This window comes from Microcebus murinus, chromosome 3 (genome assembly GCF_040939455.1).
Source record: "Microcebus murinus isolate Inina chromosome 3, M.murinus_Inina_mat1.0, whole genome shotgun sequence".
Classification (NCBI taxonomy): Eukaryota; Metazoa; Chordata; class Mammalia; order Primates; family Cheirogaleidae; genus Microcebus; species Microcebus murinus.
In genome coordinates, this window is record NC_134106.1 from 39,568,160 (window position 1) to 39,709,780 (window position 141,621).

At 37.3% G+C, this 141,621-nt stretch overlaps 1 protein-coding gene and 1 long non-coding RNA gene across 3 annotated transcripts; one reads left to right on the forward strand and one right to left on the reverse strand.

The window, feature by feature from the left end:
* Nucleotides 1-11,363: 11,363 nt before the first annotated feature.
* LOC105866293 (uncharacterized) lies at nt 11,364-26,500 on the reverse strand. Its single transcript, XR_001151810.2, has 3 exons — nt 26,430-26,500; nt 18,721-18,839; nt 11,364-12,128 (listed from the first exon to the last, which is right to left on the reverse strand). It is a non-coding gene; the product is annotated as an uncharacterized LOC105866293 (long non-coding RNA).
* Nucleotides 26,501-55,015: 28,515 nt separating this feature from the next.
* FOXN2 (forkhead box N2) lies at nt 55,016-121,246 on the forward strand. Of its 2 annotated transcripts, none has more exons than XM_012755478.2 (6): nt 55,016-55,223; nt 92,233-92,783; nt 102,137-102,261; nt 104,752-104,816; nt 115,233-115,301; nt 116,845-121,246. In XM_012755478.2, exons 2-6 carry the CDS (start codon nt 92,247-92,249, stop codon nt 117,366-117,368), a joined length of 1,320 nt encoding a protein of 439 aa, XP_012610932.1. In that variant the 5' UTR covers nt 55,016-55,223; nt 92,233-92,246; the 3' UTR covers nt 117,369-121,246. The 2 variants fall into 2 exon arrangements, with proteins under 2 accessions (XP_012610932.1, XP_012610942.1); XM_012755488.3 differs by lacking the exon at nt 55,016-55,223 and adding an exon at nt 55,259-55,514.
* Nucleotides 121,247-141,621: the final 20,375 nt, after the last annotated feature.

Consider the following 141,621-nt stretch of genomic DNA (forward strand, 5'->3'; position numbering starts at 1 on the left):
GCCCCCTCCCCGACATTTGGACACAGAAGTCTTCTTCTGTGTTGCTGATTGTTGTGGTGAGAGGGCAGAGGAAAAGCATGGTTTGAGTTTTTCTCTGAACAATGCCTAAAAGAATTGAAAGCAGGGATTTGAACAGATATTTGCACACCCATGTTCATAGCAACATTATTTACAATAGTCAAATGGTGGAAACAACCTAAGCGTACACTGACAGATGAATGGATAAGAAAAATGAGATACACACACACATATACACACAGTGGAATATTATTCAGCCTTTAAAAGGAGTGAAATTTTGATACATGCTACCATACGGATGAACCTTGAGGACATTATGCTAAGTGAAATAAGCCAGTCACAAAAAGGCAAACATTATATGATTCTGTCTATATGAGATTCCTATTGTAGTCAAAATTGTAGAAACAGAAAGTAGAGTAAGAGTTTCTAGGGACTGCGGAAAGGGGAAATTGGGAGTTAGTATTTAAAGGGTACAGAGTTTCAGTTTTGCAAGATGAAAAGAGTTCTGGTATTGATGGTGGTGATGGCTATACAACAATGTGAAGGTACCTAATGCCACCAAAGTGTACAGTTAAAAAGATAAATTTTTTGTGTATTTTACCATAATTTTTTTTTTTTTTTTTTTTGAGACAGAGTCTCACTCTCTTGCCTGGGCTAGAGTGCCGTGGCATCAGCCTAGCTCACAGCAACCTCAAACTCCTGGGCTCAAGTGATCCTCCTGCCTCAGTCTCCCAAGTAGCTGGGACTACAGGCACATGCCACTGTGCCTGGCTAATTTTTTTTCTACTTTTAGTTGTTTGGCTAATTTCTTTCTATTTATAGTAGAGATGGGGTCTCGCTCTTGATCAGGCTGGTCTCAACTCCTGGGCTCAAGCAATCCTCCCACCTTAGCCTCTCAGAGTGCTAGGATTACAGGTATGAGCCACCATGCCTGGCCTACTATAATTTTTTTAAAAAAAGAAGTCTTCAATGTTCTTAAAATGTATATTAATTGAATTTCTATTCAAATGTTTTTAATTGAAAGGAAAAACACAGTGCACCTTCTATCTGTTCTTCCCTTTGTTCCTTCCTCTTTCCTTTATTCCTTCATCTCTCCCTCCTTTCTGCCATCAAACACCCATAGCTATTTGATGTTTGCCAAAAATTGTGTGAGACCCTGGGGAGGCTCCGATAAAAGACAGCATGTCCTGCTCATAGTCCAGCAGGGAATGTCCCAGGTAAACAGAATTGTCATCTGACATCTCTGCTCTATGATAGAGATGTGCTCAGTTTCCCATGGGAGCTTGGACAAGCAAATGCTTGCTGGAATTTGGGATTCCTGAGTGAAGTCTGAAAGGGAAAATAGAAGTTAGTTGGCCAAGGGAAAAATCTGAACTACCATAACATCAATGATGACATATTTTATAGCAGTAGTAAAGCTACAATTTGTGTACTATTTATCCAACTAATGTTTATTAAACACTAGGTGCCAGGTACAATTCTAGAGCTGGAAATATGGAGGTGAACAAAATAAAGTCCCTCTCTCATGAAGCTTAGGGGGAGACAGTCAATAAATACATAGACAAGTAAATACCTAGAGTCATCAGATCGTGGTTAGTGCTCTGGAGAACAATAGAGCAGGGAAAAAGGAAAGAGTGGTTTGAAATGAGGGAGAGGATGTTCCTAATTTTTATATAGTGGCTGGGCCTCACTAATAAAGTGTCATTTGAGCAGAGGACTGAAGTCAGCAAGGGAGGGAGCCCTGGACGAAGAAGTGGAGGCCAAGGGAATGACAAAGGCAAAGTCCTTGAGGTGGGAGCATGCCAGGTGTGGCTAGAGCAGGAGGAGGGAGGAGAGAGTATTTGGAGAGGATAGGAGTGGGAGGAGAGCAATGTTCCCATCATGTAGGGCATTTGAGACCACAGGAGGACATTGGCAAGTACTGTTTGTGAGATAGAAGCCACTAGAATACTTTGAGAAGAGGAATGGCATAACCTGACTTGGGTTTTAAGGGATCATTTTGTCTGCTCTGTTGAGAAGACTGGAAGAAGCAAGGGTGGAAACAGCGTCACTAATTAGGAGACTGTCACAATAATCCAGGACAAATTGATGATTGCTTGGACCAGGACGGCAGCAGATGAAGTCATCATATTCCAGATATATGTTGAAGGTGCAATCAACAAGATTTGCTGACAGACTGGATATCATGTGTGGGAGAAAGCAAGATAGTCATGAATGACTTCTCAGTTATTACTCTGAGCAATTGGAAGCATAGAGCTGCCATTTACTGAGGTAAGAAGCGTATGGGACAAGCAATTTAGGGTGGGACTATACAGGGAATCAGACATTTGGCTTGAGATCTACATTAGATATTTATGTGGAAATATGAACTAGCTATTTTATACACACACACACACACACACCGGAGAGAAGAAGTGCAGCTAAAGACATAAATTAGAAGTTCCCTACTTGTACTGGTTCAAAGCCATGACATTAGATGAGATTTCCAAGGGAGGAAGTACAGGTAGAGATGATGTCTAATGATTGAGCCATGGGTTACTTGGGATACTCCAGTACCCAAAAGTCAGGGAGATGAAGTGAAACCAGCAAAGAAGAATGAGAAAGAACAGCCACACAGACAAAAGGAGAACCAAAAGCGTCTTCAAGACCAAGTGGAAAAGACCTATTTTGAAAAGAAGGGAATGAGTGACTGTGTCAAATGCTGAAGACAGGTCAAGTACACTGAGGCTGAGCGTGGACTGTTGGACTTAGCGGCATGGAGCTCAGCAGTGACCTTCTCAAGAGCTGCCTTAGTAGGGTGATGGAGGTCAGTGCTTGGCTGGAGTACACCTGAAAGGAAATAACTCTTAACTATTTCAATTCTCTATGTCTTAGTTTCCTTGTCTATTAAATCATCAGTATGTTAGTACCATTCTCATAGAATTGTAAAAATTAAAGGATATAGGCCGGGCGCGGTGGCTCAAGCCTGTAATCCTAGCACTCTGGGAGGCCGAGGCGGGCGGATTGCTCAAGGTCAGGAGTTCAAAACCAGCCTGAGCAAGAGCGAGACCCCGTCTCTACTATAAATAGAAAGAAATTAATTGGCCAACTAATATATATATATAAAAAATTAGCCGGGCGTGGTGGCGCATGCCTGTAGTCCCAGCTACTCGGGAGGCTGAGGCAGAAGGATTGCTTGAGCCCAGGAGTTTGAGGTTGCTGTGAGCTAGGCTGACGCCACGGCACTCACTCTAGCCTGTGCAACAAAGCGAGACTCTGTCTCAAAAAAAAAAAAAAAAAAAAAAATTAAAGGATATAGCCTATCTGAAGTGCCTGGTAGTGTCTAGTATATACAATGTCCATAATAAGTATTAGCTATTGTTATTATTATTTTTAGATTTCAACCTTCTGGGGGATAAAAACCAACATTTATTTATTTTCACCTTAAGTTAATCAACTTTTTAAGAAAGTTCAGACAATAACTGTCACATTTAATAATCATTTTTCTCTTTTTATATTCTTTTCTTTGCAGAAATAAAATGAGGGTGTATAGACAAATGCAATAAGGGGGAAGAAGGAGAGGAATTGGAGACAGATATAGATAAGACTCCATTAGGGAATTTTGCTGCAAAGGGGAGCAGAAAAATTGAGTGTTGCTGGAGAGTATTTTCTGTTTTTTAAGATGAGAAAAATAACAATGTATGGGAGAGAAAATTATCCAGTCAAGAAGGAAAAATGAATGAGATAAGATGGGGGGGGGAGATGTCACTGAAATGGGGGAAGGAGGAATAGAATCTGGTGTCCAGCTGTAGAAGTTGGCCTTAGGCATGTAGCCAGTTCACCTGTGACTGAAGCACAGACAGCGCCTGCAGGTATAGACACAGGTGGGTGGGTAGACGGAGCAGGGGAGTGTGCGGAATTTCTCTTCCTGTGGCTTTTTCCTACTATCTTAGTAAGATAGGAAGCAAGATCCTCAGCTGCGGGTAAGGAGGGGGAGAGGTGTTGGAGATTTGAGAAAAGATGTGAAACGTGAGCTAGTCAGTCATCCAAGATATGAGGAAAATGAATATATTGAGGACAGGCAGGAGGATTACTGGTAGCACTGAGGACCTAATTGAGGTTTTGGTGGATGTCTTGGTCTGTTTTCTGTTGTTGTGACATAATACTGGAAACTGGATAATTTAGAAAGAAAAGAAATTCATTTCTGAGGGGAGGAGGGCAAGGGCAATATATGTAACCTTAACATTTGTACCCCCATAATATGCTGAAATAAAAAAAATTCATTTCTTACAATTCTAAAGGCTGAATATCCAAGCTTGAGGAGCCATATCTAATGAGGGTCTTCTCACTGGTGGGAACTCTCTGCTGAGTCTTGAGGTGGCGCAGGGCATCATATGGCAAAGGGGGAGAGCATGCCAAACTGGCTTTATAACAGACCCACCCTCTTGACAACTAACACACTCTCATGACAACTAACACACTCTAATATATTTGCCCATTAATTCATTAATCTGAGAATATATTAATCCACTCAGGAGGGCAGCGTCATAACTCAAACACCTCTTTAAGTCCTCACCTTTAAAAAATTTTGTTTAGTTATTTATTTTTGTGACAGACTCTTGCTCTATTGCTCCAGCTAGGGTGCAGTGGCATCATCATGGCTCACATCATGGTAACCTGAAACTCCTGGGCTCAGGCCATCCTCCTGCTCAGCCTCCTAAGTAGCTGGAACTGCAGGCATGCGCCACCATGCCCAGGTAATTTTTTCTATTTTTAGTAGAGACAGGGTCTTGCTCCTGTTCAGGCTAGTCTTGAACTCCAGGACTCAAGCGATCCTTCCGCCTTGGCCTCCTACAGTGCTAGGATTACAGGCATGAGCCACCGCGCCCAGCCACCCACGTTTTAATACTGTTACATTAGGAATTAAATTTCAACATGAGTTTCAGAGGGTGCAAACATTCAAACCACAGCAGTCATGATGAATGTAGAGTGACACCCACCAGCCAGCATGTTTTCCAATCACGTTTTCCAATCACGATGGTGGTTCAGAGGAGGTGGAAATCTGGCATTAGCAGGGTTGGAGTTTTATTTTAACAAGTGAGTAGAATGAAAGGAGAGAGGCGAGAGGCAAGAGGCTAGGTGGATTTGCAAAGGTGATTGTAGAGAGGGACATGTAAATTGAGGCAGGAAAGCAAGGAAGTAAGGGTATAAGGAAGTAAGGGACGGTGAGATGGTGGAGTCCTGATGAGGGAGGACATGGGAAAGTTAGAAGCTGAGATCAGAGAGTGGGTTACTTGGAATTGAGATGAAAGAGAGGTTGCAGCTGTGGGTGATGACAAGCCATGACTGTGAAGTGGACACCTGAGGTAGGGCGGAGCATAAGACCATTGGAGGAGAGGAGAAGCAGATATTAAAGACTTGAGAGGCCAGTATATGGAAAGCATCCCCTGCATGTCAGATAAATTACCCAGAATTAAGATAGGATTATCTTTGGAGAAAGTGACAGTGAGACGGGAATGATGGGGAGGGACCCAGGATCTGCAGACAGCTGCAGAAAGAAGGGCCGGCAGTTGTTTCAGATAATATAAAGAGATTTAAACTTTGGAGGTGGGGGAGTTTAGGAAGAGGCATGGATGATGGTCTTCACGCAGCAATAGGAAGACTCAGGTTACCTATCCTACCTCTAGGCCCAGTAGAAGATGGGATGCAGCAGAAAAGGCAGCCACCAGTTCAGAGAACTGCACAGGAAGCACTGCCCCCAGAAGATAGCTAGTTTTCAGTTAGTCCAAGAGATGAAGAGACTATAGGAAATTTTGCTAATGGTGGACTGTGAGTTCCAGGGTCAGGTGAAAAATGTACAGAGTGTTATGGGCAGACAGTCCGGTCTTGCGGCAATATAGGGCACACATATAAGGATAAAAGGCAAAACAGGATTTGTAGCCATGTTCTCCCAGACAGACTATTGTAGTGAGGCTGTGACTGGTGGGAGAGGAAGGAATGAGGATTTTGCCAGGAGCATGAAGGCTCTGGGGCTCTGTCTTCTCTTCTGTGGATGGTGGGGAGCAGGTGAGGGGAGGTGTGGTGTCACAGAAGCATGGGGCTGTTACAAGAGCCCTAGTAGGGCCGGGCACGGTGGCTCACACCTGTAATCCTAGCTCTCTGGGAGGCCAAGGTGGGAGGATTGCTCAAGGGCAGGAGTTCGAAACCAATCTGAGCAAGAGCAAGACCCCGTCTCTACTAAAAAAAAAAAGAGAGAGAGAGAGAAAGAAATTAATTGGCCAACTAAAAAGATATAGAAAAAATTAGCTGGGCATGGTGGCCCATGCCTGTAGCCCCAGCTACTCAGGAGGCTGAGGCAGAAGGATCGCTTGAGCCCAGGAGTTTGAGGTTGCTGTGAGCTAGGCTGATGCCATGGCACTGTAGCCTGGGCAACACAGTGAGATTGTCTCAAAAGAGAAAGAAAGAAAAGAAAGAAAGAAAGAAAGAAAGAAAGAAAGAAAGAAAGAAAGAAAGAAAGAAAGAAAGAAAGAAAGAAAGAAAGAAAGAAAGAAAGAAAGAAGGAAGGAAGGAAGGAAGGAAGGAAGGAAGGAAGGAAGGAAGGAAGGAAGGAAGGAAGGAAGGAAGGAAGGAAGGAAGGAAGGAAGGAAGGAAGGAAGGAAGGGACTGAGTATGGCATACAATTTGAGATAGAGCTCAGAGGACTAGCTAATGGATTGGATTGATGGGATGGGATGGGAGAGGAGACTGAGAGAAAGAGAAATCAAGGATGGTTTTAGGTTTTGGTCAGAGCAGCTAAAGATTGAGAAGGAGGAATGACAATGGGTGAGTAAAGAAATCATATTTCAGAGTAAGTTTGCATTGTCTATTTAACATTTAGATGGAGATGGTAAGTAAACTGTCAGAGTTATGTCTGAAGCTGTAGGTAGAGAAGCTTGGTGACCTTGAGGAAGTTATTTAATTTCTGTAAGCCTATTTATTTCCCAACTGGAAAACAGACCTATCTATTATTATTGTTTATGTGATGTAAGGGTTAAATCTGCTAACACCATAAAGCACTTAAGCTAGAGCCTAGCACAGAGTGATGCTCAAGGAATGTCTAGGTATCCTCATTGAGAGAAAATAGAGGTTCCTTGAACCTAAGGTGGCCTTTCCAAAACTGTTGAGCGGTGAGCCCCAGTGCTGAGACTTGAATATCAGTCTGTGCTCTTTCTACTACACTACTGGCTCATCTGGAAATAATACCTACTGACTGTCCTCTGCAGCCAGGAGATCTTACCATAATATCAAAGAATATAAAGGGCTAAACACCCTTTCTAGAGTGTTTCCATATAAAGTGTCTCACTTGCTACTCCACAGAGCTATGATACAGGGAGGAGGAAAGCATAGGCTATGGACCTAGTTCAGGTCTCAGATTATAATTTTGCTTTCATTTTTTTTTCTTTTTTCTTTTTTTTTTTACTTTATTACTTCAAAGTTCATTAATAATTTTGCTTTTAGATTATTCAACATGGCAGCAGATGTGTGATCATTATTTTTAAAAGGGCAAAATTATTAAGTGTTTACCCTTTGGCCTTCAATAGCAACCAAATTCCATTGGTATAATCTAGTTTTTTTTTTTTAATGTTCTTAAGTAACTTAAGCTTCTACTTTTCCAGTTAAATAATTACTCCCTGGTAATTACCATTTTCTGATACTAGTCCTAGACTATTAGCTTCTTATGTCAACTTCAGCAATCCTAGAGTCTTGTGGATTTTCTCTACCAAAGAGGAAAAGGAAACTGCCTTCCCAGTCAGACTAACTACCACTGTTCAACTTCGAATGGAGAGAACCTGCCTCATTTTCCTGTGAAACAGAGCTTAGATCACAGAAGATAGCCCTTAGTATAGTAAATGAGCTCCTAGAGACCCTTGGGAACACTAATTACAATAGATTAATAATTTACCTTTAATAGTTTTCAACAAATATTTATTAAGAGAATTCGTATCAAAATACTATAAATCCTTGCTTCTGGTTAATTCTATCTACAGCATGTTTAACAAATAGGTGCAGTTTTAATAACTTCAGGAATAGGAAGCATATTATTCAGCTGCCGTCCACTGAGTCTAGGATGCAAAGATGAAGGGATTCTGCCCTCAGAGCACACCCGGACAAGTGGGCGATACAGGCAAGGAGGAGGAGAGATATACAGTACAGAGGGTATCAGCGTAACAGGTGCTTAAAAGGTTACAGGTAGGAGACACAGAAGTGGGTCAAGCCTTCACGGGGATGAGGCTGTCACCAGGGGTCAGAGAAAGCTTTCAGAGAATGGTAACTTGTATTGAAAAGCTGCAGTCCCCAACCTTTTCGGTACGAGGGTCCGGTTTCATGGAAGATAATTTTTCCACGGATGTGGGGAAGGGGGCAGAGGGGGGCTGGGGTGCGTGGGCCTCAAGCAGTGATGATGTGATGGGGAGCTGGGGAGCGGCTATAAATGCAGAGCAGCTTCGCTCACTCCCTGCCACTCACCTCCTGCTGTGAGCTCCTCCTGCCCCCAAGTTTCATGGAAGGCAATTTTTCCACGGATGGATGTAGAGGGGTGGGGTGGTGGGGGCGGCAGAGGTCTGTGGGCTGGGGGCTTGGGGACCACAGTTGTAAAGGACAGGCTTTGAAAAACCAAACCTGATACAACCTGGTTTTTTTTTTTTTGTTTCTTTTTGAGACGAGAGTCTCACTGTGCTGCCCAGGCTAGAGTGCTGTGGTGTCAGCCTAGCTCACAGCAACCTCAAACTCCTGGGCTCAGGTAATCCTTCTGCTTCAGCCTCCCGAGTAGCTGAGACTACAAGCATGTGCCACCATGCCCAGCAAATTTTTTCTATTTTTTAGTAGAGACAGGGTCTCGTTCTTGCTCAGGCTGGTCTTGAGCTCCTGAGCTCAAACAATCTGCCCACCTCAGCCTCCCAGAGTGCTAAGATTACAGGCATGAGCCACCGTGCCCGGCCAGTAAAACCTGCATTTTTGAAACTGTTTTATTTAATAGAAATGCCCTTTTCTAACTTCTATTCATTTACTTTGCATCCATGGGGGACCGCTCTGGCCTAGGTCCTGGGACTGCAGCAGTGAACTGGGCACATCTTTGCTCACTGTCTGAGGGTAAGACCCACACTAAGGAAGGAAGAGCAAGGGTGAAGAACTGTGTGATAGAGAAAGAACAGTGTCTGTAGCAGACCTGGCCCAGCCCTGGGGAGAGACATTAGCAGGCAGCTGAGCACCTGCTGTTTACCTGGTTGGTGTGTTCTGTCCCTCTTGGAAAATAGGAATTATTCTCACAGTTATTCCGAATCCCCTGGGTGCCTAGGCTGGGGCCAGGGCATGTGGTCATCAGCTCCAAACCCACTGCCTGACTGCTTGGGTTCCAATCTTTCAGGCTTGGGAAGGCACTTCTGAATCTTCACCATTCTAAAGATAAATGATCAGTAGAAATGCCAGGGAGAGTTCTGATTAAACTCTCCCAGATAGGAGTGTTTACTGAGTGTTCATTAAAGTCTCATCTGGTTAAGGAGGACATGAAACTAGACATCCTGAGATCACTCAATTTCAATTTCACACTGAGAAAGTTCTGTTTTTACACCCCTAAGTCTAGCCAGCTGCCTTACAAATGCCCATCATTGGTCATGACAGGACAATTATTCACTGTGAAATTTTTACAGAAGGTGGGTAATTTTCACAGATGTCCAGGATAGTATATTACAGACTCTTCAATTTACCAACTTCCACCTTACAAAATCAGACAGATATAACTAAAGCCCTTACTTTAGCCAGAGTAAAAGCAGGTTAATTCTGCCCACCGACAGATGGCATTAGCAGTAGTTTAAAGACTGTGGGCCTTTCAGTTCCTGATACAGTTGTATACTTAATAAATGCCTGTGAAATTCACTGAAAATAAAATCTGGGAGGCCAAGGTGGGAGGATCGCTTGAGCCCAGGAGTTCTAGCCTGGGTGACAGAGAGAGACCTGTCTCAAAAAAAGGGGTGGGGGGAAGGAAGGAAGGGAGGAAGAGAGGGAGGGAGGGAGGAAAAGAAAACAAAGTCTGCTTTCCAAACCCCCAGAAATAAAGATACAGCATCAGAGCTGGACAGGATCTTAGAGGTCATCTAATGTAGGCTTTGCCAGCCCATAGATGCTAAAGCTTCATCTGGTGTCTTTAACCAAGATAGATCTTTTATACTTTTTTCAATCACTTTGATTTTCCTGGCACCCCTGTCAAGAAAGGTACCTCTGTTGACATTCCCACCCCACATCCCTCTCTTACTGTTCCCCACATTCATGTAGTGGCTTCAATATCAGCACCCTGCCCTGGGTTGGGACTTTATAGTTGCAGAGCAATAAAAAAGTAGCAGAATAATGAGAGAATGTTCTGGTAATTTTAATATTCTATATGTTGATAAAGGTGTGGAACATACAGGCTATGTATTTATCAAAACTCTGGAATGGTATACGAAAGATTTGTGAATACCATTGTGCAAATTTTATCCCCATAGTTCAATATATTGAATCCTAATAATGATATGCATACTGAAGTATTTAGAGATGAAGTATATTGATGTGCATGAACGTATCACATGGATTGATGCATGGACAGAGAGAGAGAGAGAGAGAGATCTTTATGTGAGGAAGGCAAATATGGTAAAATGTTAATTGCAGAATCTAAGTGGTTACATGGATGTTTACTGTAAAATTCTTTTAATTTTTCTGAAAGTTTTTCATAGTAAATCTAAATAATTCATAACTTAATAATATATAAACTAATAATAAAATAAATAATCAGTTAATAAATACATTGCTTAACTAGTAACTAATAGGACATTTAAAAAATTTTCATAGTAAAATGTTCAGATGGGAAAAAGTGCCAGAATGGTTCTTCCTGGGCCAACTCAGTCATTTTACAGATGAGAAAACTAATGCTCAGAGAGCGTGTCTGATCCTATTATTCCACTGTTTAAGATCCCTGAAGGCTCCCCATTCCCTTTACAATAAAATCCAAGCTCTCTGGCTTGGCACACAAAGCGCTTCCTAACCTGTCCTCTGACCTCTCTCTGACCACATCTGCAATCCTCCAAGCACAAGAGCAAAGCTGGGACAAGACACACAGGCAGCTGAGCAGGCTAATAATTGGGTGCCCTTTCAATATGATAGTATTTTCAAAACTAATTTTTACTTATCCGAGCAATATATGTACATAGCTTAAAAGGTCAAGTAGTGCCAAAAGGCTTATGACAAAAAAGCAGCAGTATTTTCATGCTGCTCTGCCCCACCCCCCACCGCCCTATTATCCAGAAACAATCACTTTCAGCCTCTTTAGCTGTTTCTAATTGCCTCAGAGTTTCTGGGTTTGCCATTCTCTCTCTAGTCATCAAGTTAGATATTATCTATTGATTTCCTTTCATTGTAGGTGAGGCTATTAGTGCTCTTCCTCTTCCTCTGCCCCTTCCCCCATTCTCCCAACATAGTTGTATCATGTGTTTTGGTCAAATCTGTATTCAGTATTAATTAACGTGACTGTAAACACTGTTTGCTGATGAATCAAGATGGGTATTATGAGTACATTTACTTTCTTGCATATCTTTTAGTTTCTTTTGAATTTGATTATTGCTTGTTGGCTGGCATGATCACTCACACGCCTGTAATCCTAGCACTCTGGGAGGCAGAGGTAGGAGGGTTGCTTGAGCTCAGGAGTTCCAGACCAGCCTGAGCAAGGGTGATACCCCATCTCTTTTTTAAAAATTAAATCAAATCTAAATAAAATAATTGACTGTGTTTTTTTCATTTGCCTTAGATTGTGTTGAACCAATTGTAAGTGTTCTCATACTCACCAGCAGCTCTGTAAAACGCTTTTCAATAAAAATTTTCAGAAGAGCAACCTCTTAGATCAAATAGTAGTTCCATTGTGTTCCTAGTGGTGCATCCTTCCTGGAGCCCTCCGTCCCATTTAATTCACATGGGTTGCTTTCCGAGTCTGCCACCAGCCCAGTCTTACCTGTTGGTTTTCGAGGACTTTCTTTGGCCATCATCCTGGAGAGCCCTTTTCTGTGAATCCACTGTGTTCTTTCTTGGTTTATTTCTTCATTGGGTGGAACATATCATCCAATCATTTCCTGAGAAAGGGTTGTGAAAAGAACATCTTTTTGTGATGTTGTATGCATACAAACTTGTATATACTATCCTCACCCATAACCAAAGATTGGTTTTGGTGGGTAGGTATAGAATTCTAGGTTGAAAATCACTTTTACTCAGACTTTTAATGGCATTATTCAATTAGCTTCTAGCTCTCAATGTTATCATCCATTATTTTTCTTTTCCCCAGTCCTTTGAAATGATTATTTTTTCCTCTCTGAAAGCTTTTTCTTCCCCTCTCTGAATTGTTGTTGTTGTTGTTGTTGTTCTGGTTTCTAACTACCTTATTGGGGGATTTCATCACACTTCCAGTGATTTTTGTCTATCTATTATTTATAACTTAAAACGAGGTACTTAAAATGAGGTACTTAAAAGCTGTTTGGAAGCCATTGATCTGTGGGTGGCCCTGTCATCTGGTGGCCTTCACTGTAATAAAAGCAGATGGCCAGCCAACTTTTTCTTTTGGTATCCTAAATTTTAGCGTAGGAAGGTCTCTTCTCTGATCGTGGTCCGTGATCCATTTCTCCAGAGAAGGATCACCAGTCTCCTACAGGAGGAGGGGAGGGGAGGAGTGGAGGGAGTGCCTTGAACCTGCCTGGGAAGGACACTGAGTTCTCGCTGCCCCCTTTCAGATTCTAGCAGCTCACTGCCGGCTCTCCTCTGTACAGTATCTGATTTCCCAAGACTTTCCAGCTCAGATTCTCCAGAGACTCTCATCTTCCTGCCTTTGTAGAGTAGCTGGGCACTTGGAGAACTAGCTGCTTCTTACACATTCTTAAATAATGCCCATTTTCGCTCCTTTGGCCTCTGCCTTCCAGGTACCTGGCGCACCAATTCCTGAGCCTTCTTGCTGTTCAGTGGAGTGAATCTGCTCCTTCAGACTGACATGGCCCTGGGCAGGTGCTTTAGTGTGACCTTCCTCCTTTTTGGTTCAGAGTCACGTTGTCCCCTAGTTGTACTAAAGATAAACTCCATGTTTCTGATTCTTGTTTTTCTTGGTATAGGGTACTTTTTGAGGAAGATGGGGGACAGAACTATCTTTACTCTGCCACCTTAACACTGAATGTCTTCCAAAGTGATATTCTTTATTATTTGTTCAAGAAGTTTTTAGAGGAGAGGCTGGGTGCTGTGTGGGGATAGGGAGGACACAAAGGAAGAGAAGCTGAGCTCTGCCCCTGTTAGGAAGTGTTTGAACTAGCTTAGGCCAAAGGGAATGTATGGGTTTACATAACCAAACCCCTGAAAGGACAGGACTCATCAAATGCCCAAACTAGGCACTGGATTTTTTCAGGATGCCCTCTAGAATTGGTTCCATTCTTTAAGTGGTGGGGAATGACTTGGGCTGACACCTTTGCATTAGTACATCAGAGAGGAAAGAGTTGTTTTCACCCAGCTATTGGAAAGAAAACCTAGGGAAGTTTTTTGACTGTCCCCGCAGCTTGCATCATAGATTCACCTCACTGTGGCCTGGGAAACTCCATTTGGACCACTAGAGTGAAGGAGAAAAGTGGCAAGTCCCTAAAAGAAGGGGAAACAGCATGAGTGTTACCTGGGGGCATCATTAGTGTCCTGCTTATTCACTGTATTATTGACTGACAGAGCAGCACTACCCCTAAGTGGACTTCTCCTTGGATGAGATGGCTTGAAAACATAAGGTTCATTTATGACTTCACTTCCAAACATCTACAAATACTTACTGTATTCCACTGGGTACTATTAATAAAAAGATAAATAAGATCCAGTCCCTGACCTCAAGGAGCTCACAGTCTAATTGTCAAGAGAGCCATGTAAACAAACAATTTCAGTACAGTGTTGTGAGTGCAGCATTCTAGATGCTTAGAAGACAGAGAAAGAAAAGAAGCTATAATTTCCTCCACAGAGGCAATGTTTTGGAGTAGTGATACAGCTGGGTTTCGAAAAATATGAGTTTACCAACCAAATAGGAAGGGAGAAGACATTCCAAGCAGAGAGGGAAAAAAATACCTGTGCAAAGGCTCATTTATTCATTTGTTTGAAAATAATTTATTGAGGACTACTAGATACCTTGCACTAGATAGGCATTGGGGATACAATATGAACAAATAAAGTCTCTGTTCTTGAAGTTTGCAGTATGATGAGATCAGACAACCAAATTATCAAACAAACATCTAATTACAAACTGTGATGATTGCTATGGAAGGAAAGTAATAAGAGTGACAGGGGGCATGGGGGGAGGGGGTCACAATGTGGCATATTCAGGGAACCAGAAACAGTTCCATGTGGCTGGATAGGAGCAAAAGGTCCAGCTGTCTCGGACAAGGTAACAAGTCCATGGCTCCATTTTACCCTTGGCCATACTTGTAAGTAGTTCTTCAACCCCTGGACAGAGAATTATAAATTCTAGAGTTCTTTCCTTCTTTCAGCAAGTTTAGCTTATCTGAGAATTTCAAATTCCCTTTTGAAAATTATAGAGATTCTACTCAAACTTAATCTGTCATATTGCTGCTCATTGCCTCTCTCAACATGTTCAAGTCCATCTGGAGTTTCTCACAATCCTTCAGTGTTTTTTTTTTTTTTTTTTAACTTCTCCAAACAATTTAGTGTCATCAGCCACCTTCTCCAACTTAAGAGTTCACCTCTTCTTGCTGAATGCATTAAGCATAGCAACATTTGGAGACATTTTTAAAAGTTGATTTTGGATGTACCTTCTCTTCTACTATATAAAAAAAGGGGCTAGTATTTGTGATTCCCAAATAGCAAACCAAGGCTGCCAAGATTTGTCCTTGTGTGTGATATTATCAAGTTGTGGTGAGTCACTGGTCTGTCCCACAAAGTGCTGGCTTGCTGGTTATGCCAGGTTGGATTCTTCTGATTCACACGCTTTAACATCTGTAGGGTCCAGATTTACATTTTCAGAAAATGTCCACCTAGAGAAGCCTATTAAATGCTTCACCTAGAAATGCTGCCCTGGGGCACCCCAGACCAGCTACCAAGGACCCTCAGCACAATGGCCAAGTAGGTATGGTTTGTCTTTGATGCCTTTTCATAGCCCCCATCTTTGTCTCTCCCCATGTCACTTCTCCTCAATTACAGCTTTTATGCTCTCAGCTCTAGTGGGAAACTCCTCTGGGGGCATGAGGGAGGCATTGAGAGAGATGAAGAGAACTGTCTTTGAATGACTCGGACAGTAAATAATTCTGTCTGGGAACACATGGATGTCTATGCATCTGCACCCAAACTGTTCTTACACATCTTGAAAGAGGCCGTTGGAAGGAGAAATGAGTCTGTGGGAACAAGATAAGGTAGGGAAGAGGTTCAGAAAGGATGCCCTCCAAAGAGAGCCCTGCTCTCGGGAGAAGAGGAGCCATCTACATTTCTGGGTACCACATAAGGCTAAAGCTGGTAAACTACCATGTAAGGTTTTTGGGGTCTTTGTATTTCCCCAGGTTATTTTTGTTGTTCCCTTCTGTTTCCCCATGGTAATTAGCCCCCAAACAAAGCCCTTAAAATTGAAAGGGGCTATGTGCTTATTTTGGTGCACAGCAAGAAGTGGGTATATTCTATGCCACTTCCACTCCTAGAGAAAAATGAAAACCAATAATCTCTCAAGCAGTACAACCTTCTTTACCTCCAAGTGCTCCATGTTTTAACATGACCTTCCTTCCTTACCCTTAACCCAAACTCCCATTTTGGCAAAATAGGAAGAGAGAGTGCCTGGACCTCCATAGCAAAACCAAGGAAGGCTTCACAGAAGAGCAAGATACACATGAGCATTGCAATTTGGCAACATCATTAACAAACTATTTGCATGATGTATACACACTGTGGAGCCCAGGCCAGCCACCATGGGATCTCCAGGGCAAGCATCATTTTCCAAAAGGAATAGCTACTTTCTATTTAGTTTTAGAAGAAGAAGGTAGGGCAGAGCCATTCCCAAGAGAAATATCCAGTGGAAGAATGTTTTAGAGTCACTAAATCCACTTCAGAGCCCATGATTTCCTTGCATTTTCTCCTGAGTGTGATTATATTAACCAGACACAAATGGCAAACACTTCACATTAATGCGTGCAATTTGTGTTCCTTTTTACCTTGCCAAAGCAAGTGTCTGCATATTTTCTCTTCATCCTGTCAATTATTCAGCATCAGTGAAAAGTACCCTTGCAACACTTTTTATCAAAACCAGATTTCCTATGTCACTTTTATACATAATAGGAAAGGAAGGCCCTGAATCATCCCATCAGAAGCAGGAGATCCCTTTCTTCAACCCTATCACTCCATCTCTAGCTTTAAGCATTCTCGTATCCTAACCACACATTTATCTTCTAGTCTTTTAGGATTCTGCCATATACATCCTCAAGGGACGCTTGAATAGCACTTTGGCTGCACTCCATTTCCTGCTGCAGCTTCCCTGCCCTATGTTTCTTGGGTTTGGGGCCAGTGTCTGGAAGGAATTATGAGGCTATGGCCTGCTTGAGGATGAAGCCATACAGAGTTATGGTTATGAGAGTGTCCTCTGCCTATATTAGAATCTTTGTTTCTTTCACTTAACAGTAGTGTTACTTCGAACAAATATCTAGATTCCCAAAGCCTGTAAAATAAGGATCACAGACCCTTAGCATGACCAGGCTGACAGTAATACAAACCTGACTTCTGCTAATATAACAAATATTAAGAATATAATAATCCCAAATTGGGCACCTCACTAAGCAAAGATAAATGGCAGCCCTAATCCTCAGTGGGCATTTCACCTGAGTGTGCAGACACCACTTCCAGCCAGTCCAGCATTTACATAACACCTAATAGGTAAAGCCAGATATTGCCAGCCAATAAGAGAGACTCCAAGACTTTATTCTCTTAATATGGAAAAGAGCTGGCTTTTGGTTTTTGGCTTTAAAAGATGTAGTAGCCAACCTTAAGGTGGCCCCCCAATGATGCCCACCCTCTAAGTATTCATGCCTTAGATAGCTCTCTCCTATCAGAGTTGGTCTATGTGATGGATAGAATATGGCAGAAGCAATGGAGTATCACTTCCAAGGCTAAGTTTTGAGACATTGTGCCTTCTGCCTTGCTCTCTCTTAGACTTCTCTTTCTGGAGGATGCCAACTTCCATGGCTTTAGGCCTTGAGAAGAGACCCATGAGGCAAGAAACCGAGGTCTTCTGCCAACATTCAGCAAGGAACTCAGATCTTCTTTTTTTTTTTTTTTTTTGAGACAGAGTCTCGCTTTGTTGTCCAGGCTAGAGTGAGTGCCGTGGCGTCAGCCTAGCTCACAGCAACCTCAAACTCCTGGGCTCGAGTGATCCTTCTGCCTCAGCCTCCCGAGTAGCTGGGACTACAGGCATGCGCCACTATGCCCGGCTAATTTTTTTATATATATATATCAGTTGGCCAATTAATTTCTTTCTATTTATAGTAGAGACGGGGTCTCGCTCTTGCTCAGGCTGGTTTTGAACTCCTGACCTTGAGCAATCCGCCCGCGTCGGCCTCCCAAGAGCTAGGATTACAGGCGTGAGCCACAGCGCCCGGCAGATCTTCTTAATGAGTGGGGTTGTGTACCACTCTTACCAAGAGCCATGAGTGTCAGCCATCTTGGAAGCCAATCCTTCATCCCAACCAAGCCTTCAGATGGCTGCAGCCATGGCCAACATCTTGACTGCAACTTCATAAGAGACCCAGAGTCAGAAACATCTAGCTAAGCTTCTCCCAGATCATCTAGCTTCTCCCAGAAACATCTAGCTAAGCCTTCTCCCAGTAGGCACTATTATATTCCTAGTGCCTACATTAGAGCCTGGCACATAGTAGGTGCTTGATAATATTTGTTACATGAATGAATGAATGCATATGTGACTCAACATAGCTTAAGAAGTAGGGGTAAATCTAGAAAGATCTATTACTTAAGTATACACACTGATTTATTTTAATTTATACAGTTATGATTCATACTTTTTTTAGGGACCATCTCCCATATAACTCTGTAGTCAATGTGCATTATGCATTCCACTTGGAGACTTGGTCAGGTTTCAAGTTCTTCCTATCCCAAAACTTTGAGCTCCACGCACTAGTTAGACAAATTAGAAAGAGTGTTCTAGCTCTATAGGCTGTAGAAATAGAAAGGAGAAACAAGCTGGCTGTTAAAAATGTTATATGAGGAAATTATAGCTTCAATTCACAGGTCAGCAGAAACATGTTAACATAGAATTCATTGTCCTTCAAGGATCGTAAGCAACTATATTTTTAAGGGGTAGAAATACTCAACTGGCTGTCTAACATATGGTCCCTCAAATGATTTTAGAGAAACTGCTTTGATAAGACCAACTGTTTCTCAGCCTAAGACTCTAAAAGATCAATACATTTCTGTTATTTTACTTGTATGAATAAAAAGGAAACCTAAGAAATTTCAATGATTTCTCTGCTATTCCTGGTGTGGAAAAGAAAAGTGAACTCTACTTGTTGGACTATAATTCCTTAGTCTTTACCTTTAGGACTTTGCATCGTGTCAAAAATCTCTTGCTCAGTAAGCAAATCTCTTTACACAAGGAGATACTACAGCATAAAGTTCAGGTCAGAGTCCAGGTTGGACAGATGCTGTATTTACCCATCGGTTGTCCACGGCTGACTTAGGTTTAGCTTCGTCAGTGCTTGACTTGGGAACGGTACTGTCATCTGGAGCCATTCTGTGCCGAATGACAGCCATCTGCTTTCCATGTGCCCTTTCTATTTGGACAAATAAAAATAATAACCCCATATGAAAACCCTTTAATTCACAATCCTTCAAAGACAGCCCCACCTTGGACTAGTAACACCTCTGACAGCAATTCTTGGATATCAAGAATGGATCACCCAGAGCAAACCTTGGAAGTATTTGGGAATGTTTGTGCATTTCTAACAGGAAAAATGCTCCAGATTCTTTTTTTGGAAACTTCTATCTTCCCATCTGTCTGTAATTGGATTACTCAGATCATGCACAAAGAGTGAGTGAGCAACTATTTACATGAACCCAGGCCGAAAGCATTAGATTTTGACCATATTGATACTAGTTTAAAATGATGTATGATTTGTTATAATCCTGTTATTATTCCTATTCATAACATGTTTCCTTATCTTCACATATAATCCACTATTTAAGTATTAGGGATTTGGGAGTGGTAAATAAAAGAAATGAATTAAATTCATTCATTCAGCAAGTAGTATTGTGCCTATTATATGTTGGCCTGGTACCAGCAGAGGGATACAGGGGTGATTTTATATTTATTGAGGGCAATCCCTGTGAGTTTTCCACTTTCTTCCTCATTCAGAAAGTACCTGCATCTACGAACCTATCAAGTAATTGATTTCTAACATTCTATGCAGCACTGTACCAATTTGCATTATAATTTCTTTAAGGCCAGAGTTTTACAATGCTTATATCATACTATGTGCATTATAAAGTTTGGGCAATTATCCTGGGGCAAATAATTCCCCCCCTTTTATTTTTATCAGGCAACACCTCATTCTATTTTATTCACCTTTTAAGTTCTCCCTTCTGTCAAAGATTATTTTGTCAAAACAAATATAACCAGAAAATACATATTTTGAGAATCAATGTTACTGTTGTCACAGTGCTATAAAATTTGCCACTTCAACACTATTGAGGAAATAAATAACAATGGTTGAGAAGCAGCCAGTTTCCTGGGCCTCTACAGTACCATTACTGCTTAAACAAAAAAAGCAGATGGTGAGAAAGTTCCAACATCAAAAAGGAGAATCACAAAGGCAAAGGTTTACAGCTTTGATCCTGCCCTGCCTTTGAGAAATCTCTCTAGAGAGCAAAGGGCATGAGGGTGGCTACTGCTTTAAAATAAGCTTCTCTAGAACCATTATGAATGCAGGGAAGAGAAATAGATTTTAGTATACACACATACCCATACACCCACATATATATACACATACATATACATATGTGTACATACATATATGTATCTATATTATATAAAATAGCATATCTGAGGGAAAGTAATGGGGAAGTGTGGGGGAAGCAAAGGGAAACTGTGAATCTCCTCCCACCTCAGGACTTTGAAAGTTTCTACTTGGCTTTTTGAAGTAAGCACCTCACTGAAGGGGCAAGTAGTCAGAAAGAATTCACACCTGATGAGCCTTCTTTTTTTTTTATCTTTTAGTTTGTCCACCATTAAGCAGCAGAACAGGACAGAAACTCTTTTCAGACAAAGGGTGGGTTAGGCTGGTCGTGGTGGCTCATACTGGTAATCCCAGCACTTTGGAAGGCCAGAAATTTGAGACCAGCCTGATAACATAGCTAGAGCTACCTGCCTAGGTCCCTGCAGTCCCAGCTGCTAGTGAGACTGAGGTGGGAGGATTGCTTGAGCTCAGGTGTTTGAGGTTGCAGTGAGCTATAATCATGAAACTGCACTCCAGCCTAGGCAACAGAGAGAGACCCTGTCTCTAAAAAATTTAAGGCTCATAATTTGGGAAAGAAAACAAAGGTATCTTGGGTTTTTTACTTATTCCAACTGCTAAAGTGGAAGTGTCATGAATGTACAGACTGGCTTGCAGCCTTAACCCCACAGCTTTGAGTTGGTCCTCAATAACTATTTGTTGGTTGAATAAATGGATGAAGAATTAATCAATGAGATCAATGAGTATGGAGTGTTTTCTACATGTGGTAGAGAATATAGGAAAGTATAAGGCATAATTGTTGCCCATAGGAAACTTTGTAACCAGATAGGAACGCAAAGTGAACAATCATAAAGGAATTGGGAAACAATATACAATCCTGGCAATTATGAAATTTGGGTTATGAGTAGTTCTATCTGTAACGTTTCTGAGGTGCTTGGAGAGCAGAGAGATGATGCGGAGGGTCTTAAAGAACTGATAGGATTTAAATAACCCCACCTACTTACTAACCCTACTTCTACATGTGGCACATCCTCAGAACCTCTGGGGCTAGTTCTAATAATTAAAATGTTTTTAATTTGCTAAATTCATTTATTAGATCTACCTGTAAGAGCAGCGTTGTTTTCTTTAGGGGTAGAAAAAGGAAGACAGAGAAAGATTTTACAATATAGGTATGGTGACCATATATGTAGAGCAGCAACTCCAGTCACACAATAGGACATCATATTTGAAACTGAAACTCCATAGAAAAATCTGTGCTCGATAAATACCTGCAGTCCAGTGTAGTGGCTCACACCTGTAATTGCAGGCCAAGGCAGGAAGACTGCTTGAGCCCTGGAGTTGGAGGTTACAGTGAGCTATGATTGTACCACTGCACCCCAGCCTGGGTGACAGAGCGAGTTCATAAATAAATACATATATTAATATATTAATACATACACACTTGAAAATTATCGGATACAGATCCCATGGCTCTTGACTCACTTGTCACAAGTAATGAGTTATTGTGATATAAAGTGGACCCCAGTTCCTCGCTTTAATGAGTACTTTAGGAAAGTTAGCCTTTCACAGAACGCTTTGCTGAAGACTTAAAGATGGATTGGGGTTGCAAATTAATCTCTGGGTAGCCCTTAGCAGCTTAAAGTCAAAAGATCAATGGATGGAATGCATGAAAGCTGTTTTGTTTGTCTAATCTGAATGGAGTGAGGATGTAGACCTCACCAGACAGTGAGGGGTTCTCTAGCTTCTCAGGAAGAATTTGTGGTACCACCATATAGTGCTGCTATACCTATACTCTCCCAGGAGTTTCACACATTATTTTTTGCAGAAATATGCTTGAATGGCAAAACTTTTTTTTTCTTCTTTGCTGGCCTCTTGCTTGCTTTCTTCCTATACTGTTCTTAAGTCAGGCTTCAGATAAAGTGAGTGTTTGTTATCTTAAGAACAGGCTTTGCTGAATTTAATGGAGAAATAGGGTCACACAAAGACTTTTGGAAGACACTGAAAAGTGTCCTGAAATAAAAGCAATGTACAGCATGAGTCTCTTCTAAAATCCTTTGTGTTTTATACTGCTCTTAAAAAAAAAAAAAAAAAAAAGACAAATATTTTGATTGAAAAACAAAACAGCAAGGCTGAGCAACATAGCAAGTCTTCATCTCTACAAAAAAGTTTAAAAATGCATGCCTATAGTCCTAGCTACTTAGGAGACTGAGCCAGGAAGATTGCTTGAGCCTAGGAGTTTGAGGTTGCAGTGAGCTATAATGATGCCACTGCAGTCTAGCCCAGGCAATAGACTGAAACCCTGTCTCGTAAAAAAAAAAAAAAAAAGAAAGAAAAGAAAAGAAAAAGAAGAAAAGAATAAAGAAAGAAAACAGAAAAAGATATGTAACAAATGCACAATATAACCTAATGAGTCATTATATAAGGCAAACACCTTTGTAACCACTATCAGGGCTAACATGCAGAACTCTGCCAACCCAATCCCCACCCAGAAACTTCTCAACATGCTTATTCCAATGGCAACCTGCTTTCTCCCCAAAAGTAACCACTATTCTGAGTATTAAAGCAAGTCTTGCTTTCTTTATAGTATAATCACCCAAGTGTAATAAAATTCCTAGACTGTTGTTTTGTCTTATCTATTAAAAATTTTCTTTTATGAAGTGACCTTGCATAAATCAAAAAAAAAATTTTCTTTTAAATCTCTCTTTTTTTTTTAGACAGTCCCACTCTATTTTCTGGGCTAGAGTGTTGTGGCGTCAGCCTAGCTCATAGCAATCTCAAACTCCTGGGCTAAAGCAATCCTTCTGCCTTAGCCTCCCAAGTAGCTGGGACTACAGGCATGCACCATCATACCCATCTAATTTTTTAAAATATATTTTTAGTTGTCCAATTAATTTCTTTCTATTTTTAGTAGAGACAGAGTTTTGCTCTTGCTCAGGCTGGTTTCGAACTCCTGACCTTGAGCGATCCTCCTTGCCTTGGCTTCCAAGAGTGCTAGGATTACAGGCGTGAGCCACCGTGCCCAGCCTCTTTTAAATCTCTTAAGTTCATTTTCCACTTAGGATGCTCAAGAACTACAACATTGGTCACTATTTCCAGGCCTCTTCCCCTGACAGTGGACATCAAAGTTAAAAAAGAAAAACTTAAAAAACAAAAAACCAAAACTTTATTGTAAAAGAACACATAGATATGGAAAAGCACACATTTTAAACAAATTCCTTTTAGTTAGTAGTGATATTTCCAATTCAAATTCAGCGCTACAGGTTTTTTTATTTACTCTTTCCTGTATTCAGTGTTTCACACCAGAAAATCCTGGTACTCAAGGGCAGAGATCAAAATGGAATTAGAATACCCAATAATTGCTGTACTTTACTCTGTATTACTTACATCACAGTCTCAGAAAAATCCAAATGCAGCTACTGAAAACAGCTAAATTTTTTTCACATATTTTCTCCCCCAGTTTTAATAGTTGTACTGTATCAACATTGTCAGATGCCATTATATACTACATATTACTCTCCCTTCTAATCCTTATTTAGCCTCAGTCCTACAAGTAATTATTTGTTTAATGCTCACAAGCAGTCCTTATGTTAATGTCTCTGCTCATTTTGGTTGTTAAAAGCTCATTCTGTAGTAGATTCTTTGAGGAAAGAAAATGAGAGCAACATTCCCTGTGTTTTTGCATGTTGATAAATGTTTGTGCTTTCTATACTTGAAGGTCAGCTTTGCTGAATATAAAATTCTTGGCTCACATTTGAGTGTCTTAAATATGTTACTCCATTTTTCTCTGGCATGAAGTATTGTTGACAAATTTGATGGTCTGTGTTTGTTTCATAAAATCACATGTTCCTTTTGCCTAAATGCCTAAGGAATTTTTTTCTTTATCTTTAAAGTCCAACAATTTTATTAAATTATGTCTTGGTATTGGTTGTTCTAGATGGATATTCTCAGATACATGGTGTGCTCTTTCAATGTGTAATTTAAATTTTTTTATTTCAGGAAATTTTTCTTGAATTATGGTATTTAAGCTTTTGTTCTCTTACTTTGATTTCTTTTGGAAATCAAAGGACTTTCTATTATCTATATGTTGGACCTTCTTTGCCTCCAATATTTCACTTTCTGTCAAACTGTCTCTGTCTCTTAACTTTTTTACTTCAAAAATTTTTATTCTTTTCATTCTACAGTTCTTTTATGATATCTTTGTGTTTATTCTCTTGTGTTCTTTTCTAGTTAAGACTTTATTTCTGAAATGATTTTTTCTTTTTAGTTCTCAGGTCTATCACCTAATTTCTAAGTTTTAAATCTGATTTATAGGTTTTTCCATGTCTTATAATTTGAATATCTTTTATCCTATGTTGAAATTAAAGGTTACAATTGACTTGTTTTGTGGACATGTTTCCAATGTTCTCCCATTGGCTAAAGTGATGTCATTCTGCTTTTTATTTTTGCATAGTAGCTGATTTGTTGCTCATTCATATGTGAAAAGAGTTTATCTGAACTTTCAGAAGGATGCATGGTTGAGGGTAGCTCTGCTAACATCAGAGAGCTCTCTCTTCTGTTATATTCATAAAGTATTAAAAATTTTTAGCCGGGCATGGTGGCGCATGCCTGTAGTCCCAGCTACCCGGGAGGCTGAGGCAGAAGGATCACTCGAGCCCAGGAGTTTGAGGTTGCTGTGAGCTAGGCTGACGCCACGGCACTCACTCTAGCCTGTGCAACAAAGCGAGACTCTGTCTCAAAAAAAAAAAAAAAAAAATTTAACTGCTCGCCTTCTGAGATTCTGTGGCCATGGATCTTATTTCCTTTGTCTCTGTTGTCTTTATCCAAATCAATTTTGATTCCATTGCCAGAAGTCTGAGTCAGGCTCTATTCTGGAAGGGAGCCCTGGCTCATCAGTTTTATAAGTTCATTGGGATCAAACTGTTCTAGTCCCTCCATCCTCACTGTGGGCCTCTTGCACTTATCTGCTATTGTAGTGGGAGAAAATGCCTCCCAATGTCAGCTGCTATTCTCAAATTGGTCTGTTGTACTTTCCACTTACTAAATAATTGTTGGCTACTTTTTCTACTCTGTTCTCAGGTTCATAAGGGCCCTGTTGCTTTCCTCGGCTTCCCCCTCCACCACTACCACCACATACATACACATACACACACACACACACACACACACACACACACGGAGGTTCTTGTGGATATTGATGATTTGCCAATTGCATCATTTGCTTGGATAGTAGTCTCCTTATCCAAGGGGGGTATGTTCCAAACCCCCAGTGGATCCCTGAAACTGGATAGTACCAAACCCTATATATACACTATATTTTTTCCTATATATATATACTATTAGTTTAATTTATGAATTAGGTACAATAAGAGAATAATATAGAATAATCATAACAATGTACTATAATAGAAGTTATGTGAATGTGGTCTCTTTCTCTCAAAATATTATTGTACAAACCATAGATAAGGGGGGAACTGCTGGTATTTCAGGTTTCTGGGGATACTTTATCACTGGATTTTATTGTAAATATTTTTGGTTTTGCTATCTAATGGCTCTATTTGTTATGTGGGGATTTGGGGATATTAAAAAACTATGTTACTGCTGCCAAGGCCCCAGAATCTTCTCATCCTAATACATTTTTTAGATGTATATATAAAGCACAACAGAATTGTCCTGCACACAGCCCAAAAGAAGATGCCCTCCTGACACAGCAAGTTGTATCATAGATCTTAGAACTAGACAAAGCCTCAAGAGATCATCTGGTTCAGCTCCCTGTGATTAAGCAGGAAAAGCACCATCCTAAAATCAAAATAGGTAACAGGAGCCCTCAGAAATAAAGTAGGAAATAAATACCTATTATTGTTTAGCAATATAAATAGTTCTAAATTTTGATGTTTTCTTTTAGTGTTCATACAATTAAAAATCTAAGTGTATAAATATACTACACAATATTAATCATTCAAATTAAAATAAACAAACAATTCAAAAGTACAAACATCAAGTTTATGTTACATTTGGGTATGGATGAATGTTAAAATTTCTGTATTAGTTATAGTCATGAATTGGAAATATTAATTTAAAATGCCTGCCTTTTAAAACAAATCTGAAAATCAGCTAAATGCAACATCCAATTTAATTAGTTTGTGAATAGCTTTATGAGTGAGCCAAAATACCTTAATGCAAATTCTTATAAGTTAGCTAGAGAATAAAATCTCTGCTGGTGGTAAAATATTGAACTAACAAATGATAGGATTCTTTTTAAAGAAAGACAGCTCTCCATAATAACAAAAAGAAATAATGATAACACAAGATGAAAATAACCTAAAAGTAAACAGAACATGTCACTAATAGAATTCTTCATTATCTAGCGTAGCCTGTAATGGAGAAAACGCAAGTGTAATTCTGTTATCTTACCATAGGCAGTAGGCACACACTGTAAAATCCATCTCTTCATTTTCTGGTTGAAAAGATCATTGTAGAAAAAGCCTGCCAGGGAGTAGAGGTCATGCTGATTTATTGGCAATTAAACCTGCAGGATTTCTGCACTCCCTTCAAAACAAAGTATCTGAGGCTATTCAGCCAAGATGATTACATAGTGGGCTATCTACTAAAACCCAGGAGTCTTTCTGTTAGTGCACAACAGATACAATTGACTTGGCTGTATTTAGAAAATTACTGCTATTTTCTGTGCAGATTTTCGTTGTATCTTCCTCAAATATCCTCAGCCCAAAGAATTACCTTGTTAGTGAATTTAATAAAGCAGAATCTTACCAAGTGATATATAATTTGGCTTGGAAGTATAAGAACTCTAGTAAAAATACTAACATGGACTCACTTAAAGCAAATGAATGTATTACTTAATCTATATGATCTGTCTATGGGTGCTTCAGCCCTTTATTTCAGAAATGTTGGCTAGTTTGGGGTGATGTTTTTGGAGTTTGATACTCAAAATTAAGTATCCATTTCATGTTTAGAAACAACTCAAGTTACTTAGGTTAGCTATTTAAACCATGGATGCCACTTACATATAAACATTTCCACTTGTCCTAAAGATGGTGACAGGCAAGTGCAGGAGCTGGAAATGTTGGAATCTCAGCAAAAGAGGTAGGTAGGAAAGAGAAAGAAGGTAGGAATAGGGAGAAAGAGGGTGGAGAAAAATCAAGTCAGCATTTCTGCCACAGCTCAACCCTGCCTGCTAGTATGAATCTGACTCTACCTGAGTTAGTTATTTTTAGAAACAGGAATATGGCCATTGTGTGTTGTACACTGTACCTTACGTAGGACCACCTGCCTCAGGCACTAACCTGCCTCCACCATTCCTAGTTTTTTCTTCCTCCCTGCTGGCCTATGTGGCTAAGGTCTCATTTACTCATCCCATCCATCCATTTAATAAATATTTATTGAGACTTTAATATGTGCCAATTACCATTCTAGACCCTTGCAATATACCATGTCTGTGTAATGTACTTTTTTTTTATTTAGGAAAAAATTTAATAAAGTACAAGTCTTTCACACTGAAATGTAAAAAGTCAATAGTGAAATAATCAAAGAAATGAAAAATGAAATAGATCAAATGTTCAAGGGCAATAATTTGTTAAGATCATAATTCTCCACAAATCGATCCACAAATTCAATTCAATCCCTTCAAATTCCCAACTGTCTTTTTTATAGAAATTGACAAGCTCAACTTATATTTTACATGTAAATTGAAGTGAAATTGAATATGCAACACACAATGTTATAAAAAATAATACTGGATGACAAACAGTTCCCTGTGTCAAATTTTACTACAAAGTTACAGTGATTGAGTCTGTGTGGTGCTAGCATAAGATAGATCTATGTTGATCAAGAAAATAGATTTGCATGTCCAGTAATAAGTATCTTAATTTACAATAAATTGATTTTGACAAAGGGTCCATGAAAATTCAATGCAAAACACACTGTTTTCAACAAATGGTGACAGAAAAATTTGATATCTACATGAAAAAGGGTGAAGTGGTATTCCTAACTCAAATTATTATCAGATAGTACTCTAAATGCATTAGATACCTAAATTGAAAACTAAAACTATAAAGTTTAGGGAAACATTGGAATATTTCTTTGTGATCTTGAGTTAGGTAATGATTTCTCAGACTACATTAAAAGTATAATTAAGAAAAAAATATGAATTATACTTCATCAAGTTTAATTCTTTTGCTTCAAACACCAAGAAGAAAATAAAAAGGAAAAAAAATCACTTAATAGGAGAAAACATTTCAAATTATATATTGAATTAGGATCTAATATCACAGTGTATCTTTTTACTTGTAAATTTTTAAATAAAAATTATATATTTATTTTGGAAAATATGGAATATAAGAAAAAAATTTCAATCTATATATAACAAGACATTAAATATTTGTTGGGATTATATCTTTTCACCTCTAATTTTTAGGTTAAAATATTTCAGGCATAAAAATATTAAAGATTAATAAAACACTGTGTGTCCATTATAAAGTTTAAAAATAAAATATTATACAAACTGCTGAAGGCCCCTACCCAGTTGTATTCAATGGCCTCACTGTTGGGAGATACCACTATGGTGAAAGTTATTTTGGTTTTTTACCACATGTTACATAGTATATTTTTACTATGTATATGTGATATATAGAACTGTTTTACATGTTTTTAAAATTTTATATGACTATCATTCTGAATATATTTTTCTGCAATATGCTTTTGTTCCTCATCATTTGTGAGATTTATTCATGTTGATGTACATATCTTCACTTCATTGATTTTAACTGTTGTATCATAGACATTCCAGGCACAATACATTTATTCTTTCTCTTATTGGCATGTAAGTTGTTTGCAATATCTTGCTGTTAAAAACATGGCAATGACCATTCTATTCCTGTCCCCTTGAACAGGAGGGGGAATTTCTCTAGGTTATATACTTAGAAATAAAATTGTCAAGACAAAGGGTACAAATTACCTAGATATTACCAAATGGCTCTTTGAAGTGGTTGTATTAACTTATACTCTTGCCAGTAACGTTAGTGTAATGTATTCTTTACATTTCAAGAAATATGTACACATCCACACTCATACACATGCTATATGTATATGGTGTGGATATCATGTGTATGTGTCAGGGCTCAGAAGACCCAAAGCTGGATGTTCCTACCAGGATCTCTTTTCTTCTTTGTCCTGACGTACTTCCTCTCACCTTCCTATCCTTCAAGGTCCAGCTCACGTACCTCAGGAGACCTTGCTTATCATAGATTCTATATATTTCTCCTTTCCCTGACTTCCCAAGGCTGCCCCTGACAAATGCTCATGAGGAGGCATATTTAGTGTTTCAGGGCCCATGCTGTGGCTTTACATCGTATAGTCATAGAGTCATTAAAGGCAGGAACCATTTTGAGTTATCTATCAGCATCTCCTAGAATCCAGCGTCACATTCACGATGAACTCATCATGTTCTTGATGAGGTTGGCAAATTGTCGATGGACTGAAGACAGATCCCTTTTCCTCCCACAGAGAGGTCAGGTCATTCTTGGAGCAACTTCTTAGGAAAAGCTCTCCTCGCCCACATTGGTAATACCTGTATCCAGTTAGGATGCAGATCTACACACCCTTTGTTCCAACAATTTCATTGCCCCGTTATACATCCCAGAGAAACTCCCTCACATGTGCTCCTGCTTTTCTCTCACATTCTCCTCTTAGTAAATTTGCAAGGACAGTGGTGTGCACTTAGGCTAATCTGGAAACCACAAGTGATATGACTATTCTTTGAAAACCACAGCCACATAGGTCAGCAAATACAGGCTCACAGTTCATCTTTGTTCAACTTAGAAGAAATCTATTTTTGAGAGCCTTCAGTCTCTTCAGTTACCCAAGTACATTACATTTCTGGGCTAGAGGCCCTGAGATGTTTGGATTCTCCTGTTTTCTATTTTTAGCTATTGTATCTTCTAGTCTTCTCTAATATCCTGAGCAACATGCTTTTTTTGGCATGTCTACTCCCAAACCTTATTGTGTTTCCCTCAACAGGATATCAAATATTCAGATTTATTTTCTTATCAGCTTTTACTGAATCTACTTTCATTTTGACAGCAGCATGGTGTAGTGAAAAGAAAGCAGGCTTCAAAGTAGATAGAACTGGGTTTGAATGTCTGCTCTGTCACTCTATTGTGTTATGTTAGACAGGTTACTAATGCTCCATTGTCAGGTAGGGAAATCAGTGCCTCTGTCTTATAGTTGTTGAGAGACTTCAATGGGATAACACAGGTTAGGTGTGTTTATCATAGTGTCCTGCACATAGTAGGTGTGTCATGAAGATCGGTATCATTTCTTTCAGTCTCCTTCCTTCCCTTGAACTATCATCAGGTATTTATTTCTTAAGTAGAAAGAGTAGGAAGTCACCTAATAACTGGAAAGCACTGTGTCACAGCCCACTCAAAATAGTCTCTACTCCTACTTACATTCCAGAAATTCTACTACCAATTATTATAATTATCTTGGGCTCTTAGTTGACAGGAACTTAAGTCCCTCTCCACTGTAGGCAAGTTTATTAGGCACTTTGTCCCAGGACAGGGAAATCCAGTGTGAACCTGTCGCCAAAGTGTATTGTGGGGTACTTGGAAGGGGCATTTATTCATCTAACCAAGATCATCTTAACCAGATGGTTAAGATGGTTGGGCTGAGGAACCTGTTGAATATTTGGTATCTCTTAAAGACAGAAATGTTTCTCTCAGATAACTATAGATATATCTTCATACTGGTACATATACAGAAACCAGTGATGTCATTACATCGGAGATATCTGCTTCTATATACAAAGAATGTGCTTTCTACCACAGGCCTTCTAAAATATTTTTGGAATATTTTAGGATAACATTACATAAACAATTATATTTTTATAATAAAAGTCTCGATTATCAGTAGGATTTCTATAAATAAATGCAGTATTAATTTCCTTCCTATGTATATCCACATCACAGTAAATGCTTTTTGAATGGAAAAGCAGCTAGTTCATTCTGAACTACTTACCTAAAAAAGCTATCCGAAAGGCCTCAGCCACACTGAATTACCAAAGTAGAGCTAACCCAGATCACCGCAGGATTTAGGTAACTTGAGACTAAGAAAAAAGGAACACTTCATTAGGAAGTGTGAGAAAAGTCTTAGGGTTGATTTTGTTTAAATGCCAATGTGAATTGATCATTAGCATTTGCGAGAGCTGTGCAAATAACACCACCTAAGGGGCTAAAGCAACATGGAATTGTTTCAGAGCAATTAATTCACTTCCAAGCTTTTTGTATTAACACCATCTTATTTCCCTAGTGTAGATAGACACTTTGCTTAAAAAAAGAAGAAAAAAAAAACAAAAAACACCAAAAACTGATATTCTGCCAACAAGATTACAGGGGTGAAAGAACAACTCCCTAGCCAAATGCAAATTGTAGTCATATTAGCATGTTAATGAGCTAAGTGATAAACTGTGGGTCAAATTTCCCCTTCTTCAGCTTCAATAGCACTTGAAAAAGGCTTATTTCTTATTTCTAAATGTTTGGGAAACCTAGGAATGGCAGCAATTAAGGTCTAGTACGTGAACATTATCTGTTCAGCAACATGAAAAATAGATGGGACTAAACTAAAATGAGACATAATTCTTCCTAATGACTTACAAGTTAAATAGCTTAAGGAAACATATTTAATTATGCTAAATTCAGAGTGAAGTCTCTTTGAAATTTCTAATATTGCGATTCTTAAAATTTAGATCTGTTTTGTCTAGTTGAAGGAAATTTAAGGAGGAGCCAAGGAGGAAAATAGCAGAAAAAAGATGGAAAGGAGATAGGTTTCCATGAGAAGGAAGTGAATGACATCTTTAGAGAGATGTCATTCTCTTTAGACATCTCATTAGAGATGTTTTTCTTTCTTGACCACTTATCAGAGAAGGCTTTCCTGATTAAACCTACTCCCACCACCTGATTTCACTCCCACATACCAGCTTTGTGTTTTTATAGAATTTTTCATATTCACTGGCTTTTATGTGCTTGTGTTCATTTTATAAGTTCCTTAAAATTCAGAATCAGTTCTCATTGTATTTTGCAGCACTCAACTCAGCTTCTTGCCTGTAGGTCAGGCTCTGGAAAGCCAGATGAAGACAGAGGTATGGTGGAGAGAGCCCAAAAATGGGGCCCCAAAGGCCCACTCCCCTTTTTGTGTGCCCAAGTCCACCTCTGCTCTTGCTGCCACTTCCACAAGCTTTGTTACCAAGGGCAAGTTACTGAATCTCCCTGGGCTTCACCTTCAACTTTGACGTTTGTAAGACAGGGGTGATAAACCTTTAGGTCCCAGGCAGTGGTCTCAACCTTTGCTGCACAGTGGAATCACCTGAGGAACTTTAAGAAATCCTGATGACTGGGTCCCGTCCCAGAGCTTCTAAATTCATTAGTGTGGTTGTTGCCAGGGCAGAGTTTTAAAGCTCCCAGGGTGATTGTATTGTGTAGCTGAGGTCAGGAAACAATGTTCTAAGGCGGGGGTCCCCAACCTATCTTGAGTTGTATAATTCTTTTATTATATGTTACAATGTAATAATAATAGAAACAGAGTACACAATAAATGTAATGAGCTTGAATCATCCAAAATCTATCACCACCCCCATCCGTGGAGAAATTGTCTTCCATGAAAACGGTCCCTGGTGCCAAAAAGGTTGGGGACTGCTGTTCTAAGAGGTGTTATGAGAATAAAACAACAAAAAAGAAGCAGCTGATCAGTAGTAGGAGGTCTGAAAGGGGTGGCCTTGCAAAAATAACAGGAAATATCTAATCTCACAGTTTCTCCAGTAATAGTTAAAGATCAATCCTATGAGTTCTATCACTAACAGGTACCCTGCAGGATTCTGTTTTGGACAACTTCTGAAAAGAGCTGTATGGACAGAAAAGAGATGTAAATCTTTTTCTTTCAAAATTATTATTATTTTTTTTTTTTGAGACAGAGTCTCACTTTGTTGTCCAGGCTAGAGTGAGTGCCGTGGCGTCAGCCTAGCTCACAGCAACCTCAAACTCCTGGGCTCGAGTGATCCTTCTGCCTCAGCCTCCCGAGTAGCTGGGACTACAGGCATGCGCCACTATGCCCGGCTAATTTTATATATATATATATCAGTTGGCCAATTAATTTCTTTCTGTTTATAGTAGAGACGGGGTCTCGCTCTTGCTCAGGCTGGTTTTGAACTCCTGACCTTGAGCAATCCGCCCTCCTCGGCCTCCCAAGAGCTAGGATTACAGGCGTGAGCCACAGCGCCCGGCCCTCAAAATTATTTTTTAAGAATCTGCTTTTACAGAGCTCCTGAGTAAATAGCAGAAAAACGAGCTGCAGCCACAACCATATCTCGAGGACAGAGTCACATCTCCTGTGATAATCCTTTCTCCAAGGAAAGGCAGGAGAGCCAGCTCTTGGACTTTGACATTCTTGCAGTTTTTTTGTTATCTGCCTGGTGCCAAGAAGGAAGAAAGGAGCAGATGCAGCAGTTTCTCTACCATATCCTGCCATTTTTACCACCCCCTTTAAAAAGCCCCAGTAGCTGTTTTTCGGGGCCAGCACATTCTTCCTTTCCACCTCTGTGCTGGTCCTTTTCCCTTCCCCCCAGGGAAAAGTAAGTAAACCTCTTCTTCCTAATCTTTGTCTGGAGAAATCTTTTTCAAAACCCACTGTGCACCAGCGTCTCCACCCTATCAAGGTCAAAAACCATTTGTTTCCTTCTTTCTCCATTTAGTTTTCCTATTTGTGTAGGTACATGTGTTTGAAGCTAAGTAACAGAGGGAAAATTTTTGTTCAATATTTTAAAACTTTCTATTTTAGGATCGCTCAAGCCCAGGAGTTTGAGGTTGCTGTGAGCTAGGCTGACGCCACGGCACTCACTCTAGCCTGGGCAACAAAGTGAGACTCTGTCTCAAAAAAAAAAAAAAAAAAAAAAAAAAAAAAAAAATAAAACTTTCTATTTTGAAATAATTTTAGACATAAAAAAGTTGCAAGAACAGTACAAAGAATTCCCATATGCCATTCACCTAGATTCACCAATTTTAACAATGTACACATTTGCTCTATCACTCCTCTACTGTCTACATATACATATAATTTTTTTTCCTGAACTAGTCGAGAGATAGTTACAGGAAACAAGCCCCTTTATGCCTAAATAGCATATATTTACTAAAAACAAAGACACAACCACAGCACAATTATTCTGAGAATTGTACATTGATGTAATATTCTTATCTATTTTTTTGTAGAGATGAAGTCTAGCTATATTGCCCAGGCTGGTCTCTAACTCTTAGCTTCAAGCAAGCCTCCACCTCGGCCTCCCAAAGTGCTAGGATTACAGGTGTGAGCAACCATGCCTGGCCCTATTATCTAATCTATAGCCCATATGTACTTATTGCCAATTTTCCTAATAATGTTCTTATGGCATCCCTCCCACACCATTCAGAATCCAATCTAGGATCATGAATAGTAGTTGGTTGCCATGCCTCTTTAGTTTAATCTGGAACAAACCCTCTCTCTTTCATAACATTGACATTTTTTGAAAAGTATGAGCCAGTTGTTTTGTATCCCATGTCATCTTTTTGGGTATGTGTATAATTTAATGACTTTCAGTAAAATTTTAGAGTTGTGCAACCACCAATATAATCTAGTTTTAGAACACATCCGTCACTCTCAAATGTTCTCTTTTCCCCCACTTCTACCCTTAGCCCTAAGAAAACCACTGATTCACTTTTTGTCTCTATAGTTCTGCCTTTTGTTAAGAATGTTATAAATAAATGGAATCATACAATATGTGTTCTTTCATGTCTGGCTTTTTTAACTTAGCCTAATGTTTTTGAGGTTCACTCATTTGTAGCATATCTCTGTAGTTTGTTCCTTTTCATTGCTGAATAATATTCTATTGAATGGGTACACCATGCTGGTGGGGAACTTCAAAGGTAGCCCCCAGTGATCCCCACTTCCTGGTATTCATGTCCTTGTAAAATTTCCTACATGGAGTGTGGGCTGGACCTGGTGCCTTGCTTCTAATGAATAGAATGTGGCAGAAAAGATGGGATGTCACTTCTAAGATCAGGTTATAAAAAGACTATGACTTCTGTCTTGGGAGCTTTCGTTCTCTCTCACTTTCTCAAATCCCTTGCTCTGAGCTACCACGTTGTGAGCAGCCCTATGAAGAGGTCTGCATGGCAAGGAATTGATTTTTCTGACCTACAGTCGGTGAGAACCTGAGGCCCACTAACTCCATGTGAGTGAGCATGGAAGCAGATACCCCTTCTCTGCAGTACAGTTTTCAGATGACACTGCAGTCCTGGCCAACACTTTGACTGCAACCTCAGGAGAGACTGAACGAGAGTTACCCAGATAAGCAGAATCCAATTCCTGTTGTTTTTAGCTACTACATTTTGGGGTGATTTGCTCATAGCAATGGATAACTAATATATCACATTTTGTTTATCTGTTCACCATTTGAAGGACATTTGGATAGTTTTGGCTCTTATGAATAATTGCTCATGTTTTGCTATGAGCATGCACACATGTCTCAAAAGATTTTTTTTTTAATAGCACCAAGCTCACCTGCCTTGTACTATTCCTACATTTCCAAATACACCTTTAGCTTTTTACACTTGTTTACTTTTTTAAAGCACTTTCTTATCTTGTCAAATAAAATTGTGCAATAACCTATGCCCTTCAGTAGTATCTTAAATCAGAACACAATATGTTGGAGAGTAAATTGACCAAATTTTAAAAGCCATTCAGGTCCAATCTATACAGAATGCTAACTACTTCTTGAAAGTCATTGTATTAATGTTTCAGTATATTAAAATATAATTTCGGGACAGCAGCAACTATTGGCTTAGTTTTATGCTAGATGTGTGTCTATGTATGGTGTAAAGGGTAGTTTTATGCTCTGGAAGAATTAGGATCATATTTTCATTTGCCACTTCTCTCCAAAGCATACATCTCTTAGAAAAAAAACATTTTTAATCTACTACACTTGCACTGTGGTCTTGCATTCCTTTAACTCTTAACTAAGGACACAGTTACCATGACATGTGTCTTAGTTGGTTTTGTGTTGCTATAACAGAATACCACAGACTGGGCAATTTATAAGGAACAAAAACTTATTTCTCATGGTTCTGTAGATTTGGGAAGTCCAAGATCAGGGCACTGACATCTGGTCTGGTGAGGAACTTCTTGCTGTGTCCTCACCTGGAAGAAGGGCAAGTTAACTGACCCCTGCATGAAGTCTCTTTTATAAGAGCCTTAAACCCATTAATGAGGGAGGAGCCTCATCACCTAATGGCCTCTTAAAGACCTGACCTCTTAAGACTATCACATAGACAAAATCTGAATTTTAGAGGGGACACATTCAAATCATTGAAAGATATTTTTAGGGTTTTCTTTGCATAACTAAGACATGGTCCTTCTTATAATGGCACCTAATGAGCCCTTTCCATATGCCAGACACTATTCTAAGTCTTTCATATGCATTTAATTTAATTTTATTTTAATCCTTACAATAATCTTAATCATCACAACTCTATGAAGTAGGTACTTGTAACAGGATGGCCCTTTTGCACAATTCTAGGGGATGTCATTCAGATTCTTATCTTTGTGAATGGATCCCTGGGATTATGTAGTGCGAGGCTGCCTGCAGGTATTGTCTATTACACTCTCTACTTTATAGATGAAAAGGCACAGATAGGTTAAGTATCTTGCCCAAGCTTACTCAGCTTGTAAGTGGCACAGCCAAGATTTGCATCTGAGAGATCTGGCTTCTTCCAGGGCACTGGTTCTTAACCACTGCACTTTTCTATAGAATCTTATTTGGTTAAAACAAAAAAGATCATGTTATATGGATCTTAGGTGACTATTTCTAGGACATTGTTTCTCAAGAAGTGGTCCCTGGATAAGGAAGATCAGCATTACTGGGAGTTCTAACTAACATGCCCTAGCCCTAGCCCAGATGTACACAATCAGAACTCTGAGGGTGGGGCCCAGCAATCAGCAATCTTTGTTTAACAAGCTCTCCAGCTGGCTCTGTTTGTTTGTTTGTTTTTGAGACAAAGTCTCATTCTGTCCTGTGGCCCAGGCTAGAGTGTTGTGGACTTAGCCTAGCTCACAGCAAACTCAAACCCCTGGGCTCATGCAATCCCCCTGCCTCAACCTCCCAAGTAGCTGGAACTACAGCGGCATGTGCCACCACACCTGGATAATTTTTTCTATTTTTAGTAGAGATGGGGTCTCACTCTTGCTCATGCTGGTCTTGAACTCAGGACCTCAAGTGATCCTTCCACAGTACTAAGATTACTGGCATGAGCCACTGTGCCCAGCCCTCCAACTGATTCTGATGCAGGCTCAACCTTGAGAACTACTGTCTTAGGGAATAACTTCGTTTTTTTTTAAAAAAAAAAAAAAAGAATTTTAAACTTTTTTTTCATTTGTTTTAGAGCAAGTTTCCTACTCAGATTAGTTTAAGTATTGTTTGTATTCTCTTTAAGAATACTGATCTCACAGAATTCAAGGAAAAGGTAAGGGTGGGAATAGAGCAGTCACTCTCTGCAGACCTCTATGAAAATGGGATCAGCTACCCATTCCCTAGTTTCTGTGTCTCCGGTCTCAAATGTTAAAAAAAAAAAAAAAAAAGGATAAATTAATTGGGTTAGCTATGCAGTGAGGTGCATCTCCTTGGACTAGCCAATCGTCCATCCATGACTTACCTGAGTCAGGGGAGGGGTAGGGCCACAGAGTAAAAGGGGCCAGAAGGGATCTGCTGTGATGGAAGCAGGACTCAGAATCTTTTAGAATAGAGATGGGTGGAATTAATGCTTCTCGAATGCACAATTTATATTTAAAATTACATAATAATGAATAGACAAGAATGCATTTCATTCCATCACATATTTGTTATTTAACATGTGGCATTTGAACTTCTAAATTGGTTTGGGAAAGAAAAAAGAAATAGACCTGGCCAGAGAGCAGAAGTCCAATACAGAGCAGCAATTGGTGAGGTAGTCAATATATTTATCTATTAAATGGCAACACAGATACCCTAGAAAGGCCCAGTAAATAAAAGGGATAAATTCATAACTTCATTTCCTAGATTAACTGAATTAAGATTAGCATTTTTTTTCTCTTGGGGATCTGAAGGTATATTTTAAAAGAATGTGAAATGCAGTATTTGCTAATGAAAGGACGGCCTTGCTGAAATGAAACAACAGCTAATAAGAAAGTGAAGTCAATGATAATTCAGACCTGTTCAAGGTGACATTGTCATTGGCTGAATTACATATTGTATCTAGCTCTTTCCTTAACAGTCTATAACCTTTGAATTAAGCTTGCCTTGGCCTTACCATCCCGGCTGCCCTGTTTCTACGACACTGCATTCCTGCCAGCCACCATTGATTGACTCAAAGGTGGACACCCCACTGGGGAGAAACAAGTCAGATTCTCTGGCTGGATACTTTAGTACCTGAACCACATCAGTGGTGAAGATCGGACTCCTGATACTGAGGGTTGGGAACTGTGCTGATTCCTGTCCTTCCTGAGCTTGTTCTGTTTACTTGCAGATCGTGAGATATTTTCGTAATGCAACTCCTTTTAAAATAACATTTTAAGGACATATAAAGAATAATAAGGGGCCGGGCGCTGTGGCTCACGCATGTAATCCTAGCTCTTGGGAGGCCGAGGCGGGCGGATTGCTCAAGGTCAGGAGTTCAAAACCAGCCTGAGCAAGAGCGAGACCCCGTCTCTACTATAAATAGAAAGAAATTAATTGGCCAACTGATATATATATATAAAAAAAAAAAAAAATTAGCCGGGCATGGTGGCGCATGCCTGTAGTCCCAGCTACCCGGGAGGCTGAGGCAGAAGGATCACTTGAGCCCAGAAGTTTGAGGTTGCTGTGAGCTAGGCTGACGCCACGGCACTCACTCTAGCCTGGGCAACAAAGCGAGACTCTGTCTCAAAAAAAAAAAAAAATAAAAAAAAAAAAAAGAATAATAAGGGAATGATTATGTCAAAAAGCAGTGTACTAGTTACCTCTGGAGGGGAAGGAAGTGAGATGTTTTCCGAAGGGGGCAAATAAGTGACTTCTAGGGTATAGCAATATTATATCCTTAGCCTGGGTGGTGGTTAATTTGTAGTTACTTCCTTCCTTCCTTATTTTATTTATTTATTTACTGAGACAGGGTCTTCCTTCATCGTCCTGGCTAGAGTGCAGTGGCATCATCATAGCTCCCAGCAAGTTCAAACTCCTGGGCCCGAGCAATCCTCCTGCCTCAGCCTCCCAAGTAGCTGGGACTACAGGCATGTGCCACCACTCCTGGCTAATTTTTCTATTTCTTGTAGAGACAGGAGTCTGGCTCTTGCTCAGGCTGGTCTCAAACTCTTGAGCTCAAGTGATCCTCCTGCCTCTATCTCCCAGAGTGCTAGGATTACAGGTGTGAGGCACCATGCCAGGCCTGTAGTTACTTTAATATTCACATATATATGTTTTATACGCTTGTTCTATATGACACAATTTCTCAAAAAGAAAAAAAAAGATGTTTAACTTGAGCTAATTTAGTGGGTTTATATTCCTCTCATGCAAACATGTTTCAAGACCCATAGTTATTTTTTTTCATTTTTTTTATTTCAGCAAATTATGGGGGTACAAATGTTAAGGTTATGTATATTGCCAATGCCCCCCTGCCCTCTCGAGTCAGAGCTTCAAGCATGACCATCCCCCAAGTGTTGCACATCTCACTCATTGTGTTTGTATACACCTATCCCCTCCTCCCCCCTCCCACCTGCCCGATACCTGATAAATGTTATTCCTATATGTCCACTTAGGTGTTGATCCGTCAATACCAATTTGCTGATGAGTACATGTGGTGCTTGTTTTTCCACTCTTGGGATACTTCACTTAGCAGAATGGGTTCCAATCTATCCAGGAAAATACAAGAGATGCTATATCACCATTGTTTCTTAAAGCTGAATAGTACTCCATGGTATACATATACCACATTTTATTAATCCACTCATGAATTGGGCACTTGGGTTGTTTCCACAACTTTGCAATTGTGAATTGTGCTGCTATAAACATTCGAGTGCAGGTGTCTTTTTCATAAAGTGAATTTTGATCTTTTGGGTAGATGCCCAGTAGTGGAATTACTGGATCAAATGGTAGATTCACTTGTATCGCTTTAAGGTATCTCCATATTGCTTTCCACAGAGTTGAACTAGTTTGCAGTCCCATCAGCAGTGTAGGAGTGTTCCTGTCTCTTATTAAAGGTAATTTAGTAGTGTTAGTATTCATTCAAATAAAGTGTGTGTGTGTGTGTGTGTGTGTGTGTGTGTGTGTGTGTGTGTGTGTGTGTGTTTAGAGCATGGTATTCAAATTTCACTGAACTCCAGGAGAAGAAACCTTAGAAATTTTCACATTAGTTGAAGGCCTAACAAAAGAAAAGGAAAGAAAATTGAAAGCTAACTCAGAATCCTGGGTTCTTTCTACTAAGCTATATACCACTTCTGTAATACAAGAGACAGCAATCATATCAGCAAGAAATGCATATTTCAAAGATTCAATTATTTTTAATGGTTATTTTATTCTTAGAAGACTTGACTGCCCTAGTACTGAAAATAAATTATCTTATGTAATATAATATCTATACGTAAGCAACATTCTATATCATGATTGTTGGATATCAAGAACATTCAGGAAAAAAATTGCTGCAATTTAAAATGGAATTTTACTGGCAACTACTAAATTTTCTTCCTTGCTTATTAATTTTAAACCATATAATAAAGGGAATTTAATAATATAGCAAGTCTTATGGGTATGAGAAAAATTGCTTCCCCTTTGCTAAACCCATCAAATGTAATTGAAGATTAATAACACTAGGTATTGTAAAAATTGGCTTTTTTCACTAATGGAAGACACATTATCACTTCTGATGTTATACTCTGTTACTTGGAAAGGAAAAAGAAGTAGGATGCCCACAGACAGGATTGGCTATGTAATTTGCTGGGCCTAGTGAAACATGAAGATATGAGTGCCTTGTTTAGAAAGGACAGGGAAAGTGCCATGAAAGGCATTAAAATAAAACGTTTTTCTTTCTTTCCATGTTTCTCTTTCTCTCAACTTGTCATGGTGTTTTTATTTGCTATTTAATGTCAAGCTTCCTTGTACTGGGATACTTGCTGGGCTAGTGCAGATGCTAACAGGTGTCCAGGGGCCTCATTCCACAACTTGCTGTGCACTTACTGTCAACCTGCTTGCCAGCTGCAGTACCTACAGAAGTGCTGTGCCCTGAAAGGAGCAGGAAGTCAACCTCTTCTGCACACAGCCTGCCACCTCAACCCATGGCTGATAGACATCTCCTCCCCACTCCCAAGATTGCAACCTCCACGCTGGGAGACACTCAGTACCCAGATCGCAAGTGGGAGACAGGCTCACCCCAGCAAAGACACTCACCAAATGGACTGTGGCACTACCTGCCCAGAACAGGGGTGGCTGCCAGCACGCCCCACCTGCAAGGTGAATGTGCTGGACCTGGACCCTCTCTACACCATACCCAGGTTCCTGCTGGAGGTGGAGGGTGCAGGCAGAAAGCACCCCACTGTCACTCCCATGACCCGGTTGCCACCCTAGGCAGAAGTGGAAAAAAGGGGGAAGGTTGGGCAGCATTTGAGATGCCAGGGCATGGGAGAGCCAGCAGCTGAGAATCCATCCTTGGAGGCAGAGAGATGGCAAGAGGTGGGACTGCATGTAAGCCAAGGTTCCAAGCCCCTATCATACACTCCATTGTTCCATCAAACTTCTCTTACAAAACACAAATTCAAGGCAAAAATCATTAAGATTTCTAAGAGGAGACTGCAGGCCTTAAAAGGGCCCTTTCCCAGCTCCTGGCCCTATGGGAGTATACTGGTCACACCCATAAAACCAGCCCTGCCTACAAAACTGTAGTTACTTTCAGAGCATGCCATTTGTGGGTATGTGCTTATAACTGTGCTAAAATATCTTTTTAGATGAAAATACTTTAGTTGGCAGGATTTCAGTCAAGCTATGGTGCCAAGCATTGAAAATAATAAAGGTAATTCTTCCATAAACATTATACAGCTTTGATAAAGAAACAGACGGGAAAACATTGTGTACAAAATACTTTAAAAAATTTTAAGGATTTTTAGCTACCATATGAAATACAGTCAATTATACATCTAATTTTTAGAACTTTTCAGGCCTTCAGTTATGAGAAACCATCAATTTCTTCTACTACGTGGGATGTCATTTCTTTTTCTCTTCCACTCTCCATTTAGTAATCCTCACCAATCTTCAAAGCCTACCAAGCTCCACCTGTTCTTTAAGGCCTTCCCCAACTATCCCAACATTATCTGTGGTTTGCTTGTCTCTCTTTATCTTTTTTTAACCATTGTTTATTGTTCATTACCTTCCAACAATATGTGTTAGGTCTCCAAACCTGAACTTTACTTTCTTTAAGCAGAAAACTCAGATCCTCTAGTGTTTTCTGTGTTATTTTTTCTTTCCTTAAAAATAATATTCTTTTTTATATTATATATACCTAATCACATTTAAAAAAAAAATAGGGCTCCAAATTGGGTTTGTTGTTAAGAACTTGCTTAAATAAGAGCAAAATCTTCACTGGCAATAAAAGGCCAGCAGGAGATGAGGATATCTGTGAACATAAAATCCTAGGCCAAAAAGGACATTAGGTAAAAATGTGATGCAGTTGAATAGAACATGATCGAACCTCTCACACAAAGGACCAGCACCTTTGACTATGTCTTCTCCCCATTGCCCAGGACACATCACATCCAGTGGTGCCAATACCTGTTTAACCTGTTAGGCAGTGTGCTTTGCTTCCCAAGCATTTCTGAAACTCCTCTTTCACCTTAAATATGAATCCTTTCCTTTTACCCTTATTCTCAAGGTTTTGCTTACTGTTCATTAGCCTCAAGTGAGTTAATGAAAGATGAGGTGGACCTTAACCAATTTCTCCCTTCTTAGGTGACATTTATACATTTTAAAAAGGTGTTTTTGGGGCCAGGCACGGTGGCTCACGCCTGAGCAAGAGCGAGAGCCTGTCTCTACTAAAAAAATAGAAAGAAATTAATTGGCCAACTAAAAATATATAGAAAAAATTAGCTGGGCATGGTGGTGCATGCCTGTAGTCCCAGCTACTCGGGAGGCTGAGGCAGCAGGATTGCTGGAGCCCAGGAGATTGAGGTTGCTGTGAGTTAGGCTGACACCATGGTACTCTAACCCGGGCAACAGAGTGAGACTCTGTCTCAAAGATAAAATAAAAAGGTGTTTTTGAGAGTCAGAGTCCTAACCCAAAGGAGGATTCTTATGTGAATTCTTGTCACTTTTATGGTCCCTTTCCCAACATTTCTTTTGGTTACCTGAATGGATCCTTATGAGTTTTGCTAATTCTACTCCCTCACATGGGAAGCCTCCATTTTTACCCTACACTAAACTTGAAATAAGAATCAAAACATATTCAAATCATTTCCAAAGAAAATCTACCCTTCAAATACTTATATGCAATGTAGATTTTACTGGAGATTCTTTCTCCTGTCCCACCACTGGGGTGGCTGGGTAGAAAGTTTTGCTATTCCCATAGAGGGGCCAACTTTCAGATCTTCCTCTATGTATCACTATTCCTATTCTCTCATTTCTTTACTGCAATAGTCCCAACCTAGACTACTGGCCTGAGGATGAGTACCTCTCAGCCAATATATCAGACCAGGCATTCCTAAAAATAATGGATATTTGGACACAAAACTTCTGTCTGTGCACAGATTGGGGATGGCTGAGGACTAAAAAGGGAGTGGAAATGGCATACATATTATTATTAATAATTAATTAATATTAAACAACATGAGCATCATGGACTTTTAGTGAATAAATGTGCACATCAGTTTAAAGTAGAGTTGTATTTGGGACTAAGGAAGTTTTTATAGGAGCATGAAGACATTAAAAACCAAGAGAAGTAGAAAGAAAATGGGAAACCCCCAACTCCTGCAATTATTTGCTTTCTTGAATGATTGTCAATCAGGTTTAGTCTTTGTCCAAATAAGACACTGCAACAAATACACACAAACCTAATTAATTCTACAAATATTTGTTTAGTGTGTATCATATACCAAGCAGTGTTCTAGATGCTTAGAATACATCAGAGAGAGGAGACAGACTTAAACACACATAATAAATAAGCTATGTAGTGTGTGGTAAGATGATTGCTAAGGGAAAAATAGAGTACAACAGGAAGTGGGATTGGGATTCCTGGGACATGGTTGGGGGTAATTTGCAGTATTCAAGAAGAAAGGGGAGGCAGCCCTCACTGAGAAAGTAACCTTTGAGCAGAGACATAAAGGAAGTAAGTGGGTTAGCTAAGCAGGTATCTGGGGGAAGAACATTCCTGGCTGAGAGCAAAGGTTATCGGGCAGGGTGTGTCTGGCATTGTCAAGAAATAGCAGGGAGGTCAGTGGTGGGGGAAGGGTGGTGAGACCATGTAAGACTTTGTGGGCCATTATTATAAGGATTTTGGTATTATTCTAGTGAAATGGGGAGCCACTGAGAAGTTTTGAGCTGAGGGGTGACATGAACTGACAGATTTTAAGAGGATCATTCTGGCTACTGTGTTAACAAAATACTGCATGGGGATGAGAGAAGCAGGGAGTTAGGAGGCTATTCGAGTCATTCAGGTGAGAGATGCCTGTAACTTTGACAAGGGCAGTGACAGTGGAGGTGGGGAGAAGGGGCCAGATTCTAGAGATATTTTGAAAGTATGAGAGGAAGAAAGGAGCCAAGGATAACGCCAAGGAGTGGAGCTCACACAACCAAAAAGAGCCAAGCAACTGACCGTTAGCCTTAATGCAAAGCTGCTGTGGAGCAAAAAGTTGCATTTGCTATAATATAATTTGAGATCTCTTTAATACTCACTGTCTTCCCTGAACATTTATCTTATTTATCAAAAACGGTTTTCACAACTGCAGTATTTAATTTTGAATAAACTCTATTTCCTATAGAGCCTATTGCTGCAGATATTATTCGTTTTACTCTTCTAGCAATAAGAAGCAGCAGTCTTCTCTAGCTGCACACATGCAATTCTTTTAAGTGATTTCTAAAATTGAAGTAGGTTGACTTTTTAGTTGTTGTTCATTTAATTGCAGCTAATATCTACTGAGCACTTATTCATCAGGCCATACGCTAAATGTTTTCAGGTACATTTGCATCAGAGTACCCCTCTGAGCCTGGAATTATTATCTCCATTTTAGACATGAAGAGGTTTAGAAAAAATTTAAATATTGTGCCTGGGCTAATAGGAAGCAGAGCCAGGATTCAAAACCAAGTCTGTCTAGGTCAAGGGTTTTTAAAAACTGCATCCACTCTCTCTCAGCTTGACTGCCAAGTAAGGAGGGAATGGGGAATATGGAATGTTAGCATTTTTTTGTCACTAAGATTTACTGAAGTATTAGGTTTGCCTCTTTTGTTAGCAATCGTTACAGTTTTAAATGTAGCTGTGTTTAATAAAGTTTCATTGGTCACCTTCTGAACCCTAGTTGCCCTATTTTTAAGTTGAGAGAAGGGACTGAGATCAGTGATTCCCAAGTTTTTAATAATTTCTACTCTTTTGATGCAGGACATATCCCATCACTAACAAGGATTCATTATAGTAGAAGTTCTCAATGAGATGGCAATGGAAGAGGGATCTAGGAATTTGACAGAACCTGGGCCTCAATATTCTGATATTACCTTTGTTCATTCTGTTAGATTAGTGGTTTTCAAACTGTATTCCTGGGGGAACAGTAACTAGAAAATGCCTGGGCCTTTCCAGCCCTTCCTTGCCTTTCAGCATCCTCCCATCTTCAACTACTTTGATCTGTTTTATAGAGCTGGGCTCTATGAAAGATTTCATTCAAACAAAACGAAACAAAACAATAACTGTTTCATTTTAATATTTTTTAAACTTTTTATTATTCTTTACTTTTTAACTGTTCCCTTTTAAACAGTCTGAAAACTACTGTTCTAATTCAGTGCATCTCTTACTTTAATGTGTATGTGAAATGACAAAAATTTTCTGCTTGACCAAACCTCCCAGTTCATTTGTGTACTTCTTTGCAAAATCCATTTTTAGCAAAGAACCCAGCTAAGTCAGTTTAGCAAGAAGCCCCTCCCCACTCTCCACCTTCAAAGTCTGATCAGTTTCCTCAGGCTCCACCCGCACCCCCAGGTGATGTCTGCTCACCTGGCCTGTCTGCAGCAAGAATCCTGTTAGGTAAGTTTAGTCAGATATCCATGGTCTCCTGCCCACCAAGTCTCAGTCTATCTGCCTCTGTCTTTCCATCTATCTTATTCTTTCAGTGCCTTCTTTGTCTCCCTCATTCTCACTTTCTCTGAAAGATAAATAATATTTAACCTCTGGACATGCATTTCAAATCTTTGTATATTCAGTGTTCACTGTGCTTCAGCCACTTTATCTTAGCAAGAGCTAACTATGGAGAGTCTGGGAAATTTGCCACAAGTGAGTTATTTAAAGGTAGTTACGGTGACATGCTCTCCAAATTTAGCATCTTAATGAACTTCTCCAGATTAAAGAATTACTGTCTTCCACCCTTTTACCCTTTGTGTAAAAAATTTAGCACATACTTGAGACTGATTATTTTCTTTCCTGTGTTAGAGCTTTCAAAGATTTCCTTTTTCAAAATATTTCCCCAGCCGTGTTTTGCCTACATTATCTATTTTTTTTTTCAGAGATAGGGAGGAGTTATCCACTCTCAGAGCTTCAATTACCAGATCTGACTCCCTCTAAATCTTTGTACAGCATCACACCTCCACATCTAACTGTCTAATGCAGGGTCATCAAACTTTTTCTGTAAAGGTCTAGATAGTAAATATTTCTAGCTTTGCAGTCCATAGGTTCTCTGTTGTCATTACTCAACTCTGTCCTTGTAATACCAAAGCAGCTATAGACAGTCTGTAAATGAATGTGTGTGGCTGTGTTCCATTAAAACAAAAGTGGAAGCCAGGTTGGATTTGGCCACCCAGGCCATAGTTTGCTGACCCCTGATCTATAAGCACATAGAAGCTGCATCAGTCTGATTACAGCTCCTGGGAATTTGGAATTGGGACCCTGAAACTGAGTCAAGTAATAACTGTGGGTTGCTAAGCAGGAAAGTTGGGCAAAGTGGATGAGTGGCAGAGGTGGAGAGTCAAGGCTGATATTTGTGGCAGTCATCAATAGGCAACGTGGAAGTGGTAAGAGAGCAGAGAAGTCAGTCAGCAGAGAGTAAAATAGACACACAAAGAAAAGCCAAGACTGGAGACCACATGATAGATGACAGAGAGGGAAAGGGGGAAGGAGAGTTCTTATAATGTTGGCTATGCTTTCCACATTTGTGTCTCACTTAATCCCTGCCTATTTTTATATTCATTTCTCTTCTACTTTAGCCAGCTGGCATGAGGTTCTGTTTCTTGCAACCAGATAACCCCTAACTTAAGCAACTTATACTCCAGAGAGTCCAAATGATTGGCAGTTCTCTGACTTGAACCCTCATGCTCTCTCACTACTAGGCTTTGCTAGGTGTGGCTCCACACCTCTTCCCTCCCCATTTCCCACTTCTACTCCATATTCTTTTCTTTCTTCAAACTTTGCTCAGACATCATCTCCTGTAGCTGTGTTAGGACTCGGTTCCCATTGCTCCTTCTGTAAAACTCTATCACTGCATTGATAATATATCACATTATATTTTCTAATTTGCTTGTCTGTAGTTTTAACTACAGCCTTCACTTCTGTACTAAGTACAGGGCCTGGAACATAGTAGAAACTTAATGTTTATGTAATGAATGAGGTAAAGGTACACAATGGTAAATCCATCTGTAAAATAGGGATAGGTTCTAACCAACCTGAAGGCTCAGGATCCTCTGATGTCTTTTCCAGCTTCATGGGCCAAAACAAATAACATGAACTAATGAATTTTTTCATATGTAAAGGATTATAGAAATGTACTCGGTATATGTCCTTCTACTCAACTTTGCTGACAGTATTGTTCAAACCTATATAACCTATGTACACACATATATATGTATTTTTTTTTCTAGAGGCAGGATCTTGCTCTGTCGCCCAGGATAGTCTCTAACTCCTAGACTAAGGACATTCTCCTGTTTCAGTCTCCCGAGTAGCTGAGACTATAGGCATGTGTCACCATGCCTAGCTAATTTTTTTTTTTTTTCATTTTTTTAGAGTCAGGGTCTTGCTATGTTACCCAGGCTGGTCTTGAACTCCTGGCCTTAACTGATCTCCCCATCTCAGCCTCCTGAGTAGCTGGGATTACAGGTATGTGCCACAGAGCCTGGGAAACCTATATTCTTACTGAATTTTTGTCTGACTATTTTATCAGTAACTGAATGTTAACATCTTCCCCTAAAATTGTCCATTTTTTATTCCTCCTTGTAGTCCTATAACTTTTACTCTCTATGCTTTGAAGTAATGTTATTAGGAAAATACAAGTTTAGAATTTTTTTATCTTTCTGGAAAATTAAATCTTTATAATTATGAAGAGCCTCCCTTTATCTCTAATGGTGCTTTTAGTCTTGAATCTATTCAATCTGATATTAATATAGCTATTCCAGCTTCCTTTTGGTTTATTATTGCATGGTTTAATTTTTTCTACCCTTTTACTTTCAACCTTTCTGTATTTTTATGTTCAAGATATGCTCCCTTATAAACAGCATGTGATTGGGTTTTGATTTTTGGCCCAGTCTGACAATCTGTAGTAGTTGGTTACCTTGATTGGTGGCCCCAGGTTTATCCCACCTCCTAGTATTTACACCCTCATGTAGTTCCCTCCTCTTGACTCTGGGATGGGCCTGTAATTTGCTTTATCTGATAAAATGTGGTAGAAGTGATAGTGTACTAGTTCCAATCCTATTCCTCTTGGGAGCCCTTGTGGGTAAGAAGTCTGCCTATCCTTCTAAAGATACTATGTGGAGAAGCCACATGGAGAGGAAGAAGTTCTAGAACTACTTGTAGAAAAACCAATCAAGCAATCAACAGTGAGAACGAAGGCCCCACATGTATGATCTCAGTCAAGTTGTTCTAGCTCACCCCTAGCTGTTGAAGCCATCCTAGCTAGGGTGCCAGACATGTGAGTAAAGAAGCTATCTGGATCATTTCAGCCCCAGCAATCATCATCCAGAGAAGAGATGAGCCATCTCCATTGTGTCCTATCCAAATTCCTCACCCACAGAATCATGAAAAATAGTAAAATGGTTTTAGTTTTAAGCAACTAAATCTGGGGATAGTTTGTTACATAGCAATAGGTGACCAAAACAATCTTAAATTAGGATATGTTTTCACTTAGTATTATTAGTGATATATTTGGGTTCAAATCTATCATCTTATAAATACTTCCTATTTGTCCTGGCTGTCATATAACCTTACTTTTCTTCTATCTTGAATTTAGATTGATTATTTTTTATTACTTCATTTCCTCCCCCTTTTTTTTTTTTTTTTTTTTTTTTTTTGAGACAGAGTCTCACTTTGTTGCCCAGGCTAGAGTGAGTGCCATGGCGTCAGCCTAGCTCACAGCAACCTCAAACTCCTGGGCTCAAGCCATGCTCCTGCCTCAGCCTCCCCAAGTAGCTGGGACTACAGGCATGTGCCACCATGCCCGGCTCATTTTTTCTATATATATTAGTTGGCCAATTAATTTCTTTGTATTTATAATAGAGACGGGGTCTCGCTCTTGCTCAGGCTGGTTTCGAACTCCTGACCTCGAGCAATCCGCCCACCTCAGCCTCCCAGAGAGCTAGGATTACAGGCGTGAGCCACCGCGCCTGGCTCCTCCCCCTTTTTAAATTACAAATTGCATAGTGTGATGGTTAATCTTATGAGTCAACTTGCCTGTACCATGGTGCCCAGATATTTGATCAAATGCTATTTTAGACGTTTCTGTGAAGGTGTTTTTGGATAAGGTTGACATTTAAACCAGTAGATTTTAGTAAAGCAGATCACCTTCCATAAGGTGGGTAGATCTCACCCAGTCAGTCGAATGCCTTAGTACAACAAAGACCTCTCATAAGCAAGAAGGAATCTGCCAGCAGACTGCTTTCAGACTCAAACTACAACTCCTTCCTTGGGTCTCCAGCTTGCTACAGATTTTGGATTTACCAAGCCTCCACTTCTGTTTCTCTGAAGAACCCTGACTAATACACATAGTCTTTTACTATTTTCTCAGTGATTATTCTAGAGATCATAAGGTATATTCTTTATTATTATTTTTTTTTTTACCAGCAGTCTATGAAGCTAGAATAAGATGCAGTCTTGCTGGGCGCGGTGGCTCACGCCTGTAATCCTAGCACTCTGGGAGGCAGAGGAGGGTGGATTGCTCAAGGAGTTTGAAACCAGCCTGAGCAAGAGCGAGACCCTGTCTCTACTATAAATAGAAAGAAATTAATTGGCCAACTAATATATATAGAAAAAATTAGCCGGGCATGGTGGCGCATGCCTGTAGTCCCAGCTACTCGGGTGGCTGAGGCAGCAGGATTGCTTGAGCCCAGGAGTTTGAGGTTGCTGTGAGCTAGGCTGACGCCACAGCACTCACTCTAGCCTGGGCAACAAAGCGAGACTCTGTCTCAAAAAAAAAAAAAAAAAAAGATGCAGTCTTGACTTACCAGAGTCTATTATTAATTATGACTTTTTCCATCCTTCAAGAAAATGCACTGATTTTAGAACACTTGATTCCATTGACCTTCTCCTGACACATACTGCTATTACGTATTTTTATTAATAAATACAGAAGACATTACTATTATAGTCTTATTAGTAAATATCAATACTCATTTAGATTTGTCCCCATATTTATCATTTTTATTGATCTTTATTTCCTTTTTTTTTCTTTCTTTCTTTTTTTTTTTTTTTTCTTTTTTGAGACAGTGTCTGGCTTTGTTGCCCAGGCTAGAGTGTGATCTTTATTTCCTAGTGTATCTCTGACCTTATAAGTGGGATCATTTTCCTTTTGCCTATAGAATGCCTTTGTGAATACTCTGTTTTGTTCCTTTGGAAATTCCTTAGTTTCACTTTCATTCTTAAAATATATTTGCTTTCATTCCTTTAAAGTTAAAATTCTATCATTTTCTGGCTTCAGCTCTAATTTTTTAAAAGTCATCTCTTATTTTTTCTGGCTCTAAGATTTTTCTCTTTGTCTTTGGATTTTAGCAATGTTTTTCATAATGTGTCTAAGTATCAGCTATGTGGATTAAAACATTTATACTGATGGGGATTCATTGATTCAAATATTATTTCTGCCAAATACTCTTTTCTTTCCTTCTGGAATTCTATTTATGTACACATTATGTGTTCGCACTGTATCTTCTATGTGTTTATCTTATGTTCTATATATACCATCTTTTTTCCTTTTTGTGCTTCATTCTGAATATTTTCTTGGGACTTATCTTCTAGTTCACTGATCCTATCTTTCTCTGTGTCTAATACACTATTATACTCACCATTGAGTCCTTATTTTCAGTTAGTAAATTTTGTGGTTCTAAAATTTTCATCTGGTTCTTTTTTCAAGTTTCTAGTTGTCTGCTTAAATGTTTAATCTTGTGTTTTATTTGAACATAGTAAGCATTGTTATTTTTAAATCTCTGATAATTTCACTATCTGAATCCCTTTTAGATCTGTTTTTGTTTTCTGCTGTTTTTGCTATATTTTTCTTTTTTCCTTGTATGATTTTTAAAAATTGTATGCAAGGCATTGTATTTTCAAAATTGTCTATAGAAATTATTTGAGCCTTGACGGATATTATTTTACTCCAGAAAGGATTTTAGTTTGTTTCTGCAAAGTGCTTAGGGACATTAGCTCAAAGGAATTACCCTAATCCCATTTCAGGGTTGATTTGAGATTGAGCTGCAGCCCCTTTACTTCTAGCATATAGCCATTTGAGTTCCTAGTCTAATGCAAGAGGGCTTCAATAGAGTTCACCTCCTTCCTTCTTAGCATGCCCTGGACTACTCTCTGTCCCTTATCTCTGTTCATCCTCTCAGCAGTCCTCTATGGAATAGACAAATGGACATCCCTGGGCCTCCATCATTGCCCAGATCATGGGCTGGTCACTCCTCATTATCTTGTTAGCTCTCTCATGCCTCCGAGATAATATAATTTATATTTTGTTAAGCTTTTCTAGTGTCCTCAGAAGGAAGACTGATTAAAATTACTGTCAATACCAGGGTTTATAGAAATATAGATATTATTAAATATAGGCAGTTGTTCTTAAGAAGTATATTGAAAAAGATCCTTCAGGGGAAAAAATTAGGCTTTTATTCATAATTCTAACTTTTTAGTCTAAGTGGCAGACTAGTATTTAAGAACGTTGTATACTAGTCCCAGTATCACATAATTTGAAGAAAGTTACTTCTTTTGTTGACAAATATTGAAAATCACCTCCATACCAGAGCTGTTCTAAGAAATTAGATTATAAAGATGAAAAAGACATGATGCTTGACTTCAAGGGGCTAGAAGTCTAGATTCCTTATTGACAAACTGGTTATTTTTAGAATCATCAATTCATGATAGCCAAGTCTTTGTTAAATATATGTAGCTTTATACAATGATAAATACATTGAAAACATAAACATGAACATTTATTTAGTTCCTATCATAGAGACAGGGTCTTATTCTTGCTTGGGTTGGTCTCAAATACCTGAGCTCAAGGGATCCTCTCTCCTCAGCCTCCCAGAATGCTAGGATTACAGGTGTAAGCCACCACGCCTGGCCTAGAGATCTCAAATATCATGATCCTCTTTTTCCTAAAGAGTTAAGTTCTGTTTTCCTAGCCTTTTTACCCTTGTAAACTCCTGGGAAAAGTAACTCACTCTGAATCATTATTATCTTTAATCAGAGCTTTTCCTTGGTAGATGTTCAAAGTCCTCTAAAATAGCCTCTAGGCATACAAGTATCCCTGGATTCTAAACTAAGAGTATAACAGATTTGTTGAGAGATGTGAGCAGTACCCACAGAGATTATTTAAATGTGCCCACCCTCTCTGGGTTGGATCAGTCAGTAGAGAGGACCAGTAGAGAGAACTTAGTGGATGAGAGTGCAATAGGTTCATTATTTGACCTTGGACAAGTTATGTAACTTTTCTGGATTTGTTTTCTCCTGATAGATTGAGCTCCCAGATGAAATATCTCTAAAGGATCTTCCAAGTCTCAAATTCTGTGAATCTTTTAGAGTTGAAGAGTATTGTTTAGCCACTTGGCTTTAAAATAAATGAAGAGTAATAAAGGAAAAAGAATTAAAGGTCAATATATCAAATAAGATATTAGTACTATAATCTGTAAAGAGATGAAAACCTATATTATCTTAGTGGCCACCATGACAATGGCCAGCAGAGATAAAACAAGATTGAGGTCTGAGGAGGCTGTGGCTCCTTAGAAACTACCATTTCTTAATCTTCTTTCCTCTGTTCCCTTTTTACTATCCTCTTTTTCCAGGAACCTCTTTCAATTTGTCCACATGAGGGGGCAACAGTGATTGCTCTGAAGGGAGAAATTGGGGCAACTCTTGCTCCAATTGAAGTGTCTTGTACATTTGCCTTATGGCCTCTGAATACAGCTGTGAGGGCCTCAGGACAGTGTAAGGAAAAACAAATGGAACTAGCAGATGTCCTTGGACAAATTATATCAGTGTTTATTTCTGTGGAATGAGGAGATTAGATGCTTTCATTTTTGTTTTTATGTTCTGATGCCCGTGATTCTTATGTATCTCTGTCATCCCCACAGCTTGACTTGTTTTACTGTCAGCAGGCACCTTGTTTCATACTCAACTCACTTTATATGCAAAGCCCAGCACATAGTGAATATCTAGTTAACATTCATTGTCCAGGAAGGAAATAAACTATTGAACACATAGTCAGTGTCTGGGGTTCACATATATTTTCTTTCAGTCTACTCAACATCTTAGGTATCACTACTCTAGTTTTTGAAGATGCTGATATAGAAATTCAGAGATTTAATTATCAGGATCATGATAGCTAACCGGAGCCTTAGTTCTGCCATTTACTATGTATTTGAAGGGTATTTTTCTAAGCCTCAGTTTCCTTATCCACAAAGTGAGAATTTATAAGAGTTAGGATGGGGTGGCAAATTTAGCAAAAATAAAACAAAACAACCAGGAAGTATATCCCAAAGGGAATATTCTTATATTTAAAAAATTCTACATTTATCTGCAATTCAGATTTAACTGGGCACTCTTGCATTTTATCGGCAAAGTTATGTTAATATTACAGATAGGACAATGCATGAGAGGTCCTTAGCACTGTGCTTAGCACTCGGTAAGCGCTCAGTAAATGCTATGTTTATTAAACTTCGGATCTCATTCCAAAGTCCTTTGTTTCCACAGCACTTCGAGCTCAAGTTTCCACAGAAAATTTCAGTCAAGCGAGGGTAATTCTACTTTAAGTTACAGTAATGACTTACATAGAGTTCCAAAAGTGCTTTCAAAGCCTGGGCAATGGTGGAAACCCACGGAACCTCGCGCTGTGAGGGCGGTGCTTGCAGCCCCAGCTCGGGCACCATGGGCCGTACTGCCGGGCAGAACCCTCGCCCCGCCCCAGACCACCTCGGCCACTCAGCGGCCGCGCCGCGCCTCCGCCGCACTCCTATAGGTCCTCCCCGGGACGAGCGAGGCCTTTCCATTTTCCCGCCTTCCCCTGCCCCTGCTCAGCCCGAAACCAGCACTGGCCCACAGGGTCTCCGCCCTGCCTTCCGCGCGAGCCCCGCCCTTCCGGACCCTGCACTTCACCCCACCCCGCCCGCCGTTCCGGGCAGCTCGCCGGTCCGGGCCCGTCCCTTCCGTAGGAGGTGCGAGGGGACCGGGAGGGGCGGGCCGAGCGCCCTCGAGGGGTCGCAGGGGGTGGGACCGGGAAAGGGGCGGGGCCAATCTCCTTGGCGCCGCGTTGTCATGGCAGTGGGGAAGGGAAGGAGGGGGAGGAAGCGAGCGGGAGGGGGATGTGGTGTTGCCGCGGCCGCCACCGCAGCTGCCGCTGCCTGCTCGTTGCCGCGTCTTCCCGGAGGCGGCTGCTGGAAGCCGCAGGGAGCAGCTGCGGCGCTCTGCCATATTGTGTCTTCCCCAGCCCGTCCCTGGCCTCCCCGCCGCGGCGGCCGAGCTGACGGTGAGTCCCGGGCCGAGCGGCGCCCTCCCCGGCCGGCGCCGCCCGGCGTCCGCGCTCCCCGCCCCGGCCCGCGGCGCCGCTCCCGGGCGCTGAGGCAGCGCGTGCGGCCGGCGCCGGGCGTGGGGCGCGGAGGCGGCTGTCCCGTGACGCGCCCGGACATTTTTGTCCCGTGAGGAATTGGCGCCGGCGTGGGGGCGTCCCCGAGCGTGCGGCTCGGGTACTGAGTGGGCTCCCGGGGGTGTCGGACGCGGGGAGCGTGGCCCCGCGAGGAGTTAGGAGTTTTCCTGAGAGGTAATGACCGCCCGGGAGCGGGTGTCGCGCGGCGGAAACCGCGGCCAGGGGTGTCGGCTCTCCGGCAGGCTTGGAGGTGGCGCCGGGGACGCTGAGGGCTCGACCCGCGGGGAATCTGCTGTTAGGGGTCGTGCCCACGCCCCTCGGGAGTCCTTGCAACGCCCCTCCCCCGGCTGGGAGCGGAGCGAGACTTGCGGGGCGTGGAGTCCTAGTCCGGCCCGGGCGGGACTGCTGGGCCCCGCGAAGTAGTGCCCGGGAGGGGCCGGGCGCGGCCGGGCGTTGGGGTGGACGGGCGGGGCCCGGATGTGGTGCAGGCCGACCCGGCACCTCCGTGCCCCTGCGCCGGCGGGCGCCTCGGGGGCCTTGGAGGGTGGCTGTCGTGGTGGGCTGGGAGCTAGTCTTTCAGCGCTGCAATATGGACACTTCCTGTTCGCCGCCTCCTTTGGGGCCGTGGTTACTTCTGCCCTTCAGTACCCTCTTTTCTGGCGAGGTGAGAGGTCTGCCGTGGGAGAGACCCTTCAGCCTTCTGAGTTTGTCCCCGGGCAGGAGCAGCAGATTTGGAACTCTGTAGGGGGGTGGGAGTTACGGGACAGCAGCCCATGTGCTTAGTACTCCATCCTCCACTCTTAACTCCACCCCCTTATACTCCTTTGCAGAACGCCTCTGTTCCCACTGCAGCTCCCTGGAGTTGGGGTGTGTATTCACTGGGAGCCACACGCGGGATATTCTTGCAATGGATTTCTACTTTAAAGTCTGTTTATAGCAGTCCCTGTACTTCATTTTTCCCCTTACTAGGAAAAAGTCTTAGTATGTAAAGAAAGGACACAGACTTTCCTCTACCACAACTCTGAGGTGAGGGGAGGAGGGCAGCTGTTTATTTCCAGGTTAGTTGAGGCTGTTTCTCCTTTCTTCTGATTGTGACAGCCACGTGGCCAGCTGAGTGCAATAGAGTGCGCTAGCGGCACTAGGGGCTGAGGTTGCTCTGGTAGCCAGGGGCTTTGTAATCGTGGGTAGCTTCGCATGCACATTTATCTTGGTGCTTTCTCAGATAGCGAAGTGGAAAAAGCTGAACCAAATTTATGTCCGTCCCTGTACCATACGAATCTTAAGACTTATCTATGTTAACTTGCAGTTCTCCCAAGGTGTATATTGACGTTTTTGCTGTCCTCTCCTGATTTGATGATTCATCTTTAAAATCTCAGCAGTGTTAGATATTCCTCATCAAAGAGTGATGGGGAATAATAGAATACTGTATTATGGAGTTTTCCAACTCTGGGGAAAAAATCATTTGAATTTCAATACCATTAATGAGAGAGTCTGATGTAATCAGAAATAGTGGCACTCTGGAAGATTTCTTTTGGATAGTTTTAGGCAAATGTCTGTTTTTTGTTTTTACATAAAAATTCAGATCGAAAAATACATAAATGACCAATGAAAGTACTTTTTTTAGGGATGATATAATACTGGTTTGATTTGTGTATGTGCACTTTTAAAAGCTTTTTTTTGAAAATTAATAAGTTAATAAATGTTAAGAGAATGAAATTTAATTTTTAGAATATATAAAAGAGTTGAAGATAAACTTTTGGAGAGTGAAGAATTTTAGAATTTAAGTACAATCTTTGGTTACTAATGCATCGTGTTTCATTTTGTGAATGCTTTGATAGATTTATTTCTGTAACATATGTTTTTCTTTGAATCAGTTTTACATGAAAAATGTTAAACCACAGGAAACACTTAAAATCTGCAAAAGAATTGTGTAGAGAAGTGTATAGCAGCACCATTTATTGGAATTTTAATTACCCCATAACAATGGTGCTAAATCAGGGAAGTTAATAAAGATACTTATATAAAGCAGGAAAGAACTTAATGTTTTTCCAAAACATGCTAAAAGATAACTTACATTATTAGTTATGGGATCTGACTGTTAAAATGAGACCTTAAAAAGTGCTGCACAAACAGGACTTAATCTTGTTCTTATGGCAGCATATTGCTTAGTTACTCCCTGTGTGTGTGTGTAATTTTTAATGTTCCTTTTGTTGATTTTGATTATCCTTTTAGTAACAGAATTTTATTAATACATAAATGCAAAAAAGGTCCTCCAAAAATAAAGGTTTAAGAGCCCAATGCTTTGCTAATTTTTTAGGGAAGAAATAGAGGTCTGCGATTTAATCCCTAATCTTAGGTTGAAGAGATTAGCACACATGAAATAAAGTTTACAACAAGAGAGGCTATAATTAGGGGTTTAACTCTATGATGCATGCAGGTGCTGTCAGTTAAGAGGAGAGGGAGACCTTAGAGGATTTGAGTAGAGAGGTGAGGCTTCTTGGAGAAAGTAGGGTGTTTGCTTTCTTTTCTTTTCTTTCTTTCTTTCTTTCTTTTTTTTTTTTTTTTTTTTTTTTTTTTTTTTTGAGACAGAGTCTCACTGTGTTGCCCAGGCTAGAGTGAGTGCCATGGCGTCAGCCTAGCTCACAGCAACCTCAAACTCCTGGACTGAAGCAATCCTTCTGCCTCAGCCTCCCTAGCAGTTGGGACTACAGGCATGCGCCACCATGCCCAGCTAATTTTTTCTATATATATATTAGTTGGCCAATTAATTTGTTTCTATTTATAGTAGAGATGGGGTCTTGCTCTTGCTCAGGCTGGTTTCTAACTCCTGACTTCGAGCAATCCGCCTGCCTTGGCCTCCTAGAGTGCTAGGATTACAGGCGTGAGCCACCCCGGCAGGCCAAGGTGTTTGCTTTCTAAAGTCTAACCTTCACATTACTCCCACTAGTCTTCCTGAAATTATATCACCCTAATGACTAACACCCCTTAAATTAAGCATGAATACCAAATTTCTTCTGAAGACCTTTCAAACTTTGGTTCTAGTCTTCTCCCATCTGTTTCCTTCTAACCTATAGAACACTATTCATTATTCACTACCTCAATGTGGTATAACAACTTAACTTTACTTCTTTATACTGTTGTTGATATAATCTTGTTGTTGGAAATGCACTTGTGCACATTTTCTTAACTACTGAAGATCTACTCAAGCTTGAAGGCTGTGAAATCTTGATTGCCCTGAGAGCCTTAGAATCATAGAATTTTAGATCCACCTTCTTTCCAACTGAAAATTCTTTTCGTTATTTAATAGCATATAATTCTTTTGGGCTATAGCATTCTATACTGCCTTGTTTTCATATAATAAATAATTTTCAAGTACTTACTATGTGCCGGACACTATTATAGGAACTGAGAATACAGCTTTGAACAAAACAAATTCCCATATTCTTTTTTATCTTTTAAGGTTTTATCACCCCAATTAGATTATAAGGTCTTTGACTACGTAGAGGAGTCCTATTTTCCCAGACATGCATTAGATGTTTAGTGAATATTTGATTATTTTCTGAATAAACGAAAGGTAGGACTTAGGGTATTCGGTGGAGAGTTGGATGGAAAGGTTTTTCTTTATAAGTGTAGGATGGTCTTGAAAACATCACTTTTGAATTTAAATGTGGTCATTACTCCCTCAAAATGGCATTTGAGCTGGGGAATTATATTTTAAAATCCTATTTGGGGAAATTTCATTTGAGTGCAGTATGTAGGACTAACTCTGGGAATGGAGAGGAATTGGAAGGAGAGAGATCTACTAAAGGAAAAATTACTAACTGTAAGAGGAAGGTTTAGGAGGGTGCTCTTTATCAAGAAGAAGGTGAGTTTAGTTAGCTCAGTGTAAGATGAGCGGGAGACATCAGAACATGACCTGTAATGACTAGAAATAAAGGTGTGCTGTACTGTAGAGGTGACAGCTAGTGTTACAGATTTTTATACAGTTAAGAGTTGAAGTATTTAAAACTGAAAATGATGCTTTGGGAAACTAAAATTTAAGGGGCATTTGCATATGTGACTTCATAATTAATTTTATAGACTTGAAAATGCCTGTGGTAATGTTTTATTGATAACTTTATTTCCACTATATGAGAATACTTTTTCTTTCTTGCCACCAAAAGAATGTTTGTCATCATTTGTTTCCAAGGGATTTTTATTTATGTATCCCTAGTTTCTTTACTGTAACTTTTTAAATTTAAATAACTTTTTTATTTTAGAAAAGTTTTTGTGGTTACAGAAAAGTTGCAAGATAGTATACAGAGTATACCTTACCCAGTTTCCCTTATTGTTAACTTTTTACATTATTATGATACATTTGTCACAACTTTTTTTTTTTTGAGACAGAGTCTCTATTGCCTTGGCTAGAGTGCCATGGCCTCAGCCTAGCTCACAGCAATGTCAAACTCCTGGACTTAGTGATCCTCCTGCCTCAGCCTCCCAAGTAGCTGGGACTATAGGCATGTGCCACCATGACCAGCTAATTTCATTCATATATGTGTGTGTGTGTGTGTGTGTGTGTGTATATATATATATTTTTATTAGTTGTCCAGGTAATTTCTTTCTATTTTTTTAATCGTTTTTCCCTGAAAATAGGGTCTTATATTTATTTTTCCTCAAGAAGACACCCTAGGGCTTATTTTTAGGGGATGTGTTTTTTTTTTTTTTAAGTACGGTACAACAATCTACATTTATTCAAATATAGTTAAATTGTCTTCTTCTGGAACATCATCATAACTCTCCAAATCCCAAATTCCATCTTGAATTTCTTGTGATTCTATTTCCATTAGAACCATTGGCCCCAATCTCTCATGTCGAGAAATAGAGTTCTCATGGGGCAGATGAGAAGGGCTGCTCGTCTTTACGGCTCCATAATGAAATGCATGTGTTGTGCAGATATGCTGTGTAGCCATGCCCATCACTAGGTTTATTTTTGGGGTAGGGCTTATATTTCCCAAATGCTTAGAAATCCTGCTAGGGCTTATTTTATGAGGAGGTCTTATTTTCAGGGAAACATGGTAGTAGAGACGGGGTCTCACTCTTGCTCAGGCTGGTCTCGAACTCCTGAGCTCAAATGATCTACCAGCCTCAGCCTCCCAGAGTGCTAGGATTACAGGCATGAGCCACCACCCCCTGCCTGTCACAACTAAAGAAACAAAATTACTGCTTTACTATTAACTAAACTACATACTTTATTTAGATTTCACCAGTTTTTCCCTAATGTCCCTTATTCTGTTCCAGAATTCCAGTTTCTCAGACTTTTAAGAAACATCTGTCAGAAATTTTATAGAATATCCCTCAGTTGAGATTTTTCTGGTGTTTTTCTGATGATTAGACTGGGGTTGTTATAGGTTTTAGGGAGGAAGACAACAGAGGTGAAGTGCTTTTCTCATCACATGTCAAGGGTACACACTAGCAACATGATAAAACTGATGATGTTAATTTTGATCACATGGTTGAGGTCTTTGTTTGCTGGGTTTCACCCACCCACCTCCCTCCTTCCATACTGTATGGAAGCAAGTCACTAAAGCACAGCCCAGGCTCAAAGGCCTTAACCTAATTTTGATTCATTTATTTTTTATTTTCCTCAACCTAATTTTCCTTTCTATAAACATTTAAACTTGGACAGACATTTTACAGGCATCTGCCGTATTTACATGCTAAGACTACAATGGTGAGCAAGAGAGACACTATTCTTCTGGAGTCTGCCTGATTTAAACATAAAATAGGATTTGTCTCCTTACTATAGGTCTTGATTTCATTGATAATTATAAACATAAAATTACTAAAGCCCTGAAAGGCTAAATAAAGCTCTTAAGTAGCCATTTAGAAGATATGCTGTTGTCATAAAGTTTAAATATGTGCACCATAAAAATAGCCATCTTTTTGCTCCCAACACAAATAATGGGAAATTACTTTGATTCTTCCCAAGTAGATATACTACTAATAAATTATTGGGATAATTTAATTACCCTTAGTTATCTCTTATCTTACAAGAAGTTTGCAGGTGTTATAAGAAAAATCTTGCCTGCTTGATAGTATTTTCATAGATTTTTTGGTGCTTCTGCCACTCAAAGCCTTTTTTTCTGAGAAGTGGTTTAAAAGGGGTGTTGGGGAACATACATTGGGAATAGAATGGGGACCCTAGGTTTTCTTTATAAGAAGTCATGATTATTTATGGAAAAGTAAATGAAGTTGAAGAAATAAACAACATTAATCAAGTTTTGAAAGCGATAACAAACCTTTTTGGAGTGAAGTTACTATATGCTTAATAGAAGAATAGAAGGGTGTGCTACCACTCTAACATGGGGAATGTTATTAATAAAACATACCAGTATTATTGGAGAATAAAATTTGATTAACTGAAGACTTGTTGAATAAAAATTCCAGTTAATTTTTTTCTAGTAAACTGAGTTAACCACAAGGCACCCTTACTTTGAACTCTTATTGAAATTCTTTCTAAAATGTATTGTTAATAAATTTTATATTGTATGTCCAACTGAGCAGAATTAATATTTAGTAATTTTTTTTGGAAAAGGGTGGGGAATGAGAGGGGTTCAATTTCCTTCTTTGTTTTTATTTGTTTGTTTTGTTTTGTTTTGTTTGAGACAGTCTCTCTCTGTTGCTCTGGGTGGAGTGCAGTGAAACGATCTTAGCTGACTGCAGCCTCAAACTCCTGGGCTCAAGTGATCCTCTTGTCTCAGCCTCCTGAGTAGCTACGACTACAGGAACACCTGGCTAATTTTTCTATTTTTAGTAGAGATGGGGTCTCACTCTTCCTCAGGCTGGTTTTGAATTCCTGAGCTCAAGCAATCCTCCAGCCTCAATGGTCTCTCAGAGTGCTAGGATTATAGGTGTGAGCTACCACGCCCAGGCAGAATTTAATATTTAAGTTTTACAGTGCTACAGGGTTAGCAAAGTTATTTTGAATTTTATACATCACCTTGGAGGTAAGGAATTGAGGAAATTGATAAATTTATATTCTTACGGTTTGTTTCTTTATCTTAAAAGGAAATACAGAAAAAATGGGAAGAGATTTCTTGTAAATTATTAAACAAGATTTTACTTTCACTTGCACTTTGCCTTTATGCAAGCCCTCCATCTTAAAAGTTCAATTTAAATGCTACCTCTTTCTATGCTGATTGAACAACATTTGCTAATCATCATAACAATAATTGCAGCCTATTAAGTGTCTACTCTGTACTGGCATGGTATTTCACTAGACATGTAAATATATAGTTTGATTTTCAGTAACAACCCTACAAGGAATGTTGTATTCTTATAAATAAAGAAACAGATAATGAGGAATAATGTAAATGCAGTGCTGGGTATTTGAACCCAGATCTCTCAAACTTTAAAAAAAAAATCCTTATTTGTACTAATCGGAAGTCTTTAAAAATGGGTATTTGCCAAGATGAGATCCTTACATCTTGATTTGTCCCCATGAAGGAGTAGGGAAGAATACAAAGTAGGAGAATCTAATATTTATATAATGCCTACTCTGGTAGGAATGCTGCTACTTTATTGCTGTAGTAAGTTAAGTAAATGGTATTATTCCTTGGAACTAAAGGAGATTCAGTCATTTGTCAAAGATTGCATAAGTAAGTCTGTGGCTGATGGGTCTACTTGACTTCAAAGCCTTATTACTCTTCCACTTTTCTAGTACAGCATGCTGCTATATTTATTTATTCATTTAAACATTTGCTCACTAAATGTTACGGTCTGTGCCAGAGCATAAAAATGAATGTATTGAATTATGCCTATAAGAATTTGTATTCTAGTATAGTTCCTCCCCTCCCCTTTCTTTTTCTTTTTTTTTTTTTTTAAGACAGAGTCTCACTCTGTTGCCCTGGGCTAGGGGCTAGAGTGCCATGGGGTCAGCCTACCTCACAGCAACCTCAAACTTCTGGGATCAAGTGATCCTTCTGCCTCAGCCTCCTGAGTAGCTGAGTTTACAGGCATGCGCCACCATGCCTGGCTAATTTTTTCTATTTTTTAGTTGAGACAGGGTCTCGCTCTTGCTCAGGCTGGTTTCAAACTCCTCCTGAGCTCAAGCAATCCTCCCGCCTCGGCCTCCCAGAGTGCTAGGATTATAGGCATGAGCCACTGCGCCCAGCCTAGTGCAGTATTTCTTAAATGGGTGATAGAATTGATATAAATTGTGACCAGCATTTATTGATTCAGACAGGGTCTCACTCCATTGCCCAGACTGAAGTGCAGTGGTGCAGTCATAGCTTAATGTAGCCTTGAGCTCCTGGGCTTGAGTGATCCTCCAGCCTCAGCATCCCAAGTAGCTTTGCCACCACATCTGGCTAATTTTTAAATTTTTTGTAGAGACTGGGTCTCACTATGTTGCCCAGGCTAGTTTCAAATTCTTTGCCTCAAATGATCCTCCCACCTTGGCCTCCAGTTACAAGTGTAATTCCAGCACCATACCTGGCTGTGACCAGTATTTCTTAAAAACCAAACATTTTAGGCCAGGTGAGGTGGCTCATGCCTCTAATCCTAGCACTCTGGGAGGTTGAGGCTGCAGAATGTGGAGGATCACTTGAGGCCAGGAGTTTGAGACCAGCCTGAGCAAGAGCAAGACCTTGTCTCTACTAAAAATAGAAAAAATTAGCCAGGCACCATGGCGTGCACCTGTAGTACCAGCTACTCAGGAGGCTGAGGTAGGAGGATTGCTTGAGCCTGGGAGTTGGAGGTTGCAGTGAGCTATGATGACGCCACTGTACTCCAGCCTGACAGAGCAAGCCTCTGTCACATACAAACAAACAAACAAAAAAACCCCCAAACAATTTAATAGAAAACTTTAGTGCATCATACGTGGTAAGGGTAAAAGTATTATATATGTTATAGATCTCTATGAAAAAAAAATATTATTGTGGGATAGCATTAAAAGTTTGAGAACTACTGGTCTAATGGCAGAGATGGAAAGGTAAGCAAATAATTGTGAATAATCATAATAGCAAGACAGTTCTATAATAGGATCTGTATGGGGTGCGTTCTATAATAGGATTCTGTATGGGGTGCTAGGGAAGCGTGATGGATAAAGAAAATAATTCAAGGAAGGTTCCCGAGAGATGACTTTGATCAGTTTTAAAGCATGGGGTAGAAGGCCTTAAATACATCTAAAAAGTGTGAAGGAGTGAGAGTGAAAGTTTGGATAGTGTGAAATAGGTATCTGTATTCCTGTATTTATATTTTTGGGAACTTGTAGGCCATGTAACACCAAAGATTTTATTAGACCATGGTTTATCTGGACTTTCATGGTGTTCTTTTGCTAAAAAGCAAATACATATTGTATTTGATTCCATCATACAAGGTAGGAACAATTTTAGGAATAGAAAATTTGACCATGTGACATATATGCAGTATAACATGGTGATTATGAGCACAACTACTTATAAAAGTGATCACCAAAAACAGTTAAGCTGTTTTGAGGTGACTGTCAAATGTTCTTTTTCTTATGTTCTGTCATCTGTTAGTGGACTAATGGTACAAGATGCTAAAGTTTTAATAAAACTTTTTAAGAGAAAAAATTGTTGGTTCACTTTTTCTTTGATTTGGGAATACCACCATTATTCAATTCTGAGGACACCTAGGGGCCACTTATTAAAACATAAGTAACAGACCCCTTGCAATAAGCCAGTTTGCAAACTTTATCTACAGCTGTGTTTTATGTGACTTGTGGTTTATTTTTTCCCCAAATTTTGCATTTTTTTATCGAAATTTAAACATTGGTGTATTTTACACACAAAATCTAAAATTCTGTTGTCTCTTGAAAAATTGGATATTGTAGCAGCATTAGTTTCATGTAATAATTGGCTAAAACTTATAAGTAGCTACACTCTTTTTAGGTAAGTTAGTGTCTATTGTCTTACAGCAGTCCAGCTTCACTCATTTGTTGCCTACCTGACCCCTGTAGGCATTTGAAATACCTGTTTTGTACCTTACTTTGTAAGGTGTTTTTAAAGGAGGATTTTGGTCTTTGAAGGATAATTCTGCTGAATACTGGGGAGAATGCACTGGAGGAATATGAGAAGAGCCTAGTTAGAATGTTAGTGTAACAGCCCCTTTTCTTCTGAACCCATAGTACTTTGTACCTTTCTCAAAGCAGTTACTGTATATAGCTTTCTGTTATAGTTAAGCATGTTATTTATCTCTTCAACTAAATTGTAAATACTTCATGCATCATAGATGCTAGAACAAAGTACTTGTTGAATTATATGTATTTTTGATAATACGATGTTTGTAACAAAAATGAGTTTTCTTGGCAGTTTTAGAGTATCTCTTAAGTGAAAAAATCTTTTGCACATTTTAAATATTTGCAATTTATCCTAAGAATGAGTAAATGTCAAATACTTTTAAGCATATATTACATGTGAGAAACAGAGCAGGTAGGTACTATGTAATAAGATAGTAGACTTTTAATTTATTATCTTGTTTGTCAGACATCAGGATGAAACAGTGTGGGAAAATAGTCTCTTGTTTTGCAGTGTGATTTTATTAAGCTATTTTAAAGATTATTTCAAAAGGTTTTTGTTACTCTTTTTTATGCTGATACCTAGAAGTAGGTTTTTTTTTTTTTGAGACAGAGTCTCACTCTGTTGCCTGGGCTAGAGTGCCATGGCGTCAGCCTATCTCACAGCAACCTCAAATTCCTGGGCTCAAGCAATCCTTCTGCCTTAGCCTCCCGAGTAGCTGGGACTACAGGCATGTGCCACCATGCCCGGCTAATTTTTTTCTATATATTTTTTTAGGTGTCCAATTAATATCTTTCTAATTTTTAGTAGAGACAGTCTCGCTCTTGCTCACGCTGGCTTTGAACTTCTGACCTTGAGCAATCCACCTGCCTAGGCCTCCCAGAGTGCTAGGATTATAGTCATGAGCCTCCATGCCTGGCCGAGAAATAGTTTTAAATTAATATCAGCAGTAGTTTTTCATTTTCCTAAATGTTTAAAATCCTTTTTATTCTAAAAGGAAGCATAAATGCAGAAAGCCACACAAATGTATAGCTTAGTGAATATTATAAGGCCATCACCAATGTAACCATCTTCCAGGTTAAGGAATAGAATTTGCCAGCTACCTTAGAAGCCCCTCCCACGTGCCTTTTCAGAATAATAATCATCCCTTTCCTTCAAAAAGTAACCACTACTCTGGCTTTTTTGAAAATCAGTGAAGTTTTTGGTTTTATTACCCAAGTATGTATCCCTAGGCACTATAGTTAAGCCTGCTTATTTGCAATGCTTGTTTTCTTGCCTTTTTTTGTACAACCCCCTTACCTGTTTTCTTTTTAATTGTTAAATTTTCTTCTTTTTTACCTTCTGGTACTCTTAAGGCCTTATTGTGCTTATTTTTTTCTTGTATTTCTTTAAGTCTTCATTTCTGAAAAAATTTTTTTTCTTTTTCTCCTTCTTTTTTTTTTTTTTTGTGACAGAGTCTACCTCGGTTTCACAGGGTAGAGTGCAGTGGCACCATTATAGCTCATTATAGCCTCAATCTCCTGGGCTAAAACATTCCTTCTGCTTCAGCTTCCCAAGTAGCTGGGACCTATAGACACACAGTAGCACATGTAGCTAATTTTTAAAGTTCTTTTATAGAGACAGGGTTTTACTATTGCCCAGGCTGGCCTCAAACTCCTGGCCTCAAGTGGTCCTCCTGTCTTGGCCTCTCAAAGTGTTAGGATTATAGGCATGAGCCACAGTATCCAGCCTAGAAATGTTTTTTTTCCTTTTATTTCACATTCTTTCTTTAGCTCTGTCACCTCATTTCTGAGCTTTTCTAATTCTAATATATATTATTCTTTTATGTCTTTTATAATTTTTTATTTTGAAATAGGAACTTTTCATCTCTTCTATGAGCATTTCTTTCAGTCATGCTTTTATTGTCTCTAGGGATATTATTTTATTCTCTATTTCTTTTTCTTAATTATATCTTTGCATAGGATTCAACTTCAATACTTTTACTCATTTTTTTTATATGGAATTGGTTTCCCTGAACTTCTAGGAGGAGGCTTGGTTCAGATAGCTCTTCTATCTTCATGGAGTTCTCTTGTGTTATTTTTATTTCAGAGATTTGTGCATGATTAGAAATTATGGTAGATGGCTTTCAAGATTTTCTGGATCTGTTCCACCTTGGCATTTCTAGCTGGACCATTTATTTCCTTCACCTTGTTTGTTCATATCATGCTCAATTTTGTTTTCATTCCCAACACTTAATCCTAAGTGTGGGGCACTATTTTGGAAAAGGTTTCAGGGATTCAAAGGTACTAGACTGCTCCAGGCCTTGCTGTGGACCTTGCACTTACCTGCTATTGGAGTAGCTTCAGCTTCTAACAAATTGTCTCTCAGTGCAATACCAGTGTCTCCCAGTGGATACCATCTGGCTATTTTGTGCATCTGTTCTTAAGTCCTTCAGACACTTGATTGCTTCCCTCTGCTTTTTCTTACTTAGACATTGACAGAAAACAAGCTTGCAGCTATTGGTGATTTGTTTCAGTGCTTTGTGTTTTGGGTTTTGTGGGGGGTTTGCTCTCTAGTTGCTATGTTTTTATGTAAAGATTCACAAGGAATCAAAAATTTGCTGCCACAGTTGGATACAGTGGCTCACGCCTGTAATCCTAGCACTCTGGGAGGCTGAGATGGGCAGACCACTCAAGGTTAGAACTTCGAAACCAGCCTCAGCAAGGCGAGACTCCATCTCTACTAAAAATAGAAATTAATTGGGCAACTAAAAATATATGGAAAATATTAGCTGGACATGGTGGCACATGCCTGTAGTCCCAGCTACTTGGGAGGCTGAGGCAGAAGGATTGCTTGAGCCCAGGAGTTTGAGGTTGCTGTGAGCTACATCATGGCACATCATGGCACTCACTCTGGTGCCCGGGCACCAGAGTGAGACTCTGTCTCAGAAAAATAAAAAATTTACCGCCACAACAGCTGCTGTCTTCCCATATTCCTCTCCAGGATAATTTTAATTTGGGATGAAGTCATATCTTTTTTCCTAAAGTCGTGGCAAAGCCTTAACTTTTTCATTTGGTCTAAAATCCTTACCTCTTAATGTTGTCTGCTGATTTTGCATGTCAGAAAGCTCAGAACTTGTTGTTTTCACCTGATTATTTCTTCTTAGCTGATATAGCATTTAAGAATCTATTAAAGATCCTTTGGGGAACATATGAAGGGGTTATAGGATTATCTTTCTGTGACAAATATATGAGTGTTAGTACTGTGACATCTTATGTTCTAGCTCTTTTTAGTGTTTGATAGTTAACATGTACTATGTAGACCTAGGGCCACTTTTAAATTATGGAAGAAGAATTGGGTTTAATACCTTAATATACTGATTGGTTAGAATTTTGGAAACTTCTTTGTTGATTTTATCTTGTTTAAAGATAATTTTAGAATTAAATAACCAAAAAGTTTAATATGTAATTCTTTTAATGTTTAGACGAACAAAAAGATTTAAATGATTTGTACAAGGTGAAGATATTCATTTAACAAACATCAAATGCTTGTTACATGTTAGGAATCAGATGGAGGTAAGTAAATATTAATAATTGTGTTGTGAGACCTACCCTTCTAGACATAGATTCAAGGGTATTGTAGGAACACAGAGGGACTAGGAACTAACTTTTCCCAACAGGCGGGGATTGGGTGAGGTGGATTGTTAGTCATAATGAAGGTTTATTAATGGTGTATCAGTACCTTTAATACGTTCATTGTAATTTTTTCTTTTTTAAATTAATATATTATACATATTTTGAAGGTGATGTGATATTTTGATACATGTGTAAATGTGTAATGATCAAATTTGGTAATTGGGATTTCTATTAATATCACCTCAAATATTTATCTTTTTTTTTTTTTTTTTTTTTTTTGAGACAGAGTTTTGCTCTGTCACCCCAACTAGAGTACAGTGGCGTCATCATAGCTCACTGCAGCCTCAAACTCCTGGGCTTAAGTGATCTTCCTGTCTCAGCCTCCCTTGTAGCTGGGACTACAGGTACACACCACCATGCCTGGCTAATTTTTTCTATTTTTAGTAGAGACGTGGTCTTGCTCCTGCTCAGGTTGGTCTCAAACTCCTGAGCTCAAGCAATCCTCCTGCCTCGGTCTTCCAGAGTGTGTAGGATTATAGGTGTGAGCCACTGTGCCTGGCCAAATATTTATGTTTGTGTTGGGAATATTACAATTCTTTTCTTCTAGCTATTTTGAAATACATAATAAATTATTGTTAACTATATTTTCCTTACTGTGCTGTTGAATACTAGACCTTATTCCTTCTCTCTGACTCTATTTTTGTACCCCTTAACTTCTCTTCATCTCTCCTCTCCTCTCTTCCCTCCTCAACCTCTAGCAACCACTCTACCTCCATGAGATCCACTTTTTTTAGCTTCCACATATGAGTGAGAACATGTGACATTTTTCTTTTTGTGTCTGGTTTATTTCACTTAACATAATGACTTTCAGTTCCATCCATGTTGCTGCAAATGACAGGATTTCGTCTTTGTTTTTATGGCTGAATAATATTCCTCTGTGTATGTGTATATATGTGCTACATTTTCTTTATCCATTTATTGATGGACGCAGGTTGATTTTATATTTTGGCTATTGTGAATAGTGCTTCAATAAACATGAGTGTGCAGATACCTCTTCAATATACTGATTTCCCTTATTTTGGATATATACCCAGCAGTGGTAATGCTGAATCATATGGTAGTTTTAGTTTTTTGAGGAAGCTGCATACTGTTTTTCTTAATGGCTGGTCTACTTTACATTCCCACCAACAGTGTATGAGCGATCACCTTTCTCCATGTCCTTGTTAGCATTTGTTATGTTTTGTTTTTTGGATAATAGCCATTCTAACTGTAGTGAGATGATAGCCCATTGTGGTTTTGATTTTCATGTCCTTTATGATTAAAGATGTTGAGCATTTTTTTCGTACACCTATTGGTGATTTGTATGTCCTTTTTGAGAAATGTCTATTTGGGTCTTTGCCCATTTTTTAATCATTTTTCTTTTTTTGCTATTGGATTGAGTTCCTTATATATTCTGGTTATTAATCCTTTGTTAGATGGGTAGTTTGCAGATATTTTCTGCCACTTTATAGGTTGTCTTTTTTTTTGAAACAGAGTCTCACTTTGTTGCCCAGGCTAGAGTGAGTGCCGTGGCATCAGCCTAGCTCACAGCAACCTCAAACTCCTGGGCTCAAGCAATCCTGCTGCCTCAGCCTCCCGAGTAGCTGGGACTACAGGCATGCGCCACCATGGCCAGCTAATTTTTTCTATATATATTAGTTGGCCAATTACTTTCTTTCTATTTATAGTAGAGACGGGGGTCTCGCTCTTGCTCAGGCTGGTTTTGAACTCCTGACCTCGAGCAATCTGCCCGCCTCGGCCCCCCAGAGTGCTAGGATTACAGGCGTGACTCACTGCGCCTGGCCTATAGGTTGTCTTTTTATTTTCTTAATTGATTCCTTGGCTGCACAGAAGCTTTTTTGCTTAGTATAATCCCATTTGTCTGTTGCTTTGGTTGTCTGTGCTTTTGAGATCTTATCCAAAAACTATTTGCTCAAACCAGTGTTCTGTAACATTTTCTGAATGCTTTCTTCCAGTAGTTTCATAGTTTGACGTCTTACATTTTAGTCTTTAATCCATTTTGTGTTAATTTTTGTGTATGGTGAGAAGTATGGGTCTAGTTTCATTTTTCTGCATATTGATATCCAGTTTTCCCAGCATCATTTATTAAAGAAGCTGTCCTTTCCCCAGTGTATGTTCTTGGTGCTTTTGTCAAAAATCATTTGGCTGTAAGCACATAAGACTTATTCTGGGTTCTCTATTCTGTTCCATTTGTCTGTGTCTGACTTTATGCCAATATCATGCTGTTTTGGTTACTATAGCTTTGTTTAATTTGAAATCAGGTGGTGTGATGCCTCCAGCTTTGTTCTTTTTTGCTTAGGATTTGCTTTAGCTATTTGGAGTCTTTTGTGGTTACATATAAATTTTAAGATTGCTTCTTCCATTTCTGTGAAGAATGTCATTTTTACTTTGAATAGGGATTACACTGAATCTTTGTGGTAGTATAGACATTTTGTTTTACATTTTAGTTTTTTATTTCAGCATATTATGTGGGTACAAATGTGTAGATTCTGTATATTATCCTTGCCCCCCACCCCCTGAGTCAGAGCTTCAAGTGTGTCCATCCCCCAGATGGTGTTCATCGCACTCATCATGTATGTATATATCCATCCCCTCCTCTCCGCTCCCATCTGCCTAATGCCTGATGAATGTTATTCCTATATGTGTACTTAGGTGTTTATCAGTTAAAACCAATTTGATGGTGAGTACATGTGGTGTTTATTTTTCCATTCTTGGGATACTTCACTTAGTAGAACGGGTTCCACCTATATCCAGGAAAATACAAGAGGTGCTGTATCACTGTTGTTTCTTATAGCTGAATAGTACTCCATGGTATACATATACCACATTTTATTAATACACTCATGTAGGTATAGACATTTTAACAGTATTCTTTCAATCCATGACCATGGGATGTCTTTCCATTTTTTTGTGTTCTCATCAGTGATTTGTATTAATAGTTTTCCTTACAGAGCTCTTTCATATCTTTGGTTAAATTTATTCCTAGGTAGCTTTTATTTTTTCTAGCTATTGTAAATGAGATTACTTTCTTGATTTCTTTTTCAGACTGATCACTGTCAGCATATAGAAACACTGCTGATTTTTTGTATGTTGATTTTTATATCAACTTTACTAAATTCATTTATCAGTTCTAAATTTTTTGGTTGGATCTCTAGATTTTTCTAAATAGACGATCATGTTATTTGCAAACAATGATAATTTGACTCATTCCTTTCTAGTTTGAATGCCCTTTATTTATTTCTCATGCCTAATTACTCTGGCTAGGACTTATTCTGTGTTTTTATAAACTTTTTCATTAGTAGTACTTCATATAAATAGATTTACTGTAGACTTTAATTACTACTTTAAAATAGTATATTGTTCAGATGGAATTAAAGTAATATTTTATAAGTTTTCTTTTGCAATAGTACTATTTTCCAAATACCTCTTAAGTGGAGAACTGAAATTTAGGAAGTGAAAAGATAACAAAACAGAATGGAAAACATAGTATCAAGTATAGTATTCTGTACTTGAATGGTAAATTGCTCAGTAAATGTTATAATGAACATCTTATTTCATTCTTCAACTTTTTGTTTCATATAGTTTGATTAAAATATCTTCTTTGTTTAATTGAAACAAAACTTGATGTGGTATGGTTTGAGCATAATTTTCCCTTTGTACTTCTAATCTAATGGGCAGCAAGTTAGAGCTAAGCTCTCTACTTTCTTGAGATACTCTCCTTAGGGATGTTGAGTCCATCGTTTTCTGTTCTCCTCTGGTTAACAATACTTTTGACTTGGTCTGGATTAAGTACCTTTTAGGGTTTAGAACTTTAATGTTTAAAAAGTGAACCTATGTCTGTTGTTTCTTTGGAGCTATTAACACAAATAATTACAGTAAAAGAGGTTATATAAATGCAATTGGAACATAGTGGGAGAGATTAAAAATCCCTAATAGAAGAAGTTGAAGTGGTAATTATATGGAGGAGTAGTCATTAAATAAGGCCTTAAATATTAGGGTTTTGACTGAATGATGGTTAGGAAGGTAGACATTTGTTAGGATAGCAGGAGCAAGCATACAGAGAAATGTACACGAAGTATTTGAACAAGATGAGCATAGTTTGGACTAACTTCAAGTAGAAGAGCTTGAAGGATGTAGATATTGAGTCAGATATATTAATAATAGTATGTACTTTTTTTATTCATTTGTATTTGTATTTATGAAGCAATTTAGGCAGGATGGTAGCTAGTGTAGTAATGTAGTGTAGTATAGTGCCCATACTTCCAGTTTTGGGCATGCCATTTAATCCCTCTGTCTGTTTCCACATATAAAATGGACACTAATGATAGCAACTACCTGATAGGGTTGTTATGAAGGTTAAGATTTAATATTAATAAAGCAATTTAAAACAATGCCTGGTATAAGTAAGCATTCAGTGAACTTTTTTAATGTAAGAAGGTACTATCTCTTTAATCCTCTGTGTGTATATGGAAAAAAATATATATATATATGTACACACACACATACACACGTCTGTGTGAGTGTCATGAAATGTATACGAACTTAGGAATGGTACATAGAGGAAATATGGGTCTTACATGTATGTATATATAGGAAAGCTAGCAATATTTGAATTTCAGTTTTGATTAGCATTTAAATTGTGGTAAAGTTCAATCATCTCATTTTAAAGATGGCAAAGTAGGTAGTAGCAGAGGTAGAACCAAGATTTGTCAGACAACAAATATTTGAGCAGTAAACAAAACTGACAATTAGCTCTGCACTTAACGGAGCTTGCGGTCGGGAAAGATAGATATTAAACCATTTCGGGTGTGTTAAGTATTATCAAAAGCATAGGGTGTCATAGGAGACTAGAACTAGGCTCTTCTTTAGCCTGGCATTTTAAAGAATTCTTCCCTCAAGATTTTTAAGCTGAAATGTGAATAATATATAGCAGTTAACCAGGGTTAGGTAAACTGAAGAGTGCTCCAGGCAGAGGGAATAGCATTTGTAAAGACTCTGAGGAAGGGGAAAGCATGGCCTATTCAAACATCTGAAGTGGAAAGAACAAGGGAATGGGTGGCAAAAGATGTGGCCAGGGAGGTTAGTGTGCAGATTTCAGAGATATTTCAGATTTAACTACTCCAAAATCTATCTCCAAACCAGACCTCTTTCCCAAATTTTAGATCCTGTGTGTCCCAAATGCCTGTTCTACTTGGATATCCCGCAAGCATCTCAAACTCAATAGTAAAACAAACAAAAAAGCCCACAAAAACACTGCAAACAATCTGTGTCCAAAAAAGAATAAACAGCTATTTTCTCTTACAGTATCCTTTGTATTATGAAGTGGAACTAACATCTACTCAGTTGCTGCCATGTCTGCTAATGGTACCACTAGATTACTTAGCTGTATGTAGCTATAGTTGATATGGCTGCTTAGAATTCCGGTTATATTCTGTGTAAATTTATTTAGAAACTGAAATGTTTATTAGGGTGTTACTTTCTAAAATACTTTGGAGATAATCTATTTAATAACATAAATATCTTTAATAATTTTTTATTTTCAGTATATGTTTCTTAAATTTATGTACACATAAGGTTGGTTTAGCTGTATTTAAAATCAGCTTAATTCTGTATTAAATTATTTTTTGCTTTGTTTTTAGAATTATATATAAAATCAGTATTTTTTTTTTTTTTCTTGAGACAGAGTCTCGCTTTGTTGTCCAGGTTAGAGTGAGTGCCGTGGCGTCAGCCTAGCTCACAGCAACCTCAAACTCCTGGGCTCGAGCGATCCTTCTGCCTCAGCCTCCCGGGTAGCTGGGACTACAGGCATGCGCCACCATGCCCGGCTAATTTTTTATATATATATCAGTTGGCCAATTAATTTCTTTCTATTTATAGTAGAGACGGGGTCTTGCTCTTGCTCAGGCTGGTTTTGAACTCCTGACCTTGAGCAATCCGCCCGCCTCGGCCTCCCAAGAGCTAGGATTACAGACGTGAGCCACCGCGCCCAGCCTAAAATCAGTATATTAAATCAACCAGTATAGAGTCCTAAATTTTACTCTTACTTTCCAAATTTGACATTAGGGTGCTATTAGTAAGATATCATTGTCTGCCTCTACTGAATTTAGTTGTTTTGTTTTGTTTTTTTTGAGACAGAGTCTCGCTTGTTGACCAGGCTAGAGTGAGTGCCATGGCGTCAGCCTAGCTCACAGCAACCTCAAACTCCTGGGCTCAAGCAATCCTGCTGCCTCTGCCTCCTGAGTAGCTGGGACTACAGGCATGTGCCACCATGCCCGGCTAATTTTATATATATATATGTTAGTTGGCCAATTAATTTCTTTCTATTTATAGTAGAGACGGGGTCTTGCTCTTGCTCAGGCTGGTTTCCAACTCCTGACCTCGAGCAATCTGCCCGCCTCGGCCTCCCAGAGTGCTAGGATTACAGGTGTGAGCCACCGCGCCCGGCTATGAATTTAGTTTTAATCATGAATATACCTTTAAAAGATGCTTATTTTTAGTGGAACAATTTAATTAGCTGTATTAGATTTTACTGTGTGACTGACTTATTTAAGACATTGAAATTATATTACACATAAATTTCGATGACAAAGAATATCTGTTGTTTGAATTCAAATACCAACCAAATTTACCCTTTTACATTAGGACATTAGCTCTATTGACTTTCAGGTTTCTGTAACTTTGTTCCTTTCAATGTTACTTTTCAAGTACAATACAGTTGTCCCTCAGTATCCAGGGGGGATTGATTCCAGGATGCCCTGCAGATACCAAAATCCACAGATGCTCAAGTGCCTTATATGACATGGTGCAGTATTTGCATGTAACCTATTTACTTCCTCCTTCCATAAAGTGTACTTTAAATTATCCCTAGATTATTTGTAATACCTAATACAATGTAAATGCTATGTAAATAATTGTCATACTATATTGTTTAGGGAATAATGATAAGGAAAAAAAGTCTGTACATGTTCAGTACAGATGCAGCATCTATTTTCTTTTTTTACAAATATTTTTAATTGGTTGGTTGAATCTATAGACGACGTAGAATACACAGATACTGAGGGCTGAGGGTATAAGGCTGTTAAAAAACCAAAGCTCCTGTTGGCTAGTTGATCACTATGTTTTGTAGCACAGGTGATATTATTTCTAATTCTAAATAGTAAGTTTATTTCCCGTTTTTAATGGTTTTTTTTTCCTTTGATTTCTGTGCCATCAGTTTTTTTCCTGCTTTTAACGTATTTTTGTTTGGACATGGCATTGATTGTGATCCCAAAGTTTGAGAAGATGGGTTTTCTAAATTAGATTGAGAGCTAGCAGTGCATCTTATCTATCATGTTCAATAATATGTAGGGTAAATTAATGCTATGTTTTAGATAATATAAGTTTGCAAATTATTTAGACCAACTTTTGAAACATTTATTAGAAATAGCCATTTTCACTAAGTTTAGATTTTTTGTGGTACTGCTTTTGAAATCAGTGTTTGTGTAATAAGCAGGATTATGTGCTCAGGATTTATTGTAAAGAATAGTATTTGGTCTTTATACAAGAAATATTAGGTTTAATGGTTACTGGTTAGAAGCAAACATGTTTCATCTTATAACTTACAAAGTTATTGCTTCATTTTAACTTCCCCAAGAAACTGATGAACTGCAACATTTTTTTGGAGACAAATGCTGCAACAATGTGTAGAGGAACTCTATATACTGAGTACAAACTGCACAAAAGTATTTAGATAGAAGTATCATCTAAACACAGTTTACAAAGTGTATCTGGGCAAACTGTGCAAGTTAGTGCAGGGGAAAAGTGGATTCAATGGAAGGTTGCCACTCAGAAATTTTTTCCCCCCTGTTTTAGTGGTTTCTGCTTTTAGCATGAGTTGGAGAAAGGTTCCCCCCACACATACTCAATTTTATTTCCTTTTTTTACCTCCATTTGTGCTGCACTTTCTCTATGAGACAAATCTTTGACCCTTTTGTATTCTGTCCTGTAGTCCCTCTCGCCTTGACTAGAAAATGCAGCTGCACACATTTTTTTGTTTAGAAACAATGGATCACATGCTGTGTCACCTAAATCTATGACCAAGAGGCAGTTTTATCCCTAAGTGACCATAATGCTTCAGTTGTCCTGGATACATGACATCATGTAGCATTATAATCAAATATACATCTTTTTGCAGTATGCTTGGGATTTTAATCTACCCTCTAATCTCAGTATTGGATTTTATGAGATGAACAATATTTATAATAGAGAATCTTAAAGAATGTATTGTTAAAGAAATAGGAAAGGCTGTGAGTTCCTTCCTTTTTTACATCTTATATTTTTTCCTTACCTGAGAGTTACCAATGTTTTTACATATTCTGAGATGATAGAATATCTTTAAAACTTTAGTGGTTGTTAGTTTGTTACACAGTACCTTCCTTGCAAATAGTGTGTGCTCAGTAAATGTTAGACTTTATTTTTGCTGCTGACTCAACAAATTAGCAGGAATCAAAATGTTCTTTTTTAAAAATGAAGAAATCTCCCCCATAACATTCTGAAATAAAAAAAGAAGAAACCCTCATATTTAGAAAATAATTACCTATAAATTGCTAAAATATTTTATATCAAGCTTATTATAATAAGCTTATTATACTATTGAATAAATCTAGGAAATATAATGCCGTGGTTTCCAATCTTGAGAAATGGTACCTTATTATAATTAATAAATATGGTTCATTCCTAAGGAGATTGGAAGTGAGGAAAGGAGAGGGAAATTGAATGGAAATTTCTTGTTATTATATGTTAAATTTTTGTCAGTGGCAAAGCTTAAATTACAGTGAAGAATTGAGGTAATTGCCAGCCAGTTCCAATAAAATTCATAAACATTGGTATTTCTGTGCTTTGCCATAGCTCTGTTGTAGATATTTTTCCTATGAAAATCATTGTTTAGTAATCTGAATTAAGTTAATGACTGCCTATTTCCCTTTGCTAGGGTTATCTAAGCTAAATCTGTCAGTCAGTCAACCAAACAATCTTTAAAGTGATTGGATGGGAAAGCCACAGATCTGAGATGGACCTTACTTACTCTCTGGTTGCTCTTTTGACATTTGTGAAATTGCTTGATTTGCTGATGACATTAAATTTTTGGTGGTGATAAGATAGCAAATCAATAAAAATAAAGTTTCTAAATTTCTTAAGGCCACCTAAAAATAATTAGTAATTGTAAATTTTTTAATTGTAATCAAAAAATTTCATTCATCACATGCTTCAGATACTCAGATATTGAAGTATTTAATGAAACTGATTTTAAGTAGGAAGCTAGAATAGCCAGATCAAAATGGCGAGAAACAACATTGTAGGTCAGATGCTGCCATATAGTTTCAGGTTAATCATCTCTTGCTTTAAGCATAGGACTGACTAAAGTCTTCCTCTGGGCCTCTTGGTACAGTTGTCTTGTGTTGGTTTCAACTTCTTCCTAGTTCTAACAGAACATAACAGATGGCGTGGTTCTTTTTCACTCCATTGTGGTAAAAGCTTATTAGAAACAGCAAAATTGATTTTCCTCATTACCCAAAGAAAAGAAATATTCAGTGATTGGCTTGAGGGTACAAGGAAAATATAAATTGGAATAAGTTTATTTTAGGGTATCAAGACTTGACTATCATATTTTATTTTATCTGAGTCTTTTCAGTGCTACTTATTTCCTAGTAAAAACACTTAGGCAATATAATGTTTTAAATGTAAATTTGTAACAGTTAAAAAGTACTTAGAAACTAATAGAGTTAGGACTCTAAGAATGGTTATAATATAGGTATGGTAGAAAATTAAAATTAGAATGTAGCATGAAGAGATTCATTAGTACAATTTTAAAAGCACTTTTTAAGAGCATTGAATACATCATTAATTAATCAGAGTTAATTGTAGTTATTCCTTATTTGCTGTGGATCTATATAATTTAACTAAAGTATGCATTAGAAAACCTTAATGATCATGAGAAATGCAGGACTGAGCCTCATTTTTTGGTCATTAAATTTTATATTGATCCACATTTTTAATGTACTATAGATACTATGTTGAAATTTATAATGTAAGTAATATCTTGAAAATAGACAGAAAATTCTTATTTTGAGTATTTTAACTTTATAAGAATTCTGAAACAGGATACCAGATTCTAAATTAGTTTAATACAAATGGACATAACTATGTATATAGATGTTTTATATTCCTGTCCTGTTTTGTTACTGAGAATGGCATTAATAGTGAAAATTCAATTTTTTTTAAGAGATAGTATAGTTTTTGTTTTTTTTTTTTTAAATAAATTCTTTTGTGCATGTGAGAATTTTGGCATCAGGCAGAGCTGTTAATTTAGACTTTTTTGGGGACATAAATAACAAAAACACTGAAAGTTCTAAAAGTTTATAGGGTTTAAGTTCTTTTAGATTATTTAACTACAAAGATTTGAAGAAGAGTTCTATCATGTAGCATGACTGGCATAATATCGACAAAGTGTACAGAAACAAATAGAATAAGGAAATGAAAGCCATGTCATAAAGAAAATGATGAAATGGCTATTGCAGCACTCTTCTGAGAATCCTAAGTGCAGTTGGCTGCCTTGCCAGTGGGTGTTACTGGTTATAAGGGAGATCCATCCTTAATACTAGAAACTTTTTTTAATTTCAAAACTTCAAAACATAAAGCAATGTTACAGATTTTGTGCCCTGGTTTTCCTATTTGAAGGCTATACCACTTATATATCTACTACTTTAGGAAGAAAGCTAATAATTTTAAAAATTAAAAACAGTAATACCATCATTAGCATCTCTGCAACTATTATTCATTGTGTACTTTGTATGTCTCTTCTAAGTGCTTTATTTTTATTCTCATTTAATTTGTACTAAGAATCTTATGAAAGCTAGTACTATTATAATTCTAAATTGATAAGTCTTATAGCCCAGTGAGTGGCAGAGCTGGGATTTGAACCCAACCAATATCTCTTTACAGCCCAGGCTCATAACCATCTGCTTTACTATCTCCAGATGTGATTATTAAGATTAATGATTTAGATTTTACTTTTGTGAATTTTTAAATTAATTAAATTGCTTATCCTTCACAATTTTAACTTTGAATAAACTGCCTCCTCAAGTTTCTACTTAGTATCTCTTATATATGTTAATTCCCTTGTCAAGAAAGAAGCCTTTCATTTTATATTTGTATATTATTTACCATAAAATCTAACACCTATGACAAGAACTGTGAGTATAGTAGAAACAAGAGGTTTCTTCGTGAAGCTTTATACAAAAGAACCAGGAGAGGTTTTTCTGAATAATATGTCTCTTACATTTCTTTCTCTACTTTTTATCCACATTGCTAGATGTAGAGATACTATGATCATAATCCAATATAATATTGCTAATACTTTAGCTTTCAAATATGTTTAAAGTTCCTATTACATTTAGGTACTTCTGACATTTCAGTAATTCATAATATATTTCTTTATCAGGAGGTTACTTATTCTATGTCCTCAACTATTAAAGTATAGATAAAAAAGGAACTCCTAAGTATTTGGGGGAAAATTACAAAGTTTATGCATTAAATTTATATACCTTAAGGTGAGCACTTTACCCTTATTTAAATCTTACTCAGATTTGTGATGTTATATGAAATTCTAATGAAATTTATGTGACTTCTCATTCAATAGCAGATAATCTGTAATTCCATTTCTATGATTTAGAAATCCAAAATGCTCTAGAAACCAAAAGTTTTCTTAACGCTTTTATTTTTTATTTATTTATTTTTTTTGAGACAGAGTCTCGCTTTGTTGCCCAGGCTAGAGTGAGTGCCGTGGCGTCAGCCTAGCTCACAGCAACCTCAAACTCCTGGGCTCAAGCAATCCTTCTGCCTTAGCCTCCAGAGTAGCTGGGACTACAGGCACGCGCCACCATACCCTGTGGATTTTTTTCTACATATATATATTAGTTGGCCAATTAGTTTCTTTCTATTTATAGTAGAGACAAGGTCTCGCTTTCTCTCAGGCTGGTTTTGAACTCCTGACCTCGAGCAATCCGCCCGCCTCGGCCTCCCAGAGTGCTAGGATTACAGGCGTGAGCCACCGCGCCTGGCCCCTTAACCCTTTTAGTGGCAAAACATGATCTGAGCTGATACAAGGCTATTGATATATTGATGGTCTTTATTTATCCCCCCTCTTAGTGTGAATATACATTTTGCTACAGAAATATTAACATTTTTATTATGGAGTGTTGCCTCAGACACCACTGAGATGTGACATATTATATATACATTGTATTATCTTCCTAAAATTCAGAATATTCTGAATTTTGAAATATATCTGGCCCCAGGGAATTTTAGATAAGGGGTCACAGACCTTATATGATCAGTTACATTGACTACAGTACAAATAAGGACTAAGATTAATCCAGTAACTCAAACAGCAATGTGAGGCCTTTTAGTGTGGAACAGTGCTTCTTAAATAATATATGGATTTTTTTAAAGAAAAAAATTATCGATCTCCTTTGAGAATCACCAACTTCAATTCCTAAAGTAGTTTTTTTTTTTTTTTTTAAATATCTCTCATTTTTCTCTTGGAAAATGGTAAAATACATTTTATGGTTATTGAAATGAAAGCACAAAATGAAAATTTGGAACATTTGTTCTATGGGACACACTGATAAAGTGGTAAATAGTCCCCTATACTTGAGCAGTCGCTATAAGCATTATGCTTTAGCAAGACTTTGTTTATAATGACAAGCCTGAATCATAGTTAACAGGATAAAATGTTTCCTATACTGTTTAAAGAGTATGATTTTTTCAAAGGGATGAAAAGAGGCCCCTCTTTAAAAAATGTTCAGAGTTTTTTCATATTTACTCTCTACCTCCAGGGATATGTCCTCTACCTACTTTCACTTGGGAGTCATTGTCATATGAACAACTCTTCCTGGTAGAATTATTTTGAATTTCTTAAGTATGCTGAGGCAGAAAAAAACTTAAGTGATGTGCTAAAATAACTATAATATACTTTAGTGGCATTGTCATCAGGAACTAATGTAAACATCTGTTGTCAGTGGCATGGTGAACTAAGTAAGTACTTAGATGAGCCTTTCTGCTGGAAACAACCTAAAATACTGGATAAAATAAAATCTGAAATACATCAATGCTCTGGCACCAAAAGTAAAGAATACTTAGGCGAAACACTAACTGGAAACCCATTGAGGTAGGCTGAGTTCTGAAGCTGAAGCTGGCTATTGCCTTGAGAGTTTCTGCCAAATCAGATGAGCTTCTGTTTCCATGGCCTTGTGGGGCTCAGGGATCAGACAAGGTGGAGCATCTAGTAGGAAAATCTTCCCTATTAACTTGGAGCCCCATAGAGCTGTACCTTCTAAGTATGAGTAATGTAGAAATTATTTCCCTTCATGTACCCAGGGACCACAGAAAATTTTTTTTTTTTTTAGAATATTGTCACAACAGAAAAATAAAATCTCACTGAAAATTTGCTACCACAAACCAGCTCTCACGCTGATTTGCAGCATGAATTCACACAAAACCTCAAGCTAGGAATTTAAAAATGATCCTGGGCTGTCACTATTCCCAAGGGCCTGATAAAACCCTAACACAATCATCATTATCAAAGAATTCCCATTGGCAAAGTTTTAACAAAAATTAGTGGCTTATAAATTATAAACTATTTAAGGAAACAGGGCACAATATAAGAAAATCAGTGGAATCAGACCTGCAAATAGTTTATATTTTGAGATTACCAGATATAAAATATAAATGAATATATTCAATATGTTCAGTAAGAGACTTAAAAATAAGAAAAAGAGCAAACATTTCAAAAAGTAATCATTCTAGAAATGAAAATTGTAATTGAAATTAAAATTCAACAGGTATAAAAGCAAATAGTCTCTTGAAGAAAAATTAGCACAATGAAAGGCAAATCTGAAGAAATCTACAGTGTAACAGAGAAAAGAAAATGGAAAATAAAGGGAAAAATTTTAAGAGAAAAAGATTACCTTCAAAGGAATATCAGGTTTTAAAAACAATAATGGAAATAGAAGACCATGAAATGATATACAAGACAAAATAGCAGTCAGTGTAGAATTCTATAGTAAAAATATCTCTCAAGAACAGTGGCAAAATAAAGACATGCTTAGACAAATAAAATCTGAAAATTCTCCAGTAGACTACTTTTTAAGTATATGGCAAATAGTCATAGGTAGAATATCTGAGATTCAAGAAGAAATGATCAAAGAGAGTGGCAAGTATGTGGGTAAATTAAAAATAGACTATGTAAACAATAATAGCATCTTGTGAGACTGAAACAAAAACTAGAACATACCAGTTAATATTTTATATACCAGGCGGAGCTATAATCAGGATTTGAGCTAGCTGTCATTCAAAAGATCTTTTTATTGTTCAGGAGAAGAATAAAGATAACTTTGGACTTTGATAAATATGTATCAGAAATTTTAAGGTTAACACTTCAGTGGTAGAAATACATATTTAACTTCACACTTAGTAGCTGGCAAAAAAATGGAATGAGGGGAAAAAATGTTCCAAAGAAGTCAAGAAAGAGAAAAATTGGCATAGAAAGAGTAGCCACCAAATAAAGTAATAGAAATAAATCTGAATATATGCATGCCTTATTTTTTTATATGTTCAGTTATATGGGGTTTAGGACAGAGACTACAAGGAAACAAAGGAAAAAAATGTTGAAGGTAAAATAATGGAAAAAGACACACCTGGTGAATACTTATGGGAAGAGAGCTAGTATATCATTTGAAGTAGACTTTAAGACAAGTAAAGTTACTAGAGAGAAAAAGAATTGATACATAATGGTAAATAGCTTAATTTGCCAGGAATATATTGAAGTTTTAAATTTGAATGCAGCTAATGATAGCCCTGATATAAATAAAACAACTGTTTCTTAACTGTTTTTGATACAAGGAAAAACTAAGAAATTTTACCAGTATAGTGGGAGATTATATTTGTCAGTATTTGTTAAAAAAAAAAAAAAAAAAAAGCAGACTAAAAATAGAAAAAGAAAAGAAAACCAAAGCAAAACAAAACAAAACAAAAAACCCAGTAGGAAATATAGAAAATTTAAACAGTGTAATTAACAAGCTGGATCCAATGGACATATATTTCATCTAGTTACCACAGAAACATTAACTGATTTATTATGAAAATCACATGGTGGACCATGAAACAAATTTCAACAAATTTTAGAGAATTGATATCTTGTGGACCATAATAATATCAATTCAGTTAAGTTAGAAATAAGTAACAAAAGTTTTTAAGAAAAATCACATGGAAATTTAAAAACCATTTTCTAGATAACTCATGAATGAAAGAAGAAATGCCAATAGTTTGACCTCTTTGGGAGAAGATATTAGGGCATCTCCCAAGTTTGCTTGAAACAAATACAAAACTGAGAAATGGCCCAGATAAAGGCCTTGCATTCTTAGCATTATCTGGCAATAATGTGCAGGGGCACTAAGGACTGATGGCAAATTGTTTCTACCAATAGGAAGGATGAAATTTTTAATAAGTGGTGTTGGAAAAATTGTACATCCATATGTAAAAAATAAAATTGTATAAAATATACATACATACATTTTTGGTGAATTGAAGACTTAAATGTGAATAGCAAAAACTATAAAACAGCAGACCATAAAGGGAAGGGTTAATTCCATTATATGAAAGTTAAATTTTTCATTAAGAGACAACTAATAAAGAGACTGAAAAGATGTTGACCTACTGGGGAAAGATATTTACATCACATATAAGGATTAGTATCCAAACATTATAAATCATTAAGAAAAACTGTAGAGAAACAGATACAAGACTTCAGTAGATACTTTATAGAAAAGGACGCCTGAATTGCATATAATATAGGTATACACATACATACAAACACAAGAAAAGATGTTCCCCAATACTAATTGGGGAAATGCAAATTAAAATTATAAGGGGATGCAATTTCACAGTCATAAGATTATAAAAAAATAATTTTGATGAGTACATGGAGCAACTGAAATATATATACATTCCTGGTTAGTGTAAATTGATTCAGCCATTTTTGGGAAACAGTTTGTCATCAGTTAAAATTGAAGAGAATATTCTGTGACCCAGTGATTCTACTTCTTGACATATATTCTGCTTTTAGATTTATACCCAAGAAAAATTTTTGGCATTTGTGTTCCAGGTGATTTGAACAAGGATCCTCATAACAATACTATTTGTAATAGCCCCAAACATAAACAAATTTTCCTCAAGAATATGTAAGAAATTGTTGAATATTTATAAAGTGGAATACTAGTCTCTGTAAAAATGAATTACTGCTGCAGTAATGTTAATGAATTTGGTGGGGGGAAAAAGTTCCAGAATGGATTCCATATAATTCAATTTTATATAATATTTACATGAAAGGCTAAATCACATAAGTCAAAAAATCTGTGTGGTTCCAAAATTTTGTTCTCAGTAGGTTCCTTAGTTATTTTCGGCAAAAAGCCTGTCAATGTAACCCATCTAATTCTCTGCAATATGCAGTAAGTTGTGTTTTAGATAATATTGAAAATTCTGTGACTTAGTTTCTCTTATTTAGTCTCTGTAAAGTATTCCTGTCATACCAATGTTTATACCAACCTAAGCAAAGATGCTCTCCTCTGACATTTTGGGAAATGATTAGAGAATTCTAGTGTATAATTTTATTTTTCTTGTCCTAGAGTAGAATATCACTATGATGTTGAATATGCAGATGTACATATCTTTCTTAAATACCTTGTGAGGTGCATGAACTGCATAGCTGTGGGAAAAAATGGTTCATTTAAATCCCAAGCTGCCTTCTCAAGATACTGCCATGGCAGTTACACAGTGAAGGGGTTCCAGAGTGATTGTGCTGGGTTTACTTGAACTCTACATTTTTAAAATTCTCCTTGTGAGAAGAAATTTTTCTCATTCCTAAAATATAGAAGATTTTGAGTCTTCACATAAATGTGTACTTTGCTAAATTGTCTAGTGCATTTATCTACTTTTTTGGATAGCAATGTCTTGGCTTTAGAAATTGGCTTATTAGTGGTTGTTTTAATTACTTGGGTTAAGCTGGTTATAGTCCTAAAATATTAGAGTATGTTTTTGAAACCCCACATCATATTCTCTTGACCATAAATGCTTTTTTTGAGTTACATTTATTACGTATAACAATTATGTGTAGTTTATTGAAATATTGTTCTTAAAAGATTAATAAAAGGAAGTATTACATCACTAGCCCAGGTTTTGTGTTTTTTTTTTAGTTTTTTATGCCTTTTGTTTTATGAAGCGAACTTGACCGTGCATATTATTAATGCTCTGCTAGCGAATTTTAGTTCATCTTAAGACAGTTTCCCATAAAACTAGAATTTTCCAAATAAGTAAAACTGAAAGTTTTCTTGATTTTGTTTTGGATATACAAATCTTTCTATAGTAATATTACATATTATACATTCCTAAAAACACTAAAATTGTGCACAGTTGGTGAGTCAGGTCACCCAAAACATATAGCTTTGTAACTAGAATGCTAACAAAAATAAATCTTAATGAGAATACTGGAATACTTAAAAACACATCTTTTTAAATTTATCACAAATAAAGAAATACTACTGTCAATTTACGATTAAAAAAAGATGAAGGGTGTGCAGGGAAGAGTTCAAGCTACAGGATTATGGAGGCCAGAGTAAAATGCATAAAGATTTGGAGGGAAGAGCTCATTAAGCACTTCCAAGAAAGAGCATGTGGCCAAGCTATGCCAAGAGGAAGAACATGGGTTGAATGAGAATTGTGTACAGTACTGTATTTTCAGCAGCTTGCTGCTTTCCACTGTGTTAGCCTATTTTGGGTTCAGCTGTTGTTATTTAATAGTTCGAAAACATAGGCTGGGAAAAATCATGTACAAACCAATGTGACTTTTATATTATACTAAAATCATTTCCCTATTTAACAATGAGCTAATTCATGTTACGGAAAAACTTTGTAACAGAACAGGCTGTACTAAGAATACGAAAGATGGCTTCTGTTTTTAACTTGAGCCCTCTGATAAGTCTGTGGCCTTCTTGTGATTTGAGTTTTTTGTGAAATGGAAACACTACAACTAAAAATAATCTAGCATAGTCTTTTCTCCCTTGGGATTATTGTTTTAATTTTAAACTATAAAAATAAACACATTAAAGAAAAATTGGAAAATAGAACAACAAAGAAGAAATTACCAAGTTAGTAATATAAACAACTGTTCTTTTTTATATATGTTTTACTTTTTCACCAGCTTTTATACTCTTTTTTATTTCAGTCTTCAAGACACTCATTTTTAATGGCTACTAAATATTAGGTTGAATAGACATGCTTTAGTATACCATTTCTCTATTATAGGATATGATGTAACTTGTTTATAATTTTCTATCATCTTTAATAATTCTTGATGAACATCTGTGTTGGGAGGAAGGAGAATGTGTTGGGAGGGGAAAGGAAATACCTTTTTCCCTACATAGGATTATTTTACCATAATGACTCATATGTGGAATTATTGGGTCAAAGAATATGAAATTTTTAATGATTTTTCATATATATATTGCCAGGTAGCTTTCCAAAATGGCCCCAGGTCCTTGGCCAAAATTGTATACCCTTTGTAAAACCATAGCGAATTTGGACAAAAATAGATATTGTTTTTATTACTAATATTTGTGCTTACTGCATACCAGGCACTGTGCTAAGTATTTTTTTATTTTTTTATTTTTTTTTTGAGACAGAGTCTCGCTTTGTTGCCCAGGCTAGAGTGAGTGCCATGGCGTCAGCCTAGCTCACAGCAACCTCAAACTCCTGGGCTCAAGCGATCCTTCTGCCTCATCCTCCCGAGTAGCTGGGACTACAGGCATGTGCCACCATGCCCGGCTAATTTTTTCTATGTATATTGGTTGGCCAATTAATTTCTTTCTATTTATAGTAGAGACGAGGTCTCACTCTTGCTCAGGCTGGTTTTGAACTCCTGACCTCGAGCAATCCGCCCGCCTCGGCCTCCCAGTGTGCTAAGTATTAATACATTATATTTAATATCACATTTTTGTTTCGATTTTCATTTCCTTGACCATTGGTGAAATTGAATAATTTCTTTTCTTTTGGAAACAGGGAATTGTTATGTTGCTAGGACTAGAGTGCAGTGGTGTCCTCATAGCTCCCTGCTGCTCTAGCCTCAAACTCCTGGGCTCAAGAGATCCTCCCGTCTCAGCCTCCTTGGTAGCTGAGGCTACCACACCCAGCTAACTTTTTCTCTTTTTTGTAGGAGTCTTGTTCATACTCAGGCAGGTCTCAAAGTCCTGGCTTCAAGCTGTCCTCCTGCCTCAGCCTTGAATATTTTCTAATATATTTGTTTGCTATTTGTATTTACTTAATTTGTGAGAAAAGGTCATTTGCCTATTCATTGTAGTGGACTTGGCATTCTAAATGGACAGTGTTCTGAAGTGTTCCAAAAGGATACTTTAAAAACAGCTCTTTTTTATCCTTGAAAATATAATGGCAGTTCAATCCATACCAAGAGAATGTCAGCCTTTCCATGTCAGCACTTGATTTGTAAACTTGCTTGGTAAACACACTTTGTGTAGCTCTTTGGCATATTTGCTGCATAATATTGCTTTACATCTTAATGGAATTTTATTCTAAACTTGTAATTCAAGGAATAACATTTGCAACCATTTAAATTAGTTTGTGTGGGTGTTTGTTTTGTTATTTTTTTGAGACAGAGTCTCACTCTGTTGCCCAGGCTAGAGTGCCATGGCGTCAGCCTAGCTCACAGCAACCTCAAAGTCCTGGGCTCAAGCAGTCCTACTGCCTCAGCCTCCCGAGTAGTTGGGACTACAGGCATGTGCCACCATGCCCGGCTAATTTTTCTATATATATTTTTTGGTTGGCCAATTAGTTTCTTTCTATTTTTAGTAGACATGGGGTCTGCTCTTGCTCAGGCTGGTTTTGAATTCCTGACCTTGAGCGGTCTGCCCGCCTCAGCTTCCCAGAGTGCTAGGATTACAGGCGTGAGCCACCACTCCCGTAGTTACCTAAAGACTGATTTTTGAGTATCTTTTACATTAATAATTAATTCATTAACTTCTATTTACATAGCATTACTAAAAATGTAAATTCATTAAGAGATTGAGCTTAACTCTAACGGCCCAAACTTTGGATACTAAGCTCAGACTGGTTTGTAATTTTGGCTTTACCTTTTCTAAAACACGGTCTCACTCTGTAGCCCAGGCTGGAGTACATAGCTCACTACAACCTCAAACTCGTGGATTCAGGTGATCCTCCTACCTCAGCCTCCCAAGTAGCTGGGACCACAAGTGCATACCACCATGCCTGGTAATTTTTCTATTTTTTTCTAGAGATAGGGTTTTGCTGTGTTGTTCAGGCTGGTCTCCAACTCCTGGGCTCAAGCAATCCTCCCACCTCTGCCTCCCAAAGTGCGAGGATTACAGGCATGAGCCACCATGCCAGGCCTCTACTTTTATTAGCTTTAGAAGTGTAGGCAAATGGCTTACCTCACTTCCATTTCCTTATTCATAACAATGAATTCCAATTTTCTGATTGTTACCATTTAGGGTGTTTCCTACCATTAAGGATTTGTTTTCAGTATAAAATAATTCTTAAATAAAGGCAGTACAGCATTTGGTACAGAATAGACATAAATTGTGTGGATTATAAGTTCCTTTCAGTCTAAAATACTTATGATTTGAGTGCCTACTCATACCCAATATCTTTCTAAGAGTTATTAGGAATACAAAAGTAAAACACCTTTACCCCTCACGGAATTCACTGTCAGGAAGAAAAGACATACATAGAAATAAGTAGTAGTTCAGAGTTAAGTAGAGATGATGTATTTTAAACCCTAATAACATAGAGTTTGTAATGTAGTAAAATCTCAGTAAATGTTAGCCACTGCTATTTGGTATTTTCTAATTTCTATATGTGATTGAAGATAAATGGAGATTTAAGTGAAAAGGCAGATGTTAAACGTTAAAAATTAATCACTCCTTTCTTCAGTTGGACACTGGGTAACTAAAGAGTGTCTTTTTTTCCTTTTTTTAAAGAAAGCAAGACTATTCAACCAATGAATTCTCATTCATCACGTTTTTTAAGCCTCTATGAACAGAGAGACGTTGGTGATAAAATGAATAATTTGGCCACTTACATAAGACAGGATGTCAGTTCTGAAATACATTGTGTGCATATGTGTGAATGGTTATGTGTGGTTTTTGAAATTGAAATAGACTTTTTATAACATATAGTTTGATCTTTTTTACATTGTCTTGATGTTTCAAGTTAACAGTGTACATGAGAGGTTAGAACTGGATATGGAGAAAGTGCTAATATGATTTAAAGTGAACAGGATTTGGATCATTGATACTCATAGGCAATGTGTATATACTGTTGCCAGGATATATGTTGTGGCTAGAGTTTTGGTTCTGAAGTCAGTCTTCCTGCATTTAAATTCTGGTGGTACTGCTTACTACCCAGGCAACCTTAAACAGGTTGTTTAACCTCTCTGAATCGTTTTCCTCATTTATATTTGAGTTAATAATAGTGTCTACTTTATAGGATTTAATTGACAGTTTATTGAGATATCCTATGTTAAGTGTTTGGCACAATGGTTGGCCCACAAAATATTATCTAATGCTATTGCTAATTGAGTGCTCTGAGACAGACTGTCTAGTGATAGCTACCAGAATTCAGATAGACTGTTCTCTTCTAAAATTGACCAATTTTCATAACTCTTGAAGTAAGCTGCCAACTATGTCCTAAGCAGAGAGTCTAATGGTATCTTCCCTTATTTCAGTTACACAAACATAATAATAGAATAATGGAAGGTTTTCACTGAATTCAGAAATGAGATATATATATGAGCCATTGAAAATGAATTAAATACACATTAATCTATCACTTTCCTCTCTAGTCCATTATTCTCCCATAAGGCTTATGAATTGAAGTGTGTTTAACAAAGAAAAAAAAAGCAAAAACAAACAAAAAACTCTGAAATCATTTGAATAAATAGAAATAAAAAAGGATAGTTTAGAAACAGCTTTTTCCCCCCTCATTGAAAATATAGTGACAGTTCAAACCTTACGAAGAGAAGTCAGCCTTGAAATATCTGTATTTGATGAAATGATATAGAATGCAGAGTTAAAAATACTGGAATTTACAAAAGAAATAATGTTATAGTAAATTTACTTTAGCTGATAATGAATTTAGTGAATAAGGAATGTTACCTTGTCAGACTCATGGAGATAGAGAATAGAATGGTAGTTACCAGATACTGGCAGTCAGGACGAGGGTGACAGGGAAAGGGGAGATGTTAGTCAAAAAGTACAAAGTTTACAGGAGGAATAAATTCTGGTGCTCTATTACATAGCATGGTGATGATAGTTTATAATGTATTATATATTTCAAAATTCCTAAAAGTAAATTTTAAATGTTCTCACCACAAAGTAAAATAAATATATAAAGTGATAGATGTGTTAATTAGCTTGATTTAATCATTTCACAGTGTATGTATGTATCATATCACATTGTACCCCATCTATATAATTTTTATTTGCATCAAAAATAAATAATAAAACATTATCTCTTTAGCATGATATGCTTTAAAAATATTAGAAATGGTTTCTTTTTATAGTAAATATTTCAAATTTTAGGAAAGAGTTTATTTGAAATATTGAAATATTGCTTAAACAGTATTTCAAATTTGATTGTTTTCAGGATTAAGGGATATGTATGATTATTACAGTAAAATTATAGATCCTTAAGATATATAGATTATAAAGTCTTATAATTCAAAGAAATGATCTGTTCATTTTTAATAATAATAGCCACCACTTATTAGGTGGTTACTAAGTATTTAAAATACATTATTTAATTTTGTTAATATCACCCATACATATGGTACTATAAAGCTGCATTTTATTTACAGGCCATAAAATAATAGAAATAAGTTTTCAAATAATAGGAAATAAGTTATGTTCCTTGTTTTATGATCACTAATACCTTTATTGTATAAATATTGTGCTTAAATATTGTGTGGGATAATGGATGGCAAAATTTCTCGGAGGTTTTTAAATATGTGTTTTATTTTTCTCAGAGTTTAAGAATTTTAAGTTTTGCATTGATTAATAATTGTTTCCTTTGTTGCAGAACTGTAAGAGTAAATGGGTCCAGTAATTGGAATGACTCCAGATAAGAGAGCTGAAACCCCAGGAGCTGAAAAGGTTGCAGGATTAAGCCAGATTTACAAAATGGGAAGCTTGCCTGAAGCTGTTGATGCTGCCAGGCCAAAGGCCACTCTAGTGGACAGTGAGTCAGCAGATGATGAACTTACAAACTTGAACTGGCTTCATGAAAGTACTAATCTTCTAACAAACTTCAGCCTTGGAAGTGAGGGTCTTCCAATTGTTAGTCCATTGTATGACATAGAGGGAGATGATGTGCCATCCTTTGGATCCTCTTGCTACCAGAATCCAGAAAAAAAATCAGCAACTTCAAAGCCCCCATACTCCTTTAGTCTTCTCATTTACATGGCTATTGAACACTCGCCAAATAAATGTTTGCCTGTCAAAGAAATTTATAGCTGGATTCTGAACCGTTTCCCATATTTTGCTACTGCGCCAACAGGCTGGAAGAATTCTGTTCGACATAATCTGTCCCTGAATAAATGTTTTCAGAAAGTGGAAAAAAGCCATGGCAAGGTCAGTGTTTATGAACATTGCTCTATTTGGTGAGATGGGGGAACTAACTAATATGGACCCCTTAAAATATGGGGAAATCAAGAGAGAAAAAATAATTAAGTCAAATTACTTCAGCTGAGTTTAATTATATGAGTTCATTTGCTTTCATTTGACATGGTTTAAAATGTCTTAAATATTAATATCAGTCAAGAAGAATTATGTTCAGTCTACTATAGGTATATAGATTAGTCTTTTGAATGTTCCAATTTTCTATTACTAGTTTCTATAATATTCCTATAAACTGTATCAGTAAATGATTCTTATTTATTCAATATGACAATCTGTGCCTTATAATCAAAGTATAGATCATCATTTACATTGATGTAGTTGGTGTGATTGGGTTTAAATCTGTCACCTTGTTATTTGTTTTCTATTCTATTGTTTTTCCCACTTTTCCTGCCTTTTGGGTTGAGTCTTTTTTTTTATGATTAATTTTATCTTTAGTATTGGCTTATTTATTCCTTTGTTTTTTAGTGGTTGCTATATGGTTTTTAGTATGTATCTTTAATCTATCATAGTCTACCTTCAAATAATATTATACAATTTTACTTGTTAACTGGGTCTTTATAGAAAAAGTTGCCTGAAGCTAGTTGATTTAACATTTGTCATTCAGTTTATTTAACATTTCTTGTTGTTCAGGTCTCCTGGCCATGATTTTTGTTGTTGTTGTTGTTGTGTGTGTATATAGAATTGTAGGTTGACATTTTTTCTTTTAAAGATGTTACTCTGTTGTCTTCTGGCTTCCATAGTTTCTGAAGAGAAGTCTATTGTCATTCTTTGTTACTCTGTGTGTAATTTTTTTTTTTTTTACTGTCTTCAAGATTTTCCCTTTATCACTGTTTTTCAGCACTTTGACTGTAATGGGCTTATGTGTGTTTTTCTTTATTTTTACCCTTTGGTTTCTTGGAGGTTTTTTTTTTTTTTTTTTTTTGAGACAGAGTCTTGCTTTGTTGCCTAGGCTAGAGTGAGTGCCGTGGCATCAGCCTAGCTCACAGTAACCTCAAACTCCTGGGCTCAAGCAATCCTTCTGCCTCAGCCTCCCAAGTAGCTGGGACTACAGGCATGCGCCACCATGCCTGGCTAATTTTATATATATATATGTTAGTTGGCCAATTAATTTCTTTCTATTTATAGTAGAGACGGGGTCTGGCTCTTGCTCAGGCTAGTTTCGAACTCCTGAACTTGAGCAATCTGCCCACCTTGGCCTCCCAGAGAGCTAGGACTACAGACGTGAGCCACCGCGCCAAGCCGAGATTTTTAAATACATGGTTTATTGTCTTTCATCAAATTTAGGAAATATTTGCTCATTATCTCTTCAAATATTTCTTCTGCCTCCTACTTTCTTGACTCAAAACGAGTGCTATTGTCTTATCTCTTGGTTGCTCTGTTCCTCCCTCCACTCTTTTCTCTCTTTGTTTTAGTTTGGATAATTTTTATTGATCTTTCTGTAGGTTTGCTCTGTCCTCTGCTTTGTTCATTCTGCTGATAAGCCTGATGAAGGACTTCTAAATATTTTTCATTTCTAGTATTTTCATTCGCCTTTTTAAAAAGTTTCCATATCTCTGTTAAAATTCCCCATAGATCCATAAACATTAATCATAATTATAATATTTGTATTATGGTTTTACTGTCTCGTCCATCTCTGGGTCTGGTTTTCTCTCTTGTTTTTGTGTGTTTCATAATTATGGATTGAATGTCAGACATTTTTTGGTGAAAGAATGTCAGAGACTGAGGTAAATAATATTTCCACACAGAAATAGATATACCTTACTTCTGTCAGGTTGTTAGTATGAACAGGTATTGGTCAGTATAATTAGTAATTGAGCAGTTTGGGTGTTGTGGTTGCCATAGTTACCTTCCAGTACACCAGTCTTCAGATCCCTACAGAGATGGACTGACAATACTTTGTCTTAGTGCAAGGCTTGGAGTATCAGATGATTTTTTTCTCAACACTCTTGGTACTCCTTCATTTTTCAGCTTGTGCCACATTTGGGAACAAGACAGAAGTAGGATACCTCTCTCTGTGCTCTTGCCTCTCACAGCAATAGATTGCTGTTTCTTGTTACTGGGAACAAGGCTCTTGGAAAGGTCAGGGTAGGTTTCTTGCTTCTCTTCCTCCAGCTTTAGTCTGTTTTTAATTAAAAAATTTATTGATGCATATTTTGGGGGTGCATATGAAATTTTGTTACACACATAGAATGTGTGGTCTAGGGTCAGGTCAGGGTATTTAGGGTATCTATCATCTGAGTATTTATTATTTCTGTGTGTTGGGTACATTTCAAGTTTTCTATGTATTTTGAAAAAATACAATACATTGTTGTATTGTACACCCTACTCTGTCTGCCATGAAACAGTAGAACTTACTCCTTCTATCTTACTGTATGTTTGCACCCATTAGCCAACCTGTCTTCATTCCCACCCTCTCCCACCCATACATCCTTTCTAGTCTCTGATATCTATCATTCCACTCTCTTCCTCCATGCAATCAACTTTTTTAGCTCCCATGAGTGAGAGCTTGTGATAGTTATCTTTCTGTCTAGCTTTAGTCCTAAACAGGCTCTGTATGCATGTTCAGGGGTAAGGCTTTCTTGCCAACCCCAAGAGTAGACAGTCTCTCCCTCTATTCATTAGATGGAGGCTAGTATATTGAACAGCACAGATGTGGGATATTTCTGTCATCATAGAAAGTCTTATTTGGACAGTGCTATTCTAGAGTTCAGGCTAATTTCCTGTTCATTCCCATCATGGTAGGTAAACTCTGTCTAGTATCAGTGGGAGGTCTTGGGCACAAGTGAGTGACCACTCCCTTTCTCAGTGGCAGCAGATCTCTGTATCATCCAAGGATCTGGGCATGCGCAGATTTCCTGCCCTATTCTCTGGCACATGGCACATTGCCTAGTGTCAGTGAAGTTTGAAGATAGCTAGGTTTTGTACTTCTTTCCCAGCAGCAGCCATCCTTTCCCTGCAACTGGAGTGGGGAAGGTATTTTGCCTCTCCTTCAGTGGCAGACAGCTTTTGCTTTGTGTTGGAGAAGGGTCCAGGGTGCAGGCAAGTTTGTGCCTGTCCCATGATACCTGATCTCCACTTTGTGCTCCTTCGGGGTCTAAAGCATAGATGAGCTTTGCCTAATATCCTTGCTGTGGCCTCAAACCTTGGCAGGTTCTGCACATCTGTCTTTACCTATAAGATCTCTCCTAGGTCTCCTGGCCTTGCCTATAGTCTTCCTCTGGAGCATCAGATGGAGGCCAATGGAAAAGGGCTGGCTAGTTAGTGGATGCAGACTTGCTCTTTCTGTTTGGGAATGCCAGAGATTCTAAACTGTATGCTAGCTCACACTTGGCTTTTAAGAATTTGTTAAAAATTGAGTAGCATAAAAATAAATATTAATACAATGTATATATGGACACTTGGTTATGTAGGTAGTATGTTTATTCTGCTCTTCTGTTTTCAAAATTCATAAGGTAGACACATAGCCTTCTTTTCTAATATCATTTAAAGGTAATGTATTTCTTCATGGCTACTGCTTTAGTTGCCTACCACAAGTTGTATTCTGTATTTTATTACCATTCATTATCAATACTTTCTAATTTTTATTATTGCTCTTGTTTGAGCCATAGGTTGTTAAGAATTGGTTTAATCAGTTTTAAATGAATGATTTTTTTTTCCAGTTAATTTTTTGCTGTTCTTTCCAACCTAAACAGAAGTTTTGTTGTTGTTGTTCGAGACAGAGACGCACTCTGTTGCCCGGGCTAGAGTGCGGTGGTGTCATCATAGCTCACTGCACCCTCAAACTCCTGGGCTCAAGCAATCCTCCTGCCTCAGCCTCCTGAGTAGCTGGAACTACAGGAGTACATCACCATGCCCCACTAATATTTCTATTAGAAACAAAGTCTTACTATGTTGCTGAGGCTGGTCTTGAACTACAGGCTTCATGTGATCTTCCTACCTCAGCCTCTCAAAGTACTAGGATTACAGGTGTGAGCCACCACTACTGGCCTGTTCTAAAACTAGTGACTTCAAACAACAAACATTTATTCCGGTTTCTAAGTTCAGAATTTTGAAGGGCAGCTTAGTTGGGCAGATATGGTTCAGTCTCTCATGAGGTTGTAGTCATCTGAAAGGAAAGTTTGACTGGCTTGAGAGAAATCTGCTTCCAAGATGGCTTACCCACACTACTGTTGGTAGGATGCCTCATTTCCTTGCCATAATGTCTTTTATGACCTATCCTGAAAAGGCATACTCCATCGTTTCCACAACAACCTCATAGTTACACAAATTATTATTCAGTAGTGGAGGAGACTCTGCTATAGTGTGAATTGCAAAAGGTTAAGATCATTTGGGGAGCCATCTTGGTGGCTGGCTATGACAGATATTAATTTTTTTGAAATCTATTGAAGCTTCCGCTATGGCCTAGCACATAGTTGGTATTCATAAATATTCTGTGCATAATAAAGAATATGCTACACAAATGGAGCACAGTTGTTGGATGTTACGTTCTATGTCTGTTGGATTGTTTGTTACTCATGTTCATTTCTTATATATACTTAATGATTTTTTAATCTATTTGACCTACTGATTATCAGAAGTGGTTAAAATCTCTAGGGTGAATTTAATTTCTTTTTATAGCTGTGCTAATTTTTTGCTTTATATTGAGATTATGTTATTTAATAACATTGTCAAGTTGAATCTTTTGGTGAATTGAATCTTTTTTTTTTTTTTCCTTGAGACAGAGTCTCACTTTGTTGCCCAGGCTAGAGTGCTGTGGCGTCAGCCTAGCTCACAGCAACCTCAAACTCCTGGGCTCGAGCAATCCTTCTGCCTCAGCCTCCCGAGTAGCTGGGACTACAGGCACATGCCACCATGCCCAGCTAATTTTTTTTGTATATATTTTTAGTTGGCCAATTAATTTGTTTCTATTTTTAGTAGAGACCAGGTCTCGCTCTTGCTCAGGCTGGTTTTGAACTCCTGACCTTGAGTGATCCACCACGCCCAGCCTGAATTGAATCTTTTATCATTTAATAGTAATGCTTTTTGGCTTCAAGTGTTGTTTGTCTGACATCAGCTTTCTTTTGATTAGTGTATCTTTCAACTACTCTGTGTCCTTAAGTTTTTGTTTGTCCTTTGTAAATAGCATATATCCAGATTTATTTTTAAATATCAGCTTATATAATAATTGGAGAATTTAGTATATTTTTGTTTTATTATAATTACTAACACATTTTGATTTATTCCTACTATCTTATTTTGTTCTTTTTGTTTTGCTTCTCCTAGTTCTCTTTTAATCTGCTTGGGCTGCCATAACAAAATGTGGCTTACACAACAGAAATTTATTATCTCACAGTTCTGGAGTCTGGAAGTTCATGATCATGGTGCCATCAGGATTGCTTTCTTGTGAGGCTTCCCTCCTTGGCTTGCAGATGGCTGCCTTCTCACTGTGCCCTCACATGGCCTTTTCTCTACTTGTATGTTCCTGTTGTGTGTCTTTCTTTTTAAGGTTACCAGTTACATTGGATTAGGGCCCCACCCATATGACCTCATTTAATAAATACAGTCACATTGAGCCGGAAGACTTTAGCATATGAATTTGAAGGGGGAAAAACAGTTTAGTCCATAATATCTCCCTATTCCTCCTTCTCTTTGCCTTCTTTTGAATTGATTCCCCCAGCCTTCATTCCATTATTTTTTTGATATTTGGGGAATGTTATCTTGTCTTTTTTTTTGAGACTGAGTCTCGCTGTGTCACCTGGGCTAGAGTGCCATGGCATCAGCCTAGCTCACAGCAACATCAAACTTCTGGGCTTAAGCAATTCTTCTGCCTCAGCCTCCCAAGTAGCTGGGACCACAGGCATGCACCACCATGACCGGCTAGTTTTTTCTATATATTTTTAGTTGTCCAGCTTATTTCTTTCTATTTTTAGTAGAGACGGGGGTCTCACTCTTGGTCACACTGGTCTCTAACTCATCACCTTGAGCAATCCTCCCACCTTGGCCTCCCAGAGTGCTAGGATTACAAGCGCCACCGGGCCAGTATGACCATTCTTAAGGGCACACTGGGAGTAGTTATTAGAATTAGAAATTTGCATGTCATTAGACCTAGCAGATCAATATTCTGATTTCTCATACTTGCATAGTAACATTCATACTTGCACACAAGAAGGTGTGTTTAAGAATATTCACTGTGATATTGTTTGTAATAGAAGTTATATTAAATAGAACAGTATGTCCATTGTGATACAATTTGTGGTAGTGCTCAAAAGGGACTTGGTCTTGTCTGTAACTTTTAAGTGTGTGCATTATTTTTGAATGTACAGAGAAAGAAAGGAAGTAAGAGCTAGAGGATAGGAAAGGATATAGTCCAGAGTTGCATAAAGAAAAAGAGAGAAACCATCTTATAATTTAAAAAAATCAAGGACAAATGTACAAATTGTAATATATTAGGACAAATATTAGTAAGCTATCACTAGAAGTCAAGGTGGGAGGATAGAACTTACAGGTGATAGTCTTTGTAAAAACCAATGGATCACTTTGCTTAAATGTTTGAGATTTAGACAGAGAGAAATATATTCAAGTAGGATTGAGAAGGCAGGTGGAGGGTTTTTTTTGGTTTTTTTTAAATTTATGAAACCCTTTTTTGAGTCAGTTAAAAAAATGACAGTATTTTTCTTCCAGTCTGTGGAAAGCAAGTAAGTTTTTCTTCCATTAAATGTTGAATTGAATTTGGCAACCTTGACAACACTTTTGTGATGAATAGCTATAATCCAGAGATGATAACCCCAAAAAGAAGGCAAGATAGCAAGGTCCAGATCAAACTATAAAGTGGTAAGATACCCAACCAGTTGATACAGCTGCTGATTAGATTGTTTTCTCCCTGTCATGCATGCCATTTTTACTACTCTCAAAAGATAGGTCTAAAAATCCTGGTTTGGTATTTGTCCCAGGATGTTAAAATTACAAAAGTTAGATGTGGTAGTGTTTTGTTTTGGTTCACTTTGGTTTGATTTTTGCTTCATGTTTTTAGTGTTAACATCTAAGTCTTATATCTACTATTGTAAATTTTTATAAAGCCCCACTAAAACATTATAACTGAGATTTTAGCTGAGAAACATGGAATTAAAATTTTGCCTAGTTTAGTACAATTTTAATCAGTTAATTCTTTTTAATTCAGAGGTTCTAAAAGCCACTGAAAAGGAAGACAATGTAGGCAACTCTGTTAAAATGTACAGGCCAAATACATAAAACATTTCAGGAATAATAAACCTTGCTGCTTCTTCCAGTCTAGTCTTTATAACTTACATTAAGATAAATCTTTTTTAAAGTTCATCTCTTAGTATATTCTTTATTTCTTCAAAACCTTCAGTAGTTCTCTACCAAATAAGTCTTAGAAGGCTTAGAGTTCCAAAATACAAAATAGTAAATGAGAGAATGCACATTTCCTGTTTCCATTGCACAAAAGATTTATTTTGTTACAGGCAAATTTAGTTTAAAACAATACTTCTAAAACTCTTTATATTCTGTCATCTAAGTGCAATAATTAGAGACAGTATTTAAGTGAGAATCTGTTAAAAATAAGTTCTTTTTTGCTGTAGACTCTAAAACATAGATTAGCAAATACATAGTTTTATCTCTTGTTCATGATGGTTCATGAACAGACCCAGTGAAAGGAAATGCTGCCATGGTAACATAAACCAGACTGTTATTTGAGACCATACTCAAGATACTTAACTGCCCTGAAACTGCAAGTTTTCGATACCAGTTTTTCTAATTTGCTATTTCAAGGAAATAGCAATTCTACTGTGATCAAAACAATTTGCAATCTTCTCACAGTAGAATCTGAAAAGTAGACTTGAACTAAATACTTTCAAGGAGCCTGATCTCAGGAATACCAAAGTAGAATACAGCAAGAATTATTAAAATAATTGTCTCAGTCAATGTATGAAAAATACTTCATGCTAATCTTTTCCATATGAAACTGAATTGGCAATTCGCTTGGGGGCAAAGGATGTGGTGAGTTCTAACATTTTAATGTTCTATTTTCCTGTCTTCAAAACACATTTATCATTTGGTCCAGGTGACTAAACGTATGTTTAACTCAAGTTTTGTCACTTCATGCAAAAATACATTTGTAAAACTTAATCTTTTTTGAAAAAAAAATCAAAATGTCAATTACTTGGCTTAGTATAGTTCTATAGTGCTGTCTTGCTGCTGAACTCCAGCCGAAAGTTTCACCTGATAATCTGGTGCATTTCTCTCTTTATGACAGTGTATTATGACACCCATTGTTTTTCTTTTTTTATATATTTAAATTGCTAGGATGTTAAAAACTGCCTTACACTCAGTTGCTATACCTGAAGTTTTTTAATCTTCTAAATTTATTTTATTTATTGTTCCTTACCACCTAATTTTTGTCTTTTATCAGAATTGATTTCTCTCCTTATTGTTGATTTTTTTTTAAAAAATTCCCTCATTTCGGGAAAGTAAAGGAGTAGGAATATACTGTTATTTAACCAACATGCAGTGTAAAACCCTTACTATGTTCCAATTTCAGAATAACCTCTTAGTATTCACTTATTTTGCAGCTCTGTGTCACTTGCATATAAATTACCTTATTTGAATCTCATTACAACTCAGTGAAGTGGCCTGGATTGGTGTTTTATTTTGTGGTTAAAATGTGAATAAGAGGATTGACTCTTGAAGATTAAATGATTTGTCCAACATATCACATAGCCAATCAATAAGCAGTGATTAGGACCTTTGTTTTTGAACCTGTGGAACAAGGTTCTGTCATTATGCCATTCTGCTATAAAAAATTATGACACAATATTTAGAGATGAAAGAGCCTCAGTAATAGATTAATATCACCTAGAAAAAGAGTTTGGGAAATGGAAGGACTCTGGAGATCAGCACATTAAATCTTCAGCCATCAGTATGGCTTTAATCATATATGATTTAATACAAGCAAAAACGAGTAGGGGAACAGGAAGGAAGTAAATTTTGTTGTCTAAATAATTGCTAATGTAGTTATAAAATGTAATTCAAATTTTAAAAAGGATTTTTGAAAGAAAAGGCATAATGTAAAATCAGAAATTAATAACAGTTTGAACCTCACTAATCTTGTGAGATATAGGAAGTTTTGTATATCATATGGTGACTTTTAATTACCACAATGCTCATAGCCAGCTCACTTGAACCTTTGAAATGTATGTACTAAAAGATACTAGAGATACTAGATACCCTTCATACATTTATTAAAAGCATTCAAGCACTGTTTGTGTATAAAAGTTTCAAGTTATTAATTCTCATGTATTTTATTCTAGGTTAATGGAAAAGGTTCCTTATGGTGTGTTGATCCAGAATATAAACCTAATCTTATGCAGGCACTAAAGAAGCAACCTTTTTCCTCAGCATCAAAATTTTCCACTCCTCCTGCATCTTCACAAAGGTAAAGATCTGCATAGGCTGGCCATTGTGGCTTAGGCCTGTAATCCTAGCACTCTGGGAGGCTGAGGTGGGAGGATCGCTCAAAGTCTGGAGTTCGAAATCAGCCTGAGCAAGAGCAAGACCCTGCCTCTACTAAAAATAGAAAAATTAATTGGTCAACTGAAAAGAATATATAGAAAAAATTATACGGGCATGGTGGTGCATGCCTGTAGTCCCAGCTATTCGGGAGGCTGAGGCAGAAGGATTGCTTGAGCCCAGGAGTTTGAGGTTGCTGTGAGCTAGGCTGGCACCATGGCACTCGAGCCTGGGCAACAGGGTGAGACTCTGTCTTTAAAAAAAAAAACACAAAATAAAACTGCATAACTGTCAGTGGTGATTTATAAGATTTCATTGTGTAAGATGGAGAAACTTAAAGTTTTAAATATTTAAAAATTATGCTCAAGTCTAAAATTTTACAGTGTTTGGCAAATAAAATAATGCTTTGAAGTTTGTTTTTTTCTTTTCTGCTAAATGTAATTGTAATATATTTCCTTAGCTTTTGTTTTTAAACCCAGTGACTCTTATTAATCTTCTAACTCTCTCACTTTAAATTAATCTGAAAATTATATGGGCTCCTTATCTAATTTTTGTGTCCTTTTCCTTAAAGAAGTCTTCAGAATCTTCTAAAGTTTTATTATGAATATATACATTGATTTGAGTTGAAAATGACAAGTTTTTAAAGATATTTTAAACAGTACTTTATAATAGTTAACTTGTTTTTTGAAAAATTTAAAAAGCTTTTTAATAAAATAATTAATGAAAATTTTCAAACAGATGCAAAACACCAGAGAGAAAGTTATAAGGAACTCCCAGCTACAATTATCAACATTTCATAAAATGGTTATTTTGAATTCTTAAAGTATTTTTAGATAACTTGTAGAGGAGTAGTTGTAGCTGAAATTCTAGTAAGGCTAAAGTTGAAATGTCAGTAATATATACACTCAGATTTTAATGTTATTTACCATATTCATAGATTAGATGGATGGGTATAAAAAGAGCTACTCAATGAAACCCAGAGAATAAGTTATTTTTATATCCTCGCTGTGGAGTTGATATCTTCTTCATTTGTTCATGTTGGCTCTTATGAGGTGTTCTAGTTAAATAATACTTTAGAAACTAATGGTAAGTTCTGTTGATGTTTAATTATATGTTTTATTTAGCTATACATTTTTTAACTTAAATATTAAATGGGAGAATTGGCACCATTTCTTATAAATCATCACAAATATATTTTACTGTGTCTTTGTTTTTGTTATGTTTCATTTTCATCTTTATATTTTTAAGCCTTAAGTTTAGATGTTAAAGAAAGGTGATCTTATGGTTTAACAAAAAAAATCAACCTGAATAAAGATGATTTAAAAAAAAAGATAAAATGACTCCATCAAAGTTATAATCTTTGACTTTAAAACCTTAATATAAAATGAAACATTTTCTTCCTTTTGTTGTTTGCCAAAATAACAGTTCTATCTGACATGCTTTTGCATAATCCTCTCCTATTACATTTCATAAGTCTAAGGAAGAGAATGAAACAGTATATGTAAAACTAAATAGGAAATAAACCTTTAATTTAGTTAACAAAATATATTTTTTTTACTATCACAAATCAAAAAAAAAAAAAACACAATTCTTCCCCAAAATGTTTTAGTTTCTGGAATTAAAGAAAAACAAAACTGTTGATGTCTACATGAATGTGAAAAGTTTTAATTTTATATAGATATTTATTAATCAAATCAGGAACTTGTATGTTTGACATCATTACCTTACAGTCTTCCTTAAACATTTGTTTTCATTAAATGCTTTTTTCTGATACCTGTATTAATATTATATCAAACTTAAGCAGCCAATGTACAAATAGTAAGGATTATGTATTATTTATTGTTCCAGGCATTTAAAATGCATTATTATTTTTTCCCATTTATTTGTATATATTCATGGGGTACAAGTGCAATTTTGCTACACTGATATGTTGCATTGTGGTGAAGTCAGGGCCTTCGTTTGAATACATCACTAAAGCAACACACATTGTACCCACCAAGCAGCCTCCCATCATCCACCCACCTCCTACCTCCCTCCTATCACACCAGCCCTCCGAGTCTCCATTGTCCATTGTTCCCCACTCTGCTTCCCTGTGTACACATTATTAAATGCATTATTCTTATTTAATTATCACAACCCTATGTGGGAGATTTAATTATTCCTAATTTACAGATGAAGAAACTAAGAGATTAATTATTTTGCTCAAGAACATCCAAATAGCCGTGGTTTAATCTTGGCTCTCTTGCCCTTTCTGCTTTGGCAGATTCTTTCTAAACTGAGTAGTGTTAGCAAAGAAAACAAGGTAAAAATAATTTGTGTTTTTTATGGCACAAATTAGCTGTATTTGTGCCTAAGTTCTATAAAAAGTGAAATAAAATTGTTATAAGCCCATTTGTCTTTTTCCTTTATTTTTCAGTGTTTCTTTATCACCCCACTATTTAAGCTCTGTACTCAAGCAGAACCAGGTGCAAACCCTCAAAGGTAAGTGTGAAGATCAGTACAGTCATATGCCATATAAAAACATTTCAGTCACCAATGGACCACATGTATGATGATGGTCCCTAAGTTTATAATGGAGCTGAAAAATGCCTATCATCTAGTGACATCTTAGTTGTTGTATAGTTGCCTTACTCATGTGTTTGTGGTGATGCTGGTATAAACAAGCCTGTGCTGGCAGTCATATAAAAGTATAGCATACGACCGGGCGCTGTGGCTCACGCCTGTAATCCTAGCTCTTGGGAGGCCGAGGCGGGCGGATTGCTCAAGGTCAGGAGTTCAAAACCAGCCTGAGCAAGAGCGAGACCCCGTCTCTACTATAAATAGAAAGAAATTAATTGGCCAACTGATATATATATATAAAAAATTAGCCGGGCATGGTGGCGCATGCCTGTAGTCCCAGCTACCCGGGAGGCTGAGGCAGAAGGATCACTCGAGCCCAGGAGTTTGAGGTTGCTGTGAGCTAGGCTGACGCCATGGCACTCACTCTAGCCTGGACAACAAAGCGAGACTCTGTCTCCAAAAAAAAAAAGTATAGCATATACAGTTATGTACAGTACATAATACACAATAATAATGAAAGACTATGTTGCTGGTTTATGTGTTTACTTTTCACTGCTTTTTTAGAATGTACTCGTACTTATTAAAGTAAGAGTTAACTGTATAACTGCCTCAAGCAGGGTGCTTCAGGAGGTATTCCAGATGAAGGCATTGTTATCATAGGAGATGACAGCTCCATGCATGTTATTGTCCCTGAAGACCTTCCAGTGGAACAAGTTGTAGAGGTAGAAGACAGAAAGAAAGAAAATATTTTTGTACAGCCATATAATGAGTGTGTGTTTTAAGCTTAGTACTATTATAAGTAAAAAAAAATTTTTTTTTTTTTTTTTTTTTTTTTTTTTTTGAGACAGAGTCTCACTTTCTTGCCCAGGCTAGAGTGAGTGCTGTGGTGTCAGCCTAGCTCACAGCAACCTCAAACTCCTGGGCTCAAGCAATCCTCCTGCCTCAGCCTCCCGAGTAGCTGGGACTACAGGCATGCGCCACCATACCTGGTTAATTTTTTCTATATATATTAGTTAGCCAATTAATTTCTTTCTATTTATAGTAGAGACGGGGTCTCACTTGCTCATGCTGGGTTCGAACTCCTGACCTCGAGCAATCCACCCTTCTCAGCCTCCCAGAGTGCTAGGATTACAGGCGTGAGCCACCATGACCAGCCCACAATTTTTTTAAAATTGAAAAGTTTATAAAGTAAAAAGGTTATAGTAAGCAGAATTTATTATTGCAGAAATAATTTTTTTTTACAAATTTAGTGTCACCTAAGTGTACAGTGTTTATAAAATAGACAAGAGTATACAGTAATGTTCTAGGCCTTCACACTCACTTACCACTCACTCACTCACTGACTCACTCAGAGGAGCTTCCAGTCCTATAGGTTCCATTCATGTTAAGTGCCCTATACAAGTGTACCATTTTTTATACCGTATTTTTACTGTACTGTTTCTATGTTTAGATACATAAATACTTAGCACTGTGTTATAATTGCCTACAGTATTCAATACAGCCATGTGCTTACACAAGTTTGTAGTCTAGGAGCAAAAGGCCACACCATATAGCCTAGGTGTATAGTAGGCTATACTGTCTAGGTTTGTGAAGGTACACTCTATGATGTTCCCACATTGACAAAATTGCCTAAGAGCACTTTTCTCAGAATGTATACCCAGCATTAAGCAATCCATGACTGTATTTTAAATCGCAAGAATTCAGGTCAAAATTGAGGATTTTTTTGTTTAAATTTTTCCAATTATAAAAGTATTATATGTTAATTAGAATATTTGGGCAATATAAACATTTATAGAAGAGAAGTAAACGTTACCCTTTATTGGTAACATTTTGATATACGTTTTGTGCTTTTTTTTTTTTTTTTTTTTTTTTTTTGAGACAGAGTCTCGCTTTGTTGTCCAGGCTAGAGTGAGTGCCGTGGCGTCAGCCTAGCTCACAGCAACCTCAAACTCCTGGGCTCGAGTGATCCTTCTGCCTCAGCCTCCCAAGTAGCTGGGACTACAGGCATGCGCCACCATGCCCGGCTAATTTTTTTTTTTTTTATATATATATATCAGTTGGCCAATTGATTTCTTTCTATTTATAGTAGAGACAGGGTCTCGCTCTTGCTCAGGCTGGTTTTGAACTCCTGACCTTGAGCAATCCGCCCGCCTCGGCCTCCCAAGAGCTAGGATTACAGGCGTGAGCCACAGCGCCCGGCCCGTTTTGTGCTTTTTTATGACATACAGGTAAATAGATACATTTGCATGCATCTATATATACCTGTATAAATATGCACAGCCACATATATACACACACTTTTTCTCCAAATACTAGACTCACCGTGTATACAGTTTTATATCTCTTTTCCATTTACTTTTATATGTATTTTTCCTTGAAAGTAGGGTTTAATTTCTTAGTAATATCATCAGTGAAGTTATCTCTTCAAGTTTATCTTAGACTAGAATAGGAGGGCCCATGGCCCTTTTTAGCCTGCCATCTGTTTTAGGGTAACTGGTAAGCAAAGGATAGTTTTACATTTGTAAAATGGCTGGGGAAAAAATAAAAATGGTAATATTTCAAGACATAATGAAAATTCACTAAAACAGAGTTAAGTAGTTGCAACAGAGACCTATGTATTAATATCTGATTTTTTTCTCTTAGTGTGCAAAGCCTAAAATATTTACTTTCTGACCCTATACTAAAAAAGTTTGCCATTCCCTGAATTAGAATATAGTTCAGAATAATTCTTTTATAGGTTATTTAAGTGTGAAGAATTTTTAAAAGGTCATAAGTTGATTTTTTTAAAGCATCAAAATTCTGAATTCACTGGTCTTTTTCTTCTCAATAGTTAGTATTATAGATTAGTGGTGTGTTAAAATAAGTTTTTCTAGCATTGTTGCTTTGGAGCTTAGAGATATTTCTATGATTTTAAAAATAGAAATTTTCAGACTAAAGCCTTTCCATGTATCAGAAACATTTTGGGTCTTTGGAACCACTCTAAGCTGAGCCTCAGAAGCAGTGTGCTGGTGTCTGTAAAAATAAAGGGAAAGAGTGTGAAAAAGCTTTAGAAAACTCTGCAAAGAAGTTAAGTGGATAGAGAATCTATCCACTTAATGTTCTATCCAAATAATGTTCTAACATAGGGCAAGTATCCATGTTCTTCTTACCTGCATGGGTAATTGTGGTTTCTCTTTACATTTAGGCCTTGCTGAAACTCCTTTATCTTTTCATTGCCTCAGTAAATTCTGACCCTTCTTCTCTAAGAGGGTCTTTACACATTTTAAGAATAATTATTTGTGAATTCAGAGGGTTTATTTAAAATCTCTTCTTACTCTGAAGCAGGTTAGAGAAAATAAATTTTTTAAGTGAAAATAAATTAAAAATATTTTTTTAAAAAATAAATAAAATCTCTTCTTGTTGTTCCATTCCATCCAAATTCTGCTGCTGCTTTTGGGGAGCAGACACTTCCACATTTCTCCTAGTTTTAGCCATCGTTTTGCATAACAGGAACATAGGTACTTCTGCCTCATCTGATGACTTACACATATTATGCATCATCTCTCCAGTGCTGGCAACACCTTACTTACCTCCCTTCTTGTACTCATTACTAGGTCTATTCTCATAGTAATAATTAACTTGGTGGGGAAGGTGCTTGGTACTCTAGGTTAAAACAAATACAGGTATGTCCTGGAATAAAATACAAAATTCTCTTGAGTTTTAAGGAAAAAAAATATGACCTCACAAAAATTTAAGAAAATGTGTATTTCGACCAGACACTGTGGCTCACGCCTGTAATCCTAGCACTCTGGGAGGCCGAGGCCGGAGGATTGCGTGAGCTCAGGAGTTGAAGACCAGTGTGAGCAACAGCGAGACCCAGTCTCTACTAAAAATAGAAAAAATTAGCCAGGCATGGTGGCACATGCCTGTATTTCCAACTACTCGGGAGGCTGAGGCAGGAGGATCACTTGAGCCCAGGAGTTTGCGGTTGCTGTGAGCTAGGCTGACATCATGGCACTCTAGCCCAGGCAAGAGAGTGAGACTCTGTCTCAAAAAAAAAAAAAAAAAAAAAATGTATGTTTGAATCTAGTTGCTTTAGGGTATATTCCTAGACTTCTGAGGAAATTTGCTCTTTCTTCTCTGTTAACAATTATTTCTAAAGAGAAGTTTGAAAAACACCAAGTGGATTAAACGTCGCCATAAGTAATTACTATTGAGCCTTCTATATTGTGCCAGGCATGTAGTAGGTACCTGAGAGAGCCAGGCCCTGCTGTCAGGAAACATATAGTTTAATTGAAGAAGGTTAACTAGAACTATGCAGAGTACACTGAGAAAAAAGGTAGGGCTTAGAGGTAAGGCAGGAAAGGCTTCTTGGAGAAGAAAATGTGATGGTTGAGCTGGGCCTCAAAAGTTGGGGAGATACTTAGCCTCTGATAGTACAGGTTTGGTGGAGACAGGGAGACCTGACAGGAAATTGTAGCAATAGAGAAAGGTGTCTGGTAGTTCCTGGGAGTCTGTCTGGCAAGTTGATGGTACGAGAGAAGCATAGGGGTATAGAAGAGGACCGGGTAGATGTGAGCAAGGCAAATGAAGCAGTTTTAGGAGAGCTTATTTAGCATATAAAGACTTTGAACTTCTTCCTCTAACATTAGTAAGCATTGAGTTGGTTACTATGCTGCTTTGCATACATTATTTCATTTAATCCTTACAACAACCCTTTGAGTCTTCGAGTTATCTTTTCTTTCCCCCACCCACAATCTCGCTTTGAGTTATCGATACCCCTCTTTTACAAATAAGGAAACTGAAGTTTGAAGAGATTAAATAATTTTCTCAAGGTTATAAGTGGCATAGAAGGATTCAGATTCAGAAATTCTAATTTCAGAGCCTGCACTCCTAACAGATAAGAGGCACTAGGGGAGCTTCTGAAGAGCTTTATGTTTTATAAAGCTCACCTTAGGTATTATTGTTGAGCTCCAGTATTAAAGCTTATATATGCATCTAACACTTCATAGAATCATCTTAACTAATCATTACATTAGAGCTACCTTTAGACATACAAGATTAATAGGACAGAGAGGTTAGGCTTAGAAATTTCAAAAACTGCTATCAGCCAAAACAGCTGCAGCAGTTTATTTAAAGTATAGTTGTCTGTCTTGCTTAACTTAAGATGACTAATTTTATGTGTATCTAGGATACAGCATCATTTCAGGAAATACAGGGCTCTCATACTTAGATAGCAAAATAAATCTTTTTTTTTTTTTTTTGGTCAATATTTTGGTTTTGTGTTGGTTTGCAATAAATTCATCTGTTTAAAAATATTACTGAGCTGTGCTAGGGACTGTTTTAGGCACCAGGGGTACATCAATGAACAAAGCAGACAAAAAATGGAACTCACATTCCAGTTAGCAAATTTTAGTATTTATACTGAAACACTTGGTATACTAAAATTTAGGCAGTTGATGGTGATGTTACGGGCTAAGTATAAATCTAAGTTCAAATTTAAGGCTGCAAATTAGCATAATTTGTATCTTTTTCAAGTGAAAGTAAACCAGTGGTCCAGACAGCTTCAAATATTGAAATTGCTCTCCTACTTTAAAGAATGACAAGAGACAGCTTCTCCATTTGAAAGCTCTATAAATGTGTATGTTTTGATAGAGGTAATAAATCCTTTTATAGTTAGATACTGAGATTTATACCATTTAAATTCTGCTTCTACAGTTCTCATATCATTCCTTAAGCAAATGGACTGAGAATCAGACAACAGAAACATATTTGTCTTATGACCCTCACTTTCACATGGCTAAAACCATTGTCTTTAGATTTTTTCCCAATAATTATTAATAATCTCCCAGCATTCAAGGCTAAGAAAATAGAAACCAGGAGGCACAAATTAACAATTTAGGCACAGCTTGATTTGAACCAGTTAGAAAATCAGTAGCATGCTTTGAACTACCACATTTTGGTTTGTTATGAACTGGTAAGGATATGTTAGATAATATAGCTAATAATGTTGTTTTTAAAAGAGATACTTTTACAATAGCAGAAAGTGGCCAGGCACAGTGGCTCATGCCTGTAATCCTAGCACTCTGGGAGATCGAGGCAGGAGGATCGTTTGAGCTCAGGAGTTTGAGACCAGCTTGAGCAAGAGTGAGACCCCGTCTCTACTAAAAATAGAAAGAAATTAATTGACCAACTAAAAATACATATACAAAAAATTAGCTGGGCATGGTGGCGTGTGCCCTATAGTCCCAGCTACTCGGGAGGCTGAGGCAGTAGGATTGCTTAAGCCCAGGAGATTGAGGTTGCTATGAGCTAAGCTGACGCCTCGGCACTTTAGCCTGGATAACAAAGTGAGACTCTGTCTCAAAACAAAACAAAACAAAAAAAACATAGCAGAAAGTGCTTTGTCTATGAAAAAATAACATTATGAAGTGGTTTCGAATGTGACAGTAAACAAATGAGTCTTCAGTTTAAATTTAATACCAGAACGGATTGGGTGTTATAAACAAAAATTGTTTGTAAATTCTACCCTACCCAGAGAATTTTTTGCTTGTGTTCCAAGAAGTTGAAGATTGTACCTTGAACAAATCGTTGATAATCAGGTGTTCTTGATTACAATAGTGTTTTGGGTAATTTCTCTATTGCTTATTTTTGCTGTTAAACTTTTTTCCTGAATTAATTGGCAAGGCATTTCAGGAAGCATACTTATAAATGTTTTTAACACATCATATATAGGTAAAACTCTTTTGCAAAGAAGTATTTGTTTCACAAAGTTAATTTCATATAGGAGAGTTCAAATTAATTTGGCTATAATTATCTACGAAATTTCTATCTAAGAAATCTATTTAAGGAGCATTTTTCCTATAATTCTGCTGTTAAAGAAACAGTACCTAATCTTGTTATCACTTTAAAAAATTTAGAAACCAAGAAAAAAATGATGTTCATGTAACTTTCTTATGGTTATCAGGATAAGCCTCTTCTCAGTTTTATATGTTATGTTTCAGAAATATGTTCCTTGAATTATAATGGAAGTTTGTTATAAGAAGTCAAGTTAGAGATATACTACTTTTATAATAACAAGATTTTATAGGTGCTTCATTTATAAGATTAATTTCCTGTAATTTGTTCCTCATTATAATGCATTTCCATGTTCGATTTTCTCCTTTGCCACTACCTCCCCTTCTTATGAAATTTATAAACTGGAAACAAGATAGATCCACTTTCATTAAAAGAAGAATTATTTCATGGAGCAGGAATGTCACTGTCACAGCTTTTGCATACTCCTGGGCAAGTTGTGCCCTGTGCAAGGACACCTGGCTGAGGCAGGGAGTGGGATCTGAAATCAGCCCACACTCCATTCTTCTAGCTGTGTGCCTTGAATAGGGAAGCATTCACCTGGAGGAACAGTTGCCTTTTTTCCAATTCACACAGAGACACAATATGGGCTAGCAGCTGTACCTTTTTCTTTAAGACATTTCAAAATACTGAGCCCTGTCAAATTGTCTCAGGTCTCATTCTAAAAGACAGAAACTGGAGAGGTCTTTGTTTTTATAGCCTCTTAGCTATGACATGTGGGACATCATTGATTCAAATACCTTATACTTATGTTCTTTCTGCCCCAAATGCTTTTCCCTCAGGTATCATTCTTTCACCTCCCTGAGGACCTTGTCCAACTGTAACTTTCTTCTTGAGGCCCTCCCTGACCTCTATATTTAAAACTGCAACCACCTTCCCCAACACTCTCTATCTTCCTTCCCTTTTATTTTTTAATATTAATTAATTAATTTATTTTTTTTGAAACAGAGTCTCACTCTGTTGCCCAGACTAGAGAGCCATGGCGTCAGCCTAGCTCGAAGCAACCTCAAATTCCTGGGCTCAAGCGATCCTTCTGCCTCAGCTTCTCGAGTAGCTGGGACTACAGGCATGTGCCACCATGCCCCAGCTACAATTTTTTTTGTATATATTTTTAGTTGGCCAATTAATTTGTTTCTGTTTTTATAGAGACCGGGTCTCGCTCTTGCTCAGGCTGGTTTCGAACTCCTGACCTTAAGCGATCCTCCTCCCTCGGCCTCCCAGAGTGCTAGGATTATAGGTGTGAGCCACCACGCCCGGTGCCTTCCCTTTTATTTTCCTCCCTAGTGCTTATCACTGACATACCATTACTTCTTTGTGTTCTGATGAACAGTTAGGGATTTTGTCATGATGTCGGGCACATGATAGGACACTCAGTTTATTGAATGAATACTAGAATAGAGAATTTCTAATACATTCTGTAATTTCCTGCAAAATTTCCCACCCTAATCATGGATGCTTTGTTAAGTATTAAGGGATGATAATAGAGTAATAACTGAAGGCCTGGGCTCTGGAGATAGACTGCTAAGATTCAAATCCCTCCTCCATTTCTAGGGACCCCTCTTTATCTGTTTTTTCACCTTTAAAATGGAAATATTAATAGTAGTCATATCATAAAGTTGTAAGGTTTAGATGAGTTAATAAGTATTTTGAACATGTCGTACTTATTGACAGTACTCAATGTTATTAATTTGGTGATAGTTTAAAGAAAGGGGGGGCACAAGTTTGTAATATACTCAGTCTTTTCATATTTATTAAGGGCCTATTATTGTTCCAGACATTATGATAACACAGAAGGTAAGACATAGTTCCTACCCTAAAGAAGCTGATAGTCTAATTGGGACAACATTAATGTAGACACTGTGTTTCAGAAGGTCACATTTTATTTGAGGGAAGAGAGGTATAGTATTGTGTGCTATCTCATAGCAGCCTTCTTCTGATTTACTTAAACCTGTTAATGTTGTTGTTAACTATATTGAGTTTATGGTCTAATTGGGGAGAAAACGAGTCAATATCATCATGGCTTTATTATCTACCATAACTTTATAATTAGGTATTGCAAGTAAATTGGAAAATTTCATGATAATAAAAATTTATAATTTTACAATATGGATGGGAAGCTTCATATCTGAGTCTAATGATTTTTTTTTTTTTTTTTTGAGACAGAGTCTTGCTCTGTTGCCTGGGCTAGAGTACTGTGGCTGGCCTAGTTCCACAGCAACCTCAAACTCCTGGGCTCAAGCAATCCTACTGCCTCAGCCTCCCCAATAGCTGGGATTACAGGCATGCTCCACCATACCCGGCTAATTTTTTCTATATATTTTTAGTTGTCCAGGTTAAATTTGTCCTTTATAAGCTAAAATTTAGAAACATTTTGTAACTTTTCCCTTATACTTTAGATTACACCATTTTAACTTTTCTTCAATTAGTTACTTAGGCTAATCCAGCATCACCAAGATGGAGAAGAACTTATAGTGGTAGGATATAAGTAGATATGAGAACAATGACTGTATCTGTAGTAAAACCTGCAATTTTACCAGCCTTCTAAAGACCATTTTTTAATGAAATATCCATAATTATGTTTGACCTCATGAATCGTAGCTAAATCTATAGTACTTGTCATCTTGTGTATAATTATGACTAAAAACATTACTAATATTTTTGTTTCTGCAATAATTACTCATTTACCATTCATAGACCTAGATTCATATGACGTAGACCAATTATATATTTTTTAATCTCCTCCAACTAGCATGTAATTAATGCAGTACAATACTTCATACCTGCAGATATGCATAAGTAAAGAATTATTGAAGGGGCCTGGCACGGTGGCTCACGCCTGTAATCCTAGCACTCTGAGGTGGGAGGATCGTTCAAGGTCAGGAGTTCGAAACCAGCCTGAGCAAGAGCGAGACCTGGTCTCTACTAAAAATAGAAACAAATTAATTGGCCAACTAAAAATATATACAAAAAAATTAGCTGGGCATGGTGGCGCATGCCTGTAGTCCCAGCTACTTGGGAGGCTGAGGCAGAAGGATCGCCTGAGCCCAGGAGTTTGAGGTTGCTGTGAGCTAGGCTGACACCATGGCACTCTAGTCTGGGCAACAAAGTAAGACTCTGTCTCAAAAAAAAAAAAAAAAAAAAAAGAATTATCGAAGGTAAAAATGCCAAAAAGTAGTAATGCCATACATTCTTAGCAAATTTAGTCTGTTTCATTTTCTTTATGAATAATTAAAGAGAACTTTCATTATCTCTAGTATCTTTCCGTTCTTTATTATACAATACTGTTCATAAAACTGCTCCATAATTTTAAGAGAAAAGAGGATTGTAAAATAATATGTATAATAACATCCCATTTTTATTTAATATATGTTTATGCTTTCTTTTTAAAGTAGAAGGATATACACCAAATCTTAACAATGATGTTATCTTTGGGTGCATGAAAATACTTAAAATAGCCTCTCTTTTATAAAGAATATTAATATTACCACCTTTTTCCCTTTTCAGAATCTGATATTGATGCTGCCACTGCAATGATGCTTTTAAAAACTTCTATAGAACAAGGAATTTTAGAATGTAAGCAATCATGCTTTCCTTTTTAAAATACATTTTTGTGAATGTCTCTTCATATTTAATTTAGAATATAAAATGTCTAAGTGTTACAGGCAAAATTACTTCTTTCCAACCAAATTGTGTTTTAATCTGAATAACTTAGTTTCTGTTTTATTATTTTTTCATTTATAAATGAGCAGTTGAGAGATTGAAATTAATGTTGTGACAGATTTTTGTACATTAACCAAGAAATGGAGGAAAAAATGACATAGTAAGAAAATAAGTTTAAAGAGCTAAAAGTAAAATGAAAGCTATAAATAAGAAAATATATATATGAAGGCATATTTATAACTTTAGAATAGGAAAAGCTATTTTTAAGATACAAAATGAAAAATCCATAAAGGAAAAGATGGGTAAATTTAATAAAACATCAGATTTTTACAGTTCTGACAACAAAAGGTATCTCTGTAAGAAAAGTAACATAAAATACTGAGAACATGTTTTGTTTTGTTTTTATCATATATAACAAAGGAAACAGAAAAGTCAGAAATATATGAATAGGTAGATTTCAGAAGAGGAAATATATATGGACAATACACATGTTAAAATATGTGACATTGGGGAAATACAAAATGAAACAATATTGATAAATAATTTTTATCCATGAAATTAGCAAAAATTAAAATGATTGATACTAGATGTTCAGTGTGGGAATAGGTTTTGTCATACAGTATTGGGTGTAAATTAGTGCAACCATTTTGGAGGGCGACTTGGGAATACCAGTTATACATATTTCCCTTAGCAATGCTATTTTCTCGTATCTCTCTTAGAAAATTATTTGCTTATGTTTGAGAAAAGGCATCTAGGATTTTCATTGAGGCATTATTTGTACTAGTGAAAAACTGGGAAATACCTAAATATCAACAAGGAAATGGTTAGCTAAGTGGCTAAAACATATTGAGACAATACTGCATAAGCAGTTCAAAATAGTTATATGTTCCATGGAAAAGTCAAGACATAGGTGGGGCGCAGTGGCTCATGCCTGTAATCTTAGCACTCTGGGAAGCTGAGGCGGGCGAATTACTCAAGGTCAGAAGTTCGAAACCAGCCTGAGCAAGAGCGAGACCCTGTCTCTACTAGAAATAGAAAGAAAGTAATTGGCCAACTAATATATATAGAAAAAATCAGCCGAGCATGGTGGCGCATGCCTGTAGTCCCAGCTACTCAGGAGGCTGAGGCAATAGGATCGCTTGAGCCCAGGAGTTTGAGGTTGCTGTGAGCTAGGCTGACGCCATGGCACTCACTCTAGCATGGGCAACAAAGTGAGACTCTGTCTCAAAAAATGAAAAAAAAAAAGAAAGAAAGAAAAGTCAAGACATATTGTTAAATGGTTTTTAAATGTTTCAGATTAATGCCTGCAGAATGATAAGATCTGGGCAAAAAAGTAAAAAATCTACAAAACATTACTAATATAAAACACTGCTCAGGAGTAATAGAGTAGCTTTAAATGGTCTGTTTTTGCAATCAAATGCATTTCACCTATTGATGAAAGTTTTATTTTCCACAGGTGAGAAGCCTCTTCCTCTTAAAACAGCATTGCAAAAAAAGAGAAGTTATGGCAATGCTTTTAATCATCCCAGTGCTATACGATTACAAGAGAGTGATTCTTTAGCCACCAGCATTGATCCAAAAGAAGATCACAATTACAGTGCCAGTAGCATGGCAGCACAGCGTTGTGCATCCAGGTCTAGCGTTTCTTCCCTGTCTTCTGTGGATGAGGTATATGAATTTATCCCAAAGAGTAGCCATGTGGGAAGTGATGGCAGTGAAGGATTTCATAGTGAAGAAGATACAGATGGTGATTACGAAGATGATCCTCTTGGAGACAGTGGCTATGCATCACAGGCTTGTGCAGATACCTCTGGAAAAGGGCAGTCAGGCAAAAAGATGCGAAAACAGTCATGTCAAGAAATTGATGAGGAGCTCAAAGAGGCAGCTGGATCTCTGCTCCACCTTGCTGGAATTCGTACATGTCTAGGTTCCCTAATAAGTACTGCAAAGACACAAAATCAAAAGCAACGGAAAAAATAGATACACTTATTAGCGTGAAATTATTTTAAAGTGTGGCAATACTCTTTTACTTAATTCTTTACAAGGGATATCAAAGCCATAATGGACTTGTTTAGTTTTAGGGTGGGGGACGGGTACTAATTACTTGTTTCTTTCAAAACATTTTTGGTTTTTGTTTTTTAAAATTTTTATTAAACAATTGCTGTTAGGATCATGCCCGATCATAAATACATGATGTGAAGTCCTAAAAGCATAATTTTTGTGATAAGTGTCTCTAAGATTTGGAAATTTTTATATAAGAAAATTCCCAGCCTCTGTCTTAAACTTGTAGGAAAAATCTTTTCTTCTGTTAATATGTGAAAATGTAAGATTTGGCAATTCTGTAACTTTTTAAATTTCTTTTCCAATCTGTAATTAACTATAGTTACTGATCTTGCGATAAATTTTGCTGATGTCTTTTTCATATACTTCTCTTCTGACACACAATACAGTAGGATAAGATTTTGATTTTTTATTTTGTCTTAATTTTTATTTTTATTTTTTGTTGTGGCATGAGCAAAGTCAAATATAAATTGGAAAAGATTCTGGATGTCTAGAAAGTTCCTTTTGGTTACATAGGTAGAGAATACAAATAGTTCTAAGATTTAGAAAAGGCAATTTTGTGGTATGATTTCATCTGAGAACACTCCCAATTCCTATTACAATGGTATCTTTGAAATGTTTTTACTTCACAGATACTGCGTAGCATTTATTGGGACCATTGTTCTTTCCCAAAGTGCTTTGCAGACATTGTTCAAGTTTTGGCCACTAGCTGCCTTTGTTGAGTAGAAGTTATCCAATGAAACAATATAGCCATAGTGTGTTATAGAATAACACCCAGGTGGACATGCTTTTGCAATAAGGGAATCTTTCATTTGCTTGCCAAATGTACTGCATTCTGAGAATCTTGTAATTGGAATGGAGTGTAATAAAACATTTCGAATACTGATTACTTATGTCATCATAAATAAAGATAGGTCATTTAGGAAAAAAACTTTTTTCAAGTTTCGAATGAATTAAATTCATTTGAATACCAAATTAAATTTTTTAAAATTTAATGAAACTGTAGAGACAAAATACCTTCATGGATTTCAAAATCTGCATAAAATTAGGTCTTATACAAAACCTTTTGAGGAGGCAGTGTAATACTTATATGTGCTATTAATTCATGCTAAAAGATTTTATATTACTGTTCCAGAAGTACATTGACTAAGGTATATGAAGTATTTGAGCAAATCTGCTTGTATGAGATAATTTTACATAATATCAATTGTATAGTTTGACTAGATTATTCAGAAAGAATAAGGGATAACTAATAAACTAACCTTACTCATTTTATTTTTTTTACAAGGGTGGAAGCAACTTTCCAAAAGTTTATCTTATCTCATGTTGTATTCTATGTCATAAGACAATGACCTTGTTTTCATTTTTCTGATAACTTATATACATACATACACACACACACACACATATATATACACAGTCAAACTCATGATGTTGATTTGCTGCTTTCAGCTGTTTCTATGACTATAAAAGCATTTCCTTGGATTTTTTAAAGAGACAAATATTTATATTTTACTTCTAAATTTTATTTGGGTAAAATATCAAATGAGAATGACAAACATCTTTTTCACTTGACAAGACTATAAGCCAGGGATAACAGTATTGATGTTCTCTGTCTTGTTTCCATGTTAATTTTAATTTAACCTGGATAGCCACATTAATAGAATTGGTGCTGTTGAAATATATTAATAGTAATTTTTAAATTTTTTATAATGAAAAATAGCTCTTAAGCATGCAGGATGAGGTATTTGGAATTTTTCCTCTTCATATATGTCATATCTACAGAAAATGGCTAAACCAAGTTAACACCTTTTATTGTAGATGGTGAATAAAACACCAGAAAAAATGCTTTTACCACAGTATAAATAATAGAGATTATACAAAACATTTTAATAACAATATTATTAAGTTCTTTACCATAGTCTTCTGGATAGATCTTAGTAACAGTGTTTCAGTGATCTGGTTCCAGTTTATATTGTTCTACTGAAATTCTGTACCACAAATGTTCTACCTTGTTACTGTCCATTAGGTAATTAGGTAAGTACAGGAAAATGACCTAAGATAAGGAGGGGCAGAGTTATTTCCAGCTCTAACAGGGATCTTCAAAGTTATTCTGTCTTGATATATGTAATAATTCTTTGAGCCCTTTGGTTTTTCTCTCCCTCTTCACATATTCTTCTCTCAGAGATTTAAATGTTTAAGTCATACTCAGGAGGGGGAACTTACACAATACTTTACACTTAATTCTTATACAGAATTTAGTGCATCAATTTCCACTTGCTAATGTACCAACGCAGTTATTTTCAAGGGGAAGAATCTTTTTCATTATGGTCCCCCTATTATTACTATTATTTCCATAGAAATTATGATCTCATTCCTCAGGTGTGTTGAAATAAAAACATGGCTGATAACCACCCAATTAAGGAAAGTCATTCCAAGTCCTATGGACTGGAAATTGTATTCCCAATTATAAATAAATTTTACTGTAACAAAAATAACTTGGAAACCCCAGAGACGTTACATATTTTCTCACATATCTTAAAACTGTGATCTCAGCTAACATAATTTGCCTTATGTCAAAACAATATCAATTTTGTTGCAACTGATTCCAGTTTATAATAGATCCCTAGTAAAAGTTTTGATTCAGCATAATTGATCTTCATATCCCAAATAGAATCAGTGTTTCCTGAATATGTATTTTTGAAATTTATTTGTGCAATATATTACTTAATTAGTTAATGTTTTATTTTACTTTTCAAATTCAGAGAAAGAGAATAGGTTACCTGTGTTCATGGAAAAGCTAATAGTTGGTGGATCAACTCCCTTTTTCCACCTTTGAGCCTTTCCTGTCCTCATAGCCAGCATGACTTCTCTTAAGTTAGATTCATTTGTATATAATAAAGTTTAGTATATATTTTTTTCTTTGTTATTTTCTGAGGCATTATTGTAAAGGGTTCATGTTAGATAGTCAGTTAAATATACTTTAGCACAAATGCAAAGCTCGAGAAAGTGTTAAGGAGGGAATATATGTGTCGTAGTAGACCAGGAGGCCTTTCCCAGCAATTAAATCAATAAATGTGAATACTTCTGTTCACAAAGCTGTAAAGACTAATGTCTTAAGTACTACAGTAACTAAACACCTTTTTGTGAAGAACATAGCATTTATTTAAGAAACTTTGAGGCTTTCTGGTTTACATATATTTTATAGTTTTTTTGTTAGCTTGAAATATGTAAGCTTTGACTTAAAGTTTACTTCATTATGTTAATGATGTAGTCAAAATATTTATTGAAAGGCAAATTAGAGTATTTTAATGTTACCCCTGCCATTTTTTCTTAAAGCACATTCTTTGCATTTAACTGCCAGTGCCATTATCAAAACTTATTTTTAAAATTGTTGTATATTTCTTATTAAACCAAGTGCTTAATTTTAAAGTATTATGTTGCCATCATATAGTGTATAAAAATGTATAATTGCCAATTCATTATAACTATTTATTTTTAAGTGAAAGTATAAGAATGCTTTCTGATTCAAGAAATTTGTTATTAAACTGTTTCCTTATCCTCTTTTCTGATGTAGCATAAAAATTGTCCTGAGTTTGAGTTATAACTGCCAGTAGATGACCAGTCACAAGTGAACCACTTTTCAGTTGCCAGTCTTTGCTCATATTAAAAACAACTTACAAATGTTTAGTTTTTGTATCTAATCCCTGATTATTAAAATGTTTATAAAGTTTATTTTTACCAAAGAGATGCAATTCATTATGATAAAGTATTACAGAATAAACTTTGTTTTATAACATTGTTGTGCCTTCTCTGTTCTTTTGTGGAGAAGAGTGGTGGTGGGGGGAGAGGGTAGCATAGGTGTAAGTGGCTCATCCTTCTCCACAGACACACTTTCCATTGTGGTATTACAAAATGAATCATAGAAACAGATGATAAATGTATCAATTTAAGAATTTTTAAAAATATGGATTTTTAAAAGTGTTTCTCCTGGTTGTTAGATATCATTTTAATCATCAAAAGCTAAAACAGTATTAATTAAATGATTCTCTTCCTAAAGTTGAACTTCTTTTCCTATTGATTTACATATATCTAAGATATTTTAAAATATAATTGGGAAAAATTGTATAGAATATAAAAATGAAATTATATTGATTATAAGTAGTATTAAAAAATACAATAATATCTGTTTAAAAATGGGGGCATCCATTATAAGATGGGACAGTGTTTTCTACATTATTTATTTGAAATGAGTCAAATGAGACAGCCATATTGATTTTTAACTACCATACCCCCCTTTCTGCCCTCTGCCTTCCAAGGTATCCCTTTGAAATACACAGTCATTTTAAAATCATAAGCATTTGGAGGCCATGTGCTTGTTTAAGAGTTTTATTTTCACTACTGCATTCATCATTTTCTAGCTCATACTATTTCTAAAGGGGAAAGAAAATTTATGTAATATTTTTAGAAAAATAACTTACTAACCTGGGTCAAAAAAGACATTTAGTCTTTCTCCTCAAGAATTTCAGGACAAACTAATTTGATAATTAATTTTTTTTAACTGGAAATCTATCATAAAATATACAAAGACTTAGATTTAAAATTCTTGAAAATGCTTGTAATTCCAGCTACTTGGAGGCTGAGGTGGAAGACTTGCTTGATGCCAGGAATTCCTGACCAACCAAGGCAACACAGCGAGGCCCTGTCTCTAAAAAATAAATTGTTGAAAATCTTAATGAAAACTTAATTTTTAATCTTTTTTTTGGCCTAATCTTAAAAAACCGGTGTCATATTCCATGAAATTTTAAATAGATAAATGTTTAGAAGCTGTCAATTGAAAATTAAAATAGCCACGTGCTACATAGAAAATATAACTCATGTTTACAGAGAGTTTGTGTTCCAAAAGTTTCTTTACAAATCTGTTGAAAAAGAATTTTCTAGTGAACTTCAAGGCAAGCTATAAAAGCTTGTTTAGCTCCTAATGTAGATAAGCAACAATCCCTCCTTAACTGAAAATGCTCTTATGTAAAATTTTGTATAAGTGGATTTACTTCCATTATAGATTTTCTTCAACCTTGAGATTTTGGTTCAAGTAAATACAAGTCAATCTTGTTGAGAAATTTTAATAAAAGAGGAAACTGGGAGTTAGAAAAGAGGTTGTATTGTAAAAGAATTAATTTAGGGGAGATTTGTGAAGGTGAAGCAAAATTGCTATCTACTAGTTGATAATTCTGATGAAACTGTAGCCAGTTTACTCTGTAATGTACCTAAGTTCATATTATAATTTTGTATATTGGAGAGGAGTTGAAAAAAGTTCTATATGCTGGGTGAATTGAGCATCTCTGCACTCAAGTATTTGAGTCCCTAATCCCAAGCATTGTGCCTTAAGTGTCGGACGTACCATATGCACTAATAAGCAAAAATAGACAGTCCCTCTCTTAAACACGTAAATGTGCAATTGTGAATTGTGATGATTGCCATGAAAGAAAAGAATAGGAGGCTCTATGAAAGCATATAACATTTAATCTGGGATTTTAAGGATATGATTTGGGCTGAGATCTAAGATACAGTGTAAAGTTGGGAAGAAAAGCATAGTGAATTGTTCTGGGCAAAGGTAACAATAGTCACTAAGATCCGTGAGATAGGAGAAAATTATATTTCATTGTACAAAAAGGCTTGTGCGGATATGAAGCAAAAGAGCTGGGGCCAAAACTTGGCAAAACCATATGATCAAAGATTTGAGCTTTTAAGGCCCTGGGAAGACTTGACCGGATGCGGTGGCTCATGCCTGTAATCCTAGCACTTTGAGAAGCTGAGGCAGGAGGATCACTTGAGGCTCAGAGTTCCAGACCAGCCTGGACAACATATGGAGACCCTATCTCTACAAAGAAATAATAATAATAATAAAAAAATAGCTGGGCATTGTGCTCACTGGTAGTGCCAGCTACTCAGGAGGTTGAGGCAGGATTATTTGAGACTAGGAATTTGAGGTTGCCGTGAGCTATGACTGTGCCACTGCACTCCAGCCCAGGAAACACAGACGCTGACTTGAAAAGAAAAGAAAAAAAAAGAAAAGAGAAGAGAAGAGAAGAGAAGAGAAGAGAAGAGAAGAGAAGAAGAAAAGAAGAAAAAAAGAAAAGGAAAGAAACCCAAAGAAGCCACTGACGTTATGTACAGTTTTAAAGGTCACCATGACACTTTGATTTGCGCCCATAGTAGAATGGAATGCCAGGACCAGATTGAGTTCCTCTGCAAAAAAAAAACTCGAAAACTCGACAAAATATTTGAAACAATTTAAGAGTGATTCATCTCTAGGGAGATTAATGGGAAAGAGAGAATACAGATTACCAAAATCAGAAATGAAATGGGATATATGGACAGAGCACACAGATATTAAAAGGATATAGGCCAGGCGTGGTGGCTCACACCTGTAATCCTAGCACTCTGGAAGGCCGAGGCGGGCAGATTGCTCGAGATCAGGAGTTTGAAACCAGCCTGAGCAAGAATGAGACCCTGTCTCTACTATAAATAGAAAGAAACTAACTGACCAACTAATATATATAGAAAAAAAATTAGCCGGGCATGGTGGCGCATGCCTGTAGTCCCAGCTACTTGGGTGGCTGAGGCAGTAGGATTGCTTGAGCCCAGGAGTTTGAGGTTGCTGTGAGCTAGGCCGATGCCACGGCACTCACTCTAGCTTGGGCAACAAAGTGAGACTCTGTGTCAAAAAATAAAAATAAAAAAATAAAAGGATATAAAAGAATATTTACAAAGAGCTTTATGTCAATAAAGTCAACAACTTAGATAAATTAAAATGCAATTAGCCCAATTTAAAAACGGGCAAAGTATCTGAACAGACACCTCACCAGAAAAGGTAAGGTGGCAGATAAGCATATGTAAAGATGCTCAACATCATATGTCATTAGGAAACTAAAACAACAATGAGATACCACTACACAGCTATTAGAATGGCTAAAATCCAAAACACTGATAACACCAAATGCTGGAGAGAATGTGGAATAACAGGAATGCTCGTTCATTGCTGGTTGAAATGCAAAACGGCACAGCCACCTAGGAAGGCAGTTAGGCAAGTTTCTTACAAAACTAGACATAGTCTTACCATGTGATCCAGCAATCACGGTCCCTGGTATTTACCCAAATGAGTTGAAAACATGTCCACATGAAAACCTGCACACAATTGTTATAACAGCATTGTTCATAATTGCCAAAACTTGGAAGCAACTAAGATGTCCTTCAGTAGGTAAGTAAATAAACTGTGGTACATCCAGATAATGGAATCTTATTCAGCAATTAAAAAAATAAGCTATTGACATTTCTCCAAAGACGATATAGAAGTGGCCAACAAGCACATGAAAAGAAATTCAGTATCACTAATTACTAGGGAAATGCAAATAAAAATTGCAATGAGATACCACCTTACACCCATTAGGATGGCTGCTATTAAAAAAATGAAAAATAAAAAATAAAATGACAAGTGTTGGCAAGGCCGTGGAGAAATTGGAACACTTGTACAGCTGCTATGGGAAGCAGTGTGGAATTCAAAGTGGTAGAGTCACTATGAAAAGCAGTATGGAAGTTCCTCAAGAAATTAAAAACAGAATTACTATCTCACCATATGAGGGCTCCTCATAAAGAAAAAAAAATTTTTTAATTTAAAAAGTAGAATCTATATGATCCAGCAATCCCACTTCTGGATATATACACAAAAGAATTGAAAGCAGGGTCTCAAAGAGATATTTATACACCCATGTTTATAGCCGCATTATTTACAATAGCCAAAAGGTGGAAGCAATCCAAATGTTCATCAACAGATAAATGGATAAGCAACATATGGTACATACATACAATGGAATATTATTTAGCTTCAAAAAGAAAGGAAATTTTGACATATGCTACAACAGGGATGAAACTTGAAGGCAGTATGCTAAGTGAAATAAGCCAGTCATAAAAAAAACAAATACTGCATGATTCTGCTTAAATGAGCTACCTACAGTAGTCAAACTGATAGAAACAGAAAGTAGAAGGATGCTTGCCAGGGACTGGAGAAAAAGAGGAATGGAGAATTGTTATTTAATGGGTGTGGAGTTTGAGTTTTGCAAGATAAAAAGAGTTCTGGAGATTGGTTGCACAACATTGTGAGTGAATTTACTACTGAACTGGACTTTTAAAAATAGGTTAGTAAATTTTATGTTGTGTGTGTTTTGCCACAATTTAAAAACAAAATTAAAAGAAATTGAGCTATCAGTCCATGAAAAGACATGGAAGAAACTAAGTGAAAGAAGCCAGTCTAGAAAGGCTAAATACTGTGATTGCAACTACAGTCATGCATTGCTTAGCAACAGGCATACATTCTGAGAAATGCACCATTAGGCGATTCTGTCATTGTGTGAACATCACAGAGTGTACTTAACACAAACCTAGACATAGCCTACTACACACCTGCTACTAGGCTACAAACCTGTACAGCATGTCACTGTATTGAATACTGCAGGCAATTGTAACACAATGGTAAGCATTCATGTATCTACTAACCATATCTAAACATAGAAAAGGTACAGTAAAAATATAGTATAAAAGATAAAAAATGGTAAACCTGTATAAAGCATTTACCATGAATGGAGCTTGTAGGACTGGAAGTTGTTCTGAGTGAGTCCTTGAGTGGTGAGTGAATGTGAAGGCCTAGGACATTACTGTACACTACTATAGATTTTATAAACACTGTTGTATACACCTAGGCTACACTAAATTTATAAAAGGAAATTTTCTTCCACAATAAATTAAACTTAGCTTATTGTAAACTTTTTACTTTGCAAACTTTGACTCTTTTGCAATAACACTTACTTTAAATACAAACTCATTGTGCAACTGTACAAAACTATTTCTTTATATCCTATAAGCTTTTTACTTTATTAAAATTATTTTACTTTTTAAATTTTTTCATTAAGACCTAAAACACAAACACACACATTAGCCTGGGAATACATAGGGTCAGATCATCAATATTGCCGTCTTGCACCTCTTCATCTTGTCCCACTGGAAGGTCTTTAGGGGCAATAACATGCATACAGCTGTCATCTCCTATGATAGCAATGCTTCTTCTGGAACACCTCCTGAAGGACCCGAGTGAGGCTGCTTTACAGTTAACTGTTTTTTAATAAGTAGAAGGAGTACACACTAAAATAACAGTAAAAAAGTATGGTATAGTAAATACATAAACCAGTAACATAATTGTTTATTATCATTGTCAAGTATTATGGCCTGGACATAATTGCATGTGATATATTTTTATATGATTGGCAGTGCAGGTTTGTTTAAACCAGCCTCACCACAAACATGTGAGCAAAGCGTTGTGTTATGACAATATCATGACTAGGATGTGACTAGGCAATAGGAATTTTTCAGCTCCATTATAATCTTATGGGACCACCATGTTCATGTTACTGTATCGAATACTGCAGGCAACTGTAACACAATGCTAAGTATTTGTGTATCTAAACATATTTAAACACAGAAAAGGTACACCATGGTATATGTGGCCAGTCTTTGACCGATACATCCTTATGCAGTGTGTGACTGTGTATGACTCTGGAAAAAGCAAAACTATAGAAAAAGCAAAACAGTAGAAAGATCAGTGGTACCCAGGGGTTTTGGGGGATAGGGAGGAGGGAAGAAGAGGTGAAGCACAGGGGGTTTTCAGAGCAGCCACACGATTCTGCATGATACTATAATGGTGGTTACATGTTGTTACACATTTGTTAAAGCCCACAGGGACTAAAACCGGAATGAACCCTAATGTAAACTATGGATTTTAGTTAATGTAATATGTTAATACTGGCTCATCAGTTGTAACAAATGTACTACACTAATGCAGTACAATAATATGCGAACTCTGTACTTTCCCCTCCAACTTTCTGTAAACTTAAAACTCCTCCAAAAATATTGTCTATTAATTAAAAAACAAAACAAAAATACCATTCAACTGCCACCTGAAAGAGCTTCCAATGGCCAAAGCTAAAGCAACATGAGCACCAAAATAATAAAGTAGTATTGTGTTCTATCTTAATGTATAAAATAAATATCCACAAGTCCATACTGATATAAATGATTGAATAAATTAATGAATGGTGTGAATCTACCATGCAGAAGAATTCCAAAGAAATTACTCAGTTGCTCCACCCTAAAAGAGAGAAGCATAATTCCCATTTGGGGGCTGTGCTTAATGACTCTCTTCTTTGGAAGGGAAGGGGAGTTTTCCACAGTGTGGAAACATGACAAACTGCTTAGCCAGGTGGCCTAGGTCAACCTCAGCTTTCATGAATCATGTTGACAGTAAGTACCCTTTACTTTACTTCCTTGATCTTCCTCCCAAAACCCGTAGTCTAATCATGAAAAAAACATCAAATTCCAGTAGTTTGGTATCCTATAATATGCCTGATCACTGTTTCTCAAGTTTGACAAGGTCATTAAAAACAACAAAAGCCTGAGAAACTCTCACAGTTAAGGTGAGCCCAACTCAATGTGATGTATCCTGGATCAAGTCTAGGAACAGAAAAAGGGTATTAGGTAAAAAAAAAAAACAAACTAAGAATATCTAAATAAAGTATGGACTTGTGTTAATAACAATGTATCAATAGCATTCTTTAATTGTAACAAATATATCATACTAATGTAATAGGTTAACAATAGGGGAACTGTGTAGGGCAGAGGGTATTTGGGAAGTATTTGCTCAATTTTTTTGTAACTCTAAAACGGTTCTAAAAAAAAGTCTATTGAAAGAAAAAACTTCAAACAAAGAAAACTCCAAGTATAGACAGTTACACTGGTGAATTATACATAACTGGCCAGGCACGGTGGCTCATGCCTGTAATCGTAACACTCTGGGAGGCAGAGGCGGGAGGATTGCTTGAGCTCAGGAGTTTGAGACCAGCCTGAGCAAGAGCAAGACTATCTCAACTAAAAATAGAAAAATTAGCTGGGTGTGGTGGTGCATGCCTCTAGTCCCAGCTACTTGGGAGGCTGAGGCAGGAAGATCGCTTGAGCCCAGGAGTTTGAGGTTGCTGTGAGCTAGGCTGATGCCACAGCACATTCTACTCAGAGAAACAGAGTGAGACTCTGTCTCAAAAAAAAAAAGAGGAAGAAATAATGCTATTTATACCCAAACTCCTTAAAAGCAAAAAACAAGGAAAAATTTGCAACTTACTTTATAAGGCTAATATTAACCTAATACCAAAACCAAGTAAAACATTATTAAAAAAAAAAAAACCTACAGAACAACATCCCTCATGAATATAGACATAGAAATTCTTAACAAAATATAATCAAATCAAATTCAATAATACACAAAAAGTATGACATCTCATGACCAAGGGGGCTCATCCTAGGAATGCAAGTTGTTTCAACATTTGAAAATCATCATGTAATTCACCATATCAACAGATACAAGAAGAAAATAAATGACTGTTTCAACAGATGCAGAAAAGTTTTTAACAAAATTCAATGCCATTCATGATAAAAATTTTAAGCAAACTAGGAATTCCTACAATAGAAAACTACTCAGAAATAAAAAGAAACAAACTGCTGATACAGTGGACATGAAACCAATCTCAGAGGAAATACATATGTAATTCCATTTACATGAATTTTTTAACAAGACAAATCTAATCCTCTCTCTAGTGAGAAAGCAGAACAGGGATTGCCTAGGACCAGGGCTTGGGGGTGTGTGGGCAGAGTTAAGAATCATACATACACTACAAAAGAGAGAAAAGCTTCTTGGTATTCTGTTTTTAGCAAAAAAAAAAAAATAACTTGTCTTATCTGAATTGTAGAGTCAGAGAAATAATACAAATTTGTTAGTAAGCAATAGATTGAGAAATTAAAATAAATTGAATGGCTCTATTATAGCTGATGGTTGAATAAAAACCTTCTGGTCATACCAATGGCTCCCATATAGAATATAAGATGGATTGGAGAGAAAAATATTTGAAAGTTTCTAAGGAGGGTGGGGTGGATGTGGGGGACCAGCTGCTAGAATTCAATGGCTTTAAAAAACAAAACAAAACAAAACAAAACTTAAGAACTACCTAAATTTGATTTAGTCATCTGTGATGGGTTTATCTGCAATGTTATAACAACCAATTCTTGAGTGTTTTCTACTTGCCGGGAATGGCAAGCACTAAGCCAAGTATTTACATATTGTTTGTTCTTTCATTTAAACCTCACGTCAACTCTGTAAAGTTAATGAGGTAAATGTATCATTTATAGATGAAGAAACCCAGACTCAAGGAGCTTAAGTTGCCCATGGTTACACTAGCTAGTAAATGATTAAAAAACCAAGTCTGATTACTAAATGTGTGCCTAATTACCAGGTTTTACTGCCTGTCGGTTCTAGGAATATCCAGGCACAAAAACATACTTGACCATTTATTCATTTGTTCAACAAATCTTCATCAGCCACTTTTTTTTTTTTTTTCATCAGCCACTTTTTAAATGCCCACCACTGTGTTGGGCCTTAACAGTTTGGCAGTGAACAAAATGGACAGGTCTCTGCCCTTGTGGAGCATATATTCTAGTGGGAGGAGATAGACAAAATAAGAAATTGAAATAAAATGCCAGAATTGATAAAGGCTAAGGAAAATAAGATGAGGAAGAGGAAGTTGAGGAGGGGCGACAGTTGCTGTTTCAGATAGCGTGGACAGGGAGAAACACAGCACACGCTGTCCTCTGAGCAGAGCAGGGAATGGAACAATGGGCAGGAACGAGATATACAAGCACCCAGAGGAGGAGCCTTCTTCGTAGGGACCAGGGAAGGTGAAGGAAGCAGAAAGGCAAAAGCAGAGGCTGCTGCCCTGTCATGTTTTTACAGAAACAGCAAGAAGAATAGCTATTGTGCCGGGAGCAGCCTGTGTGAAGGAAAGACTGGTAGGAGGCAAGACCTGAGAAATACTCAGGTTCCAGGGGCCATGTCATGTCATGCAGAGCTCTGCAGATGCCACAGTAAGAACTTAGAACCCAAGGTCAGGGGAGTGATGGGATCAAATGTACATTTTCAAAGAGTCACAATTGCACCCTGAGATTTGAAGCTTGCTCATGGAAAATCTTAAATTGAAATTTTTAATCAAATACTTTCTGTCAAACCAATATAAACTAGTTACCCAAGCCAAAATAATTCCTCAACCAAACAATGTATAATCCGGGAAGTTAAGAAAGAAGGAGTTGTTTCTCTAAACTAGTACCTATATTACTGTATCTTATTTACAAGTTGTTTTATAGGGTAAAATCTTACCTATTTTCACTTGTAATAAAATCAGCCTACATTATTGAAAAGTCTATTAAAAATCTATTGCTGCTTTTACTACTTTTAAATATAATTGGAACTAAGCCATCCACATTTTTCAGAGCACTAAGGAAATAGAGAAGAATAATTTTATAATTAGCCTATCTGTCAGATTTCATTAAGTAATTCAAGCATTCTCCAAAGATCTTGCTTACAGTATTGAATCTCTTAATAAGTAGAGTAAAAGTAAATAAGAAACTGAGCCTTGATCAAATGATAGTACTATCAATTCTACAACATCAAAGTCTGGTTCATCCACTTACTGATCTTTCAAACAAACACTTTAAGAACACACATTTATCATCTTTCTAGTCAAATGAGCAAGAACCACATCAGCAGGAAAACTTTCCTCTGGTATCATATCAAGGTTTCGTTTAAAAGAACTCCCACCCACTTTCTGCCTTCACTTGCACACCCATCTGAATTCTTAAAGAATTGTGTATAAAATTGGTTTTTCCTCAATGAAAATGTTGGATGAGAATTCTGAGAATGAGTGTTCTTTTAGAACTTGATTCTGTGTCAATATTCTCTTTCCCTTCTTTTAGATGAATTTTCCCCAGGAAATGTATGGTTAACTTTAAGAACAATTGTTGATTATTCAAATGAGAAATTACAACGTTCAAATGCTTGCCGCCAGCTTTTGGCAGACTCAGTGGTGTACTTACACATTTCAGCTCACATACTACAGGCTCTTTATCAGACGAGGTAAAAGCAGGGCCATATATAATTTATTAGTACTCTCTCTCTCTCTCTCTCTCTCTCTCTAATTGCTTTCCAGTAGAATTGTAGAAAGGAATTCTCACTCTCTTCTGTTTCCCATGGGGGTTTGCCTTTGTTACAGCTCAACCATAAGCTTTATATGGAGTTGCAGCTTTTGAAATAGAGCATTAATTGGAAGCAATTATCCAATTATACCAGCTGTGACTATGCTGTATACTGAATATTTACCAAGAAAAGAAAGCATTTAACAGATGATTTAATATAGCAGCCTGGCATAATGAACCTGCAACTGACACTGCAATTGCATAGCTAATGTCTTCAATGGCTGAAATATTCAAGAATACACAATGTAAGTCACAAGATAAAATAAAATAGATACTATTATCAAGCTTGTTATTCAAAGTATTGCAAACATGTCCATGTTGTTTGCAAAAGTAATCAAAGAATTTATTATCTAAAATATGTGAGATTTCTCCAACTGCTTCATTTTAAAAGTAGATACGCTTTCAACTCTAATCTATTTTTTTTTTTTACTCTTTTGATGCCTCATGTGTGTACCCTGAAGTCTTATTATAAGGCTGTCCTTGAAATTGATGCTTTGGAACCACTTAAGGTACTTCTCAGATAAGTACCAAGAAGAACCTGCCTCGTGTGAAATTCCACTCTGCAACCACTGGTGTGGTAATGAGCTGCCGAGTAGTCATTTTCTGCCTGTAATCTATTCAGCTTCTGAAGTGCTGACCAAGTGCTTGGCAGGAAAGGCTTTGGCTAGGCTAGGATTGATGAACTGGGCATGAAGATAATCCATATGCCGTCAAAAAAACATCTTTATGGGCAAACATTCACTACTAACACCTACAATATTGGCTCTGAAAAAAATGGAGAAAATGTTGCAACAAATTTGTTAGCTTTATATTAAAAAAAAACAAAACAAAGGAGCCAAAACACTTTGCTACCAACTCTTGAGTCATCTTATTGGTGCTGTCTTGACAAAGAGATGCCATTCCTTCGTGTGCTATGATGTCACCTTTGTCCAATCATAACCTTCCTTCTGAGAGTGGAGGATAACTCTGGAGACAAGGTGAGTGACAGCAGCGAGCAGTGCAGCAGTCACTAGGCAACAAGATCCAGCCTTCAGTGGAAGAGAATTCTAAAACATTTAACCCTCACACTGTCTGGGCGTCTTGTTGCTGAAATGGCAGTAATCTCTGGACAAAGGCCTATTATGAATAATGCAGCTTGTCTCTAAAGCCACGTGTCTCCAGGTGATGTGAGGAAACTTCCTTCTTAGGCTAACAGCATTACTCACTCTGAAAAGGTTGGTAAAGTGAGGAATTTTTAAAACCTCTTTATCACAAGGTTACAGTTTAAGCCACATGAGTACCTCCTCAGTATGTTTAGAACTGCCATTCAGTTGGCCCCCATACGCCAGGGTACCACTCAGGTGTGTAGCCTGTGCTCTCAACAAAGGCACACTACAGAGGGGCCAAACGGAGCTGAAATCCGCCCGTGCGCCCTTGCCTCTTAAGATACTCTATACCTTTGTTATCTCAGTCTGGAGGAGGGAACCTTGATCTAATTTCTTGCCCTGATGTGGTGCCATTTTATACCTTGTCTACCTGCAGGAGCTGCATTTTCCTAATTTACACAAAGTTGCTGTGTGAGCTCTGGGGAGGGGGGCCCTGCAAATACATCTTATTTTTCCCATTAGTCAAAAGTTCTGGGCTGGGCGAGGTGGCTCACGCCTGTGATCCCAGTGCTTTGGGAGGCCAAGGCGGGAGGATTGCTTGAGGTTAGGAGTTTGGGACCAGCCTGAGCAAGAGGGAGACCACATCTCTACAAAAACTAGAAAAATTAGCTGGGTGTGCTGTAGTCTCAGCTACTTGTGAGGTTGAGGCAGGAGGATCACTTGAGCCCAGGAGTTTGAGGTTGCAGTGAGCAATGATGATGCCCGGGCTACAGAGCAAGACCCTGTCTCAAAAAAAAAAAAAAAAATTCAGCAAGATTGCTACTCCTCTTTCACTTGACTCTGCTGTAGAATTTAGCACAGGGCTTGACAATCCCAAGACAGATGTGGACTGGTGGTGTCGTTTCTAAACTAGATTTCCAGAACCACTTGTTCAGATTGTTTTGGTTTGTTTCCAGGAAAAAAAAAATCTTTTAGAATTTCTCTAATGAAGCTATTTTTTTTTGTTAATTTGAGAGAGCTAATAGTTTAACATTATTTTCTGCCCCCAGTTACACAGTATAATTCTTAAAAGGATAAGTTGTTGTTTTTTAGCCTGATTATAAACAGATTAGCAGACATTTATTAAGTGAGCTCCTTGAGAACAGTGGGTACCATGTTTTCTCTAACAGTGCTTGGCACATAGGAAATACACATGACTGAATTAATCAATTGGTTAATTAATTAATGGTATTCACTTGGGGGATCCAACAGGAGAGTTATATAATAGTTTGGAATTGTCAGAAACCTTACAGGTTATTGAGTACAACACTCATTTTGCAATTGAGGAAACTGAGACCCAAATAACTAACCAATTCACACATCTAGTTAAAAGCATAGCCAAGTGTCCCTATAATCAGGCTAATGTGGAGACTAATTTAGATTGCAATCATGTAGAGAGCAAAGATCATTTCCACTGACTTTGCTATGGGCCTTATCTAGTATCATTAAATCTGTCCTCAATGTTGGTGCTAATATATTTCATGACCATAATGAGGCTGAAAAAATAAAACTCAGATCCAGTTTAGAAATAACCAGGCTGTGGTTGGCTCATTGGGGCCACTTTTCTTCTGGAATATAAAAATCTCATAGTTATCATTGCTTTGCAAAGTGTATTTTTTTCCTGTCATTGAAGGTTTTTACAATCTAATTAAGGAAACAGGACTAACACAAGATAAATTAGAGAAATAACACAGCCAAAAATTTACCAAGTCAGGCATTTTACATATTTAATCCTCACTAAGGGCAGATCCAGGATATAAAACCAATTTTCCTACTCTGAAAACTTTTTTATCCTAAAATCAATATTTCCCAAACTCCAGCTATTCATATTTTTCATACTGTCACCTATACTATCTCTTTAATATTTTTCTTTAAATTGACCTACTTTTTATCTTAGTGTTAGATTCTAGGTTATAATATCCCTTAATGGGTGTATCAGATACATATTTTTCCTAATGTACTTGAAAATAAATGTAGGGGACTGACATATATTTTCCTAGTTTAAGAATTAAATCTTCTCCTTGGTTATGTTACTAGAGAAAAAAAAAAAGAAGAAGAATTAAATCTAGTGAGTAATGTACGTGTTCTGCCCAGAGTGTTTAAAAGCAATGTGCTCCGGACAAGGTCCTTGTTATAAACAATGCTGTTGCCTAAAGGCATAACAAAGGACCTGAGCTGCAAGTAAGCAAGAGCTGCCCAGCCCCGCGGCAATGGGGATCTGGAGGCCACACGATAAACACATTGTTCCTGTGATTGCTGCTTGACCCCCATAAGATGGCTGGTTAGTCAATGACGGGTAAGACCCCTCAAGAGAGGGGCGACCTAAGCCAGGCACAGCCACCGGGGGTCACCCTAAGAGAAGCTGGGGATGAGAAATGCCCATGTGGCATACCTTGCTAATCCTTGCTAATCTCGGTCCGTGATCTATGCCTGGCGCCTAGAGCAACCACCTGGAAATTCTGAGTCAGGGGATATCTGCTTTCCAAAGGCTATGGATTCTGGAATTTACAGCCATTGCTGAAATGCCTGGGTGGTTACGTACAAGGAACTAACTTTAATTTTTTAGAGTATAAAAATAAAACTGACCCCGTGTATTACTACTCGAGTCAACCGTCTGTATGTGTGTCCTCGTTTTTCTTTGTGTTCTGCGTTTGTGTTTTGTGTTCTGTATTCATTCTCCGTCCTGTAAAAAATATTAAATTAATTAAATTAATAATATTAAATTAATAATATTAAATTTAATATAAAATTAAATATTAAATAAAAACATTAATATTGTCATGGGCCATGACAAATAAATATATAATTATTAATATCTTTAAAATGTTAATATATTAATATGTCTAAAAATGTTTATCTGTGTTCCTTTAGCTGTATGTGTCCCTCCTTGGGAAACAGTCTACTATACTGTGTTTTTAAATGTGCAATGACAGTAAACATAATCTAGTGCTAACCAACACAATATGAATTGCCCACAAAGGGAAAAGCCAGTATCAATTACAGCTGAGTTCATTTGATTCTAATAAGTCCTTCAAGAAATTATATTAGATATCACAGTCTTGTATTCAAATTTGGCTGCTAGTTCAAGCATTGCAACTAAATGTTGTGGCCTGGGATCGTCTGTTTCCTCATCTGTCAAAGAGCAGATTGGATTAGACAAACCCTGAAGGCCAACATTTTATGGGCTAAAATCATCTGCATTACTTATTTGACTCCCCAGATAGACAAAGGATCCCTGCTAGCAAGGAGATAGCCACACAGGAACTTAAAATGTAATGGGAACACAATGATCACAGTGAATGTGAATATATTAAATTCTCTACTAAAGGTTTTTGAAGGATTCCTTTAAAGAGCAAAATTAGGGGTCTCACTTTGTTGCCGAGGCTAGAGTGACTGCCGTAGCATCAGCCTAGCTCACAGCAACCTCAAACTCCTGGGCTCAAGCAATCCTGCTGCCTCAGCCTCCCGAGTAGCTGGAACTACAGGCATGCGCCACCATGCCCAGCTAATTTTTTCTGTATATATTAGTTGGCCAATTAATTTATTTGTATTTATAGTAGAGACGAGGTCTCACTCTTGCTCAGGCTGGTTTCAAACTCCCGACCTTGAGCAATCCGCCTGCCTCGGCCTCCCAGAGTGCTAGGATTACAGTTGTGAGCCACCGCGCCCAGCCAAAATTAGGTATATTGTTAACAAGACACATTTAAAAATAAAAACACTAAAAATAAAAATAAAGGGCTGGGCAAATATGTCAAACTAACCTTCCCTCCCCCAAAATTAAGGTAGTAAAATTAATATCAGACAAGACAGAATCTGAAGCAAAAAGTTAGGATAAGAAGGGATATTTTATTTTGACAAAAGTACAGTCACCAAGAAGATGTTATACTAGTTGTGAATATTTATGGGAAAAATAATTAAAGCAAAAATTGTTAGAAATATGTGGAGAATATGACAAAATCACAATTAGAATGAAAATTTTAATAAATCTCCCTCTGAATTTACAGAATACATAGAACAAAATAAGATAAATTTTGAATTATATATACTTAGTAAACTTGAATTAATAGATACATACAGGACTTTGTATCCAACAAAAATATATATCCTTGGCACAGATATATTTGAAAAGGTGATAAATTACACTGTCACATTCTCTGACTACAGTGAAATAAAATAAGAAATTAATAAGAAAGATAACTTTCCCTCTTTCCAAATTAAATTACTTGAAAATATTCATACAAATTTAATTCAAAGAGTAAATCAAAAATAAAATTATATTAATAGATAATTTAGACATTAACAAATGAAAATTACATGGTGAAAGATGTATTCAGGGGAAATTCATAAAGTTAAATGCTCTTATTAATAAATACAAAATATTGAAATATATGAAAGAAGGTAGAAAGAACAACAAAATAGTATGAAGGATAAATTCAGAATTAATGAAAGGATAAAAGCAGAGTCTAATTTATTAGAAAAATGAAAATAGGCTTAATCTGTATAACCACAGAGTTGTTAGTTCAAAAGACAATGAAATGGAGAGACTTCTCGAAAGTCTAATATTGAAAACAAGAAACTGCAAATGCAGGATTTACTAAAGGTTTGGAACAAAGGAGGGGTTGCATTGCATAAAAGACAGACAATCACTTAACCATGAGTATTAGAATTCCTTGCTTTGGGCCTGGTGCAGTGGCTCACGCCTGTAATCCTAGCACTCTCGGAGGCCAAGGTGGGCAGATCGCTCAAGGTCTGGAGTTCGAGACCAGCCTGAGCAAGAGCAAGACCCCGTCTCTACTAAAATAGAAAGAAATTAATTGGCCAACTAAAAATATATAGAAAAAATAAGCCAGGCATAGTGGTGTGTACCTGTAGTTTTAGCTACTCGGGAGGCTGGGGCAGCAGGATCGCTTGAAGCCCAGGAGTTTGAGGTTGCTGTGAGCTAGGCTGACGCCACGGCACTCACTCTAGACTGGGCAACAAAGTGAGACTCTGTCTCAAAAAAAAAAAAAAAAGAATTCCTTACTTTTAAATGTGTGTTGGCTATTTTCAAGACTGGGAACATTTCATCACTTTTACTTGGGCTCCAGTCTCCTGCTACGATTCTAGGTCTTTTCTTCCCTGGATCACTGCTGTCCTCTTTAGTTCAAAGTTCTCAAACCCTAAATTACTCCTCATTTCTCAGGGAGACCAGTTCATCTCTCTCTCTCTCCTACCCTTAGGCCACCCAGCTACTTTACAAGAGCCTTATCTTCCTAATAAAACTGTTGAAAGAAGCCATGTTCCAAGACATCTTTTCCTGAGAGAAATTCTTTTGTCTCCTTGCTGCAACAGTTGTTTTCTCCTTCTACCCAAGTAATGTAAAACTCTTTACATTTACTAAATGCAAATGGCTAAATAAATGTCAATTTGGTAGAATTGGAAATTCACCTCCATTTTTGAAGTAAAATAAGAAATTCAAAAAAATATGTCTATTGCATAGCTAAAGCATGTGTATTTTTGCTTACTTTGTGGTTAGGTAGGGGTACCTAAGTGGAAGCTTGAGAAGCACAGGTCCTTTGCTACTTCACATTTTCATAATAAAACTTTTCAAGCAAACACAAAAGTAAGGTACAAAAGAATAGCGTAATGAATTTTAATATATTTATAACCCAACAATTATCAGTATATGGCAATGTTATTGCAAATAAATCTCCCTCATTCTCTACCCCCTCGCACAAGAGATTATTTTTCAAGTGAATTCCAGACATCATGTCTATCCATAAGTACTTCATTATGTATATCCAAAAGATAAAGACAGGTGTCTAGACAGCGTTCAAATGTCCCAGTTGTCTCAGGGACGTTGTTCTACAGTTGTAGCAAAGCACTGTTTTTTCAGACATTGTCCCGTTACAATCCAAAAATGCATACAATTATTAGATCCTTTCATAAGAGTAGTTGCCACTTGGTGATGAAAAAGAGATATTGCTTGAGTACCCGTCCAGCTATGTTTATTTTATTTATTTATTTATTTATTTTTCTGAAGCAAGACATTTCCAGAATAGTGGTCTGTTCTCCAGGCTAGTTGAATGACATTTTAATTTGCTCAACGAGCACCCTTAGCCTTACAAACAATTAACCAATGAACAATTTAGTCATACACAAGGCTCCTTCCCCCGGGGCCCTCTGTTGCTGAACAGTAGGGGGAGAACTTTGAGCTTTTAGAGAATCTGTGCATTCAAGAGTCAAAGAAGAGACAGAGGTGTGCAAAGGCAGGCCAGCTCAGGGGTAAACTCTCCTGGCTGCCAGGCGGAGGCCTCTTTGCCACCTGCAAAACTGCAGCAGCCCAGCTACTAGGGGAATTGGGGCCTTGCTGGTGGAGGGGAGGTGTGGGAGGTGTAGCAAGGGTGGCCAACTCGAATCAAGCAAGTCTAAGGAGTGTAGCACAGGGAAGTGCCTCATGGCTCCAGCTCTTTGGGGGGAGGTAGTTGGAGGTGAGATATGCAAAGAGGATGGTCAGAGGGATTCACTGACAATGTTTTCCTATTTTTAAAATGTGCCCTGTGTCACATGCCCCTGCAACCCAATAAATGGGGACAGAAATATTTTCTTTATTCTCCTCTCCTTATTTCAGATCTAGCTGTATGATCTTTTGTGGTTAATAGGCTCTTTTTTTTTTTTTTAGATACGGGCTCTTGCTATGTTGCCCAACCTGGTCTCAAACTCCTGACCTCAAGCAATCTCTCCCAAAGTGCTAGAATTACATGAGTGAGCAACTGTGCCTAGTCTAAATAGACTCTTTTGGAATGGCCCAGGAACTTTCAGAATTAGAATTGGGGTTGGTGGATGGGTCAAATTAGGGAAGGCAAAGACTGGGAATCCAGCCAGACATGCAGGAGTAGTTAGTTAAGAGATAGGCAATGTGTATAGCAACACGTATAGCAATGTGTCTGCCAGTTCATGCGAATGTGTTTTTTAGATTCCAATTCCTGTCTCTGGGTGACAGTTTGGGGAGAGACAAATGGGAAAATGCTGCACACCCCTGGCACCTTCCAGGTGCTAACTTCTAATCAACCTGCAGAACTCAATAGATGTCATTTCCTCTCTGACACCAAACCTCTGGGTTGGTGTTCCTCTTGTGTGCTCCCTGAGCACCCTGACATGGCACAATCACATTGTACCCCAGCAGCCTGCGTCTTGTTCGTACATCCCACTGTTAGCATAAAACTATTGAAAACTGGATAGGTGTACACAACGAATCTGAATGTGATGCCCTTGCATATATCTGTATAATGTTTAGGTTACTTATAAAAAATGTCTGAATGAAACTTTCACCCTGTACAGACAAAACAAAGTTGAAGTGGAAACTAACTGATTATTTATTTATTTTCTATAGTGCCTATGACTTATTAGAGGGTTAGAGAAGACTTTTTCCCCCTAATGTATACATATAGATAGATGTGATATACATTTAAAGTTCATGAAATTAGTTAAGATACTTTAATGTGGTTCCCAGTGCTAAAAACAAGCAGAGAAAAGTATTTTGTGCCTTTGTGTCTTTAAGTACTTCAAGTACCATGTGTATGTAGTATTTGACACATGGTAGGTACTCAATACATATTTGTTGAAAGAATAAAAGGGTAAAAAGAAAAGTGTGTGTGTATATATATATACACATATAAAATATATATATTTTATATGTGGTATGTATAAGTATACATACCACATATAAGTATATACAGTGGTATATACAGTGGTATGCACCTATAGTCCCAGCTACTTGGGAGGCTTAGGTGGGAGGGTTGCTTGAGCCCAGGAGTTTGAGGTTACAGTGAGCTGATGGTGCCACTGCATACCAGCCTGGGTGATAAAGTGGGACCTCATCTCTAAAAAAATAAAAAGTATATATAAAAATATATAATATATATACATATAATATATAAAAGAATAGACACAAAATGCATGCATTTAAGTTTTCCAAGCTTTTGTTACATGGAAGATTTGCCTGTGTTTTAGTACTGAAGTTATAGCCATGTGAACAAAGGATGGTTTGAAGACCTGAGAGCTCTTTTAGTAGTAAATGGATGTGTAAAATAATGCTCATTGTCCAAACCTATCCCAGGGGAAGCCTGGACAGCCAAAATGTCACAGCAGGGTAATACACTGTTTAAGGACATTATTGGGTGGATTAAGTCTGGAATATTCTTGAGGTTCATTAATATAATTCTGGTCTACTAAATTTTCTTACAAGTAAATCTCATGAGGAAAGTAGAAAAAGAAATGCATAAAACAAAAAAACCCAATGTACCAAAATGTATGGAATGCAGCTAAAGCAGTAAGGAGAAAATTTATAGCTAAATGCTTATATTAGAAAAGGAGAAAGATCTCAAAACAATAACCTAAACTTCACCTTAAGAAACTAGAAAAAGAAGGCCTGGCATGGTGGTTCATGCCTGTAATCCTGCACTTTGGGAGGCCGAGGCAGGAGGCAAGAGTTTGGTAACAGCCCAGGCAACATAGTGAGACCCAGTCTCTACAAAAAAATTTGAAAATTAGACTGGCACAATAGGCACACCAGTAGTCCTAGCTACCCAGATGGCTGCACTCCAGCCTAGGTGACACAGCAAAACACTATCTCTCTAAAAAAAGAAAGAAAGAAAGCAAGAAACTAACTAGAAAAAGAACAGCAAACTAAATCCAAAAGAAGCAGAAGAAAGGTAATAATAATGAGGGGAAATAAGTAAAATAGAAAATAGAAAACCAACAGAGAAAAGTAATGAAACCAGAAGTTGGTGTTTTGAAAAAATCAAGAAAATAGTCAAACCTTTAGCTAGACTGATTTTCTTTAAAAAAGGGAATAAAGAAATTACTGACATCAGAAATAAAAGTGGAGA

Excerpts from the sequence above, each read along its gene's own strand:
- FOXN2 (XM_012755478.2), top strand. The coding sequence starts at position 92,247 with ATGGGTCCAGTAATTGGAATGACTCCAGATAAGAGAGCTGAAACCCCA. Across the intron at positions 92,784-102,136 it reads TGGAAAAAAGCCATGGCAAG|GTTAATGGAAAAGGTTCCTT; the intron begins GTCAGTGTTTAT and ends ATTTTATTCTAG. Across the intron at positions 115,302-116,844 it reads AGAACAAGGAATTTTAGAAT|GTGAGAAGCCTCTTCCTCTT; the intron begins GTAAGCAATCAT and ends TATTTTCCACAG.